Raw genomic sequence first — 131,395 nt, 5'->3', positions numbered from 1 at the left:
GATGGCTCAGAGGTTAAGAGCACTGACTGCTCTTCCAGAGGTCCTGAGTTCAATTCCCAGCACCCACGTGATGGCTCACAACCATCTATAATGAGATCTGGTGCCCTCTTCTTGTAGTGGGTAGCTGTTCCAGCTTTGACCAGGAAGTACCACCCCTAGTGAGGCTTCTAGTAACTGCCATGCCTACCTATGACCTGCCTCTGGGGCGGGGCAGAGACAGGAGCCCTTAAGACCCGAGATCTGGATGTACCAGGCCTCTTGGTTCCTCGTGATCGTAGATGCTGGATGGAAGTCAGAATGCTCCAGAGAACATGCTGGACCTCTTCCGGATCCTGGAACCAATCCCTTTACTGGCTGTAAGTTACCCCAAAATAAACCTCCTTTCTAACTAAAAAAAAAAAAAAATTTTAAAAACCTTTAAAAAAGGTTTACGTGGTAAACCAACCAGCGTGCAGGCAGACATGGAGGCACAACACTATACATAATAAATAAATATTTTTTTAAAAAGGCCTCTAGATGTAACAAAAGCATTTGCCTTCAAGCCTGATGACCTGAGTTTATTCCCTGAAAGTCCACAGAGAGAAAACTGACTCCTGCAAATTGTCCTCTGACCGCTACACAGCTGCTGCATAGAAAGTGTGTGTTTGTGTAAAAATGTAATAAAACAGCTTCCTTGCAGCTGGAGAGGCACCTCAGCGGGTAAAGGCATTTTTTGCTCTTGCAGAGGACCTGAGTTTTGTTCTTAGCATCTGCATGATGGCTAACAACAACCTTAACTCTAGCTCCAGAGCCTACACCTCCCTCTTCTGGCCTTTCAGGGTACTGAACACATGTGGTGCACATATATACACACAAGCAAGATACTATACAGATAAAATAAAAATTAAAAAAAAAAAAACAGTTAAAAACCTTCTTTGCTGAAAGTTACTTCCTCCTCACTTAGGTCCACAAGGTACCAAAAAAGAGCAGACATGCTGCTGTTATTTTATGTCTTTCTCTTTGACTTTGGATTTTTGCTCTTGTTTAGTGTACTCAGGGAGTTAACCACTCAGGGAGTGTCTGTCTACCTAACCTAGCTCATCCTCTTCAGTGCTGAAGGCACAGAGATAAGTCATTGTCCCGTGCCTGTATAGGAAGTAAAGCCTGGTGGCACCGGGAGCCAAACATCACCCAGCTAAGGGTAACCTTCCATAACATCAATTGTGCACCACACAGCGAAAGTTACTCCCCACCAAGTGATGCTGTTTGTTTTTTACCCTTTTGCTCTTTTGGGGGGTCCGCTACCCAGCTCCCAAATAAATCACACACTGAGGCTTTTTCTTTCTTATGAATGCCCGGCCTTAGCTTGGCTTGTTTCTTGCCAGCTTTTCTTAAATTATCCCATCCTTTTTTTTTTTTTTTTTTTTTTTGGTTTTTCGAGATAGGGTTTCTCTGTGTAGCTTTGTGCCTTTCCTGGATCTCTCTCTGTAGCCCAGGCTGGCCTCGAACTCACAGAGATCCACCAGGCTCTGCCTCCCAAGTGCTGGGAATAAAGGTGTGCGCCACCACTGCCCGGCTAAATTATCCCATCTTTTGCTTCTGGGTTTTTATCTTTCTCTATTTCTGTATACCTTTTCTTTACTTCTTTCTCCGTGGTTTACTGTGTAGCTAGGTGGTTGGCCCCTGGAATCTTCCTCTTCTCCTTTTCTTGCTCCTTCTTGACCTTTTCTTCCCAAATTTCTCCTTCTATTTATTCTCTCTGCCTGCCAGCCCTGCCTATCCTTTCTCCTGCCTTGCTATTGGCTGTTCACTTCTTTATTAGACCAATCAGGTATTTTAGACAGGCAACGTAACACAGCTTCACAGAGTTAAACAAATGCAACATAAACAAATGCAACACATCTTTGCATCATTAAACAAATGTTCCACAGCATAAATAAATGTAACACATCTTAAAACAATATTCTACAACACCCCAGCAAACAGCTTGCCTCCTTAAGCCGTCTGTATGGCTTCTTCTGCCTACTTTGCCAAGGTGGGACAAGGGTGAGGGAAAGTACACTGTGCCCAGGATTGTGTAAGTATGCACACTTCTCACCCCCTACCCTGTTTTTGTTTTGTTTGAACCTGAAGCTCCTGTCCATATGCTGAAGACAAATTTGGGGCCATGGGGTCCAGTTTAGTCCCTTTATCTCTTCTCAATGTGAAGATGCTCGTTAAATTCCACTTTTCGGTTTTTGACCTAGTAGCCCTCTGGTCCAGATGAAGATGCTCTCGACCATTGAAGGTACGGCTGAAGGAGGAATCCGACTGAAGATGGTCAGACTTAGTGACTTTTCTCTCTGACTCCGGATAAAGAGCATCATTCGTGTCTGCCTGCCTGCCTAGACTTGCAGACCTTGGGAAGTGGGGGAGCTTTGTCATCTTCTCAGGGAGGCCCCACAAGCCCACGAAGGCCATTATGGCTTTCAGTGAATGCTTGGAGTGTCCTCTGCCATTTCCTTCAGGGGTCAGGAATTACTCAGTGGGAAACTGAAGTCCCCAGAAAAAAAATGGCTTTTCCTGTGTTAAACACCCTGCAGGGCTGATTGAATGATGAGAACTTCCGCGATTGTGGAGACCTGGGATGTTATAGGTTCAGAGCCAAATTATCTAGGGCAATCTTTAGCTTCCTAAATAGCCACTATTGTCTACTAGTGTGTGTGATCTTACATCCTTGTTACTAAGTGGTAAATCCTTTTGGAATGTACTAACAGACCACTAACTTCCACCAACTCAAAGGTTAAGAATGTCATCAGATAATCCCTGAGGCTTCCAACAGATATTTCTGCTTTCCTACGACTGTAACACTCCCTGTTTCCTCCAGTATGTTTTTTTCTTTCTTTTCTTTTCTTTTTTTTTTTTTTTTGAGACAGGGTTTCTCTGTATAGCTTTGGAGCCTTTCCTGGAACTCACTCTGTAGACCAGGCTGGCCTCGAACTCACAGAGATTGGCCTGGCTCTGCCTCCCGAGTGCTGAGATTAAAGGCATGTGCCACCACCTTCTGGCTCCTCCAATATATTTTTAAAGTACCTTGATTTATAATTCTCTTCATTCTGCTACTATAAACATTCTACAAATTGGGCTGGGTGTAGTATAGTAGCACATGCCTTTAATCCCAGCATTCTGGAAGTTAGAGGCAGGCAGATCTCCCTGTGAGTTTGTGGCCATCTCGGTCCATGTAGCCAATTCCAGGCCAGCCAAGGCTACATGGTAAGACCCTGTCTAAAAAACAAAACAAAACCCCCAAACCACAACAAAACCTTTATGAAACCGTCACCACACTGGCAAATGGTATTTGGGGTAACCTAAATCTGTCCCCTAGCCACGGTCACTCATACTTGGCTACAGAATAAGCTATCTCTTACTTCCTTTGAGGCAAGAGCTGTTTTCATGTGGGTAGCACCAAGGTTGGGGAGGTGGTGTGCTGGGAATAAGATTGTTCCATCTGTATAAGCTGATGACATGACCACTCCATTGTAAGGCTATGGGGGCGGAGTTTATTGTAGAGATGAGAGGAAAAACCAGGCAGAGGCATCTGGAAGAGTCCAGAGCAGAGAGAGAAAGAAGTAGACTGGACCTGCTGTGAGAGAAGCAGAAGCAGAACAGAAGAGAGGGAGGGAGGGAGGGAGAGAGAGAGAGAAACATAAAGAGGAGAGCATGGTGGGCAGAGGGAGGGAAGGAGGGAGACACACACATACACACACACACACACACACACACACACACACACACAGAGGAGAGGATGGTGGGCAGAGGGAGGGAAGGAGGGAGACACACACACACACACACACACACACACACACACAGAGGAGAGCATGGTGGGCAGAGAGAGGGAGACACAGAGAGAAAGAGGGTAGGGAGATAGAGGCAGAGAGAAGCCTAGCCAGAATAGCAGGGTTATAAGGAGAAAGAGTAGCTGGGGGAGGGGAGCCCATGAGCTGTGGGAGTTTAGGGTAGGGGTGGAGGTGGGAAGAGCTAGATGCTAGCACACACTCTGAAATGCCTCACAGGGCCTTGTGACACTGAGGGTGCCTAGTGGCCATTGTGAGCTTTGATAGGCTAATAGGCACCGTGGGTAGCCCTTTGCCCCTTTTGCCTTTTGGAATTTTGGTAAATGGAGTTTCCTTTGGACCTGACACCATCTAAAGGGAAGCTTAAATGTCCTTGAGAATGAGAGCAAAATAAAACAAGCTGGGGGAGGCAACAGGTTACTCTGAGTGGGTCCAATAGGTATGCTCGCTGCTGTAGTGGTGACTAGGGACAAAGGGCCTGGAAGTCCCATGCAGATGAGGTTCAGTGCCATTTCGGCTACAAAGTGAGACCTTCCCTGGGGAAAGACAAGCATGACTGGAGATCTAACTTATTGGTAGAGTGCATCTCCAAGTACCTGAGTTTGAGCCTCATCTCAACACAAATTAATTTTTTAAAGCAGAAGAAAACACAGAAGCAATATACCATAAAGGTCTATCAGGCAAACTAATAAAAACATTATGAAAATCTCCTAATTTTGCTTTTTAATTCTGTGCATTGAACCCAGGGCCTTGCACAAGGTAGCAGGTGTTCTAGCTCTGAGCTGTATCCCCAGTCCCTCTAATTTTGTAGTGCTTGTGATATTTGTCGGTCTTTTGACAAACTATAGGATTCGTGTTGTTTTGTTTTTCTTTTTGAGATAGTTTAACGTAGCCTACTCTCATCATGAGGCATTCAAGAATGACCTTAAACTTCTGATCCTTCTGCCTCCAAATTATAGTTTCCTTCCTTCCTTTCTCTTTCCTTCCTTCCTTCCTTCCTTCCTTCCTTCCTTCCTTCCTTCCTTCCTTCCTTCTTTCCTTCCTCCCTCCCTCCCTCTCCCCCGCTCTTTCTTTCTTTTTTCTTTTTGAGACAGGGTCTCTCTATGTAGCTCTGACTGTCCTGGAATTTGCTCTGTAGACCAGACTAGCCTCGAACTCACAGAGATCTGCCTGCCTCTGCCCCCCAACTGCTGGGATTAAATAAAGGCATGTGTCACCATCACTCCCTGGCCAAATTAGAGTTTCTTATGACTCATTTTATTTTCGAGTCAGGGTCTTACTAGGCAGCCCTGGCTGTCCTGGAACTTGCTATATAGACCAGGCTGGCCTCGAACTCACAGAGATCTGCCTACGTTTGCCCCATAGAGTGCTGGGGTCAAAGGCATGCACCACTACACCTGACCACTCATTTTATTATTGCAAGTAAATGTTCCATTTAATGCTTAAAATAATACAAATCCCCCTGTCTACCACAGGGGATAGCAGTAGCAGGATAAAGATGAATGCAGAGCCAGGTGGTGGTGGCACACGCCTTTAATCTCAGCACTTGGGAGTCAGAAGCAGGTGGATCTCTGTGAGTTCGAGGCCAGCCTGGGCTACAGAGTGAGTTCTAGGACAGTCAAGGCTACATAGAGAAACCCTGTCTCAAAAAATAAAAATTAAAAAAAGATGAATGCAGAACAGTTTAACAGGGAGGGGTCTGGCCTATTCTCCCTTTGCCTTGCTTTTTAAAAGGAATTTCAAAAAATATTGTGTGTGTGTGTGTGTGTGTGTGTGTGTGTGTGTGTGTGCCTGAATGTATATATGTGTACCACATGCTGACGGGAGCCATAAGCCTAAGTGACCCTTGACACACAGGCCGCCATATTTGGGCTGCTCTCCTCTTTTCCTAGATCTAGGCCTTGCTTAAGTCTCCATAGCACCAGAACCTCTTCTCACAGATCCCAGAACCTCTTCTCAGAAATCAGGTGACCGAGCTGCAGTTAGGCAGTTAGGCAAGAATAGATAATCCTCATTACAACATTCCCTGCTGGCTGAACAACCCATGATTAAAGTCCCCTCCCTGCTTGCACCCCTCTTTGCCCCCTCCCCCATATATGCCTTGAGAGGAAAATAAAATCTTGGAGCTTGATCAGACATCCTGTCTTGCTCTCATTCTTTGTGTCTCCTGTCCCTCTCCTTCGCCGGCCCTCCCTTCGGGTCCCCGTTGAAGACCCCGCTGGCCGGGGTGACAGATGATGGTGAGTTGCCACGTGGTTGCTGGGACCTGAACCCCATCCCTCGGCAGAGCAACCAGTGCCCTTAACTACAGAGCCGCCTCTCCAACCGCCTTTCTCCCCTCGCGATACCTGGGTGCAGGCTTTTCCTGTCTGCCTGACAGGAAGCTAGCTTTCTGCGATACAAGCTCCGCTTGCTGCCCCTGCAAGGGAGTTCCCCCTGGATCATCTTCCTTAGACAGAGGAAAGAGCTGCTCCCTCCACAAGTGACGTCAGCTCAATCGATGCCCCCTCTTATAGTTCTTAGCAGTGACCTGGGAGGCGAGGCATCCTTCAGGGGAGCCTTATTAATAGGGATGAGAGACACTGGGAAGTGGGGAAGGTACACAGGCTGGGAGCCCCATGAGCAGAACTGACAAGGAGGCATCCAATTACATGCTGGGGTTATTACCTTGGGGAGACGGAATTGGACAAGCCTGCCTTTCCATTATGCAAAGAAAGGGCTTTTCAAGTAAATTTCCATTTAAGTATGAGTTTAGACCAGTGAAGATGGGGCCATAATAGCTCTGATGGTCACCACAGCTATTAAAAAGACATTTTTCCTGTGCTCAGGCTGCCTCGCCATCGCCTTACCATTTATCCCCAGAAGACGGTGACTTAGCCCCGCCCAAGCATCTGGGAAGCAGGTCACTGTTGATCTCCATTTTCCACTTTCAAATTCTTCAACATACACAGTGGGTGAAATTCGCATGGTTGACACATCCCATTGATGTTCCAGAATGTGATAAAACCTAAAGGCTGGGTTGGGGAAGGAGGTACACAGTGGGTGGAAAGTCATTGTTGGGCTCAGATCTCCCCTCACACCGTCTTGGGCTGCACAGTCTCCATGTGGGTCCTCAGACATACTTGATCCGTTTTTAGCTCAAGGCACTCAAGCTGTTGGTTCTGCTGCCTGGATGCTTCCCCCATGCTACCAGGCGGACTCCTACCTATCCTTCAGGTTTCTGTTTGAACCTGATTTCTTTAGCAAAGCCTTCTTGATGTACTTCCCTGGGCCAAGTTAGGGCCTCGTGTCTTTTTTATACTGCCGCCTAATAATCTGCTCCAACCGTGTTTTCAGAATTCTTCACTTTTCGATGGACTCGGCCTTGCCTAGAGTCACTTTTGTGGTTCAGTCAGTTGTCCTGCTGCTGGCACGCTGGCAGACCTTGCAGAGCCTCAGCCAGAACGGTGGGGGAAGCGGGGACGGAGAGATGTGCGGCCAAGCTAAGAAGCTAACCTGGTGCCTGCTTATGTAGGGTCCACAGGGCAGCAAGAGGGCAAAGGTCAAAGCTGCATGGTCTCTTATGGCTGAGGCTCACAAGTGACATCACTCCCTGCCAGTGTAGTCTCTTGGTTAGAGCAAGTCACAGAGTTAATGGAGATTCAAAGGCAGTAATACAGACTCACCCCTTGATACAAAGTCACACCATAAAGGAGCATGTAACCAAGAACAGGAGGACTTGTGACCACTTTGCTCCCAGCCTTGCACTGGTCTCCCTTGTAGCTTTCCCCCAAAACATTTCCCTCCATGCATCTGTTATAGCTGGTTTTGGTTTTGGTTATTGTTTTGGAAGACCTTAAACTCCTGCCCCCACACCCTAAGTGCCAGGATTACAATCACATGTCACCACATCTGGCTTCTTCTTGAGACAGGGTCTCACTCTGTATCCCAGGCTCATCTGGAACTCACCGTAGAACCCAGGCTAGCCTCCAGTTCACGGCCTGCTTCAGCTTCCCAAATGTTGGGAGTGTAGACAAGAGTCATCATTCTCGGCCTGTAACTTATTACTAAAGTGTTCTTTATGTGACTGTTTATTGTCTTTCTCCCTCATAATTCAGAAGTGTCCATAAATGCAGATTCATCTTGCTCATCTATCCCCAGAGCTGCTTGAGTAGTAGGTAAGTAGTTATTGAATAAATAGACAATACACACACACACACACACACACACACACACACACACACACACACACACACTCCAAAGAATTAAGCAGCCCAAATGTCACTGATGGTGACACTGAGAGCTGACTTGCTGGGAACTGACTGTTCTTTCTTTCCTTATGGAGTTTAGATTTAGTGAGTTCTTCCGGTAGCAGCCAGCTTCCACTGTACGTTGGTCTCAGGCGTCTTTGCCCAGGCATCTTTCGAGCTAAAGCATTTCTAATCCAGCAGGCTAAAAAGCAGGAGGGATGAAGGGAAGCGCTCCACCTGCTGGCCAGAGCCAGGATTACAGCAGAAGACAGCACTGGAGTTTTGCTCAGGATCTCAGGTGCCATCAACCTGACAGCCGAGGCAAACAGCTGAGGAATGTTTAGTGAAGCTATACTTGACTTGAAAAAGCTGGAACACAATGTGAAAAGCTTGGGATGGACCTGGAGTGAGCGGCCATGTAGCTGCTGGGAACCAAACCAGGTCCTCTGCAAGAACACCAAGCACTCTGGCCATTATCCAGCCCGTGTCCTTCTTACCCCCACGCTATTCCCATTGCCTTTCTCTCTCTTTTTCATTTGTTCTTTGTTCCACTCTGTTCCTTTTAAAGAATTTTTGTTACTGTATTTGTCATTTTATAGGCATAAATTTAGAAGTCATTTTTAATTCTTCCTTTTCTTCCTTTCTTTGAACTCATTTTTAATTCTTCTCTCTCTCTCTCTCTCTCTCTGTCTCTCTCTCTGTGTCTCTCCCCCTCCCCCGTTCCTTCCTTCCTTTCTTTTTTCTTTTTGGTTTTTCGAGACAGGGTTTCTCTGTGTAGCTTTGTGCCTTTCCTGGAACTCACTCGGTAACCCAGGCTGGCCTCGAACTCACAGAGATCCGCCTGGCTCTGCCTCCCGAGTGCTGGGATTAAAGGCGTGCGCCACCACCGCCCGGCCTTTTTTTTTTTTTTAAAGACAGGTTCTCCCTTTGAATTCCTGACTGACCTTGAACTCCTGTTGTGCACCAGACTGGCCTCTACTCACGGAAATCCATGGCCTCTGCCTGCTGAGTGCTGGGACTAAAGGTGTGCACCACCACATCCTGCCTTCATATTTAGTTCTTACTGATCCCAATATCCTTCCCTGTCTGCTCATTCATCCAGAAGGAGGAGAGATCAGTTACTACTGCACTTTGTGTTCAGTCCAATCACTCACCATGCTACAAAAATAACCAGCTGCTAGGATACCTTTTCTTTAATTTCTTAATATTTTGTGTTTTGAGACAGGGTCTCATGTAGCTCAGGCTGGGCTGCAACTTGCTTTGTAATGAAGGATGACCTTGAACTCCTGGTCCTCCTGCCTCTACTTCCAATACTTCCAAGTTCTGGAATGGCAGACATATGGTAGCATTCATTTACTGTTAAGAAACCAAAAAGAGGAAGTCATTGTCACCCCCTACCACCAATTTTCAGAGGCAAACTGGGCTCCAGTCTGCAATTGGGGCTTAACAGAGATGGAAGGAATATGACGTCACCTTGGTTAGCGCTGTCCCTTTACACCAGAAAGACTGAGGCCCTGGGAGGAGAGAGTTTTTTGAAGATGTATTTAGATCATGGCCAATTTCACTTCTTCTGGACCCTATCATGGGCTACTTCTAGAAGTGCTAGCTATATGAGGAGAGGCTTGAACATCCAGTCCTGGTTTCTTTATCTCAGAATGACTGGACAGTTCCCAAATCATGGCAGCCTGTTTCCTTACAGAAACTCCAAGATCTCCGGCGTGTACACCTCTCTCATTGTCACGGCGAATCTATAAAATGGGCTTTTTAGCATCTGAAAAAGAGCACAAGGGCTCAATAACATTAAACAATTTGTAAATGGCAACATATATAAATAAGAAGAAATAGTATTGGCCAGCAAGTTGGCTCAGTGAGTAACGGTGCTTTTCAAAAACCAAATGGTCTGAGCTTGGTCCCCAAGCCCCACGTGGTGGAAGGAGAGAGCTGCCTCCTAAAGGCTGCCCTCTGACCTCCACAAGTGTGCCACAGCACGCACATGCCCACACATGGACCCACAAACACACACAATCAATTAAACATCTAATAAAAATTTAAAAATAGGGGCTGTAGAGTTGGCTCAGTGGTTAAGAGCACTGGTTGCTCTTCTAGAGGACCCGAGTTCAATTCCCAGCACCCACATGGCAGCTTATAACCATCTGTAACTCCAGTTCCAAGGGATCCAACACCCTCATACAGGCAAAACCAATGGATATGAAATGAAAAAAAAATCATTTAAAAAAAATTTTAAAAATAATACTAGCCAGGTAATGGTGGCCCACGCCTTTAATCCCAGCACTCGGGAGACAGCGCCAAATGGATCTCTGTGAGTTTGAGGCCAGCCTGGTGTACAGAGTAGATCCAGGACAGGCTCCAAAACAAACAGAGAAACCCTGTCTCCAAAAAAAAAGAAAAAAAAAAAAGAAAGAAAAAGTACAATGGAAGAATATGGACACTAGGTACATAGGCCTTGAGGTCACCTCACCTAAATTGTCATCAGAGGTTGTTCTCAACTGTGTCACTGTGTCATATGGAGATAATGATACTTGTTTTGCAGGAGGCCAAGAGGATTAGTGATCACATATGTCCAGATCTTCTGCAATGGTGCCTGAGCCTTAGGTGCAGGATTGTGTGATAGATGGATCAGCCGGGACCGGGTACCACCAGAGCTCTTCTCCTCTGCCTTTTGATTGGTTGTGGTTTTCCTTAATAATCTCTATCTGCTGCAAAGAGAAAGTTCTTTTTTTTTTTTTTTTTTTTTTTTTGGAGCTGAGGACTGAACCCAGGGCCTTGCTCTTGCTAGGCAAGAGCTCTACCACTGAGCTAAATCCCCAACCCTGAGAAGTTTCTTTAAAATTATTTCAAAGAGAGGCAGGAAACCAGTAGAGATGGTTCAGTGAGTTAAGGTACTTCTTGCCACGACTAACAACCCGAGGTCAACCCCATGACCTACATGGTGGAAGAAGAGGAACCACAAGTTGTCCTCAGAGCTCCACATTCACACACACACACACACACACACACACACACACACACACACACACACACACACAGAGTAAATAAATAAATATATAAATAAATGTAATAAAAAATTTTAAAGCCAAGTATGGTGGCATATATCTATAATTGCAGCACTTGGGAGGTAGAGGCAGGAAGATTGGGAGTTCAAAGTTGTTCTTGGCTACTTTGGGAGTTCAAAACCATACTGTGCAACATAAGACTTTTGTCTAAAAAAAAAAAAAAGGCTAGAAAATGATTTTAGGTAAAGTATGTTATTGTGTGGTGGCCTACAGAGGCTTCCTAGCATATCTTACTCAAGGTCAGAGAATCTGAGCTTGCTTTACCCAGCAGGGCTGACAATGGGGTGATTTGGCCACGGCGTGTTACCAGGTGTTTGGAAGGGTCTACATTATGTTGTGATTTGATCCTGAAAAAGGGAGGTCTTTTGCCTCACCCCTTGACATTATATAAATTGCCCTTTGGAATAAACCTCAAGGCAACTAGGTATTGACCCAGGGCCCTCCCAGTCTCTTACTGTCTCTTTCTTTTATCATTTCCTCATTACTCTGGCAGACTCCCACATTATTGTAAATTTTTAATTTATTTTATTTTTGTTTTTTGTTTTTTGGGACAGGGTTTCTCTGTGTAGTTTTGGTGCCTGTCCTGGATCTCGCTCTGTAGACCAGGCTGGCCTTGAACTCACAGAGACACAGAGATCCGCCTGGCTCTGCCTTACGAGTGCTGGGACTAAAGGTGTGCGCCACCACCACCCGCCTACTATATACATTCCCCCCCCCTTTTCAAATGTATTTAATATACTAAAAAGGAACATAGTATAAATCCTGTGGTATGGGCTGGAGAGATGGCTCAGAGGTTAAGAACACTCCCTGGCTGCTCTTCCAGAGGTCCTGAGTTCAATTCCCAGCAACCACAGGATAGCTCACAACCATCTATTATGAGATCTAGTGCCCTCTTCTGGCATGTAGACATACATGCAGGCAGAACATTGTACATAATAAATAAAAAATGATTTTAACAAACAAACAAATAAATAAATGCTATGGTATAAAGAGTATCCACATTTCTCACAGAATAAATTCTTTTCTTTTTCATTCTTTTGGAAGTGGTCATGAACATATGCCAATATTTGTACAATGTATTTAAGAACCAAACTGCAGGTTACATTTTTTCGTTTGTTTATTTTTGTTTTTGTTTTTTCGAGGCAGGGTTTCTCTGTGTAGTTTTGGTGCTTATCCTGGATCTTGCTTTGTAGACCAGGCTGGCCTCTAACTCACAGAGATCTGCCTGCCTCTGCCTCCCAAGGGCTGGGATTAAAGGCATGTGCCACCACCACCCGGCCAGAATAAATTCTTAAAAATGATTTGCAGTCAACGAGCAACATGGAAGTTTTGTTAAACAAAATTTCAAAATTATAATCCTTGCAGTGAAACATTTTGCCATTTTATCTATGTATTAGCTTCGTTGTTCCTCTAAAAAGAACTTTCATCAACACTGTCTTTTTTTTTTTTTTGGTTTTTCGAAACAGGGTTTCTCTGTGTAGCTTTGCGCCTTTCCTGGAACTCGCTTTGGAGACCAGGCTGGCCTCGAACTCACAGAGATCCGCCTGGCTCTGCCTCCCAAGTGCTGGGATTAAAGGCGTGCGCCACCACCGCCCGGCCTAACACTGTCTTTTTATGTAAAAATATACATGTAGATATTTAACTTCCTGAGTGACTAGTCATACATCAAATATAATTTAATGAAAGAATTTTAAAGTTCTTAGAATGAACTAGTATAGATTTTTAATGTATGTTCAATTGTGATAAAATTCAAGAGCACATCACAGAATTTGTACTTAAATTCTGAGTTAGAAAATATGATTTATCACCAAACAAAACCAATAAACTGTTTTAAATAAATTGTTAATAAGATGGGTTACTGAGAAGTCCTATTTTCTCATTTATTAATAAAATGCAGATAGCCATTTCAGACTACCAACATGGATGTTTCCTATTATATACACCAAAATGATTTCATTACCAAGAAATTTCTTGCAACACAAAAGGGTGAGATAATTAAAATGTTTGCTTTATAATCAACCAATCTATACAGTTCGTCTTTCCTGGGCTGAAATGACTGGAATGGTGGCCATTCTCTTGTGTGAAATCCTTCTCTTCTGAAACCCCGAGGGGAGGTAACTGAAGTAACAAACGTGGAGCTACAGTTCCCAGTTCTCTACGAAACTGCTGCTGGGTTAAAAAAAATTATTATTTTTTTAATCAAAGACAGGTGGAAAATTGTGGGGCTACTCTGTACACTTTTTTAGAAATTCTTCCAGAACAACTTAAAAGGGCCTAAAATGAGCTGGGCAGTGGTGGCGCACGCCTTTAATCCCAGCACTCGGGAGGCAGAGCCAGACGGATCTCTGTGAGTTCGAGGCCAGCCTGATCTACAGAGCGAGATCCAGGACAGGCGCCAAAGCTACACAGAGAAACCCTGTCTCGAAAAACCAAAAAAAAAAAAAAAGAGGAGGGGGGGCTAAAATGGCCCCTGTAAACATGTCCTTGGCATGCTTGTTAGTGTCGAGATGAGGGCCATTTCCCACCTCTACCACTGTCCCTTCTGTTATCACAGTCATGGCTCCAGCCATTATGATTCCTGTCGTCATAGTAGAAACCCTCTCGGGCTCCTCTGTAATGATAGTCAGACCCATGGTCAGAGGAGCGCTACTCACGGCAGTAGTGTCTATCTCCTACGTAGGGGTGAGAATTCTGTCTTTTACGCTGTAACGACCGTGCATCTTGGCGCCACTGGGAGCTGGAAGACGGGTTAAAGGTATGAGCGTGTGATTGACCTGAGGGTGAAAATCCCGACTGATTTGCATGTGGAGAACCAAATTTCCCAACATACGACATCTGTCTGAAAACACTGTTCATCACTGCTTGCCGCTGATAATCTTCTGGAGAAGAGAAGGACCTCTGGACCATCTGCGCTGACGGAATTACGTTACCCACCGTCCTTTCATAGCTGTTCGGAGATGTGGAGGTAGGGCTTAAATTTCCAACATGATGCTGGGGATATGACGCACTGGCATCCTGGGAGGCGTGACTACTTCCTGATGCAATCTGAATTTTGATAGGCCTCCCGAAAACTTTGATTCCATTGAGAAGATTCATGGCGTAAGGAACAGACACTTTGTGTTTGAAATTTGCAAACTGCTTCAGTTTGCCATCTTTATCTTTTGGGATTTTCACCTTTATTACTGGCCCAGCCTGGTGGAACAGCTCCAAGAGGGGCTCCTCAGTCATCTTCATCTCCAGGTTGCCCACAAACAGTGCGGTCGGCCTCAGTGGCCGCTGCCCCAATCTCCGCGTCGCTCCCAGTCTCGGGCCTAGTCTGACTCTACTATGTACATTAAAAAAACAAAACAAAACAAAAAATCTCCAGTCTATGTTCCCCAGGCTAGTCTAGAACTTCTGGGCTTGTTCAATCCTCCTTCCTCAACTTCCCGATCTGGCTATATGAAATACTCTTAGGTTTAAAAAAAAAACGTCATTGGTGCTTAGCAGTACACATCTGTAATATCAGCATAGTAGGTGAAGGCACAAAGATTAGGAGTTCAAGGCCAGCATGAGCTTCATGAGAACCTATCCCCACAAATCAATCAAACAACAAATAACTGTTAACTATCATGTAATTTTGGGGGTGGGTGCTAAGGATTAAACCCAGGGCAAGAGTTACACACCTACAGCACTCTACATGTGATATTTAAGAGCACTGGGCTTCAGAGTCACATATAGTTTATAATTTAAATTTTTTTCTTGGGCCTGAGATTGTTTTCTTATCTATAAAACTGTGGTGATAAAATGATAGGAATATCATAGTTCTGGTTTTAGAATTAAATCAGATGACATTTGTAAAAGTGCGCAACACTTTTTTCAATCAATATTGGCTGTTTTCCCCGTTTGGGCAAAGCGGAGGGTGATAAAGAGGAATGATTTCCCACGGGAGGTAGTGCATCTTAATGTACTGCAAGGAAAAATCCCAGGGGAATCTGCGAATTCTTTCCAGAATGCATCCATCATTGCTATCCCCTAGCAAAGAATCTTCCCATAAACCACACCCCTTTCTGTCTCTCGTTCCACGCATTACCACTAAGGTGCATGGCTTTCTCTCTTCTCCATCTTCTCTTGCTACGATCCCTCAGTCCCCCACCCATCAAATTCTTTATGCATCTCCCTCCCCTTCACTTCTCGTTCTAATTTACCTCCCTCGGTATCTCTTGCCAATCAGAGTGTAATTGTCTCTTTTTCCCTTCCATCGCCTTTTCTGCACATTACAGAGAAGGTTTGTGATTGGTCGATCCGGAGCAAGGCTAGGCCAATGAGAGACAGACTTTTCCGGTTCGGCCGAGGAAGTATCGTCGCCGCTGATTGGCCGGAGCAGCCGAGGGAGGAAAATGGCTGCGAGTTCCTCGGTAGTCTCGGTGGCCGCGGCCGCCGCCGCGGTACCAGGCGTGTCCACTAGCGCGGATTTCTCAGACTTGCGGGAAATTAAGAAGCAGCTGCTGCTCATCGCGGGCCTCACTCGGGAGCGGGGCCTGCTCCACAGCAGCAAATGGTGAGAGGTCGGGGTCGGCAGGGGCGGCGCTGGATCTCGGCCTCGGGGGCTCGCGTGGCTGATGCAGTTTGTGTGGTGTTCCAGGTCCGCGGAGTTGGCCTTCTCTCTGCCCGCCTTGCCTTTGTCCGAGCTGCAGCCGCCGCCGCCTCTTACAGAGGTAAGGACGTCGGTACAGTGACGTTCCTTAGCCACAGGGGGATGTGGCCCCAGAGGTCTTCAGCGCCCTGTCACTGGAGGAGAGCCAGCTGCTCGGGGCGTTTGAGCTGGGCCTTGCAAGAGAATTCATGTGTGGGGGTTGCTTGCGCCTTGGAAGATGTGGTCTCTGCTGTTAACTCAAGCTGGAGAGAGTTGGTGAACAGTTATTGTTTGAGATTTCAGCCTTGATGGGGTTGAAGGGATGGCTCAGTGGTTAAGAAACCCGTTCGATTTCCAGCACCCTCAGCAGGCGTCCCAAAATCACTTGTAACTCCAACTTCAGGGCATCCAATACCGTCTGTTCTCCACGGGCACACACACACACATACGTGGTACACAAATACACATGCATACACATAAAGAAAAATAGATCTTTTAAAAAAAGTCATCCTTGGGCTGGAGAGATGGCTCATCAGTCAGCAGCTTTTCTAGAAGAACTGGGTTTGATTCCTAGTATCCACAGAGTTAGCTAACAGTTGCTTGTAACAAAGTTCCAGGGAGATCCGAGGCCGTCTTCTGGCCTTGGAGGGCATCACATATGTATGTGATACACAGACATATTCAGGTAAACCACTCATACACAGGAAATAAAGACAAAAGCAAACCCCTGAAGCCTTTTAGGTTTTGAAGCCAACCTGGACAGTACTAATAGGAAACATGAAGTTTTTGCAACAGAGTGAAATCATTCTTCTATACCGTTGTTCTTCGTTGCAAATTGATTAAGAGTATGGGTTTGGGCTGGGCTATGGCACATACTTTTAATCCCACTCAGGAGGCAGACGTAGGCAGATCTCTGAGTTTGAGGCCAGCCTAGGCTACAGAGGGAGTTCCAAGACAGCCAAGGCTACACAGAGAAATCCTGTCTTGAAAAGCCCTGCCCCTACTCATCCCCCAACCCCCCCAAAAAGTACCAGGCACATAGGATTCAGTAAAATTAACCATTCTTATTAACAGCAGGAGTTGGAGTGCATGGGTCTTGCAAGTAGATTTTCATCTGTTTGTCAGGCTTGTTCTCTACTAACACCATCCGTGTTGGCGGGTGAATTAGAAGTGGCAAGCTTTCTGCTGCTGGGTGTGGTGGCTCATGCCTGTAATCTCAACACTTAGGATGCTGAGGCAGGGGGATTGCCAGTTGCTTGAGGCCAGCCTATTGAGTGAGCACCCACTTCAACCCTCCAACCCTCTCCCAAATGTGACAGCCTTTCCACTTATAGATAATATTAATAAATTTCCAGTTTCCAAGAAGATTAAGTAAGGCAAGGAGGGTGAAATGAAGCATGTATTATTTTATATGAGTTTAAAATCCTTGTGATTTGCATCTGCCTTATTACCTTGTACGTCTCTGGGCTGACTGTCCCAGTGCCTCGGCACATTGATGTCCTTAGTAGGATAACGCTTTGTTGAATGAGTAAAGAATGAACAATATCAACTGAGAGAAGAGCTTCAGTAAATATCCCCCTCTTGAGAATTCATGTCATGAGGGCCAGATATGAGGCTGCCAACTTGAGTTTGGATTCCTGGACCACACAAAGTGGAGGAAGAGAATTGACTTCTGAAAGTTGTTCTCTGGCCTCTACAGGCTTACTGTGGTGTACGCATGTACACACACACACACACACACACACACACACACACACAAAGTAAGTGGAAACTACATAAATAATTTTTGAGAACTCATGTAATACTTGGGTTTTATAGACATTATAAGTGTTATCTATCAGTGAGGTTAATAGCTTTCACGTGGCTATGAGATGTATTGACTTAGCCCCTTTGCTAATTTGTTGAGCACTTATTGTTTTTATTTTATTTTTTTCTCTAAGGACTGTCATGGAAGAAATTTAAATCTAATTTAGCCTTGATCTAAAATTTATAGAGTAAACATTAAAAAACTTCAGGTGTTTGGTTTGGTTTTCTTTTAGGTACTGAACCTAGGACCTGTGCTAAGCAAGCACTCTAACACTGAGCTATATTTTATATTGGCAGCTCTCTTCTTACTAAAAAAAAAAAAAAAAAAAAGATTTGTTTTCATTTTCTGTGTATGGGTGTGTGTCTGCATGTGTGCATGTGCAGCACATTTGTGCCTGGTGCTTATGGAAGCCAGCAGATGGTGTCAGATTCCCTGTATGCTGCCTTGTGGGTGCTAGGAACCAGACCCAGGTCCTCTGCAAGAGTAGCCAGTCCGCTTAACTATTGAGCCATCTCTCCAGCCCTACTCTTCGTTTTGAGATGGGAGTCTCACTCAGGGACCCAGGCAGGGCTTAAATTTGCCATCTTCCTGCTTCACCTTTCTGAGTAGCTCAAATTAAAGGCCTATGCCATGAGGCCTGGATGAAACTTTCATTTTAAAACCAAATACCTCTGAATTACATTGTCTCTAACTTTGAGCAGAACATTCTGGGTGTTTACTTTTACTTATTTATTTTTTGAGACAGGGTCTCATTATGTAGCCTTGTGTGCTGGATAGTTTTATGTCAACTTGACACAAGCTAGAGTTATCTGAAAGGAGGGAACCTCAGTTGAGAAAATGCCTCCATAAGATCCAACTGTAAGGCATTTTTCTCCCTCCCTCCCTCCCTCCCTCCCTCCCTTCCTTCCTTTCTTTTCTTTTCTTCTTTTTCTTTTTCTTTCTTTCTTTTTTTTTTTCAGAGACAGGGTTTCTCTTTGAAGACCAGGCTGGCCTCGAATTCAGAGAGAGCCACCTGCCTCTGCCTCTGCCTCCCAAGTGCTGGGACTAAAGGCGTGCGCCACCACCTCCAGGCCTCCCTCCTTGCTTGTAATGTATTTTCTTAATTAGTGATTGATGTGAGAGCCCAGTCGATTGTGGGTGGGACCAACTCTGGGCTGGTGGTTTGGGTTTTATAAGGAAGCATGATGAGCAAGCCATGAGGAACAAGACAGTAAGCAGCACCCCTCCATGGCCTCTACATCAGCTCCTGCCTCCAAGTTCCTGCCCTGTGTGAGTTCCTGCCCTCACTGCTTTTGATGATGATACGGAACTGTGAGTGAAATAAACCTTTTCTTTCCCAAGTTGCTTTGGTCATGGTGTTTCATTATAGCAACAGTAACCCTAAGACACCCTGGCTGGCCTGAACTTGTTATGTAGACCAGGCTGGCCTTAAGCTCACAGAGCTCTGCCTGCCTCTGCCTTTTGAGTGCTGGGATCAAAGGTGTGCACTACCATGCCATGTGGTGATCAGAAGATGACTTTTGGGAGTTAGTTTTCTCCTCCTACCATGTGGGTCCTGGGTATCAAATTCAGATTTTCAGGCTTGGTGACATTGAGTCATTGCTGACTCCAAAAAATACAAATTTAAAGGCTGTATAGTCCCAAGTAGTAAAACTTTCTGAGTTACACAGGTGCATGAAGAGTTAGGAATATTATCTTATATGTGTATGTTTATGCAGTTTTACATAATTTTTTGGTAGTGTTTGCTAGTCTCAGACTTAGTGTGTACACCAGATTGGCCTTGGGTTTTTAAAGATCCCCTTTCCTCTGCCTACTGAGTGCTGAGATTATAGGCACCATACCTGTCCTGGATGAATTTCATCACAATTCACGTAAAATTTTATTTACTTACTGTATATGTATGTGTGTGCATGCATGCCATGGCACATATGTTGAGGTCAGAAGATAGCCTGCAGGTGTAGATGGAGTTTTCCTGTCCCACTCTCTCAAATAATCACTCAGAGGCTTAATACAAATTGTAAATGCTCTGTCAATAGCTCAGGCTTGTTACTAACTAGCACTTACAACTTAACCCATTTCTGTTAATCCATGTGCTGTCCTGAGGCTTGTGACTTTTTTTTTTTTTTTTTTTTTTTTTTTTTTTTTTTTTTTTTTTTTTGGTTTTTCGAGACAGGGTTTCTCTGTGTAGCTTTGCGCCTTTCCTGGAACTCACTTGGTAGTCCAGGCTGGCCTCGAACTCACAGAGATCCGCCTGGCTCTGCCTCCCGAGTGCTGGGATTAAAGGCGTGCGCCACCACCGCCCGGCGGCTTGTGACTTTTATCTCTGTCCTATTTTGTGTGTCCAACTTGTTCTTCATCTGGCTGGCGACTCCTCTGACTCCACCCTTCCTCATCCCATCATTCTCAGTTTGGCTTTCCCACTTAACTTTATCCTGTCATTGGCCAGTCAGGTTATTTATTAAGCCAATCATAGCGACATATATTCACACAGTGTACAGAAGGATTATTCCACAGTATGCCGGAGATCGTTCTCCTTCTGCTATATGGGTCCTGGGAATTGACTCAGGTTTTCGGGCTTGGTGGCAAGTGTTCTTAATCTTCTGAGTCACCTTGCTGGCCCCAGCAAACCAGACTTGTGTATGACAGGCAGGGATATTCAACACTATAGTAATGAGGATGACCTTTTCTTCTCCGTTCAAGATGCCATCTTCTCTCTCTGCCTTTCCCCTTTCTTTTTTCCCCTTCTGACTCTCCTCCCCTCTTCTCTTTCTTTTGACACAGGACCGCTTGGTGCCCAGGCTGGTTTCAGACTTGCTGTAAAGCTGAGGATAGCCTTGACTTCATCCTCCTGCTTCTACCCCCAAGTGTTGGGATTGTAGGCATGCACCGGGGTTCCCATGTAGGCTGCTGTATCTAGTTTTTATGTGGGGGTGGCAGGCACTTTACTCGTTGAACCATCTCCCCAGACCCCAGCTTTGTTTTGTTTTGTATTTGAGACAGAGTCTCATTATATAGCACTGGCTGCCCTGAGTCTTACTCTGTAGCCCAGGCTTCGTTTGAACTCACAGAGATCTGCCTGCCTTTGCCTCCCAATGGCTGGGATCAAGGGTGTGTAGCACCATGCCAGGCCCCACTTTTTATTTTGAAAAAAAAAAAAAAAGAAACTTTAGAAAAAAAATTCTTTGGCTTTACAAGTGATACATTTATTAAAAAATACTACATAAATGCATGTATTTACACATTTGGGGGAAGGAGAAATAATTATTTTCCTGTATCTTGAAATTAATGAATATGCTTTTCATGGTAAACTTTGGCTGTCTTAGTCCTAACCACTCACATAACCTTGTTTCTTGTAGGAGGATGCCCAGGATGTGGACGCTTACACCCTGGCTAAGGCCTACTTTGATGTTAAAGAGTATGATCGGGCAGCACATTTCCTGCATGGCTGCAATAGCAAGAAAGCCTATTTCCTGTATATGTATTCCAGATACCTGGTAAGGTCACTTTAAGATGTTACTCTGCCTTCATTGAAGTGTCTGTATTTGGAACCAAGAGGAAATTTTTGTTTGTTTGTTTGTTTGTTTTTCGAGACAGGGTTTTTCTATGTAGCTTTTGGAGCCTATCCTGGAACTTGCTTTGTAGACCAGGCTGGCCTCGAACTCACAGAGATCCGCCTGGCTCTGCCTCTCCTGAGTGCTGGGATTAAAGGTGTGCGCCACCACCGCCTGGCAGGAGGAAAATTTTTAATTAAAAAGAAATTATATATGTGAATGTTTTACCTGCATGTGTGTATGTGTATCATGGGTGGGCCTGGTACCAGCAGAGACCTGAAGAGGGCATTGGATTTCCTGAAGCAGGAGTTACAGATGGTCATGAGCTGCTTTGTGGGTACTGGGATTTGATCTGGGCCATCTGGAAGAGCAGTCATTGCTCTTGACTGCTGAATCATTTCTGCAGCCTTGAAAACGTTCAATAGCTAGGTAGTGGGTCACCAAGTGAATGTACTTAATAATAACTCTATTGCAGTAATGATAATAAAAAAAATGATGCCAGGCCTGGTAGTGCAGGCCTTTAATTCTAGCACTCAGGAGGCAGAACCAGGTGGATCTTTGTGAATTCAAGGCTAGCCTGGCCTACATAGTGAATTTCTAGCAGACTAGGGCTACACAAAGTCTTAAAAAAAAAAAAAGAAAGAAAGAAAAAAGAGGAGTGTAGCAAAATTTAAAGAAATGGCAACATAAGAAAATGTAGGTAGGATGATTAACAACAGGATGACTCTTTTTTTGGGTTATGGAAGGATCTGTATGAATTGCTACTGATATAAGAATTGGCAGCATGTGGTGGTGTCTATAATCTCCATACTGTAGATGCAGAGAGTTAAGGATCCCAGCAGGTTTGAGGCCATCTTGGTCTGCACAGTGACATAGTGAGTTCCAGGCCAGGTAGTGGTAGAGGTCCTAACTCAACAAAGGCCTGGAAGCGGGACATGGTGATGTACACTTAGAATCCAAATGCTTGGGATGCCAAGGCAGAAGGAGTAAGAGTTTGAAACTAGTTGGGTCTGCATAGTATAGTCCTGTCTCAATAAATAAATAAACAAGCCAACAAACAGATAAATAAATAAAATAAAGGAAACCCTCTCCCCACCCCCCAAAAAAACCAGAATTGAGTTAAAAAGTCTCAGTTGATTTAAGGTTTTATGAACTCATTTATCACTTATTTGTAGTGTATTTATTACTTTGTTTCATGGCTGTTAACAGTTTTTAATATAAAGGACAGTGCAGCCTTGTATGGCAGCATACACCTGTAATCCTAGCACTCAAAAGGCAGAGGCAGGAGAATTTCTTCTAGTTTAAAGACTGCCTGGTCTGTATTGACAGTTTTAGGTCAGCTATGGCTATAATAGAACCTTTCTCAGAAAGCCTAAATAAATAAGTGACAATGTGAGTAAAATTAATATTGTGTTTATAACTCTGTTTTGGATACTGTCTTACTATGTACCCTAGCCCAGGCTGCCCTGGAACCATTGTCCTCCTGTGGATAGATCTGCAGAGTGCCAGGGTTACAGGCATGCACTACCACATGTGGCTTTTCTTGAGTTCTTTCTTTCTTTCTTTTTCCATTCCAAGACTGGGTTTCTCTGTGTGTCCTTGGTCATCTTGGAACTCTCTCTGTAGACCAGGCCTGCCTCTGTCTCCCAAATGCTGAGAATGAAGGCATGCACCACCATGCTCAGTTTGACTCCTTTTTAAAAAACAGAACATTTGCCAGGTGGTGGTGGTGGTGCACCGGCCTTTAATGCTGGCACTCAGGAGGCAGAGGCAGGCAGATCTCTGTGAGTTCAAGGCCAGCCTGGTCCACATAGGGAGTTCCAGAATAGCCAGAGCTACACCGAGAAACTCTGTCTCGAAAAACCAAAAAACCAACCAAACAAACAAAATCTTCCTATGGCATGTCTGATGTGTCTTACCCATTTTTTGTTCTGTTATCCATACACCGACCAGCATACTAAGCTGCTACATTCATGGTGGGCAGACACTCTTAACAGAGCTACAGCTTCAGCCCCAATGTCCGTTGCTGATTTTCCCCTAAAACAGACTTTTTCCTGCCCAAAACACCTTTCCCTGATAATTTGAAATTGTTGTTTCCACTCTAGCATTCTTTGCACACTAATCCACACAAGGCATTGTGCTTCCGGTGGAGCCGCCATCCCCTTCCACATTTATTTCTCTGCTTAGCATCAACATGGACTCACAGATTCTCATATTTTTAGCGATCTATGATTCATTACTATATTTAAGTCTTCGGTGCTCAGTGTACCCCATATTTAGCCAGTGGGAACACCTGAATGATGGTTGTTTAGAAGGTGGGTGTTATTTTGCGTAGACTTTAGTTAGCCCTGTAGATAGAATCAGGCTGCTGAGTTTAGGAAGCATTTTAGAATAAGCTGAAAAAAAAAAAAACCCATTTGTTAATTTTTTTCCCTCCTCTCTTACAGTCTGGAGAGAAAAAGAAGGATGACGAAACAGTTGATAGCCTAGGTATGTTTTTTTTTTTTTTTTCTGTCCAACTTTTTGTCCTAAAAAGCAGGTCTGCACACTTAGATGCATACAGGCCATACAGGTACCATAAGTAGACTGCATGACCCATGAAGAATGGAGAGCTCATGGCTTATCTCAGCTTCCTGGGTGTCCACCCAGCTCCACCTCAGGGTTGCTGTGGGAATCGATCTGGTGGCTTCTTTGGTTCCCTTAACCCATGCTTGTTTTCTGCAACCTCCGGTGGGCAATTCCGTTGTAATTGAAACTTGTGATTGGTAAACATTGATAACCTAGGGCTGCACACCAGCATCATCGAGAGTAAATGGATGGTAGGAGGGGTTGCAGCTAGAATTTTGTTTGCTGATAACAGAAATATGTGTGTGTGTCTGAGGATGACAACGAGCGTCTTTTCTCTCCTAGGACCCCTAGAAAAAGGACAGGTGAAGAACGAAGCCCTCAGAGAGCTGAGAGTGGAGCTCAGCAGGAAACACCAGGCCCGGGGACTCGATGGGTTTGGCCTTTACCTGTGAGTGTTCCTGGGGTTTGACGCTTTCCACAGCACCTCTGCCCCCTTGCGTAGAGGGGACGTTCTCAGGCACTAACCTCCCTGGTGGCTGTGACTTTCTTTCCCAGGTACGGGGTGGTGCTTCGGAAACTGGACTTGGTGAAGGAGGCCATTGATGTGTTTGTAGAGGCTACTCACGTTTTGCCTTTGCACTGGGGAGCCTGGTTGGAGCTGTGTAACCTCATCACAGACAAAGAGATGGTAAATGGACATAGGCTCCGTGGGAGCTTTGCAATCTGCGGTGGTCTGTCTCGTGGGGGCGCTCCACTGTCCGCTTGGTTTGTAGCCGGCTCCTTGCTGCGTCCCCAGCCCTTTCACTGTTTTGTTTCGGAGCTGGCGAGGTGGCCTAGGCTTTATTTAACCTGTGCGTCTTCTGCCTCCTCGTATCCTCGTACTGCCCTCCCTGGGAGTATAGGTGTGTACTGTCATGCCTGGCTTTTGTTTGTTTGAGAAAGAGGCTCTCTATGTAGCCCTGGCTATCCTGAAACTCTGTGTAGACCAGGCTGCCTCTGTCTCCCAAGTGCTAGAAATTAAAGGTATGTGCCATTAGGATCTGCCCTGAGATCTTTTTTTTTTTTTTGGTTTTTTGAGACAGGGTTTCTCTGTGTAGCTTTGCGCCTTTCCTGGAACTCACTTTGTAGCCTAGGCTGGCCTCGAACTCACAGAGATCCTCCTGGCTCTGCCTCCCGAGTGCTGGGATTAAAGGCGTGCGCCACCACTGCCCGGCCTTTTTTTTTTTTTTTTTAAATTTTTAAATTTTTAAATTCAAAAGACTTATTTAGTTTTATGTGTACAAGTGTTTGCCTGTATGAATGTATGTGCACCATATGTGTGCATGGTGCCCAAGGAAGTCAAAAGAAGGCATCAGAATCTCTGGAATTACAGGCAGTTATGAGCCACACTGTGGGTACTGGGGATTGAACCCAGGTCTGCTGCAAGAGCATCCACCCCCCACCCCCACCCCCCACCAGAGTGATCTCTTTATGTTGTCGTTGCTGACCTGGAACTCTCCATGTAGAACAGACTATCACAGAGATCCTCTTGCCTTACCTCCCAAGGAGGAGACAGGGTGTTTCTGTAGGTCTGGGTCCTGGAACTTGATGTGTAGTCCAGGCTGGCTTTGAACTCACAAAGATCCTCCTGCCTCTGCCTCCCGACTGCTGGGATTAAAAATGTGCACCACCATGCATAGCTCTTTTTTATTTTTTTTGAAAGATGTCCTCTCTGTGACGACCAGACTGATATCAACTTCATGGCCATCTTTCTGTCTCAGCCTCCTGAGTGCTGGGATTACATGAAGGAACCGTCTTAAAACACTTTGGTGGCAGAAATTTTTTGTTTTTTGTTTTTTGAGACAGGGTTTCTCTGTATAATTCGGTGCCTGTCCTGGATCTTGCTCTGTAGACCAGGCTGGCCTTGAACTCAGAGATCCACTAGTTCCGCCTCCTGAGTGCTGGGACTAAAGGCATGCGCCACCACCGCCCGGCCTGGTGGCAGAAATTCGCAGTTGTTTCTGACCGTATCTTGTTTTCTGGTGTGTGATGGGATCCACTTTTTTGACACAAAGCTGGTTTTCTTGTTTTCCACACTGTACCTTCATTATTGCCCTTTCCTGGAATGCTGGCTTTTTTCTCTTCTCTCTGCTCTACTTAGATTCCACTTAGTCTGAAGTTTTGTGCCTTTTATTTGTTTTGTGTTTTGTTTTTTTTAAAGTCTATCCTACTGGGCCATTCTCTCCTAATTATGCTTATAAATCAAATTCAGTGATACTACCCTGTATTCATTTGTAGGTGTTCTAATAAAATTTTAGTGATGAATCCTTTTAGAAAGTAATGCTCTTTTTTTGGTGTTGTTTTGGGAGAAAGACCAGATTATACTAAATGTGTCCCTCTCTCTGGGTGCTAGCTGAAGTTCCTGTCTTTACCCGACACCTGGATGAAAGAATTCTTCCTGGCTCATATATACACAGAATTGCAGCTGATAGAGGAGGCCCTGCAGAAGTATCAGCATCTCATTGATGTGGGCTTTTCCAAGAGCTCATACATCGTTTCCCAGATCGCAGTTGCCTATCACAATATCAGAGGTGGGTGAATAAGATGCTGGAATGCTGGCAGACTTGGGGTGCAGTTAGTTGAGGTTTGAACTCTGCTTTCTTTTTGCAGATATCGACAAAGCCCTTTCTATTTTTAATGAGCTGAGGAAACAAGATCCTTACAGGATTGAAAATATGGACACATTCTCCAATCTTCTTTATGTCCGGGTAATTTGTTTCTCTTGATTGATCTGGATGAAGCTCCTGGATTAGATATCATGTTATTAGCTAAAGAAAAAACAACTTCGGGGTGCTTTATTGGACTCATGTGGTCTTCCTCTTTTTTCTCCCCAGAGCATGAAGTCTGAATTGAGTTATCTGGCCCATAACCTCTGTGAAATTGATAAATACCGAGTAGAAACATGCTGTGTAATTGGTGAGAGTTAGCCACTTTTGTTTCTTTTAATCTATCTCTTTTCTGTAGATGAACAGTCTTATTAAATAAGAAACACAGAGCCAAATGCAGAGTTAAAAGCCCAAGAGGTCAGAGCAGTAGTAAGAGCTGAGACTTAAAACCGCCTTCTTACCCTTCCTGCCGCTGTCCTTCCCCTCAGCAAGAGACCTACTTCCTGTGTATCTGTCTTTTTATTGACTTTCTGTTCTGCCTTCTCATTGGTTGTATACCCAACCACATGACCTCCTCGTCACTGCCTGTCTGTACAGACCTCCAGGTCTTCTATGGTTGGTATTGAGATTAAAGGCGTGTGTCTCCATGCTGGCTGTATTCTTTACACACAGAGATCTGCCTGTCATGTGATCTGGATTAAAGGTGTGCACCACCACTGCCCAGCTTCTGCTATGGCTTGCTATTAGCTCTGACCCCCAGGCAACTTTATTTATTAACATACAAATAAAATCACATTTCAGTACCAATGAAATATCACCATACTTTTCTTTTTGAGACAAAGTCTCTATATATAGCTCTGGAACTTGCTGTGTAGACCAGGCTGGTCTTGAACTCACAAAGATAGCCTGTATTTATTTTCTTCCTGGATGTTGGGATTAAAGGTCAAGACAGAGCTACCACACTTGGCTCTACCTTGATTTTTTTGAGATAGGATCTGTTTCTGAACCTAAGCTCAAACAGTTATATAGACTATCTGGTTAAAACTCATCTCGCTAGGCCTATTTTTATGATTACTTTTACTGTATTTCTTCATTTATTTGTGTGTGTGTGTGTCTGTGTGTGCATGCATGTATGTACCAAGATGTGCGTGCCAAGGTGCACATGTGGAGTGGTCTGAGGACAACTTGAAGAAGTTGTACCATGTGGGTCCCAGGGATCGCGTGCAGGTTCTCAGGCCTGGTAGCAAGTTCCTTTAACCTCTGAGCCATCTTAGAGGATTTTTTCTTTTTTTTTTTTTTTTGGTTTTTCAAGATGAGGTTTCTCTGTGTAGCCCTGGCTGTCCTGGATCTTGCTCTATAAACAGGGCTGCCTTGAACTCACAGAGATCCACCTGCCTCTGCCTCCCAAGTGCTGGGATTAAAGGCGTGCGCCACCAACACCTGGCTGTTTTGTTTTGTTTTTTCTTTTTTCTGTTTTTAATTTTAAATTTTATGTGTGTATTTGCTTGCGTGTATGTCTGTGTACTGTGTGTATACCTGGTGTTCCTGGAGGCCAGAAAAGAGCTTGGTCCCCTGGAACTGGAGTTACAGGTAGTTGTGAGCAGCCATATGGGTGCTGGAAAATGAACCCTGGTCCTTTGGAACAGTAGCCCATGCTCTGAACTGATGAGCTACACTCAGACCCATCTTAGAGATATTTTGAGAGAGTGTCTCACCCTAGCCCAGAATGACCTAGAGCCCTTTAGGCCCTCCTGGCTTCTAACTCATGGTGGTTCTTCTGCTCTAGACTCCCAAGTATTAGGTTATTGATATGAGCTTCCATGGCTGACTTGCTTTTGACGTTTTTTTTTTCTTTTTCAAGACAGGGTTTCTCTGTGTAACAGTCCTGGCTGTTCAGAACTTGCTCTGTAGACCAGGTTGGCCTCAAACTCACTGATATCCGCCTGCCTCTGCCTTCCAAGTGCTGGGATTAAAGGCATGTGTCACCATTGTCCACCTTAAATTTTTATTTTAAAAACTTGTTTGTGCTTACACCTTGGCCTGTGAGTACAGGTGCCCACAGAGGCTAGAGGTGTCAGATCCCTCTGGGGTCTCATGACACAGGAGCCAAGAATCAAACCCAGCTCCCCTGCAAGGGCAGTATACACCCTTAGCTGCTGAGGCACCTTTCCAACTCTGTTCAGCTTGCTTCTGTGTTTTTGAGACACTTCTCTCAGTTTTCAGCTTGAAATGTAACCAATGGAGGATGACCTTGAACTGCTGATTCTTCCATCACCTCCCAAAGGCCAAGACTGCAGTCTGGTGCTACCCCACCCAGCCAGTATTTTGGTTTGTTGTTTTTGAGACGTGATCTCATATCTACAATTCACGCTGTGGCTGAGGGTGACCTTAGCCTCCTGCTGCTCTCAAGCATTGAGATTGCAGGTGCAGGTGCACTCTTTGTTCTGTTTTGTTTCTTTCTTTTCTTTTTTTTTTTTTTCCTCTGAGACAGGGTTTCTCTGTGTAGCTTTGGTGCCTGTCCTAGAACTCACTTTGTAGCCCAGGCTGGCCTCGAACTCACAGAGATCCACCTGCCTCTGCCTCCCGAGTGCTGGGATTAAAGGTGTGCGCCACCACTGCCCGGCTCTGTTTTGTTTCTTAAATGACATAGTCTATCTCCAAAGCCCCCACTTTCCTGGAACTGACTACGTAGACCAGGCTGACCTAGAACTCATACCTATCCTCCTGCCTCTGCCTCCTAAGTACCGGGATTAAAGGCGTGAGCCATCTTGCCTAGGGCAAAGATATTTTTGTAGAGCAACCCTGTTGCTTTCTTCAAGGTGAACATGAAGTTGAGTTTGAACTTAAATAACAGACATAGAGTACAAACGGTGAATATAATTGATTTCTCATAAAATAAACTAAAACTATTTTAAAAACATATGGGAAATTTTTGTTACTGTTTGTTGTTTTACCAAAATGAAATCTTCTATGTAATTACTTCAGATTTTCATTATCTTACTTAACAGTATCTCATGTTCTCTGAAAATTAGTATAATACATACTGCAGTGTATGTTTTGGCTGACTTATTTGTGTATGTATAATTTATACCTAAGGGAAATTTTATTTTGATTTTTGAGGTAACGTTTCAACCTATAGCCTAGGCTGGAATGGAACTCACTGTGTCTCCCAGAGTATGTTCTCATTCCATATAAAACAGTGGTTCTCGGCCTTTCTAGTGCTGTGACCCTTTAATACAGTTCCTCATGTTGGGGTGACCCCAACCCTAAAATTATTATTATTTTTTTTTTTTTTTTTTGGTTTTTCGAGACAGGGTTTCTCTGTGTAGCTTTGCGCCTTTCCTGGAACTCATTTGGTAGTCCAGGCTGGCCTCGAACTCACAGATCTGCCTGGCTCTGCCTCCCGAGTGCTGGGATTAAAGGCGTGCGCCACCACCGCCCGGCTAAAATTATTTTTGTTGCTACTTCATAACTATAATTTTGCTACTGTCATGAATTGTAATGTAAATGTTTGTGTTTTCCGATGGTCCTAGGCGACCCCTGTGAAAAGATCATTTGAACCCCAAGGGCCCACAACCCACAGGTCGACAATCGCTGATATAAAAATATACACGCGTCAGATGTGATGGTTATTTGCTTTGTAAAAGTAGTCCAGATGATATTCTCACCTGTGCCTTTTATTTTTCTCATTCAGCTGTATGTTATGAAAGCCCTTCGGGGGGGACTGGAGGGTCAACGGTAGAGTGCTTGCCTAGGCCCCAAATTCATTCTCCAGCACAGATAAATGAAAAAATAAATACAGTTAAAAAAAGAAAAGACAAGCCGGGCGGTGGTGGCGCACGCCTTTAATCCCAGCACTCGGGAGGCAGAGCCAGGCGGATCTCTGTGAGTTCGAGGCCAGCCTGGTCTCCAAAGCGAGTTCCAGGAAAGGCGCAAAGCTACACAGAGAAACCCTGTCTCGAAAAACCAAAAAAAAAAAAAAAAAAAAAAAGAAAAGACAGCCCTTCAAGTCTCAGGACAGCTCTAGGTGTTCTTTAAGAGAAGAAAACCTTTGTTGGAAAGGTTAACAAGCCACAGGATGTACCTGCTTTTTTTTTTTTTTTTTTTTTTTTTTTTTTTTGACTGTATGTATTTGTGAGGGTGTTGGATCCTGGAGTTACAGAGAGTTGTGAGCTGCCATGTGGGTGCTGGGAATTGAACTCAGGACCTCTGGAAGAGCAGTCATTGCTCTTAACTGCTGAGCCATCTCTCCAGCCCCGGATTTACCTGCTTTAATCTGCCAGCAACATTACACTCTGACTCCATTAGCACAAGAGTTTTTATTTGTTTTCAGTCAATACCTTTCCCTGCCCCAGGCCACTGGTTATCTGTCTAGTTCATAATTTTGCCTCTTATAGGAATTTTATGTAAATGAATACTATTTAATGCTAATGAAATCTTATTGCTTGATTTCTTTTAGCATTTTTCTCTGTTCCTCCCTCCCTCCCTCTTTCCTTCCTTCTTTCTTTCTTCCTTCTTTCCTTTCTTTTTTCTTTTGGCTGCCTAGAGCTTACTCTGTAGACCAGAGTGGCCTCAAACTCAGAGCTCTGCCTGCCTTTCCCTTCCAAACGCTAGGATTTAAGGCATTTGCCACCCATTCATCCTGCACGCTTTTAAGACTTACAAATGTAGGGCTGGAGAGATGACTCAGAGTTTAAGAGCACCGACTGCTCTTCCAGAGGTCCTGAGTTCAATTCCCAGCACCCACATGGTGGCTCACAACCATCTGTAAAGAGATCTGGCGCCCTCTTCTGTATACATAATAAATAAATAAACCTTAAAAAAAAAAAAAAAAAAAAAAAAGACTTACAAATGGAGCTGGGCAGTGGTGCACGCCTTTAATTCCAGCACTCTGGGAGGCAGAGCCAGGCGGATCTCTGTGAGTTCGAGGCCAGCCTGGTCTACAGAGCAAAATCTAGGACAGGCACCAAAGCTACACAGAGAAACCCTGTCTAGAAAAACCAAAAAAAAAAAAAAGACTTACAAATGTAGCATCTAAAGTAGTTCTTTTTCTTCCTGGATTGGGTCCCATTGTTTGGATCTAAAATATTTAAATATGTTTGTTTGTTTCTTTCTTTTGATTTTTTTTTTTTTTTTTTTTTTTTTTTGGTTTTTTGAGACAGGGTTTCTCTGTGTAGCTTTGTGCCTTTTCCTGGATCTCGCTCTGTAGACCAGGCTGGCCTCGAACTCACAAAGATCCACCTGCCTCTGCCTCCCGAGTGCTGGGATTAAAGGCGTGCGCCACCATCTGGCTTCTTTTGGTTTTTTTTAAAGATTTATATATTTGTTATATATATTCGCATGTATCCCTGCAGGCCAGAAGAGGGATCCAGATCTCATTACAGATGGTTGTGAGCCACCATATGGGTGCTGGGGATTGAACTCAGGACCTCTGGAAGAACAGTCAGTGTTCTTAACCTCTGAGCCATCTCCTCAGCCCCCTTTTTTTGGATTTTTTTCAAGACAGGGTTTCTCTTGTATAGCAGTCCTGCCTGGCCTTGAACTCAGATCTACCTGCTTCTGACTCCCAAGTGCTGGGATTAAAGGCATGCGCCACCACTGCCCAGCCTACCGTATTTTTCTTATCCATTCATGGCTCATGGTAAGACAGGTAGGTTTTGCAGCATCCTAAATTAACTTATCCTTTCACAAACAGTTGTAGTAGAATGCTGTGATCTTGGTTAAGAAGCTCAGAGCTCAGCCGGGCGGTGGTGGCGCACGCCTTTAATCCCAGCACTCGGGAGGCAGAGCCAGGCGAATCTCTGTGAGTTCGAGGCCAGCCTGGGCTACCAAGTGAGTTCCAGGAAAAGGCGCAAAGCTACACAGAGAAACCCTGTCTCGAAAAAACAAAAAAAAAAAAAAAAACAAAAAAAAAAAAAAAACAAAAAAGAAGCTCAGAGCTCTACCTTTGTAATCCTTTTGAGAAATTCCTTTGAAGTGTCGGTTTAAAATAATATAGTTTAGAACCACTAATCTAAACAAACAAAAATCCAGCCAGGCCACCGGGCGGTGGTGGCACACACCTTTAATCCCAGCACTCGGGAGGCAGAGGCAGGTGGATCTCTGATTTCGAGGCCAGCCTGGTCTACAGAGCGAGATCCAGGACAGGCTCCAAAGCTACACAGAGAAACCCTGTCTCAAAAAACAGAAAACAAAACAAAACAAAATAATCCAGCTAGGTGTGGTGGCGCACACCTTTAATCCTAACACTGAGGGGAGACAGAGACAGGTGGATCTCCGAGTTTGAGGACAGCCTGGTCTACAGAGAGAGTTCAAGGACAGCCAGGGCTACAAAGAGAAACCTTGTCTTAAAAAAACAAAAATAAATAAACAAATAAATAGAAATCACAAATCTAAAGCATGCTGTAGAACATTCTTATATTACAAAAATGTATATAAATGCCTTATCTACATGAGATAAGGAAATGAAGGGAACAGGTTTTGATTTTTTATGTTTCTTTTTATTTATTTTTAAGGGTTTTATTTGTTTATTAGTGTTTGCCTGTATATATATATATACATATATATATATATATGTATATGTATGTATGTGTCTGGTACAAAGGAGGCCAGAAGAGGGTGTCAGATGGATGTGAGCTGCCATGTAGGTGCTAGGACTTGAACCCGGGTCCTCTGGCAGAGCAGCCAGTGTTCTTAAACTACCAAGCCATCTCTCCTGCCCCTTGATTTTTATTTATATGTTTGTGTGTTTACTGTGAATCTTTTTTTTTTTTTTTTAATCAGGCAATTATTATAGCTTACGCTCCCAGCATGAGAAAGCAGCCTTATATTTCCAGAGAGCCCTAAAGTTGAATCCTAGGTATCTCGGGGCCTGGACATTGATGGGGCATGAGTACATGGAAATGAAAAACACATCTGCTGCTATCCAAGCTTACCGGTAAGCGTCTAGTTGGGTTGGGAGGGGTGAGTGGAACAGACTGCTGTGTTAGCAGGAGCCTCTGTTGAGCCTAGTGTTGCTAACCTTAATTCTTTTGCCATGTTTCTGTCTGTTTTGTCTTTTTTAGACATGCCATTGAGGTCAACAAGAGAGATTACAGAGCTTGGTATGGCCTTGGGCAGACCTATGAAATTCTTAAGATGCCGTTTTATTGCCTTTATTACTATAGGCGGGCCCACCAGTTACGGTAAGTTGGTTTCTTGACTATGTGGGAAGGGTCCGTCTGATACCATCTCTCTCAGACCTAAAGGGTGTGGTCTAGTCCTTTTTACTTAGTGTCTCTTCTAGTGGGTGTATAGGATAATTATGAACACAAAGTAATGTAATTAAATGAAATATTGATTGAAGAACAGTCCTTGCATTGATTGGAAATAGTAGAGACTAATCTTTCAATTGAGGACTTGGGGTATTGGTGAAGTCTTTGCTCTAACCATTTGTTATTCTTTTTCATAGTCCCAATGATTCCCGTATGCTGGTTGCCTTAGGAGAATGTTATGAGAAACTCAATCAACTAGTGGAAGCCAAAAAGGTACCTCAAATTTCGGCCTGGAGAATTTGAGCAGAAACCTGCTGTTTAGGAGGAGGTTGGGCTGTACATGCTGTGATTTCCACCCCCACCCCCACCCCTTATTCTGATCTATGTGTATAGCAATGTCTGAATATTTTGTAGGTGCATAGGATAAAAGAACTGTAGGCTGAGATTATCAGTGTGGATGTCTACATGTAGCGTGGACCTATCATAGTTAGGGAAAATGCTCTGTATCGTGCAAGCCTGCATTTCTAGAAGGCTTGCGTGGCCTTAGCGTTGATGTGATCGTTGTTGCACATGGGCAGTAGTCAGAAGTGACTGGTTTATTCTTTGACAGTGTTATTGGAGAGCATATGCTGTGGGAGATGTGGAGAAAATGGCTCTCGTGAAGCTGGCGAAGTGAGTGACTGTTTCTGATACTGGGGTTGCTTTTCCTGAGGTGCTGTCATATATGAATATGGGCATGGGTGTGGAAATACTGGTTTTGCAATCGAGCACCACTCTTTTCTTATTTCTGTGTTGTAGATGAACCCAGGACCTTATACATGCTAGGCTCCAAGTTATATTCTGGCTTTAGCCTTTGACTCTAGAGAGTTCCACTTCACCTTGAATTGGAAATAGATGTCCTACTAGGCAAGAGGTGAAAAGAGTTGAAAAAGACGTGCACAGACTAGAAGTGTAGTTCAGTGGTTGAGGACTTGCCTAGCATGCATCAGGGCCTATGTGCAGGGGAGAGTCGCTCCGAAGGGGTCGGTTATTTGCTATAGTTTTCATTCTTACCAGTATTAACAGGAAATTTTTGCAAGGATATATTATCCAATTGTCAGTTTAAGTTAGTTACTCTTTTTAAAGAAGTTTTTAAAATTTATTTTGTGTATATGTATGTGGGTACATACATGTGGAGGTCAGGGGACATCTGTGGGTGGGAGTTAGTTGACTCCTACTGTTACGTGGGTCCTGGGAATTGAACCCAGTTATCAGGCTTTGCTTCAAGCGCCTTTAACTGCTGAGCCATCTTACATCTTACCTAGCCCTTAAGTAACTGTCTTTTTTCTTTCTTTTTGAGACAGAGTCCTACTGTGTAGCCCTGGTAGACACCTTGCTTGCTTTTTTTGTTTTTGTTATTTTGGTTTTGGTTTTTTAAGACAGGGTTTCTCTGTGTAGCCCTGGCTATCCTAAAACTGCCTGTAGCCCAGGCTGGCCTTGAACTCACAGAGATCCACCTGCCTCTGCCTCCTGAGTGCTTGGGGGATTGATTGAAGGCGTGCGCCATAGTAACTATTTGATAGGTACTAATCATCCTCTGGGTCTCAACATGTTATGTTAAAATTTACTTGTTTATATGTCATTTCTGGTTTTAATCACGTCTTTACTTTTAATCTCGGACTTGCTGTGTGGTCTTTGATTTAAAGCCCAATTTCTTTTGTAGGCTTCATGAACAGTTGACTGAGTCAGAGCAGGCTGCCCAGTGTTACATCAAATACATCCAGGATATCTATTCCTGTGGGGTATGTGTCCGAGCACGAGAGCTGTGTCCCTGACGGGTTCTTGTCAGCTCAGTCATGTCTGCTTTCCTTGTCTAGGAAGTAGTGGAGCACTTGGAGGAGAGCACAGCCTTCCGCTATCTGGCCCAGTACTATTTCAAGTGCAAGCTGTGGGATGAAGCTTCAACTTGTGCCCAGAAGTGTTGTGCATTCAACGATGTGAGTATTGGATTTTAAAAGGTTTGGATTTTAGGCAAAAATGTATGGTCTTTACATGGTGGGTAGGGAAGCTTCCTTTGAGTTGTGGGAGTCATCCATTGAACAGTTCCTTTTTCTTAAGGGGGCACGACTCCCTTTATTTGTAAGGAATGTTCTGAACAGTATTTTAATCACCAGCTTTTGAGCATAGCATTGAACACATTTTGAAACGGCTGTGACTTTGTTTCAGACCCGGGAAGAAGGTAAGGCTTTGCTCCGCCAGATCCTCCAGCTGCGAAACCAAGGGGAGGCGGCCAGCACCGACACGCCGGGCACCTTTTTCCTCCCTGCCTCACTGTCTGCAAACAACACTCCCACCCGCAGAGTTTCTCCACTCAACCTCTCTTCAGTCACTCCGTAGTTGACGACGCTCAAGTCAGCTAGACCAGTATTAAGCCTTACCTCCAGTAAAGAACGGCCACATCTGTTCTCCCAAGGACCTAAGCTCTTCTCATTTTTACAGATAGAAACAGCCTTGGGGACAGCCTATGGAATCACCTTCAGAGGCAAACAGAAATATGGCGGGGACAGGCACTGTCCTCTGCCAGCCCGCACTTCTCTCTTCTTTTCAGAATAGCAGGTCTTGGCCTTCCCACAGTCTCCCCACCTCCAAAAATCCCTTTTACAGCACTTTACCATAAGTGATGCTATAGAAACAAGGTTTTAATGCTGCTGGGAGTGGGATAGGCAAGGAAGGGAGTCAGAGTATCCTGCTTGTCTTCTGACAGTAGGAAGGTCAGGTGTTGAACAGTAATGACCTCTTTTTTTTTTTTTTTTTTTAAAGACAGGGTTTCTCTGTAGCCTAGGCTTGGGTCTTCCTGCCTCAGCCTTCCTAATGATGGGATTACAGGCATATGCCATGAGACCTGGCTAGAATGACCTTCATTTTGCTGAGTGTGGCCTCTGTTCTGATGTCAGAGACTAGATTTAAATAGAGTGTAGCTATCCATATGTTCTTTGGGAGACAGTTTTCAAAGGAAGTCTTCTAAAGCCTTTCAAGTGGAAGTCTCAATGAGCATGAACTGTGGCTCCTATTGAGGGCAAAAATGGCTATAGCATTAACTCTACCCAGATGAGAAAATACAAGGAGACCAGATAACTTCATGGACATTTGAAAGTAATTTTTTGTATTTCAGATATTAAAATTCATGCTGGTGTCTTTTAGTAAATGGTTGAAGCAATTGTTTTTTTCTTTTATCTCCAAAAGAATACTTTGTTTTCAACCTTATCTACAAGGTAGAGGGAATCCTTCTGTTCTTGTAGGTTTCAAATACACTTCGATGTTATGTTTGTGCTGTATGATGCTATTGATCATTCTGTGTTTAGGATGTAGCCTTCCTTGTGCTCAGAACATTTTTATTCCCCTCTTACTTTTGAGACTTCATTTATAAAGAAAAATTAGCTGGGCATAGTGGTGCATGTCTTTAATCCTAGCATTTTGGAGACAGGCAGGTGGATATTTTGAGGCTAGCTATCCACACAGCAAGTTTCAGGCCAGTGAGAGCTACATAGTAAGACCTGTCGAAAAACCCAGCCAACCAACCAACAAAACCAAACCTTTCGAATACTTCTGCCATTTGACTCATTTCGTAGTACACCTTAGGCTGGTTCCCATTGCTGTTCCCGTCCAAGGGTCCAACGGGCTAGGTGGTATTTATATCAGTTTCTGTTCCCCTTTTTATATTTTTCTAAGTTTGGTATCCAAATAAAAGCATAAACAATGTCTTTATTCAGTATAATATTTGTGCATGAAAAAAACCAAGATTATATAGGTGATTATAATACAATAATTTTGGACACAGTTCAGGGTACATATATATATCTGTGCTGAAACTTAAGAGACTTATAAGCTGATCAGCTGACCAACCTTAGAGCAACAAGGGTGCATCTTCATCCCCACAACTTTAGTATTTTTTGCCAAAAGGAGATCTGAGCAAAGGAGAGTGCCGTGAGCGCAAGATCCGTGTATAAGGGCCACTGTCTGTTGAGCTTTGGCAGGTGGGTGTTCGGGGAAGTAAGTTTCGAAGGAATGGTTTCTTTCCTGGAGGTTGATGATTTGGTTGCTGGTTTTCCTGGTTTGTTCCCAGCCGCTTTTTAGCAGAAGAAGCCTGGCCTTGGAGTTTCAGCACGGTGTGATACTGCTCGGCGATGCAGGCTGCCTTTTTCCGAAGGTCTAGTTTCACTAGCATCATGTTATTCTGTAGCTCAGCCAGGGTCTGGTTCTAAGAAACGTAAGTTAGAGAAAATGTTTGAATCTTTGATGGGTATGGTAGTACATACTTTTAATCCCAGTTTTTTGGTGTGTTCTAAGTCAGCCAGGGCTATATAGTGAGACCCTATCATCTTCTAAAACAAATACCAGAACTTCCAGCCTGTCCCTAGGTATCAAGTGCCCTGTTCAGTCTAAAAAATATACATTTCTATTTAGCTTTTAAGATCTCTGCCATCAGGACACATCATCGGGAAATGTCACAGCTTAGTGGTAGATGGCTGCTTAGCATACATAAAGCCCTGAGTCCCACCCCCAACATGGCATTGGCTTCATTTTTCACCAGCCATCTTCTCTTCTGTTCTCAGTTCCCCTCTCACATACACACTGGCGTGGGCAGGAAAGGAGGGTCCCAAGGTTGCCCTCACCTGTTTGATAAGGATGTCATCGCAGGTGGTCAAGGCTTGCCGAAGTCTTCCTGCCCCCGTGCTATGGCAGCAGGCTCGTTCTGCTGACTGGAGAGACTGCTCTAGTTTCTGAAGCTCAGTCCGTAGCATCCTTATATTCTGAAAGGGTAGGAGTCAGATTGTGGCCAAAATCAGCCCCGGCAGCCATTTGAAGACAGACTTTGGAAGGCTGGGGGCTGGTGAAATGACTTACCCCCAAAGCTTGACAATCTGAGTTAAATCCCAGGAATCCACATGGAACCCACGTGGCTTCCACATTACCACACACAAATAAATAAATGTAAAACAAAAACAAAGGCTGATTTTCTGAATGAAATAACCATTCCTCAGGACTCTTACACACACACACACACACAAAAAAAAAAAAAAACCAAGCAAAAAAACCACATAAATTCCTGATAAAGGCCTTTGATAACAAACAGAGAAAGGTTAAATACCTTCTGGCCCTCCTCTAACTTCTTATCCACATCAGTGATGAAAGGCTTGGCTGTCGGTGGTGGTTCTAACATTTGCTGATACTTCTGCAGCTCTGAGAGAGGGAAACAGTATAAATACATTAATACATGGCTTTCTCAGCTTGGGGCTTACCTCTGTAACAGTAGCAAGTAGACAAAGTGAGGCATGTGCATTCTGGAGTAAGATGTGGGTGGATGGAGCTTGGAATGCCAGCTCTTCCCGCACCCACCAGCACCGGCGGGCTCCTGCCTTCCCTCCGCACCTTCAGTGGTGGAGCTTAGCTCTGCTTTGCATTGCTCCAGTTTAGCTTTAGTTTCCTGGAGCTGCTGAGTGGAGGCAGAAGCTGCCAGCCTTTGTGACCGCCGTACTAGGGACAGTCCAGACCCCGACTGCTGAGCCGCTGGCTGCTGTTTGGCTTCCTGCAGGAGAGTTTCTAGCTCTTCGATTTTGTCATCCCGTTCCTAAGAAGGAAGCAGAGAGCACAATTCTGTCCAGGGTCAGAAAAATGCCAAAGGACCAGATTAAATGAACATAAAACTTTGCCCTGAACCCTGAACCCTGAATTTAAACTCAATAACTACAGGCATAAGGGAGATGAAGAAAAATGAGTTATGTATTCCTGTTTTCACTAGAGTTTACAAAACTTAGCTAGGTGTGCTGGCACACCTTCAATCTCAGCACTCAGGAGGCAGAGGCTGAGGCAGGTGGATCTCTGAGTTCGAGGCCAGCCTGGTCTACAGAGTGAGTTCCAGGACAGCCAGGGCTCTGTTACACAGAGAAACCCTGCCTCGCAAAACCAAATCAATCAATCAATCAGTAAAGAAATAAAAGTAAAAATTTATCTCAAACAACCAAGTGATGTTAGTCTGTGTGGCACTGGGACTGGTTGGGGCAAACTCACCTGAATCTCTTCTTGGTAGAAACTTGTCAGTGATTCCTTCAGGATCTTTAGCTTCTCTTCATACATCTCCTCCAACAGTTCCTTCTGGTTGTCCAGATGCTCACTACAGAAAAGGGCAGTGAGGCTTCTGCGGAGGGCAGCTGAGGGACAGACCCAGTGTCCCCCCTTCGGCCGTCACAGGGAACCCGGTAGCAGGGCCCCTCCAGCCAGTACCTGCACCACTGCTCCCGCTGCTGCATCTGTTCTATCATCTCGTTGCAAATTTCCTCACGGAGCTGCATCTCCAGCTGCAGCTTCTCTTGGCGTTCTTTTAAAAGCAGTGTTTTCATGGCTTCCACCACCTGCAGGAGCTCCTAGGAAGAAGAACACATCTGTCAGAGATCTTAAGATCCCCCTGCAGTAAAAGGCCCAAACCCATCTGGACACCCTGTGGTGCTGCTAGCCTGGAGCCTCCTTGTAGTCTCACCTCCTTGCCGTACATGGAGATGTCAGCTTCATTTTCGGGATGGTCATCAAGGCCCGAGTCAGCTGTGCCCCCTTTCTTTAAGCCCGGGGATACCTGAAGACTGTGCTCCTTGATGAATGAATGCAGGGATGGGATTCCCAAATGCACAGGCGGGGCGTGCACAAGCTAGAGGAGGAAAAGGAAAAACCTTACTGGACTCCTTAACTAGTTCCTAAGAGCTGTCTTCAGGTTGCCTGTCCAAAGTAAGGACAGTCATCATCCCTGTAGTTTCACACCTGGCTGGCAAGGGCTGAGAACTTGGCCACGTGAAGAGTCTCATCATAGGTAGAGGCACAGGGATTCACATTGACAATCATGCAGGAACGGCCTCGACCTGTGAAGAAGCCTTGGAACACACGAGTCAACTTGCTGTCCCGGAAAGGAATCAGGTTCTGCTTTGACCTTGCACAAATCAGATAAATAGCATTGTGAACACAACTGCAGCCCATCCTCAGTGGTGACCTAGAATGGACCAAATCACCAAGCCCCAGGCCATCCTAGCCTACAGCTTACCTGTTCTGCTGATTCTGTCGCAGGGCAGCAATACAGCGGCCCAGGGTATGCAGAGAAGTGTTAATGTTTCCTGCTTCCTTTAGCCGTTCACCACTCTTTTGATCTTTGCAGCGCTCTGAGCCAGCCAAGTCACACAGTGACAGTCTGGATGGAATAATGTGTAGGATCTGATATAAGGAACTCATAGCTTACTATATAACTCTGTTAGGGGAGGGCCTACCAATTTTTGTACCCAAGGAAGGAGAACGCTAATTCCTTTGAGAAGTTCCCTTTGCCCCCACACCAGATGGCCAAGATGCTCAGCTTTCTAAGTGGGAAGGAGAACTTACTCACTGATCTTGGGCATGATATCCCCTTCTCCTTGAAGGTGCAAGATTCTGATTGAGAAAATGCTGTGACTGAAAAGGAAAGGAGAAGTCACCATAACGTCTTCCACATTCTCTCAGGTGGAGGGCTAAGGCTTCCTAGGCACAGGGAAGAGTTCATTCTCACAACTCACCTGCGACTAGAGTTCTGGTTCAGGTGGGTGCTGGCAAAACTCTGGTTCTTACGGCCCACTTTCAAGAGCTTCCAGGCTTCCTCAACATCTCGAACATGAATCCAGTTGAGGTCTGGGGCCAAGAAAGAAAGGTGGGAACACTTAGCCCTTTCTAGTTTCCCTGCATGTCCCTCAGGTTTCCACCAACCTCCTCTGTCTTTGCGTACCTTTCACATAAGGATTGCCGTTTGGATCCTCGCACAGCCGCAGCGTCTGTCTCTTACGCTGGTGGCTAGGTGGTTCTAGCAGGTCATAAAGCAATTCATTGTAGATCTCAAAGAAGGAGATCCAGACAGAGAAGCGGATGTCTGCTGGCACACTCACTGGGGCAGTATCTGGCTGTGCCCATGAAGTACTTGTTTCTGTGAGAGAAATCAATGTTTGGTCATTAACCATGGAGCATTTCATCTTGCCTTGGTCTATAGGAACTTCAAATGATGGGGTTCAGGTTGCAGTCTCTGACCTATACCCCTTAGAGCTGCCAGGTGTAGGGAGTGGGTCCCCACCATTGCCCAGCACAGAGCCCACTCATGGTACATACCATCCAGCTGGCTACTGCTGGTGAGCTGACTGGTGGAGGAGAGCCCAGCAATGCCACTGTCAGAGCTGGTGCTGGTACCCATCCGACTGTCTAGATGGACACGTTTCTTCAAGGAGGTGGACAGCTCCTCCTGAAGGGGCACAGAGAGAAGATAGGCACAAATCTTTCCTGAAATCTGTACCCTTTATCCCAGCTTCATGAGTACTTCACCTCTTGGAGACCTCCGGTTAGCAAGGACAGCTTCTTCATTTCCTCATGGCGAATCTGCTTGCCGTCTAGCCAGATCACCTCATTGGAGAGCAAGGGCTTCAGATCAGGTGTTGGATGAAGTTGGCCTTGGAGACTATTAAAGATGAGAGCCAGAGATCGAGGCAGGATTCCCCCATCCTTAGAAGTACCTAGAAGAATATCCGAGATAATAACTTTCACTCAGGGCATCAAAAGGTAAAGACAACCATTAGATGGTGGTTATCAACCCTGCTGAAGCTTACAAACCTTGAATTGTGTAGGTTTTCCCCGAGTTGGTGACTCCATATGTGTATATGAGCCAGTTCTGCCCTTTGAGTACATCCTTTACCATCTCCTTTACCGTCAGGTTGAAGAAGGATGCTTGTCCCACTTCTGGCCCAAATATCTAGAAACAGACCTGTTTGTCAGAGGCCACACATCATCTGCCACATGTTTCCTCTGTAGGACTAGTAGGTGTATTCCTTCTCTGGGGACCACTCAAGCAGGTTTTCCTGCTGGATTCCAGCTGTTCCTAAATGCAGAAGACTCAGCCACTCTCTGCTAGTCCCTTTCTTCCAAATTAAATACTTAAGGGATGCTATTGTGATGCATGGGTTTGGAGATAGATGGATCTAGATCCCAGTCCTGTCTTCCCACTCACTAGCTCTCAGGCTTCAGGAAAATTATCTTCACTGTGATAGGAGCCACAGTATTCTTACCAGGGAAAAGAGGTACTAGTAATTGTAGCGTCAATCATTGGGAGGGAATGCACATAAAGTACGAGACACATAACAAGGGTCCCAAAACTATAGATACACACATGAAGAACTCACATTCAGGCAGAACTCTTTAAAGAAGAAATACATTTTCCCCAAAGTGTTGGGCCTATGTTCATACCCCAGTATTGTGTACCTGGGAAAAGGTGAATTTGTGGGTGGCCTGACCAATTCCCCTCTCGTTGCTCTTCAAGGCAAAGGAGTCTTTGGGTGCTTGCAGCATAAGGGTTTCTGTAGTCTCAATACGGACACAGCCCTGAAAAGGTAGAAAGTGGAGGTTAGCATAGTAAAGAAGCATTCCTAGGGAGCCCCTCTTTTCTATTACACCATTCCACCTTAAATCCTCACCTGATCTTCCTGTCGGTCCAACTCAGAAGTTAAGAAGGGTCTGATTCGAAGGTAAACTTTCACTCTCTCTGCAGTGTCCTCAAATGGAGCCTGCAACAGATTCCAGCCAGGACACAGAGTTAAATGGGCAAACATCCCAGTTCCTAGAAAGCATGCTGTCAACCCCCATTCCACCTTAAGTGGCCTGTGCAACTGTTCTTGGGCTCTACAATCATTCTTGCTCACATGAACTTTGTTCCCTTCCCTGTCTCATCACTGTCCTGCAAATCTGGCTTGCTACACCAGTGATCTGAGTTAGAATCGGCTGATGTTTGAAAACCAGTATGCACCAGGCATGGTGTGTGTAATCGCAACACCCAGCAATAAGAAGAGATGGGGAATCAGAAATTTAAAGCCAGTCTTGACTACAAAGACTATTTCAAACTAAGTAATTTTTGTTTATTTAACTTGGGTCCTTAGGAAGTGGAGGAAGGGCTCTTAAACCTGAGCCATCTCTCCAGCTCTGATAAATATTTTTTTTTCAAAGCACAATAATGAAAATTGGGTTAGCAAGATGGCTCAGCTTGCTAAACAAGCCTGCCAAATTGAGTTCAATCACAGGACTCCATATAATAATGGAAGAGACAGCCAAGGCTACACAGAGAAACCCTGACTCAGACAAAACCAAAAAAAGGGGAAGAGAACTGACTCTACAAAGTTGTCCTGACTTCCACATGTGTGTACCCCACCACATATACATACATACAACACTAACAGATAAGAATAGACATGCCTGAATCTGAGCCCCAGTTTCATCATTTAGTAATTAGGAGACCATGAACAAAGTTCTTAGTGATTCACCGGAAGAATGAAATTAAACAGCAACCACTTCATTTATTCAGCAGATATTTAGACTGTCTCTGTATTCCCAAGGACATTGAATTCTAATTAGTGAAAAGGTATTGTGTCTAGTGGATAGAGGCCAGAAATGCTACTAAACATCTTGCGAAAAATAGGGCAGCCCCCTCCAACAAAGGCTTGGCTCCAAACATGAATAGTGTTATAATGAAATATCTTTGGCCTTACAAAAGAAAGGCTAAAGCAATGGCAGCTATGATTATTGAAACATGAATTCCATTTTACCTAGTTAAGGCCTCCATGGTTCTGTGCAAACAATTACATGTGGTGCTGAGACTTGAACCTAGGACATACCAAACATGCATTCTCACACCCTCCATCCTTGTACCTATTATTTAATATGAATATAATGCCAATAACATTCTTATTGTTTTGGTTTTTCGAGACAAGGTCTCTCTGTGTAGTCCTGGCTGTCCTGGTACTAACTCATTATGTAAACCAGGATGGCCTCAGAGATCCACCTGCCTTTGGGATTAAAGGCGTGTGCCACGAGGCCCAGCTTTGGCCTCGAACTCACAGAGATCCTCCTGCCTCTGCCTCCCGAATGCCAGGATTAAAGGCATGTGCCACCACCGCCCGGCTTTCATACTACCTTGTATAAAGAACCATTAAGTTGAGGATATCACTTTCTGCCCCTAAACCAGTCAACTCCTTTACCTGTTTGTCCTCCAGAGAGGAGGTGATGACAGAGCAGTCTGACAAAAGGTCCTTTCGGATCACAGACCTCAGATCTGCAACTGTTGATTCAAACATGGGGGAGACTACAACATCCTCATCGGACAGTAAGCCCGCTGGCGGAGAAAGGATCTCGTGAGACATGGCAAGGAGAGTCAGCCAACGTCTAAAAACAAACAAACAAAAAATGAAGAGTAGATGGGCAGAAGAACACTAACGCACAGAAACTGCAAACCTGTAGGTTAATAAACAATCCCCTGGTGAGGGGGATGACCTTGCTCAGGACATTCCGTCACGACTCTATACTATTATCAGCCAAGGGGAAGAGAATGAGAAGAATAAGCCAGCCCGAGGCTGCATTTCTGGAGGCGAATAGGCACCGAGAGGTACCTAGCTCTAAAAGCGCTCCACATAGACTGTCTACAGGCCCACCGGTGCAGGTGTGTTTCGGATTCCTAGGGTACTTTTCCAACCTCACTCCAAAGACCACGGAGAGAACTCGGGAATTAGGGAAGACGCGGGGTGGGGGCGTTCTGCGGACTATGCCACGCAGGCAAGAGCTGATTGATAACCGGGGCTCCGGCCCAATCGCACTTACCGGAAGACGGTCTGCCTCGCTGCTTCTCCGGTCCCAGCTCCCACCCAGCTGCAGAACCCAGACTCCCGCTACCGGAGAACACAACTCCGCCCACGAGGCGCAGCTTTGTTCCTCGTACAATGTTTTAAATTGCGCGCTGAGCCCGTCCGGCCAATCAGAAAGCGAAGCCTGAAGAAACCAATCAGCGAAGGGCAAGGGGGCGGAGCCTGCCGGGAGTCCGTTTGCTTCTGGTTGACCTCTTTGCTTCTAATGTGGGTCCGGGTTACCAACTGCCAGGACTTCCTTAGTTGTTCGTTGTGGGATTCGTCTCACTTAACTCTTTATCTCTAGATCTAGACGTTTCTTTCCTGAGGCTTCAGCTGCTGTCCCTTGTCCTTTGTTAGTTAAAAAAAAAAAAAAAATTTCCCTAGGCGGACCCACCCACATTACCCAGGGGGCACCGCGAACAGACGCTGGTACCGTATTTCCCAGAGTTCCCCGCATCTTGCGCTTGCGTTGAAGACGTCGAAGCCAAAATGGCGACTGGGACAGGCAGTGAGTATCGGAGCCGCTTTTGCGTTCAAGGCCTTTGCAGAGTCGAGGCTAGGCATCCCATTTTCGTCAGGCACGATTGGAGCGGGAGGAGTGGGTTGTCAGAGAGCGCAAGGTCTCCCGACGTCTGCCTTCCATGGGGGCTCGCTCAGGGCCGCTGCCCGGGGTCTGACCAGTGTAGGGGTGAAACCGAGGCTGGAGAGAAGCAGCCGTGGAAGCCTTTGTGTGCTGCGAGGCGCTCTCTGGGGCAGATCTCTAGGGTAAACAAAGGCAGTATCGAGTGGCCTGCGGCTCAGTTGTTTTTCGAACCAAGCTGTGGGAAGCAATCGGAATGAGCTCTGTTAACTGTGGGCGTTTTCTGCCACCGGGGGAAATGCGTTTCACGTATTTCAGCCATTTTTTTTTTTTCAGTTTTACCGACGAACTGTCTTGTATCCGACAGTTGGGGGGGGAGGGGCTGAGATGTAAACAACTTTATGCAAAGAAGGAGGCGGGCAGGAGGAGCCGGTGGCCGCTGGGAATCTTGGGAAATAAGCTTGCGTTCACTTTGGAGTAAAGTTGTAAAACTGGGTCTTTAACAAGAACTTTTTTTTTTTTTTAACGTAATAACTGCCGATATTTGAGAGCAGAACTTAAAGCCATGGCATTTCAACAAATAAAGTGTTCTATAAATGAGTATTCAGAAAACAGTTATGCTGGCCAGTAGTGATATTTCGTTGGAATGGTGAAAAATCAAGATTTGGTGATAATAAATAATTAATGGTAGTGGTTCACATTGTTCGAACAAGATTGAGATTTATTTGTTTTGAGATAGGGTTTTACTGTGTGACTGACCCTGGCTGGCCTGAAACTCACTATGCAGACCAGGCAAGCCTCACACTCACAGAAGTCAGCTCGCTTCTGTTTCCTGAGAACCAGGGTTAATACTGCACACTCAGCCTGGGATATTATTTTATATCAGACTTTTAGCTGTTCTGGGACTTAGAACTAGCTCAGTGATCGTTTCTAAGCCTTCTTTATTCCCAGAGCACAAGCTGCTGAGTACTGGCCCAACAGAGCCATGGTCCATCCGAGAGAAGTTGTGTTTAGCATCTTCTGTTATGAGGAGTGGAGATCAGAACTGGTAAGAAATCTAAGATGTTTGATTCCTTGGGCTGTATGACTGTTTTTTTTTGTTTGTTTGTTTTTTGTTTTTGAGACAGGGTTTCTTTATGTTGCCCTGGCTATCTTAGAACTCACACTGTAGACCAGGTTGGCCTGAACTCAGAGATTGCCTGCCTCTGCCTTCCCAGTGCTGGAATTAGAGCCATGGACCATCAAGCTAACTTTATATAGTAGTCAGCTTTACCAAAGTACAAATCACATAGCATAAAATAAGTCCCCTGAAAGTGAAAACTTTGGCAGTTTTTTTCCTATTTTCACAAAGTTGTGCAGCCATCCCTGCGATCTAATTTTAGAACTTTTAATTTTATCTTAGTCAGTTAGCATAGCACTTTCAAGATTTATTCACATGTAACATATATTAATACTTCTTTTCTAGTATTGGCCAGATAATAGTATGAATCATTCCTTCCATATCCATGGAGAATTGGTTCCAAGACTCTTGAGGTTATAAATATGGTGATGGCTCAATTCCTTTACATAAGATGCCTCATATTTGCATGTCACCAACACATATCCTTTTGAATACTCCAAATTATCTCTAATACAATGAAATTGCGTGTTAATGGTTTAGGGCAGAGGTTCTGAACCAGTAGGTTATGACCATTGGCAAACTTCTATTTCCAAAAATATTTACATTATGATTCATAACAATAGCAACATTGCACTTGTGAAGTAGCAACGAAAATAATTTTATGGTTGGGGGTCACCACAGCCTGAGAGGAACTGTATTAAAGGGTCTCAGCATTAGGAAGCTTGAGAGCCACTGATTTAGGGAATAAAGTCTGTACATGTTCAGTACAGACAATTTTTTTGTTTTTAGAAGTGACTATAGTGTCCAGTGTAGGCTGAGTAATTCCAAGAATGCACATCTCTTGGCTATGGACAGACAACTGCATATTCATTACCTGATACTGGCTTTCCACCTTGGGATAGATGTGAACAAGGTCTTTGTGGATGGTGTCTTCAGTTCTCCTGAGTTTCCACCCAAGTAGTAGAGTCTCTGGGTCATGTGGTAACTAACTCCAGGTCTAACTTTTTTTGAGGAACTGCCAAATCATTTTCTTTAATATGTTATTTTAAAAATTATGTAGGTTTATGTGTGTGTTCGAGTGGGGATATGGGCACATGAGTGTAGGATTCCTTGGGAGCCAGAAGAGGACATCAGATCCCCTGGAGTGTTAGAGTTCCAGGCAATTGTAAGACATCTGACATAGGTTCCTAGAACAGAATTTGGGTTCTAAGAGCCATCTCTTCATCACCCGCCACAAATTTTGGAGAGTAGAGGTGTTGGGGGTGGAACTCAGGGCTTTGTGCATGCTGTCTGCCATCTTATTACACCTTCAGCCATCAAACTTTTTTTTTTTTTTTTTAAGACGGAGTCTCACTCTATAGACCACGCTAGCCTCAAATTTAGAGATCCTCTTGCCTCTGGCTTCTGAGTGCTAGGATTAAAGGAATGTGCTGCCATGCCCAGTAAAAAAGTATAGCCCAGGCTGTCTGCTCCTTCTCCAGCATATTCTACTGGCTTGTGTCACCACAACCTTATTCAAGCCTTATTAATTTTTTAAGCTAAGCTAACTTCAGATGCCTCCCTATGTAGCCTGGGATGACCTTGAACTCCGGATCCTGCCTCTACTCACCCACCCCCTACCCCCAATGCTGATTACAGGCATATACTATGAGGCCCAGCTTTTGTGGTACGGATCAAACCAAGGTCTCATGAATGCTAGGCCAGCGCTCTACCAGCTAAGCTGTATCCCCGTCACCTGCAGTTTTTTATCTGCTTCACAATTTTCCTGTCCTTTATTGTAGCCATACTAGTAAGTATAAAGTCATAGCTCATTATGGATTTTTTTATATTTATTTGTGTGTTTGTATGCGTGCATGTGTATAAGGTGTGGAGATCAGAAGACAGCTTGCAGGATTTGTTTCTTTCATTCCACCTTGTGGATTCTGGGGATCAAACTCAGATCATCAGGTTTGGTAACAAGTGTCTTTACCAGTATGAACTGTAAATGAACCGAGCCAACATATTCTACTTTTTTTTTTTTTTTTAGACAAGGTTTCTCTGTAAAGCCCTGGCTGACTGTCCTGGAACTCTTTTAGATCAGGCTGGCCTCGAACTCACAGAGATCCTCCTGCCTCTGCCTCCTGAGTGCTGGGAGTCAAGCTCATACCCTTTTTTTTTTTTTTTTTTTTTTTTTTTTTTTGGTTTTTCGAGACAGGGTTTCTCTGTGCAGCTTTGCGCCTTTCCTGGGACTCACTTGGTAGCCCAGGCTGGCCTCGAACTCACAGAGATCCGCCTGGCTCTGCCTCCCGAGTGCTGGGATTAAAGGCGTGTGCCACCACCGCCCGGCTTTTTTTTTTTTTTTTTAAAGAAAGATTCTGTATATGTAGTCCAAGCTGGCCTAGAAGTCTCAGTGATTCCCTTTTTCAGCCTTCTAGCCTGGAATTTCAAATTTGAGCCACCATCTCTAGTTCCTTATTGTGGTTTTGATATGTATTTCTCTGATGAACTGTGCAGTAATGAGTATATTTGCATGTGGTTATATAGGCATTGTATATTTGTGGAGAAATTTATGCTCAGTTTTTTGTCCATTTTTGTTTAGTTGATTTCTTTCTGTAATTGCATTATAATTCTTTGTATTAGAATCCTATAGCTCAGCCGGGCGGTGGTGGCGCACGCCTTTAATCCCAGCACTTGGGAGGCAGAGGCAGGTGGATCTTTGTGAGTTCTAGGCCAGCCTGGTCTACAGAGAGAGATCCAGGAAAGGCGCAAAGCTACACAGAGAAACCCTGTCTCAAAAACAAAACAAAACAAACAAAAATTCTATAGCTCTAATCTGGAGGCTGATCCTTTGACAGTTAGCAACTATTTCTCCTATCTGCATATTGTCTTTACACTTTTTTTTTTTTTTTTGGTTTTTCGAGGCAGGGTTTCTCTGTGTAGCTTTGCGCCCTTCCTGGAGCTCACTTGGTAGCCCAGGCTGGCCTCGAACTCACAGAGATCCGCCTGGCTCTGCCTCCCAGTGCTGGGATTAAAGGCGTGCGCCACCAACGCCCAGCTGTCTTTACACTTTTATAAGAAACAATTTTTAATTATTTATTTTTCATGTGTATGAGTTTTGCCTGCTTGTATATATCTAACATATGTGTATGCTAGAAAAGGATGTGAGATTCCCAGAATTGGAGTAACAGATGGTTTTGAGCCACCCAAGTAGGTGCTGGGGATTGAACCAAGGTCCTCTGGAAGAGTAGCCAATGATCTTAACTGCTGAGCTATGTCTCCAACTGTCTTTACACTGTTTTGATTGGTATTGTTTACAACACAAAAGTTTTGGGAAAATTTTTCCAAGGCAGGACCTTTCTATATAGCCCTGGCTGTCCGGAACTCACTGTATTGACCAGACTGGCCTTGACCTCACCGAAATATGCCTGCCTCTCTGGGTGATAGGATTAAAGGTGTGAGTCACCAGGCTCAGCCAAAAGTCTTTAATTCTAATAATACCAGTTTAATTTCTTCTGTTGCTTTGCTTGAGAATCGGCTGTGAAAATACTTATTTTGCTTTTTTGTTTGTTGGCCTTTACTATTAAATTTTTTTATTGCCATTATTTTGTGTGTATCTGTGTTTTGCCTGCCTGCATGCATGCATGCATGCATGTGTACCGTGTGCTTGCCTAGTGCTTTTGGAAGTCAGAAGAAGTCTTACTGAAATGTCTTTAGTTGGTTATAAAGATTTGTTTTTGTTGTTAGCCTCTAAATCTCCATATAGCTTCAGATCATCTGATTTTGTCCTCAAGATTTGTGTGTGTGTGTGTGTGTGTTTGTGTGTTTATAATAGCCCTGACTATCTTGGAATTCTGTAGACCAGGCTGGCCTCAAACTCACAGAGATCCATCTACCTACCTCTGTTTCTTGAGTGCTGGGATTAAAGGAATGCACCACTACCTCCCAGCCCAGCTAGATAATATTTTGATTACAGAAAGTTGTACATAGATTGGCTCCTGTCTTTTAATTCAGTGACCATAACTTGCCTTTGTTGATGTTGTTACTTTGATTACAGGTATGGTCTAGTGTTTAGTTTTTCCTCTGTCAGGAAGATATAAAAGGTTTAGCATATTTACAGGGCCTGCCTGATTGATAGGTAATGCTCTTAGGAGATTGGTTTGCTTTGGTTTATTTTGGCATGGGGTTTCACTTTGTAGCCCTGGCTCCCTGGTCAGCCGTGTAGACCAATACCCAGCTGCTTTTGGGGGGAGGGTGGGATGGGGGCAGCAACAACAGGGTCTTGTTATTTAGTTCTGGCTGGTCTGATACTCATTATGTAGCTCAGGCTAACCTCAAATTTGTGATAGCCCTCCTGTCTCAGCCTCCTCATATTTGTTAGAATTATAAGCATACATTGTATACTGTGAAAAATACTTCATAAAGTTTAAATGGCTGATGTATGCTTTTAATCCCAGCACTCAAAATTCTGAGGCGAGTAGATCTCTGAGTTTGAGGCCAGCCTGGTCTACAAAGCGAGTTCCAGGACAGCCAGGGCTACACAGAGAAACCCTGTCTCCAAAAAACAAACAAAAAATTGTGAGCTTTTGGGGCTGGAGAGATGGCCCATTGGTTAAGAGCACTAGCTGCTCTTCCAGAGGACCCGGGTTCAATTCCCAGCACCCACATGGCAGCTCACAACTGTCTGTAATTCCATTTCCAGGGGATCTGACACCTTCACACCAATGCACATAAAATAAAGTTTAAAAAAAATTCTTTTTTTAAAAAAAAAGTTGTGAGCTTTTAAGAGCAGGTTTTAAAAAACAGTTAAGTGTTAATAAAGGTATTTAAATACAGTTTCATAATGAGGGTTAAGAGAGAAAGTGGCTCAGAAGGAAAGATGAGAGCAGGGGTGTGGGCTTCTCAAAAAAGAGTCAGAAAGTGAGATATACCAGATATGGGTACTGGTTCAAGGGAGAGTGGCCAAAGAGCTAATTTTAAAAATCTGTAAGTGGGCTGGAGAGATGGCTCAGTGTTTATGAGCACTGGCTGCTCTTCCAGAGGTCGTGAGTTCAATTCCCAGCAACCACATGGTGGCTCACAGCCATCTATAATGGGATCTGATGCCCTTTTCTGGCATAAAGTTGATAGAGCACTCATATACATAAAATAAATAAATCTTTAAAAAAAAAAAACAGAGTTAATCCAGGCTGGGGATATAGACTGGTTATATAGTATTTGCCTACATATGTGAGACTCTGGATACATTTAAAGATTTTTTTTCTAGAATTTAAAGATTTTGTATTGCATTTTAATTTATTGTGCATGTATGTGTATATAGGTGTTTGAATGCCACTGTGCATGATGTGGGGGTCAGAGAACAAATTGTAGAAGCTGATATTTCTTCTTCTACTCTGTAGATTTTGGGAATGGAGTTCAGATCATCAGCCTTGCCAGCTAGTGCCTTTACCTATTGGGCTATTTCAAGAGCCCATGAATTGCTCTTTACCTAGTTGTGTCATTTTCCATTGTCAGGTATTCCAGACCTAGAGCTATTAACTCTGGAGCACTTAGCTGATGTGTGTGAGTGAACCTCTGTTTCATTCTCAGCACTGAAAAGCAAATCGTTAATGATAAAGGGAAGGTATTCTAAAATAGTCCTGTGACAATTCTTTATTCTAATGTGATCTATAAACCCTAAACTTTGAATTCAGCATACCTCTGCCACCTGTATTTTTCCTGTTTGGTATATAATAAGGCTTTTCTTATTTTGTAGGGTATCGGTTAGCAGAGCAATCAAGCCTTTTGCAGAACCTGGCCGGCCTCCAGACTGGTTTTCTCAAAAAGTAAGTTACCCATCAGATGTTCTTTTACACTCGTTGGGAGATGAAGTTGGTTATCTACCATGCTCTGCCTTTCATGAAGCAGGGAATAACTGACAGTGCTAGAGGCTGGGTGTCGTGGTGCATGCCTGTAACTTTAGCAGTTGGGAGATAGGCACGCGTATATGAACATGTGTGAGACCAGCCCGGTTTACGTGCTCAGTTTCAAGCCAGCCAGGGCTACATAGCAAAACCCTGTCTCAGGAAAACCAAAAGAAATCCTAGCTGGGGAGGTGGCTCAGTGGTTCAAGTATTGACTGTAGAAGCAGAGACTGGAGTTTGATACTTAAACCTCCTTACATGCCAAGAAGGTATGGCAGCCCACCAGTTGTTATAGTATTTGGAATGCAAAGGCAGTAAGAATTCCTTGGGGCAAGCTGACTTTCTAGACGGTTGACACAAGATCTAGTTTCTTTGAGAGACCGTACTGCAAAGAATAAGGTAAAGACTGATTGAGTAAGACTCCCAGAGTTAATCTTTTTTTTTTTTTTTTGTTTTTCGAGACAGGGTTTCTCTGTGTAGCTTTGCGCCTTTCCTGGAACTCACTTGGTAGCCCAGGCTGGCCTCGAACTCACAGAGATCCGCCTGCCTCTGCCTCCCGAGTGCTGGGATTAAAGGCGTGCGCCACCACCGCCCGGCCTCCCAGAGTTAATCTTAAGTATCCACATGCATGTACTCACACATGTACATGCACCCACACATATGTATGAGCATATGAACACAGACACACCACACATTTAAAAAAAAAAAGTAAAGGGAATGGAAAGAAGGTTCAGTGGTTAAGAGAACCTAACACTCTTGCAGAGCACTTGGGTTTGGTTCCTAGCACCTTATCCGGTGTCTTGCAAATACTTGTAACTCCAGACTCTGGGCATTCAGTACCTTCTCTGGCCTCTGAGGGCTCATATATGGAGATATAAATAAAAAATAAATTTTTAAGTAAAAATATTTTTAAAAATATTTAAAAAATATTTTAAAATATTTATAATTAAAAATTAAATATTTAGGTATTTTAAATTTAATAAAAATAAAATTTTAAATTTAATAAAAATAAGAAACTTAGCTGGCTGGTGGTGGTGCACACCTTTAACCCCAGCACTTGGGTGATGGGAGGATCTCTGTGAGTTTGAGTCTAGCCTGTTCCTACAGAGTGAGTTCCAGGATAGCCAAAGAACACAAAGAAACCCTGTCTCAAAACAAAAAAATTTAAAATATTTGAAAATATTTTAAAAATTGAAAACAAAAGAAAATACCATTTTTCTTTTTCCCCACTGTTTGCTAATCTGGTTATATATATGTATGCAAAAAAGTATTACAAACTTTTTTCTGATTTTTATTTAGTGGTGGTAGTAGTAGTGTGTGTATCTCACTATGTGTCCTTGGCAGTCCTAGAACTCACAATGTACACCAGGCTAGCCTTGAACTCAGATCCCTTGCTTCTGCCTCCTACCAGGACCAGCTAAACCACACAATCTTTTTTTTTTTTTTGGTTTTTCGAGACAGGGTTTCTCTGTGTAGCTTTGCGCCTTTCCTGGGACTCACTTGGTAGTCCAGGCTGGCCTCGAACTCACAGAGATCCGCCTGGCTCTGCCTCCCGAGTGCTGGGATTAAAGGCGTGCGCCACCACCGCCCGGCATAAACCACACAATCTTGAATAGCTTTCTTCATTAGTCTTATTCTAATTGTTGACACTTGGAAATCTTGTTTCTTTCCAAGCTTGCTTATCACATTTTCATTTTTTTTCCTATAGCATTGTGCTTCTCAGTATTCGGAGCTCTTAGAGACTACTGAGACTCCAAAGTGAGTATGAACCCAGGTACACATCTGTTTAGTTGGGAAGTGTTCACTATGGAAATGCATCTTAATTGGGTGAGAGAAGTAGAGCTGATAGTACTTATGGTTCAGTGGTAGAAAAGGCTCAAAGAATACAAATGTCCTCTCACTGAAACTCGGATTTATTGTTGTTTGACTTTCCACAGACGGAAACGGGGTGAAAAAGGAGAAGTGGTAGAAACTGTTGAAGATGTTATTGTTCGGAAATTGACTGCTGAGAGAGTTGAGGAACTCAAGAAAGTGATAAAGGAAACACAGGAGAGATACAGGTAGTTATCACATGACTTGGGGAGGGGGTAGTTTGGAAAGAAATCAAGAACTGACTTCTTTAAGATTTTTTTTTTTTTAATGTGCATTGTGGTTTTACCTGCATGTATGTCTGCGTGAGGATGCCAGATCCCCTTGAACTGGAATTATAGACAGTTGTAAACTGTCATGTGAGTGCTGGGAATTGAACCCAGGTCCTTTGGAAGAGCAGCCAGTGCTCTTAACCTCTGAGCCATCTCTCCAGCTCCCATAAAAGTTTTCAAAATAGCAGATTAGGAAATTTAGTTAAGCCAGGCTGTGGTGGCGCATGCCTCTAATCCCAGTACTTGGGAGGCAGAGGAGGCGATCTCTGTGAGTTCAAGCCCAGCCTAGTCTTACAAAGTGAGTTTTGGGACAACCAGAGCTACACAGAGAAACTTTGTCTCAGAAAAAAGAAAAGAAAAAGAAACGTAATTAAGGCTGGGTGTTGAACTCAGGAGGTTGAAATGGAAAGCTCACTTGAGACCACAAGTTCAGGCCAGCCTGGACCACTTAGCAAGGTTTTTGCTTAGAAAACAGGAGTCATGGAGATTGTTCAGCAGATAAAAGCGCTTACTGTACAAGTCTGACAGCCTGCGTTTGAGCCCGTGAACTCGTGTAAAAAGCTCTGGATGTGGGAGTTTATAGTAGATGGTGACTAGGCAACCCAGTGGCAGAAATGAAAGGGACCCTGCTTGAGTCAAGGTGGAAGGAGAGAACCAGTCCCCCACATTTGTCCTTTGACCTCATGTGCTGTAGAATGTGTCCACCTGTATTTGTGTACACCCACACACACACACACACACACACACACACACACACACACACTCTAGTTTTTAAAAAACAGTATGGTAGCTTATGCTTGTAATCCCAGTGCTTTCCTCGGGAGACCAAGACAGGGCTACAGAGGGAGACACTGTCTCAAAAAAAAGCTTACAAACTAAAAAAAAATCATAAAGAGAACTGCAGTCTGTCTCTTTCTTTTTTATAGGCGGCTAAAAAGAGATGCAGAACTAATTCAAGCTGGACACATGGACAGCAGGCTGGATGAGCTTTGCAATGACATTGCAATGTAGGTTCCATCTGTGCTCTGTGCCAGTTGGCCAAAAGCGTTTTTTGTGAAGGCAGTGTGAACCATGGGGAAGAGCTGGAGCCTGCTAACATAACTCAGTTCCTTCTTTAGGAAAAAGAAATTGGAGGAGGAAGAGGCTGAAGTGAAAAGGAAGGCCACAGATGCTGCCTACCAGGGTAAGCCGCGTCCAGTCCTCCGCTGCCACTGGGTCATGCAGTGCTGCGCCCTGGTGACAGTTGGCTGGCTGGCCTGGGAGATGAGTGTGGTGACCGCTCGCTCCACTGTGGAAACGTAGTTGTTGATTATTTTATAATACATCGTCTGTTAGTTTAAATGTGCTTGCAAAATTTATCATGTCTCTTTTTTTCCCCAAAAAACATTCTTTTTTTGTTTTCTCTGCTAGGGATTGACCTGAGGGCCTTGTACATGCCCCCTAAAGTTAGACCTCCAGGTGACATTAAGTAAACAGGCTTTTATCAAAAGGAATTCTACTGTACTGGTTGGCTTTGGAAGTTACCAGAAACCTACACCTGTTAAGTTCTTTCATCCTTCATGTTTCCCATAACTGGTTTTGTCTTGTCCCATGATTGCCTAGTTGTAGACTCCAGATAAGCAAAATGTTTTAGGCTCCTGACTGATCTGCCAGAATTGTAGGGCAGTTAAAACTTTCCCTCACTCTCTAAAGTTTCAGTATTTTTGAATTTGGGGAGCAAACTGGCAGTCAACAGGAGAAAAGTATAGATTTACTGTTTGCGTGTGCACAGAAGCCTCATAAAACAAGGCATCTGAGTAAAGGATGGAGCCCAGTCCTAAAACACTGACCTTGCATGGATGAGGCTTAGTCTGTAGCACCAACAAACAACTAAAAAGAAAAGAATAGTTCTTGTTATCTTTTTTTCTACCAGAATAAATCATCCATTAGTCTCTGAGAAGAAATACTTAGAAAACGAGGTCTCTTTATAGTCTAGATCTCCAGTTTACTTATAGGACTCATAAGCTTGATGATGATATGCTGAACATAGTATAGGTTTTATGTTTTTACTTTTTAAATTTTTTATTTTTTTATTTTTATTGGTTTGTTGGTGGGGGGCACAGGTGAGTGCCGTGTATGTACAAATCAGAAGACAAGTTGTGGAAGTCCATTCTCTTCTCCCACTAGGTGGGTCCCAGAAATTGAACTGGTCTTAGTAGCATGAGCTTTTACCCACTGAACCATCTCATTGGCCTTAATTAAGGTTTTAGAACTTAGAGGCCAATAAAAAAAAAGCCAAATACGGAGCTGGGTGTGGTGGTGTACGTCTTTAATCCAGCATTTGGGAGGCTGGGGCAGGCGGATCTCTGTGAGCCAGTCCACCTTACAGAGTGGGTTCCAGGCTAGCTAGTGCTACATTGTGAGACCCTGTCTCCAAAAGAAAAGAAAAAAAAAAAAAAGGAAAGCCAGATATAGTGGTGAATGCCTGTAATTCCAGAATTTGGGAAGTGGATCCAGGAAGGAGGTGGGATCAAAAATTCATCTCAGTGAGCCTTGGGAGATGAGATGGGGGGGAGAAAATTCAGTGTTTGCAACTGTAAGATAGACTACATGGTGTGAACCAGTGAGGTCTTTTCCGCTTTTTAAAAGCAGACTCTTAAGTTGCTGGAGAAGACATTGAGAAGTATGTAAACCATTTACTACAACGAGGACCTTTGAAATAGTTAAGTAGTTATTTTGTTTAATGTGAGAATTGCCCTTGGTTTGAAAAATTAAGCTAAAGAAAGTAATAAAACTTCTAATCTAGACTCATAACGTTTCTTTAGGATATACTAGTAGCTGGTTTCACTTATTTAGTCCTGAAGATTTGGTCTCTGTTTGCTTATGTTCTAGCTCGGCAAGCAGTCAAAACACCTCCTCGAAGGCTGCCAACTGTGATGGTCCGCTCACCTATAGATTCTGCCTCCCCAGGAGGTGATTATCCACTTGGAGACTTGACTCCAACCACTATGGAAGAGGCTACCTCTGGGGTAAGTCTGTTGGCATTTATTGACGTTGATTTGCAAAGAGCTGATAATGGGAAACCACTTGTTGCCTAGAAGCTACTTCTCTTGATCTGAATGCTAAAGATTGTACAGGTGGACCTAAAAGCATGGAGGATTTTACTTTTTGAGAGATAGGTAAAGGACTATGTGAATTATTTGTAAATGTATTTAGTCTTCTGAAATTTCTGCTCAAGAAAGAGACCATTTCTTTATAAATAAAGTAGTAATAGTGTTTTGAGGAGTTTGAAAATAAGGAGGTTGGATGGAATGATTGGGTTGTGGGTTGCAGTGAGTGGAAGAGAAAGAAGTATAGATGGTTTCTGGGTATTTCCATTCAGAACTAATAAAATAATAGACACACTAACCCATCCAGATTAGTAGGGAACCTTCCGTAGTTTGAGAAGTCAGATAAAGGTTCTCTGTTGTCTCTTAGGTAACCCCTGGGACTTTGCCGAGTACCCCAGTCACCTCGTTTCCTGGGATTCCTGACACCCTTCCTCCAGGCTCTGCACCCTTAGAAGCCCCCATGACCCCAGTAACAGATGATTCACCCCAGAAAAAGATGCTTGGACAGAAAGCAACTCCACCCCCCTCCCCTCTGCTGTCAGAGCTCTTGAAGAAGGGCAGCCTCCTGCCTACTAGCCCCAGACTGGTATGGAGACTTCTGTGGGTGTTTGAGAGCTGTGGTGATTTAGTACTTGGAAGGGAATGCCTGGGCCCTAAAATATGACCTGGGGAAAAACAAAAACACAAGCAAAACAAACAAACAAACAAACAAAAAACAGCAATGTCCTAGTTAAAGGTTAACTCCTAAAAGATGCACTAAGTTGGTCCTTGGATCCTGAGGTATCTGAATGATAATTATTTGTGGTTTTCTTCCCCCAGAGAGCTCTTGTCACTTAAGTTCTGAACATTGTAGTTTAGAGTTTCCCTTCTATCTTGAATGATTTTTGTGGACACTAAGTTTTGGTTTGAACAAGTTTGTTTGAGCACTGGAGCGCGTTTTTGTTTTTGTTTTTGGGAAGTGGTAGTGGAAAAGCTTGAGTATAGCCTTCACCTCTGTTCTTCCCTGGTAGGTAAATGAGAGTGAGATGTCTGTGGCTTCTGGCCATCTGAACAGCACAGGTGTGCTCCTGGAGGTAGGCGGGGTTCTTCCCATGATACATGGTGGGGAGATGCAGCCAACAACCAGTACTGTTGCAGCCTCCCCTGCTGCCTCAGGTAAGTTACTGCGCACGCTTTTCATGGCCATCAAAGAGAATAGTTACCATATAGTAAGGCCCAATTACAGTTTTTAGACTTTGCTTTGGAGCTAGTTTTTCTATTAAACAGCATAGTGTTTGAAATTATTGATCCGTTCCAAAATAAATTATTGATTGCTCTAATTGACCTCATTATAGGTGATAATAAAAAGGAACAGTAAAGTTAATAGTGAAGCTATTTCTCTGTGCCTTACAAAATGTAAAAGGATTCCTGAGATCCCTGGGGTGAAATAGGGGAAAGAGATGTAGAACCAGAGATCTGGGCTCAGACTGTTGATTTTGTGACCTTGAATAGACAACTATTGAAACTTAGTTTTCTATTTTATTAATGGTGGCAAATATTAGTTTTTGCAACATTGTGAAAAAATATTAGAGAACCTGGAGATTATAAAATAGGGGAAAGGGATTTGGAACTAGAGACCTGGTTTGAATCTTAGATCCACCGTACTGTTGGTTTTGTGACATTGGACAGGCAGCTTGACTATTGAGACTTGGCTTCCTGTTTTATAATGGTGACAGAGATACTTCAGGGATGTGTTAAGGAGTAAATAACAGGAAATGTGAAGCAAGAATACTAATACCGTAAACATTAGAGATTGGGCAGAGTATGGTGGCGTATGCCTTTAATCCCAGCACTTGGGAGGCAGAGGCAGGCAGATCTCTGTGAGTTCGAGGCCAGCCTGGTCTACAGAGCAAGTTCCAGGACAGCCAGAGCTACACAGAAAAACCCTGTCTCAAAAACCCAAAATAAACACCCCTAAATCAAAACAATTGGCATTTGATTGAAGTTAGCTTGGGTGGTATACAGTGTGCCGAGCTTCAGCAGAAGTGGCAAGGTTTCCTCTCAATTTCCTTTTCCTTCCTTTTTTTGTTTTCAGGACAGCTCAGGCTGTCCAGGATTTTTGCTTTGTAGCCATGGAACTCTCTTTTCTTCCTCCGCCTCTTGCCTGTCGTACCAGTCATTTTATTTTATTGTTGGTGACTGCTCATTTTTCCTCAGAGAAAACAACTCCCCATTTTTAATGTATACAGTGTATAGTCTGGCACTTGGTTCATTCCTAGCTTGCAGAAAGGTGAGGTTAAAGAAGGTAGGGTGTGGTTATGAGTTTATCGACCAGGAGTGACTTTCGTTCTTTGATTGAGTCCTAGAGTGCCTGTTGCTTCTTGCTCACGTGCTTTCTTTCCTCATTTTGTGTCCTCTTTGTCTGTCAGGTGCCCCCACTCTCTCCCGGCTTTTAGAAGCTGGCCCTACACAGTTCTCCACTCCTCTTCCCTCCTTCACTACTGCTGCCAGTGAGCCTCCAGTTAAACTTGTGCCAGCACCCCCTGTAGAGTCTGTGTCCCAGGCCACCCTTGTCATGATGCCTGCGCTGCCAGCACCGTCCTCTGCTCCGGCTGTCTCCACTCCTGACAGTGTAGCTCCAGGTTCGTCCCTGACCCACGCCCTGAGCAGCCACCGCACCCGACGTCAGCTAGAGCAGGGTGACCAAGAGCTCATCTCCCCCACACACCTCCCTGCTCTTCTCCACAGACACGTCATCTTTATCCTTCGAAAAACAAGGGTAGAAGTGGGTGTCTATTTTAGGAGTTGGGTGGGGAAGGTTAAGTGTAGACATATAAGCAGGCTTGAGACTGTATTCTCACCTTACTTTGTACTTACATTTGTAAAAATGAGGGAGAAGAAAACATGGGCAGAAGTGAGTTTTTGACCTTAAGTGTGTCTGACCGTAAGTGTCTACAGCTCTGGTGTGATCTCCGGGTGGTCATTTAATAATGGATAAGCTTCTGAGTTGCTTTTTTTCTTCCTGTTGTTAATCAGTGAGTCAGCCTGACAGCTGTGTTCCCCTGGAAGCTGTGGGGGATCCACATACTGTGACTGTTTCCATGGATAGCAGTGAAATCTCCATGATCATTAATTCTATCAAAGAAGAGTGTTTCCGATCAGGAGTAGCAGAGGCGCCTGGTGGATCAAAGGCTCCAAGCATAGATGGGAAGGAAGATTTAGATTTGGCAGAGAAGATGGATATTGCTGTGTCTTACACAGGTGAAGAGTTGGACTTTGAAACAGTTGGAGATATTATTGCCATCATTGAAGACAAGGTAACTACTTAGCAAAATCCTAAAAAGTCTCCCTGTGTAGTACTACACAGACCACCCTCTTCCTCCTTTCTTTGATTTTCTTAGTTGGAATGATGACTTGTTCTTTTGCCCATTTTCATCTTTGTAGTCTGACGTACTGCTTATCTTCCCTGCCATCCCACAAGTGTTGTTCCCACTAAACTTCGGTAAAGGTGGAGAGAGCTGCTTTAGATTCAGCATCTGATTCTCTCCTGTTACCCTGAGGGACTCGGGGGGCTCTTTCTGTGTTCTCAACAGTTTGTGTCTTGTGGGACAGGTTGATGATCACCCTGAAGTGCTGGATGTGGCAGCTGTAGAAGCAGCACTATCATTCTGTGAAGAAAACGATGACCCTCAGTCCCTGCCTGGCCCCTGGGAGCACCCTATCCAGCAGGAGCGGGACAAGCCAGTCCCTCTTCCAGCACCAGAGATGACAGTCAAACAAGAGAGACTCGACTTTGAGGAAACCGAAAACAAAGGAATCCATGAACTGGTAGACATCAGGGAGTCAGGTGTGGAGATTAAGGTGGAACCTGCAGAGCCAGAGCCAAGCATGTCAGGGGCTGAGATAGTAGCTGGAGTCGGTCCAGTCTCAAGTATGGAGCCACCAGAACTCAGGAGTCAAGACTTAGATGAAGAACCTAGAAGTTCTGCAGCTGGAGAGATTGGTGAAACAGATGGTCTCAGTGGGAAAGGCGATGAGATGCCACTTTCAACTGTGAAGACAGAGGTAGTTAATATGACTGGGGTGGGAAGAGAGGAGGAGGAGGGTATGACTTAGGCAACTTAGGCTCTTAAATTCCTGAGTCTTGGCATGTTGCACATACCCAAAGCCACAGGCTGCCAACTAGTATTATATTCACCCTATCCTGCCAAGGCAATCGTTAAGATACTAGATGATTTCTTCTATGGTCTTATAATCGTTGGAGAGTAAAATTGTGGGAGCTATAACAATTTCTTAGTAATTAGGATACTTACTCTTTTTTGATCTTCAGGCATCCCCTGAAAGCATGTTGTCTCCATCACATGGCTCAAATCCTATTGAAGATCCTTTAGAGGCAGAGACTCAACACAAGTTTGAAATGTCAGGTAAGTAAAGGATAGGAACTTTGAACTGTATCTAACTTGAAATCTCTTCCTTTGGCTTCTCAGGGTTTGTGGGTTGTGGGCAAGTAGAGGAGTAGGCCAGGACAGCATGGAAAGAAAGGAGAGTTTCAGGGAAGGCTCGTGGTCACAGGAAGGGGAAGCTAAGGCACAAATCTTCAGGGAGTCTTTCTCTCCTCTGCAGACCCATTGAAAGAAGAATCAGGGACTATTTTTGGAAGCCAGATAAAGGTATTTCAGACTTTTCTTTATTCTTCTTGTCATATGATTAGATTTTCCCACACTGCTATCTATTAAATGAATTTTAGTAAATTCATCTTTATCTTTTTCGTAAAACTGGTAGGGAGTTGGATGAGTAAAAGCTGTAGTAGACAGTCTGGCCTAATGGGAGTACTATAGCAGCAGCGTGCACTTCCCTAGGAGAGTTGTGAAGATCACATAGTTTCTCTGTGGATAGTGCACAAAGAAGTTTGGTACATCCGGAATGACTGAGAGTGACTAGAGGTGCCAGGAAGAACGTGTGGGGAGTCAGGTTACCGTTTAGACTATTGAAAGAGAATTATTGGGTTTTATCTTAGAATCACTAAAGTAGTAGGAACAGATTTAAAGTAATGTGAGGTGAGCTTGCTCCATCAGCAAAGACATGAAATAAAATGATTCTCGATAACTTTGTACCCAGGGTCAGAGTTCCTCTCAAGAGCCAGGGGAAAGAAGGAACGCCTCTTAGCTTAGTCTTAAGTAAGTAGCTTTTTTATTTTTCCTTCCTTTAAAAAAGATCCTGGGCTTTATTCTTTGTCCAGGTTCTAAATTACTTTACCTTACTTAGTCAGTTAAGTAGAGGGTAGTATAAGTGATAGAGGGCTCAGCAAAAAAAAAAAGTGTGAGGCCATTTCTAGAGCTGATCTAACCCAAAACAGATATCTCATTTAATAATGCGGTACTAGGTAGCTCTGCTTGCATTTGTTGACTAATGCACACTCTGTCTAAGGATGCTCCGGGTGAGGAGGAAGAAGAAGATGGAGTCAGTGAGGTAGCTAGCCTAGAAGAGCCCAAGGAAGAGGATCAAGGAGAAGGCTATTTGTCTGAGATGGATAATGAACCCCCTGTGAGCGAAAGTGATGATGGCTTTAGTATCCATAATGCCACACTGCAGTCACACACGCTGGCAGACTCTATCCCAAGCAGCCCTGCCTCCTCACAGTTGTGAGTATCTGTGATTCCTTCTTTTTTACATTTTGAGACATGGTCTCATGTACCCCAGGCTGGTTCATGCTACGTAGTTCATGCTACATAGCTGAGGGTGATCTTGAACTCCTCATCCTTTTGCTTCTGTCTCCCAAGTGCTGGGATTACAGGCAGATTATAGGTGTGAACAGCCATGCCTCCTCACTCCCCACAGTGTGTGGGTGTGAGTGGCTGTTTTTGGTGTTTGGGGGCATTGAACTTTTGACTGCTAGGCAAGCATTCTACCATAGAGCCACATCCCTAGCCTTAATTTTACTTGTTATTTTCCCTTTCTTGGCTTGAACAAATAGTTGGAGAGAAGTAGGACTTGGTTTTTCTCCTTATGCTTAGTAGCACTCCTGTGTCTATTTCAGCTCTGTGTGCAGTGAAGATCAAGAAGCAATTCAGGCTCAGAAAATATGGAAGAAAGCCATTATGCTTGTGTGGAGGGCTGCAGCAAATCATAGGTAAGCAGACATTGCCAGCCCCTCGTTGTTGGCTTAAGAAATATTTGAGGGGGCTGGAGAAATGGCTTGTTCTTCCAGAGGTCCTGAGTTCAATTCCTAGCAACCACATGGTGGCTCAGAACCATCTGTAATGAGATCTGGTGCCCTCTTCTGGTCTGTGGGTGTACATGCACACAGAACACTGTATATATATATATAATAAATCTTTAAAAAAAATAAATATTTGCGTAAGCCATGAGACTACGTATGTTGGTGTTGGGTCTACATACCCTCTGTTGCATAGAGTAAATTCTCTCCTTTTGCTTCAGGAGAATAAGTGAATAACAAATCTGTTCTTTTTGGACAGGTATGCCAATGTGTTCCTGCAACCTGTTACAGACGACATAGCACCTGGCTATCATAGCATTGTGCAGAGGTAAGCCGTGGTCCAGCTAACATGCCTGACTTCGAATTTGTGTAGACGTAAGTGAAGTTCTGCATTAGGTAGTACATTTAAAGTAAGAGTGGGTTTTTTTGTTTTTGGTTTTGGTTTTGATTTTTTGAGACAGGGTTTCTCTGTGTAGTTTTGGTGCCTGTCCTGGATCTTGCTCTGTAGACCAGGCCTGCCTCTGCCTCTGGGGTACTGGGATTAAAGGCATGTGTCACCACCGCCCAGCAAGTGTTTTGTTTTGAGACAGGGTCTCATTATATATAGCCTTGGTTGGCCTGGAACTCTGTAGACCAAGCCAGCCTCAAAGTCACAGAGAGTGAGTAATCCCTGCCTCTTCCTCACATGTGCCGAGATTGTTAAACAGTAGGATTAGTGTTAAACTGACCGTTGCAGTGGCTATTTACCATTAATAGTCCAAAAGAATTAACACTTTTCACTACTTTTCTTGATGCCTATTATGCAGATTGGCTTTTGGGGGGAATTGAGTACATGCTTTGGGATAATGGGTTGGCATTTAAATCTTGGTAGCTGATACTGAAGGTATATGTGAACAGGACTATATAGTGATACTATATTCAGAAATCCAAGTGAATCCTCCTCCTCCCCAGCCAATTAGCCCTGTTTATTTATTTATTTATTTTTTAGACCTATGGATTTGTCAACAATTAAGAAAAACATTGAAAATGGACTGATCCGCAGCACAGCCGAGTTTCAGCGTGACATCATGCTGATGTTTCAGAATGCTGTTATGTATAACAGCTCAGACCATGATGTGTATCACATGGCAGTAGAAATGCAAAGAGATGTCCTGGAACAGATCCAGGTACATTGAGGCTCATTTTTGTTTCAGTAGGGATGAAGTAAAGGGAAGAATTCATATTGATGACTTTTGTTTGTAATAGGCATCAGGAACACAGATAAGTAATTTTTTTTCTTACTGAAGTTGTATAGGTTTTATTGGTTTAATGGAAGAAATATGGTAGAAATTCTGTCTTTCTTGGGCAAATGAATCCAGTCTTTGAAGGTTTTTGTTGCTGCTGCTATTTTGCTCTTGTTGCTAGGGATCTAAACCAGTGCTTCCAGGGTCTGCACAGATACTGTACCACTGAGCTACATCATATCCCCACCACACCCAATTTATTCATGTTAGGAATTAAGCCCAGGGAGGGCTTCATGTGTGGCAGACAAGCACTGTTCCAGCTAAGCTATATCCCTAGCTCCCTCTGAAGTTTTCAAGTTAGTTTTTAAGGGGTTAATGTCATTTTTAGTTACATAAAATTTTGTGGCACATGTACCAAAAGAGTACATGATCCCTATTTATCATCAGAAGTCCACTTGAGTCTTACAGTTGTATCACCACACACCTTTAGGATGTTGACCTTGGAGGACCAGTGTATCTTTGTTAAGTATGCCAAGTGACTTGAATTGCTGAAAGAAAGGTCTTTGGTTTATTTTATTTAAAAGCTACTTTTCACTTCTAAATTATTTAGGAACAGTTAGAATTAAGCCTTTTAGTAAGCCAAAAAGTATTGAATAGAAGATACTATATAAGTTATAGTCACAAAACCTGAAGTTTGTTGGTCCTTTCCTACTTAATCGGATCTTTGTGGCCAAGCTTTTTTTCTTCTCCCTACAGCAATTCTTGGCCACACAGTTGATTATGCAAACATCTGAGTCTGGAATCAGTGCTAAAAGTCTTCGGGGGAGAGATTCTACCCGAAAACAAGATGCTTCAGAGAAGGTAAGGAGACAGAAATGAAGTCTAAAACACCCAGAGAACTTAAGTTACTCTGCTATTGCTAACCTTCTGCAAGCCAGTGGTATGCAAATAGATGTTAGAACGGTGGGGGCTTGCTCCTGTCTAGCTGTGGAAAGCTGCTGTGACTGACATGGGAGAAAGTTGGGGCGAGTGAGCGAATTATTAACCCTCTAGGAGAGTGCTGTCAGGGTGGGGGTGAAGTAGCTCCCAGCAGCTGGTGACTTAGCTCCTGTTCTGGAGTCCTATGGCGGATGGCTGTGGGATCTTTCCTCTTGTTCTCGAGTTTTACATTTTTGTCTTTGTGCTGTGTGTGTGGTGCTTTTGCCTCTGTCCTTAGGTTTGGGGTGCTTGTGGCTGAGAGTTTCTGTGGAACCTGATCAGTATTTGTTTGTCCTCTAACAGGACAGTGTCCCCATGGGCTCTCCTGCCTTCCTTCTCTCTCTCTTTGTAAGTATTGAATGGCTGCACGGGGTGATGTTGGCAGAAAGATTCTTAGCTCCTGCTGGGCCTGGGTGGCAGAGGGAAATCCAACATGCAGACTGTGGCAATGTCTTGAAATTCTGTTTATCCATTGAATAAGAAACTCTTTTCTTCTGCATTCTGGTCTCTTTGCATGTGTGTGTGTATGCGTGTGTGTCAGGGAGCGTGGGGGGTGGGGGTGTCTGTCGCTGGGAAGGGACTGACTATAAGATGGCTGCACTGAAACCAGAAGTGTTCTTGGGGTAAAAGTCTCTCGGATGCACCTGCTCCTTATTTCTCACTTCCACCTTTTACCAATTCTTTAGTTACAAGTGGAAGATAGCTCAGGGCAGCAGCTGATGTTGGCTTTTCAGCAGTGTCCTTGTGTTGGCAGATTTTTAACACACCTTCCACTTCCTCCTAACTAAACTGAGAGACTTGACACACAAACCCTCAGTAAAACTAAGCTAAAGATTCCAGTGGTCAAGGCACTTGCCATGGAAGTCTGGTGACCTGAATTTGATCCCCAGACCCCAGTGAAAGTGGAAGGAGAGTACTAACTCCACAGAGTTGTCCTCTGCACTCCACCTGTGCACCATGGCATATGTGCTCCTGCACACACATCACATACAGTAGTGATAATTCATTAAAAGTGGTTTTAAAGATCCCGCTAGCAGTGACCACTGGATACAATAATAGCTGGTGGGATTACAGGTGAACATAATAGATCTAGCCTAAAGGCTTTTATTTTCTGCTCCATAAAGTAAATGACTAACTCTGTTCATGGTAGAGCAGTGAAGTAAGGGAAAGCATGCTGGAAACCTACATGGTCTTAAGATCATTGGATACCTTTGAAGGCCTTGTTCTTTCACCTACGGTAGAAGTACTAATGAGTTGAGTGCAGGAGGATCAAGGCATGCCTAGGCTATGGACTAAGACCCCGTCTCCACAGGGAGCAGGAGGGAGGACTAGAGGGGTGCTCAGAAGTTAAGAACTCTGGCTATTCTTGGAGAGGATCTGGGTTGAGTGTCCAGCAACCACATGGTAGCTCATACTGCCTCTAATTCCAGTTTCAAGGAATCCAAAGCCCTTTTCCGGCCTCCACAGGCACTGCACACTTGTGGTGCACGTATACACATGCAGGCAAAACATTCATACCCATTAAATGAAAATAAGTCTTTTAAAAAAGGAAGAAGAAAGAATAAGATTGAGATACCTATTTAGCCTACCTCACAGGGATGTTGTGAGGATAAACTAAGTTATGAAGCTAACTTTAAAAAAAATTAAAATGTTACACAAATGCAAGGTGTTATTTCTATTCTTACTGTTGGCTATTGGCAATTTATGTTCTAAAAATTTTTTAATCCTTGCATATTAGAAATGCAGAAATGGTCCGGCCCAGCAAAAGTGTTCACTAGTTCATCTTGCCTATAGACCTGTACCACAAACAGAACACTGTGATCGCTATTCTTTGTTATTGGCCTGCAACAGTGACTCTCGATCCTCATTCAAGTGGCTGGCTATTGCAAGGCCAGTTAATAGGATCTTTTATCTATCGAAGACAGCAAAGTTTTGCACAAGAGGAAGGAGCTGGGCTGCAGGGAGAGAGCAGCAGATGGAAAGAAGCCTGATTGTCCTGATCTCATGGAGAACATCTGTCAGGAGGTGCTAGGGAACTAGTGCCAGGGTCAGTCTGCAGGAAAGGCCTTTCTTATAGGGACCAGCAACTGGACAGGTATGTTAGCCAAGAACCTCACTCCCCACTGCCCTTTCTGCCTCTCTCACCTCTCATTTTCACTACCTGTTCTTTACACACAGTTCGGGGCTGGGTGGGATGATAGTCATTCTGTGGGACCCCAGGTGAATTTGAAGACCTTTGTATTGACATGAGAAAGCACTGTCTTACAGTTCCACTCACAATATCAGGTGTTCTTTTAGCTACTCTGGGAAAACAGAAAATCCTTTCCACTTCATCCCTTTGGTAGTCTCTATAGATTCTTTCCCCCAAGAAGTCAAATTCCCAGCATTCCTGTTGTGTGTTGTCTCTTAACGTGTTACCAGCTCACTCATGTTTCCTTCCTTCCTTCCTTTGGTGTTGTCTAGGATGGGGGAACCAGGGGACGCCGCTGTGCCATTGAAGCAGATATGAAGATGAAGAAGTGAAGCCTCAGAGTTCCCTCTTTGAGCTGAACCTGAACTAGGAATAAACAAGATATAGCTTGGGGCTTGTGGGCTCAGGTCCACACTTGATCTTAGTCAAAAGGCTGAGAAGCAGTATGGGCCCAGAAGAGAAGGTGCCTGGGCCAGATGCCATGAGTTGAGAAAATCTCTTTTCAGAGAGTTGGAGTAGCACAGTTGCCCGTTTTAGGGCAAAAATCATGGGTTGTGTTAATGCCCTAATGTGTAGCTAGCGGATTGTAGCCAATTTGTACTGTCTTGTGAAGTGTACAGACTTTTTTTTAAAAATAAACCTGTGAAGCGTGTGTATATAACAAACAGAAGGAAAACTCTGGCCTTTGGTGTGTCCTTTGTGTTTGAAATGTGTTTTCTTCACCATGATAACTAATTATGTGGGCTAAGATTGTTAGAGCTGAGAAGTGGTCTTAGAAGCTGCCCGCTGCACCTGAGAAGAGGTGAGTAACCAAGTCTAACTCATAATTAGTGTTTTTAAAAGAACTAATTGTGCAATAGGGCTGTTGGATTGGGCTTTTCTTGAATATTTGGAAAATGTTAAGGTTTTCAGGATCTAGTTCATACAATTCCTTGGGGATTAGAGCATGGACAAAGGCAGCAGAGTATGTCAGGAATGGGTTGTGCTGGGACTGTCTTTGCCTGTGTTATCGTTATTTCTATAGGTAGAACTCTTGTACAATAATTTGTGTGTGTGTGTGTGTGTGTGTGTGTGAGAGAGAGAGAGAGACAAGGTTAGCCTAGAGCTCAAAATCCTCTAATTTCAACTTCCCCAGTAGCTTGGATTATAGGTGTGTGTGCCACACTGGGCTAAAAGTGCTTAAAAACAACAACAAAAAGTCATTGCTAAATTTATTTGTGTGAAGGTTAATCTCTGAGAGAAAGTTTAGGGATAGGAATGTATTATGGTAGTATAACTGTACAGCTCTTGGCTAGTGTCCTTGGCAATCTCCAGTGCTGGGGAAAAACAACATGGTGGCTCATACCAGTAATCCTAGCACTTGGGAAACTGAGGCAAGAGGATAGCTGACAGTTTGAGGCCAGCCTGGACTACAGAGGGGAGGGAGGGAGGCTTTGTCTCAACACTATATTGGTGGGGCTTGCATGACGTCTCAGTAGGTTCACCAGGTACCTGCTACCATGCCTGACCACCTGAGTTTGATCCCGGAAACCACATGGTGGGAGGAAAGAACTGACTCCTGTGACCTCCACACACACAGTGGCATGTGCATTCTTGTTTGTATATATGGATGTGTGCACACAAATGTAATTAAAACTTTTTAAATGTGTTAAGACCATGTGACCTCAGTTCTATCCATACTAACTTCTGTTACTAAATAAAAGTATTCTTTCAGCAGTAAAATGAACTAGTATGAACCTTTTTAAAAATAAAATTAGTAATAGGACATGCTTTAGTTCTTTATTCTTTCTTGAGGGAAAAGGTTTAAGAAGAATATACCTAAAGCTAGGTACGGTAGTGCACATCTTTAATCCCAGCATTCGTGAGGCAAGGGCAGGTGGATCTCTTTGTGAGTTCGAGGCCAGTCTGGTCTACATAGTGAGTTCCAGGCTAACCAGGGCTGCCTCGTTGAGACCCTGTCATTTAAAAAAGAAAAAAATAGGTAAAAAGACTCAGGTCTTAATGCCTAAAATAGGACTGTTTATAAAATTTGAGGGTTTGGGGTGTAGCTTAGAGTGAATGGAGGAAGCCTTGGGTTTGATGCCTAATCCTTCATACACCATCATGACAGAAGCCTGTAATCCTGAACTCAGCAGGCAGATAAAGATAAAGCCGGCAAAATTTAGACCACCCCAAGATACATAAGACCCTGTTCAAAAATGTAAAATTTGTTAAGCTAAGGGAGAAGTTAGTCAGTCCAGGAGTTAGAATATGAAATAAGTCTCAAAGCAGTCTACAAACTGACATGTGCTACAAACGAAAGCCACTGGGAATTGGAAAATGCTAGTCACGGGTGTGCATGTCTTTAATCCCAGCACTCCAGAGGCAGAGGTAGGTGGATCTCGAGTCACAAGCCAGCCAGGGCTGCGTGGTGAGACTTGGCCTCAATAAGTAAAATTTTAAAAGATTTTAAGTTGGGAAAGTTTGTGGATAAAGTACATTAAAGGTAAATTTTCAGTTGGTAGAAAAGCTGATACATGAGCTTCCAAAGGTAGTAACTGTTGGGGGCAAAACTAAGGAGACATAATTAGGACTCGTGCTATTGGAGCAATAAAGTACAGACAGATGAAAGGCATTCCCCTCAATGGTGGAAAGCTAGGCATGTTGGACGAGTTTGTAATTCCAGCCAGCACTTGTGAAGCTTAAGTAGAATTTTGAGTTTGATGATATAGCAAGACTCAAAACAAAACAAAACCAGGGGTGGTGGTGTGGAGAAACGGAGAGCATGCACTGCTTTTCCAGAGAGACTGAGTTCCTAGCACTCCACCAGGCAGCCCCCAACTGCCTCTAACTCCCAGCAACTGAGGAGCCAACATGTCACACAGGTGTATATACATAAACAGTAATTTAAAATTTCTTAAAACTCAAGGGAGCAACTTGAAGAGAGAAAAAAGTTGAAACTTTAAAGGAATTACTGACAAAGCAGAAGACCAAGCAAGAACTCAAGAAAAAAAATCTATTGAAAGCTGTAGCTAGATGCTGGGGTGTAGCTAGCTTACCTAGTATGCGCGAAATCCTGGATTCCATTCCTAGCACCAAGTAAAACCAGGTCGTTCTCAGCTGCCTACTGAATGTGAGGCCAGTCTACATGAGAGCCTGTCTTTAAACGGAAGAAAAAAGAAAAGTGCAAAAAACTGTAATGAACAAGAGGAGGCAGTTAAAACTGCTTGGGCTGGAGAGGTGGATCAACAGCTAAAGAGTGCTTGCTGCTCTTCCAGAGGACCTGAGTTCAAGTCCCAGCACCTACATCAGGTGGTTTACCACCACTTATAATCCAAGGGATCCAATCCCTCCCTCTGCTGGCCCATGGACGCCTGCACATGCATGGCATTTATTCACATATTTGCACACACATGGCATTTATACACACACCATGTAACAATAATAAAATTTCCAAATGAATGAATGAATAAAAAAGTGTTTCTGTTTTTATTCTGACAGTCAGATATGACCAGAAGGATGCCAAAGGTAACCATGATTGTTTTGAAACTAATGGTTAATAAGTTCATATAGATTAAAATGTGTATACACTGAAGAAAATCTTTTTATCCTCAAGTTTATTGCCTTGTGGTTGAGTTCATGGATGATTTGTGATAAAGCAAGTCTGTTAAGGCAGGTATGCTCCAATTCCCACCCCCTTTTTGGAGATGAAGATCTCCAAGTTTAAAAACGGGGTAATACAAACATGAAGCTTTTTTTTTTATCCAAAAGATAAAAATTTCATCTAATGTCTCCCTTTAGCTGGCTCTTATGCCTCCTAATGAATAGAAATTTCTGGACTCTTTCTATGAACTTGAAAGACAGGGGTGTACTGAGAGTGTTTATTTGAATTAATTTGTTTTGTTTTTATTTGAGTTAATTTAATGCATTTTTCTATATGTTTACAGATGGGGTGTGAGTGGGTTTGGTTGGATTCTGGACAAGACTGTCCCGATGACTCTGAGCTGAGCAATGACTACAGGTCCCTCTTCAGCTCCTGGGACTCCAGTCTGGACCTTGATGTGGGCAGCTGGAGGGAAACTGAGGCTCCAGATGCAGAGGCTGAAGACCTAGAGGAAAGCAACCCAGAGAGAGAATCTAGTGAGTGTCTTATGGAAGATGTCGAGAGTGAAGAACCTCAGGAGGAGGCAGAGCAAGGCAGCAGCCAGAACCTCCTCCACTCCCTGTCTGAGGTAAGGGGACGCTATTATTGCCATAGCTGGGAAAACCACACTTCTTTCCCCTCTCTCTCCCCCTTTCCCTCCCCTCCCCTTCTCTTTTCTTTCCTTTTGAGATGGATCTGACTACTTAGTCCTGGAAACTCGGCTTCCCAAGGGCTGCCATTCCCAGGTGTGCACCACCCTGTCCCACCCAGCTTTTTACCAAATGCTTCCCTTGCATAGTCCTACTATTAGTAGTTTACTGAAACAGAGGCTCAGGGCCTAAAGAGATGAGTCAGTCAGTGGTTAAGAGCACCTGAAAAAAAAAAAGAAAACCCAGCCGGGCGGTGGTGGCGCACGCCTTTAATCCCAGCACTCGGAGGCAGAGCCAAGCGGATCTCTGTGAGTTCGAGGCCAGCCAGAGCGAGATCCAGAAAAGGCGCAAAGCTACACAGAGAAACCCTGTCTCAAAAAACCAAAAAAAAAAAAAAAGAACACCTGCTGCTCTTGCAGATGCCTGGGGTTTGGTTCCCAGCACCTACATCAGGCAGCTCACAAATGCCTGTAACTCCAGTTCCAGATTAATACCCTCTTCTGACCTCTTTGGATACCCACATACATGTGTCCTATGCTCAGAAACATGCACACATATATGTAAATAAAATTAAAAACCTTTCTTTTTGTGTGTTTGTTTGTTTGTTTCTTTGAGATAGGGTCTCACTCTGCAGCTTTGGCTGTCCTGGAACTCACTATGTAGACTAGGTTAGCCTCAAACAGATCTGCCTGCCTCTGTCTCCTAAGTGCTAAGATTAAAAGCACGTACCACCACGCCCAGCAAATAAAAATAAATCTTTATTTATTTTCAGTTCCAATATGGCAGTGGCTGGTTGATTGCTATGCCCTCAGCACTTGGTGCTGATGTAGAATATGGACAAATGTGAAGTTTGCAATGGAATGTCCTAAATCCACATCTTTAGCCCCCTGGGTCTTAGGAAGTAGAATTTTTATATGCAGGGCTGCCTTATGATGAGTATTCTTGCCATTTGTTCAAGTGTCATTACCTTGGTTAAGGGCTGAGGACCAACAGATTGGAACAGTGAGTATATTTATTCTGCAGCTGAAAATGTTCAAGAGAATGTACATCAAGTTCAGCAAGTATCTACTTCAAATATCGCCACTTTTGTAGAAGAAAAAGATTTTAAGTTTTCTAGACAACTACTTCCAATTAATCACAATTGGCACTTGAGATTAAAAATTATACCATAATCGGCCGGGCGGTGGTGGCGCATGCCTTTAATCCCAGCACTCGGGAGGCAGAGCCAGGCGGATCTCTGTGAGTTCGAGGCCAGCCTGGTCTCCAAAGCGAGTTCCAGGAAAGGCGCAAAGCTACACAGAGAAACCCTGTCTCGAAAAACCAAAAAAAAAAAAAAAAAAAATTATACCATAATCAAAAAGAGCTAAGAACTATGTCTACATGTTCACCACAATGACCCGAGCAACTAACCCAGTACCTTTGATAAAATTTAATTGAATGATCAAGTGGGTTAAATCTAGTTGCCATCTTAGACATCATACTGACAGTGAGAGCATGTGGCATCACTGATGTGTGGATGCTGTTTCTCGCTGCTGTTCCAGTGCATCTAATAATAAACTTTGATTGCAGGTGGCTTATTTAATGGAGCCATTGTGCATTAGCAGCAAAGACTCAAGGGAAAACTGTTGCCCTTCCTCTGGTTGGTACCAGGCAACAGGAGAGGAGGGAAATGGAAACTACCAAAGTGAAAGAGGAGCCCTGCAGACAGACTGAAGAGCTTGTAGCCAAGCTAGACTCAGTGGCTTGAAAGAAGCTACTGAGAGAATATGGAAAGCCAGAGGCAGCTCCAGCCCCCACACATACTATCCCATAGGGGGGCTACCTACAGAGAGTGAAGAGGTAAACAGTTTCGATCACCTGGTCTTCCCAGGGTAGTAGAACAGAGTGGCTACAACACATATCCTAGCTCCAGAGTTAGTTAAACGTCTTGGGTCCAAAGCACCATGTGATCTATAGTATGTTACTGGATATTCAGAACCCCTGTTTTCTCTGCTCCACACAGATTAAATAGTGTTCTTCTTTAAAGATCTTATGGTGAGATTTAAATGCAAGAATTCAGCCAGAGCCGGGTGGTGGTAGCGCACACCTTTAATCCCAGCACTCAGGGAGGCATGAGCCAGGCGGATCTCTGTGAGTTCGAGGGCCTGCCTGGTCTACCGAGCAAGATCCAGGACAGGCACCAAAACTACACAGAGAAATCCTGTCTCGAAAAACAAGAATTCAGCCAGACATTGTAGCACACCCCTGTAATCCTAGCACTTGGAAGGCAAAGGCAGGAGGATCAGAAATTCAAGGCCATCCTTGGCTACACAACGAATTTGAAATCAGCGTGGGCTATAAGACACCCTAAACAGGGCTAGGGGTGAGCTAATTGGTAGATTGCTTGTTTAGCATGCATAACGCCTTGAGTTGGATCCCTAGCTCCAAATAAGCAGAGTGTAAAAATGCACATGTGTGATCCCAGCAGTCAAGAGGTAGCAGCAGGAAGATCAGAATTTTGAGGTTATCCTCAGCCGCATCTAAGTCCAGCCTGAGGTAAATAGGACTGGGTTGCAAACAAAGGAGACAATTGAGTGGAGTTCAGTGATGCACGCAGTCACTCAGGAGGCTGAGGTACAGGGACCATTTGACCTTGGGGGTTGAGATCTGCCTGGGCAAGACAGTAAGACCTGTCTCAAAAACAATAAATAGCTAAATCGGAAAATGAGATGGCTTAGCAGCTAATGGTGTTCACTACCAAGTTTGAAGACCCAGATTCAGTCCCCAGAACCCACATACTGGAAGGAGGAAACTGATTGCTAAAAGTTGTCCTCTGATTTCCACGTATGCTCGTGTGTGTGTGTGTGTGTGTGTGTGTGTGTGTGTGTGTGTGTGTGTGTACACAAATAAACATAATTAAAAGCTAAAAATAGCTGGGCGGTGGTGCACACTTTTAAAATACAGGCAGTAGTGGCACATGCCTTTAATCCCAGCACTCCAGAGGCAGAGCTAGGTGGATCTCTGTGAGTTCAAGTCCAGCCTGGTCTACAGAGTGAGATCCAAGACAGGCATCAAAGGTACACAGAGAAACCCTGTCTGGAAAAACCAAGAAAAACAAAACAAAACAAAACAAAAAACCCCAAACAACAAAAACTAAAAAAAAAAAAACCTAAAAATAAATAGGGAAATAAAAAGATAGCTCATGTCAAGTACAATGCATGACTCATAATTTTTATTATCAGGTGGTGGTGGCTCACACCAGCACTCAGGAGGCAGAGGCAGGTGGATCTCTGAGTTCAAGGCCAGCCTGGTCTACAGAGTGAGTTCAAGGACAGCCAGGGCTACCCAGAGAAACCCTGCCTGGAAAAACCAAAGAAAAGTTGTTACATAGATGGAGTTGTCTCCTGTTTGATCCCAGCCACAGCCGTCTCTGTTCTTAGGTCCTCAGCGTGTAACCCCGAACAGGCAGAACAAGAGTCAGAGGAGGGTTCTCAGCAGATGAGGCCACAGCAGGAAGTCCACCTTCCAGAGTGAAAGTCGGAGCTAAGGGGCAACAGCCAGCGGCCTCTAGTATCTGGGCCTAGAAGTCTTCTTCTCCCATTCTAACCTCACAGCCTCATGCTGGGACAGTAGGGGTGGTCTCTTTCCTGGAATAGGCAGAGGGTTTCTTAGAGGTATCTTTACTTTTGGAATCTCACTGTTAATATTATCTGGCCAGCTATAATAGCTAACTTTATTTTATTTTATTTTATTTTATTTTATTTTTTTGGTTTTTCGAGACAGGGTTTCTCTGTGTAGCTTTGCGCCTTTTCCTGGAACTCACTTGGTAGCCCAGGCTGGCCTCGAACTCACAGAGATCCGCCTGGCTCTGCCTCCCGAGTGCTGGGATTAAAGGCGTGAGCCACCACCGCCCGGCTATAATAGCTAACTTTAAGACCACGGGTAATGGTAAAGGATTGGGTTTTTGTTTTTTGTTTTTTGTTTTTTTTTTGGTTTGTTTGTTTGTTTGTTTCTCTGCAGAGGTCAACATCAAATTTAGAATTAAGTACACTGTTTCATTTTGGGGACATCTTTAAATTGTTCAGGTTATAAATAAACTTTATTGGTTTGTCTAACAAGGTCACCTTGTTCTAATTTTTCTGGTGCTGTATAGAATTGGCCTCTTCTCACCTTAAGGTCTGCCTTCACCTTCACTTACTCTGTGTAAGTCAGGTTATGGTGCAGCTAAGGTAGCTCTAAAGTTCCCTGTGCTTCTTGGATTTCCCAGGGGGAGGCTCAGCAAGACTCCAAAGAGGAGGACCAGGGTGAAGGGGATGCTTCAGATGTGGAAGACCAGCCCCCTTTAGGTGACTATGATGATGGCGTGGGCATTCAGGAAACTCCCCTGGTGGATATCCTTTACAACTGTACCAACTCCTCACAACTGTAAGTATAGGGCTGGGGTGTGACTGAATGGTAGAGTGCTTGATTAACATACTCAGGATACTGAATGTGATCCCCAGCGTGGCTAGGACCTCTAAGCATAGGTCTCCATCCGTGATTGCTAGGATTCATACTTTTATTTACTTCTCTTAGTAGTTACTTGAATCTGTTACCATGAAATGAATTATTTTATAAGGTTTTAAAGAAGTTACAGGTGGAAAACACTAAGAATAGTTTTTTGAACAAGGTGCTCAATATGTCACCAAAACTAGCCTGACTTCCTGAGCTCAGGTTAAATTTTTAACATACTATAAATAGAAGTTTATAATTCGGTTGGAGCTGGAGAGATGGCTCAGTGGTTAAGAGTGTTTGCTGCTTTTGCAGAGGACTTGGATTCAGTTATTGGCACCTATGTGGTGGCTCACAACTGCCTATAACTCCATTTTCATGGGAACTGACACCCACTTCTGGCCTTGTTAAGTACCAGGCACATACTCAGTGCTAATATATACATGCAAGCAAAACACTTATGCACATAAAATTAACTAAACCTTAAAAACAACAAACAGCCTGTTTTGTTGATATTAAGAGCACCTTCATGGATGAGGATGTAGCTCAGTGATAGAACGCTTGCTTACTAGATGAAAAGCCCTAGGTTCAGTCTCCACCATTGGGAAAAAGAGGGGGAAAAGAGTCTCTATCATACATAAACCTTCTTAATAATTACTAGTTTGATTTACTAAGGAAATGATGCTCAGTAATCTACTGTTATACAAACTAGACCTTTTTAAAAACTACCGAAACAGGACCAGGAGTGCATGCCTGTGCTCTCACACTTGGGAGGCAGAGGCAGGAAGACTTTGCTCCAAGTTCAAGGCCAGCATGGTCTACTTAGTTCCAGGACAGCCAGAGCTACAGAGCAAAACTCTGTCTCCAAAAATACATATTTTTAAAAATTATTATGTTTTTCTCCCCAAGACAGGGTCTCATGTAGCCCAGGCTAGCTTCAAATTAGCTATGTAGTTGAGGATACCTACTATTGATCCTCTTATTTCTACCTTCCAAGTGCTAGGATTATAAATCTAAGCCATCATGCCTGGCTCTTTAAGATTAAAGTTTATGTTCTCCCTTTGTCATGCATGTATCTTGGGAAATTGTTAATATAATTGTCTTATTTTTATAGCTAATTGAGGGACTAAAGACAATATTTTATCTATCTATTTATTTGAAATATGGTCTTACTAGGGAGCTCCTGTGAGCCTGTGCCTTGTAATGAATGCTCCTGCCTCTGACTCCTGAGTACTGGGATTACAGATATGCTCCGCCATGTCCTCCTTAGACTGTTTTTGGAAAGCAAAAAATAGTGAAGTATGTTGGTACAGACAGACTGTAATCTTAGAACTCTTGGAGGCTGATGCTCCTGAACTACATAATGAACCTGGTTTTGCGTGATGTTATTACTGGGGAAATTCTAGCAAACATCTACTTACCTCAACAGGGAACTGATCACAGACCAAAGTAATGATACCACCAAAGTCCACCTTGGTGAACTAATGAGTTTATTAGGGTAATTTACAGGAATATAGGTGAGAGGTTACTTACTGGAGAATGAATATCTCAAAGGCAGCTGTATCACTGAAAGCCCAACCCATCATGGTAACATCTCACAAAAGCTGAAATCTTGGATCCTTCTGTACAACTTGTAGGCAGCTCAATAGATTGGAGAGTCTCCTTAGAAGTCCTTACTATTTATATAACTTTGGCAGGAGGGGAGCCTGTGAATCTTCTCAGTTTCAGGGACTTCCTGAGACTTGCCAGTTGTTTGCTTCCTGATCTTTTTTTTTTTTTTTTTTTTTTTTTTTGGTTTTTCGAGATAGGGTTTCTCTGTGTAGCTTTGCGCCTTTCCTGGGACTCACTTGGTAGCCCAGGCTGGCCTCGAACTCACAGAGATCCGCCTGCCTCTGCCTCCCGAGTGCTGGGATTAAAGGCGTGCGCCACCACCGCCCGGCTGCTTCCTGATCTTAATGAGCCTCCTAATGAGTTAAAAAGGAAGTCCTTTTAGAACTTCCTGAGTCTTTTTCTTTGTTTTGTCTTGTTTTAAGACAAGGAATCAAACCTGGCTGTCCTAGAACACGATATGTAGACCAGGCTGAAACTCACAGAGATCCACCTGTCTCTGCCTCCCAAGTGTTGGGATTAAAGGCATGTGCCAACATGCCTGATAACTTCCTGAGTCTTTAAGAAGTTTCATTTCAAAATGGAATGTTTCAATTCAGAGAAAATTGTATATATGAACAGAACAGAACAGAACAGAATATCAGTAATGATATCTGCTTGACCAAATATCTTTTTTTGTTTGTTTTTGAACTAGGGTCTCATGGAACCCAGGCTGGCCTAGAACTCAATATGTAGCTGAGAGTAATCTTAAACTTCTGATCTTCCTGCCTCTACCCCCTAAGTGAGGTTACAGGCTTGACCAGTTTTCTTAAGGGGAAATAGAAAGCTGAATTCTTATGTTAAAGCAGAAGTTTTAAACTCCTTTAAAAAACAGCTCCATATCTGGGCTTGGTGCCTGACATCTATAATCCCAGAGCTCACGAGTTCCCTGGCTGACCTAATAAGTTCCAGCCTGGCTACAAAGTGAAGCCCTCTGTCAGACAATAACACAACAACCGTCCCTGGAGAGGGACGGTGGAGGTAGATCCCAAAGAGAGCCTGTCGATAGAGCTCTTGGCTAGTATACTCAAGGCCTATATTCTAGCTTTGGAAAACAGAAACAGACAGAACAGGTGTTCTCCGGGCTCTTTTCTGTCTCCTGCTGAAGTCTGCACTGACGAAGCCAGGAGACAGCCTCTGGGTTCTGGTCCTGCTATGTAGTACTAGCCACTCCCTTGCTTTACTCTCATTTATGTTGGCTGGTGTTTGTCTCCATATGGGTAAAATAAAGGTAAAACAGATTCTTAAAATATGCGAAGTTGGTTAATTATGAGGTTACAAAACCCACCACAGCACATATAGTGGATACATTAAGTCTTTATTATGAGGATGTATCAGTGAAGTTCTACAACCTAGTACAAAAGAGCTAGTGTTAATCTAGGCTGAGTGATCCAAAACTTAAGGCACGGATACTGCTATAACAAACCTCCCATCCACCTTCCTAATGACCACTCATTGGGACGGACACACACACACACACACACACACACACACACACACACACACACACACGGAAGTAGAAGTGAGGCTAACTGGGAAAAGGAAGGACATTAAAATGAGTTGAAGGAGGACAAGAGATGGTAAGGGGTGGTGAATTTGATTGAAATCTATTAATGTGCGTGTATGACAATGTAATGAAATCCATTATTATGTATAATTAATATATGCTAATAAAAACATTAAATAAAATAGGAATGGCTGGAGAGATGGCTCAGCAGTTAAGAACACTTGCTACTCTTGCAGAAGACCCAAGTTCGTTTCCCAGCACCCATATCCGGAGGCTCACAACCATCTGTACCTCAGCTCCAGGGAATCTGACACCCTCTTCTGGCCTCCTCTGGCACTGCACTCATGTACACAGAAACACACAGAATTACAAAACAAAAATAAAATCTTAAAAAATAAATAAAATAGGAAAAAAGAAAAGAAATTTGTTTTGTGCTTTAAATGTCTTATTTGGATAGGGTTCTGTAAATAATAGCATTTAAGGATAAGTTGAGTAAAGATCATAGTAAAATTATATGATTTGGTGGTATGTGATTTAGATCCAGGTGAGGCCAGGTGTGGTGGTGCATGTCTTTAATCCCAGCACTCAGGATACAGAGGCATGTGGATCTCTGTGAGTTCAAGGCCAGCCTAGTTTACACAGCAAGTTCTGGGACATCCAGGGATACATAGTGAGACCATATCTCAAAATAAATAAGTAAATAAATGATTTACAAGTGCCTGGAGAGAAACACCAGCAGTTATAAATACTTGCTGCTCTTGTAGAGGACTAGGGTTCAGTTCTCAGCACCATAAAGTGGTTCAAAACCTTCTGTAACTCCAATTTCATGGCATCCAATGCCCTCTTCTGACCTCCGTAGGTTCCAGGTACACACGTAGTACACATACATACATGCAGTCAAAACATTTATACACATCAAATAAAAATGAATCTAAAAATGGACTCTAGATATAGTTGAAATAATACATAGTGAAAATAAATAGTTATGTGGAGGTATTAAAATTGAGCAGATAATAGGAATTATAGTTTCACGTGGATTTATACCATCTGGTATACAATGCAAAATGAGAATATGGCATTCTTTTTTTCCTGAAACAGGGTCTCATGTAGCCCAGGCTGGCCTTGAATTCACTGTGTAGTCAAGGATGATGAAGTTCTGATCTTCCAGTTTCTATCTCCCAAGTGCTAGAATTACAGATGTGCCACCATGCCTGATTTAGAGAATTTGGAAATCTGAGTGTTAAGACAATCTCTTTCAAGGGAATAATACAGTATATAATGTAGAACATGAAACATATATCATTTAACTTTGGAGTAAGCAGAAAGTCTTTATTTATATCTTTTTCCTGTTTTTGTTTGTTTGTTTTTCGAGATAGAGTTTCTCTGTGTAGCCCTGACTGTCCTGGAACTCACTCTGTAGACCAGGCTGGCCTCAAACTCAGAGATTTGCCTGCCTCTGCCTCCTGAGTGCTGGGATTAAAGGTGTGCGCCACCACCGCCTGGCTCAACAGAAAACTGTACAACTGGGAAAATTATAAGGTGAGATAAAATATTGAACTGTTGTATCTCAAAAGAAAAGCAAAATAAAATAAGACAATTCAGTGCAGGACAGGCCGTATCACGAGGAGAAATCAATCTCTAATAGGTAGTTTTAAAGATTATGGTAGCTAAGGATAGAGTTCAATGTAGAGGGCTTGCTTGCCCAGCCAACAAGAAGCCCCAGGATCAAAACACAAACAAACATGAAGAATGAGGGCTGGAGAGAGGGCTCAGTGTGTAAGGCACTAGCTGCCGACCTGTTGACTTGGGTTCAATCCCCGGGCCCCACATGGTGGAAGAAGAGAGCCAACTCCTGCTGTTGTCCTCTGACCTCCATATGTATCCGTGCACCATGGAACCCACCTGTGTGCACGCACACGTGTGCACATACACACACGCTATAAAGGAAATTAGAGGGAAAAATGAAAACAACTAAGATTACTATGCAAAGGAAGGCTGAGGGGATATTGACTAGCATGCAGGAGGGCTTAAGTTTAATCTCCAGAACAGGGAGAAAAAAGCAAAAGTTCAGTTAGGAGACAGTTTGCATCCAGAACCAGTCTAGGGGAGATGGGCCCACTTCAGATCGTTAGAATGGAAAGCAGGGGGTGGCCATTATCAAGAAGTTGATGAGGGGAATGACATATTTCTACTGTGTAAAGCAGCTACTCACAGCCTGATACAGGTAGGGATCCCCAGCTGCCAACAGGTTTCTAGGTACATCGTTCAGAGAGGAGTGTGTATGCATAAGTGTGTTCAGGTAAGGGTCTTAGGCTACCAAGTGCATTCCTAGAAAAGGAGTGGTATGTGTATAGCCCAAAGAAATGGACTTCCAGATAGCTGAGCTTGCCTGCCTCTAATGAGGCATACAGGGGAGAGTGAAAAGGAAAACTATTGGCTATCTAGCATTCAAATAAAACATAAGAGAATTCATTGATGTGTCAGGAAGAAATTAATAGTATCTACTATGTGTCTGGTGGTTCTAGGTACTTAGGAAGGAACACTGAGGTGGCGTCTCGTGTAGCCCAGATTGCCCTCCAGCTCATTATGTAGCCTTTAACCTCTGACCTTCCTCCTCCTGCTTCCAAAGTACTGAGTTATAGGTGTGCACCATTAGGCCCACTTCAGACTGTTGAATAGATAGTTCTGTAGAATCACAGGTACAAACCAGAGGTGACAAGGCACAGGTGACCTGTAATCCCAGCGTTTGGGAAGCTGGAGGCTGAACAGTTTAAAGCCATCTTGGGCTAAACACAGATTTTCAGAATAGTCTTTACTACATAGCTGACCCTGCCTCCAACACCAGGGTGGGGGTAGGGGAAGGGAAAAGGGAAAAAGGACAAGCAGGCTCATATTGTAGTATACTTTATAAAACAGTGACCACTTACCCAGCATGGTGGCATCAGCCTATAATTCAAGTGTTCTGGAATATGGAGGAAGGAGAATCAGGAGTTCAGGGTCATCTTCAGTTACATAGCTAGTTCAAAGCCAGCTGGTCTACATGAAACCCTGTCTCAAAAGAAAAAAAAGAGAAATAAATGTAAAATAAAGTTAACCACTTCATTGGGTGGTAGTGATACAGTTTATTGTGGCTGGAGAGAGATAGCTCAGCAGTTAATAGCCCTTACTGCTTTTGTAGAAGACCTTGGTTCAATTCCCAGCACCCATATCAGGCAGCTCACAACCACCTGCAATTCCAGTACCAAGGGCACCCAATGTCTCTGGCCTCCACAGGCACCAGTTCATTCTTGGTACACATAAATTCACACAGGCACACTCAGAGACACATAAAAGAAAAAAATGTTAAACATATAGTTTACTATCCCTTATAAGAGTATTAAGTACATTTTCATACCTATGATATATTCCTTCAAGTGTTTAATTAGGAGCACTATGCCTTGGGAAAGCCTCATTACCCATCTAATGAGACACAGTACTACTTATGAAGCGACTGTCTCTTTTCTGTCATATATCCTGTAGGAATGACCTAAGCCAAGGTGATCCTATTCAGGATCATTTCCTATTTAAGAAGACTCTTTTGCAAGTCTGGAAGATGATTGCCAGTCACAGGTAGGTTTCCAACGTGAGATTATCTCCAGAACCAAAACACGTACTTGGATATGAACACAGAAGGGGATATGTTCCTCCTTCATACAAGCCATAACTGGAGTGGGAGTGTGGGTCTGAGACTCAGCTGCTGTTGTGCCTGCCCAGCTTGCAGAAAGTTCTAGGTTTCATCGGAACATAGATGAAACACTAGATGAACATAGATGAAACACATCGGAACACTGGCTAGGGCCTAACATGCCTGTTATCCTAGCCTTAGGGAGATGGAAGAAGGATGATCACAAGTCGAAAGGCATTCTAGTTTGAGACAGGCCTGGGCTGTAGGAGACTGTCTCAAAACAAAGAGGCCCCCAAACTAAGAACGAAGCCATGGGTGAGACCTATCGCTGCTTTATTAGTCTATAAGGAGTCGTTGCTGTGCTATTTGAATTGTCTCTAGGAATTTATTCCTAATACTTGATATTTTTGTACTTCAGATGTAGATGCCTCCTTCCCATGTGGTGGCTTTTCCTTTCCACAGTAATAGATCCTCAGAGCTATGGGTGTGGCTCAGGTGGGAGAATGCTCACCTAGCATGTATGAAGTGTTACATATACCTGTCAGGTCTGGTGGTGCACACCCATCAAGGCAGGAGAATCACAACTACATGTTCATTCTTAGCTGTATAGCAAGTTTGAGGCTAGCCTGAGCTACGTGACACCTGCCTCAAAACAAACAAATGGTTAGAGAGAGCTCAGCAGGTAAGAACACTTGCTGCTTTTGCAGAGGACGTGGATGGACTCAGTTCCCAGTGCCCACACAGTGGCTCACAACTATCTGTAACTCAAGTTCCAAGGCATCAGGTGCCCTCTTCTGGCTTCTGTGGGCACTGCACACATGTGATGCACCTATGTACGTGGAGGCAAAACATTCAGACACATGAAATGAAAATAAATACTTTTAAAAGGAAAAGAAAAAAAACTAGAGTCTTGGAAAACTTGAACAAATTTTTGAGTCCTTAACTAAAAGAGATTATGATCATAGTTAAAATATTTTATAGATTGGGTTCCCCCCTCCCTAACATTCTGGCTGTTGAGGGAGGTCAACAAAAGCCATATGCTGTTTGTTTGTTTTTGCTCTGTAGCCTGGCTGGCCTAGAACCAGAACTCAATATGTAGTCGAGACAGGCCTTCCACTCTTGGTGGTCCTCCTGTCTCAGTGTCCTTAGTGCTGTGATGAGCCACCATACCTCATTTACTCTGTAGTTTGAAGTATTCTTGTTATGAGCCGCCCTTCTCCTTTAGAGTGATTCGCCGGGGTTTCTTTATCCTCTTTGGGTTTATTTCTTAACAGGTTCAGCAGTCCATTTCTGAAGCCTGTGTCAGAAAAGCAGGCCCCAGGATACAAGGATGTGGTGAAAAGGTCAGTAGGAGATGGGACTAAAAGTGTGGTTGGTTGCTGTTTTATTTTTTGAGACAGTGTCTCATATAGCCTAGGCTAACTTCAAACTGGCCAGACAGCCAGATAGCTGAGGAAGACCTTGAACTTCTGACCCTCCTGACACCCAGTTCCCAAGTTCTGGGGTTACAGACATGGACTACTATGCCCATTTTTTTGTGGTGCTGAAGATAAAACCTGGGCTTAGTGCATGCTGGGCAGCACTGTCCAGCTGTGTGCCTTCCTAGCCTGGTCATTGCTGGGCAGCACTCTCCAGCTGTGTGCCTTCCTAGCCTGGTCATTGCTGGGCAGCACTCTCCAGCTGTGTGCCTTCCTAGCCCGGGTCATTGCTGGGCAGCACTGTCCAGCTGTGTGCCTTCCTAGCCCGGGTCATTGCTGGGCAGCACTCTCCAGCTGTGTGCCTTCCTAGCCCGGTTCATTGCTGGGCAGCACTGTCCAGCTGTGTGCCTTCCTAGCCCGGGTCATTGCTGGGCAGCACTGTCCAGCTGTGTGCCTTCCTAGCCCGGTTCATTGCTTTTTCTTTTGTTTGTTTGTTTTGCTCTGTGGATTGCCTGTAGCCCAGACTGGTCTCAAATGGTTGAAGATGACCTTAAATTCCTAATCCTCCTGCCTCTCCCTCTGAAGTGCTGGGATTCCAGGCCTGAGCCACTACACCAGACCCTTGTTGCTTTTATGTCTGTCTTTTCATTCTTTATTTCCCATCTACTAGACTATATATCTTATTTACAGTACTCACAAACTCAAGATATATTCTACAGCCAATCTAAGCCAGTTTAGTGTAAAAATTGTTTTGGACATTTAAGTGGGAAAACAAAAAAAACATAAAAGCTTAAGTTGTTTATCTAAGAAAATGTTTTAAGGTCTAAAAAGATATTTTTTGGATGGTAATACAAGTTATGATAGAAAGTGGTTTAGGTATAAAACTTTGGACTCATCAAGATAGGATAGATAATGGAGTATTTTCTCTGAATTTGCCTAATACAAATGGACTAGACATTGTGAATATTAAAAAAATAATAAATATAAAAAATGGTTTCTGATATGCTTTCTACTCCCTGCCCCAATATTACCTAGATTGGTTTAGAACTTGTGGATTCAAGTGATCTTCCCATTTCTGCTGCTCTGTTAACTGAGACCACAGATTTTTTTTTTTTTTTTTTTTTTTTTTTGGTTTTTCGAGACAGGGTTTCTCTGTGCAGCTTTGCGCCTTTCCTGGGACTCACTTGGTAGCCCAGGCTGGCCTCGAACTCACAGAGATCCGCCTGGCTCTGCCTCCCAAGTGCTGGGATTAAAGGCATGCGCCACCACCGCCCGGCTGAGACCACAGATTTTTGAGACAGTCTCATGTGCCCCAGGATGGCCTCAAACTTAGCTGAAGACGATCTTGAAGTCTCCAGCTTCCTGCCTCTGCCTCTAGAGTATGGAATTACAGGTGTTATTATTATTATTATTTGTTTTGTTTTGTTTTAAAATTTGTTTGCCATTTATCTCAGTTTGGTTGCTAACTGGAGATGTTTCTGCTCAGTCTACTAACTGCCTAGTGCTACAGTTACATATGTGTGCACCCATCCCTGGTCCTTCCACATTTGACAATATTTCTTGTTCATTCAGGCAGTTAGTTTTAGACATGCTAAGATAAAGCTGTTAAATGGAAATTCAAAAACATTGTTGGGTGCTGTGTTTTGGATGTTAGCATAGTTAAACTAAAATGCTGCCATTATGGAGATGGCCCAGTTGTTAAGAGCATTCAATTGCTCTTGCAGAGGACTCAGATTCAGTTCCCAGTACCCACATGGTGGCTCACAACCATCTCTAACTTTGGAGTTAAAATTCCAGGGGCTCTGCTATCTTTTGGCCTCTGCAGGCATGAGACATGCACATGGTATGTAAGTACCACATAAACAAATAAAGTAAAAATAAATAAAGTAAAAATAAATCCAAAACTATTTTAAAATGCTGTCATAAAACAATAGAATCTGGGCTGGAGAGATGGCTCAGAGGTTGAGAGCACTGCTTGCTCTTCCAAAGGTCCTGAGTTCAATTCCCAGCAACCACATGGTGGCTCACAACCATCTGTAATGAGATCTGGTGCCCTCTTCTGGCCTGCAGGGATATGTGCAGACAGAACACTGTATACATAATAAATAAATAAATCTTTAAAAAAAAAAAAAAACAATAGAATCTAAAAGGTTATGAGAGGGATGGTGAATCTCTGTGACTTGAGGCCAGTCTGGTCTACAGAGTGAGTTCCAGGACAACCAGGGCTACACAGAAAAACCCTGTCTTGAAAAGAAGGAGAAGGAGGAGGAGGAGGAGGAGGAGGAGGAGGAGGAGGAGGAGGAGGAGGAGGAGGAGGAGAAGAAGAAGAAGAAGAAGAAGAAGAAGAAGAAGAAAGAAACAAAGTTCCATAATTTTCCCAAGCAGTACCACCAGCTGCACACCAAGTACTCCAATACCCGAGTCTATGGGGACATTAAAACATTAGTCAGTCCCTGTTCCCATAAGCTCATGGGGACAACTTAGTTACCCTTCTAGTAAACATTCAGTCAAACTTCAGAAATCCCCATAGTCCCTAACAGTGCCAACACTTCAAAAGTTCAAATTCTCCACCTGAAATATCTAAAACGCAGATCATCACTCTTCTAATTAATTTGTATGTTTGAGACAGGGTTTTACTGTGTGGCTCTAGCTGACTTGGAACTTGCTATGTAGTCTAGGCTGGCCTTGAACTCCAGAGATCTGATTGCCTCTGCTTCCTGAGTGCTAGGATTAAAGGTGTGTGCCACCACACCTGGCTTTTTGATTTTTTTAATTTATTTAACTTTATTTTATGTGCATTGGTGTGAAGGTGTCAGATCTACTGGAACTGGAGTTACAGATAGTTGTGAGCTGCCATGTAGGTGCTGGGAATTGAACCCGGGTCCTCTGGAAGAGCAGCCAGTGCTCCTAACCCCTGAGCCATCTCTCCAGCCCCGCTTCTTAATTTTTTAAAATAGTATTGTTAATATCATTATGATTATGTCTATGTGTGAGCATGTGCGCACACACGCTTACATTCATATATGTGCTACAGGTCAGTGGACAACTCTCAGCAGTCAGTTTTCTCCTTCCTCCATGGGTTCCAGGAAATGAACTCAGGTTGTCAGGCCTGTACAGCAAGTATGTTCATTTACCTGCAGAGCCATCTTGCCAGCCCATCTCCTAATTGTGACCCCCATCAATAAAAAATGAACTATATACTTCCAATATGCAATGGCACGTGGTGTACATTCCTACTTTAAAAGGGAAGAATGGGGCATAGCAAGGAAAGTTTGGAGCAAAGCAAGCCTGAAATCCAGGAGGGCAAACAGCATTCCTGCAGCCCTGCAGCTCTGTTCAGCACCTGGTGCTCTGATGTTCCGCTGCGCTCCGAGAGTTGTGCTGTCTGCATATAGCACAGAGATTCTCTCGTGGGCCAGCTCCATCCCATGCCTGCATCTATCTTCAGTAGTGATGTCATGGTCCTAGCATCTCATGTCCTGGAGTCTTTATTACAACCTAGACTCTATCTTCACAGCCTCACACGAGGGCAGCTCAGCCACTGCTGCAGCTCCGCCACTGCTGCAGCTCCAAGGCACCGTATTGTCTCAGTGCAGAGTAAGAGGTTCCTCTTTAATGGCACCCATCTCTTGAGCAATTGAAGGTGTATTATTATCTGCACTCTCCTTGTTCACAGCTCTAATCTTGCTTGTGCGTCCTTCCTTGACAAGCTTCACAGTTGTTATTTTGCTCCACTTGCTGCTCTTTCTCACTACAGATGATGGAGCAGTGAGCAGTAAGCAGCCTCGGGTTTTCCTGCCTTGAAAGCTCCTCTGCAGACAAGTAGTCCATGACTTTCTAAGTCAGCCTCCCTCAAGTGTCTAGATGTTGCAGAATATAGCCAATTCTTTGCCAGAATAAACCTGAATGGCCTCCAGCCCAGTTCCCATAGAATCCTTGTTCACCTCTGACTCCTCATGAGCCAAGCCTCTACAGTCTGCACTTTTCTCTGCTTCTTTCTCTTACGGACTCCTTCCCAGAAGAGCCTACAAAGTCCTTCTTACAGCAGCTAAGGGCTTTTCTAGGCCAAATTTCCAAGCTCTTTCACTTCCTTCTCCCAAATTAGTTTCAAACACCTAAGAACCTTACAGTCAGGCTTACCAGCAATTGCCCCCCTCCTGGTACCAGTTTCTGTCTTAGTTACTTTCTGTTGCTGTGATAAAAATACTCTGGAAAAATCAACTTAGCCAGGTGGAGGTGGCGCACGCCTTCAATACCAGCATTCAGGAGGCAGAGGCAGGCAGATCTCTGTGAGTTTGAGGCCCACCTGGTCTACAAAGCGAGTTCTAGGACAGCCAGGACTACACAGAGAAACCTTGTCTCGAAAAACCCAAACAAACAAACAAATCAACTTAGACCTGGGTGTGGTGGTGTACTCTGAGGAGCCAAGGCAAGTGGACCTCTGTGAATTCTGACCAGCCTGTTCTACATAGAGAGTTCTAGGACAGCTAGGGCTACTTTGAGAGATTCTGTCTCAAAAAACAAACAAACAAACACATAAAAAAAAAAACACCCAACAACCAACAAAAAAAGAACTTACGAGGTAAAGGGCTTATTTTGGCTTACAGTTCCAGAGGGATACAGTCAGGAAAGAATGATGGCAGGAATAAGAGGCTGGCTGGTCCACAGGAAGCAGAGAGAGAACAGAAAGTATGTGTTCCCTCATGACATACTTCTTCCAGCGGGGCTCTACCTCCTAAAGGTTCCACAACTTTCTCAAGCGGCACCATCGGCTGAGGCCCAGTTGTTCCAATGCGTGGACTATAGGGATATTTCACATTCAGACCACGATATGGACGTCTCTGATTCTGATGACAAAGGCCAACTGGGTTCTGCAAAGTACAGGGGGTTGCCAGCCTTTCTTACCGTCTGGCCTTGGGATCTCGGTTCTGTGTATCTGTGTGTATTCCTTGTGATAGTGCGTGTTTTTTCACAATAAGTTTTCCTCTTTGTCTTCTGGGGCATTTTTTGAAACATTTCTTTTCAAGAGCTTTCCCTTCAACTCTGAAGTTTCTTCTCTTTTTCTATTAGGGGTTTCTGGCACAGCAGGAACCTCCTTTTTCTTCTCTTTGGCATCTCCATGGTTATAGCCAGGAAAAAAACAGCATGCAATCTCTTCAGACCTAGGTTTCTTCATCTGTCAAATGGAGAGCATAATTACCTGTTCTCACTCTGGAAAGTGAGGCAGGAATATCATGAGTTGAAGGCCAGCATAGGCTGTGGCGAGAGAGACCGCCCTCCTGCTTCTGCTCCTCAGGTGCTGGGATGCAAGGGTATGCCACCATGCCCAGCACACCCCTGACTCAAAAACTGCTAACAGTGGGCCTGAGATCCTGACTCCCTGTGACAGTGCAGGAGGACAGCAAGTTCAAGGTCTGCCTGGCAATGTCACGAGCTCTTGTCTCTAAAAAGCCAAGAAAGGGCTGGGACAAAGGCTTAATGGGAAGGGACTTGCCTAGTATGTGTGAGACCTACCTAGGTCAGTGGTTCTTACCTTCCTAATGCTGCGACCCTATAACACAGTTCCTCATATTGTGGGGACCCCAACCATGAAATCATTTTGTTGCTACTTCATAAGTGTAGTTTTGCTACTGTTATGAATCATAATGTAGATATCTGATATGCAGGATATCTGATATTCAACCCCTGTGAGAGGGTTGTTGACCCCCAAAGGGGTCTTGACCCACAGGTTGAAAACCACTGCCCTAGGTTCAATGCTCAGTGCCTCCCAAATGATGATGATGATGGTAAGTAATACTTACATTGTATGTTTATTGAGAGGATTAACTTACCATAGAATGTGCTCAACATAGTGTTTGGCCTTTATAAAGGATCAGTATCTGCAGCTGCTATTTTTATTATTTTATGAAAATTGTTATCTTTGCCACTCTTGTAGTTTGCTTTCCATTGCTGTGATAAACACCATGACCAAAACCAGCTTGTGGGAGAAAAGGGTTTATTCCATCATCCAGGGAAATCAGGCTGGGAACTCATCAGGAACTTGGAGACAGGAACTGAAGCAGAGGCCATGGAAGGGTACTTCTTACTGGCTTGCTCCTCATGGTTTTTACTCAGCTTACTTTCTTACAGAACTCAGATGTTGTATGATATTTTGTTTGTGTTCTGACAAATAAATCTTGCCTGGAGATCAGAGGGCGGAGCTAGCCACTAGTTAACCACAGAGGCCAGGCAGTGGTGGCACACACCTTTAATACCAGAAGTTGGGAGGATTATGCCTTTAATCCCAGCACTAGGGAGGTACAGACAGGAATGTAAAGTGGGTGGAGACAGGATCTCGGCCGCTCATTCAGTCTGAGGATTCATAGAGACAGGATCTTCCCCTCATTCCGTCTGAGGATTCATAGCGGTAAGAAGTCTCTGGTGGCTGCTGCTCTGCTTCTCTGATCTCTCAGCGTTCACCCTCAACATCTGAATCCGGGTTTTTGTTTTTAAGACTAATTAGGATCACGCTTCACTCAGGACCATCTGCCCAGGAGCGGCACTAACCCACAGTGGGCTGGACCCTCCCACATCCATCATTAATTTTAAAAAATGCCCCAGCACTCGGGAGGCAGAGCCAGGCGGATCTCTGTGAGTTCGAGGCCAGCCAGGTCTCCAAAGCGAGTTCCAGGAAAGGCGCAAAGCTACACAGAGAAACCCTGTCTCGAAAAACCAAAAAAAAAAAAATGCCCCAGACATGCCCACAGGCCAGTCTAATAGAGATGTTTTCTCAATTGATGTTCCCTCTTCCCAGATGACCCCAGCTTGTGCCAAGTTGACAAAACAAAAACTAAAAGCAAAATGAACTAGTGCAGCTTCTGTTTTCACCAAGAACAAGTTCTCAAAGAGCTTGTCATAGACACCACATTTTTTGTCTGTCTGTCTGTCTGTCTGTCTGTCTGTTTTGAGACAGTCTTACTCATGCTGGCTTGGAACTCACTGTGTAGCTCAAGCTGTCCTCAAACTCGTGAAAACTTCCTGCCTCAGCCTTCAGTTCATCAAGGTTTGATTTCCTCTTGCTCCTGCAGACCCATGGACTTAACAACCCTGAAAAGGAACCTGTCTAAGGGACGTATTCACACCATGGCTGAGTTCCAGCGGGATCTGATGCTGATGTTCCAGAACGCTGTGATGTACAATGACTCTGATCATCACATATACCACATGGCTGTGGAGATGCAGCGTGAAGTCTTGGAGCAGATCCAGGTACTGGACCAGAAAGTGCTTCAGGGACAGGGAATGTAGTCTCTGGAGTTTGGTTTATGATGCCTGTGTGACTAAAGGTGATGTGGAGGTGACCTTGTGTCCTTGGAGCTTGTCTTAGAGATGACTGAAAGATCTTAAGGATTGATGTCCCCTCAGGATTGGGAAGCTCCCTGTCTTCCATGTCTTAGAAGGTCCAGATTTGATACACAGCGGCATGAGGTTATCTGGGAAGGCCAGCAGCAAGATGACAGGGAATGGGCAAGTGATGGGCACTTCTGCTTTCAGAGGCCCCAGTTGTAAAGCTAAAAGCAGGTCAGTGCTGGATCCACTGTCCATGTCTTGGTTACTACAGCTGTTGGTACTGATGTACATGTAGAGTTCCCATCTTTGGGGAGAAAACAGTAAGTTCAAGGAGACATGTAAGGATTTCTCTTAGGGAAGCATCACACTTTAACCAGTGTAGTTTTATCTGTTTGCCAATACAATAGATGAAATTGCACACTCTCCTACGTGGCTTTAAGGTTCTTGGTTTGTGTCTGGCTTTGCTCCTGTAGGTGCTGAGTACTTGGTTAGACAAAAGGAAGGACTTGAGTAGTCTAGAGTGAGTGCCAGCGAATCCAGTGGATGAAGGAAGCCTGTTCTGTTAGCCTGGAACTGCAAGTCTGAATCTTTCTCAAGTTTATAGCTCTCCTGAAGACTGGCCAGAGAAGATCTGAAGACTTACTCCTTCTCCATTACCTACCCTAATAAGGATAAGAAGCCCTACTTCCCTGATGAGGAGTCAATGGTGCTTGCAGATATATTATTTTTAAAGGGGTGGGGGTGGGGTGCTGAGATCCCGATTTATGATGTAAATATTGCCCATATTTTTGTTGTGTAGACTTAGAAGTGATTTAATTGAATCTTTTGTTTCTCTATGAATAAATATTTCATAAACCAAAGATTTTGTTTGGTTTTTGAGATGGGGTCTCAAACCATTAAAACCCAGACTTTCCTGGAAATCTCTATAGCATCCAGCTTCTACCTCCAATGGCGTGCTGGGATTAGAGGTATGTGCCACCAGACCACCAGACTTTACAAAGACTGTTTTTAAATGATTAAAGAAGCTGGAACTAGAGGGGACCGCATCAAGTGTGAAACAAAGAAGGTATTTGCTGGGATGTAGCTCAGTGCTTAAGTGCTTGTCTAGCGTGGGCCCTGGGCTTGATCCCCAGTACACCACCACCACCAAAAAAAAGAAGGAAGGAAGGAAAGAGAAGGTATGTCAGGAAATTAATAAACCTGACATTAATCTTTCATATAACGTCTGGGAGGGAATGGAGCATGCTGAGAGGGGCGTCTGATTTGTTTAATTTATAAAGTGCAGATAATTCAAGCATCCTTCAAGTAGGTATGAGGATGAAAGGAAATCAGTTAGAGAAGGGCTGGTGCTAAGGCTCAGTGGGTAAAGAGGATCACTCGCAAGCCGACCACATGAGGGCCAGGTCCATCCCTGGAAACAGCAAACACGGAAAGATTTGACTACACGACGTTGTCTTACCTCCACATCATCACATCACATCACATCACACACCACCACCACCACCACCACCATCACCACCAGCTAATAGTTGTTTTTAAAATTATGAGAAAAATGTTAGAAATATGTCTAGTACTCTAAGACTCATAAAAAGAATAAAACTCGCTTGGCTAATTGCTGCCCTAGATAAAAACAGAGACTGAAAAACTCTGCTGGGATTGGCCCTCTGCAGCCACCGTAGAAAACTAGCTTCGGGTCTCTTAGCAACGGGGTTTGACAACACCAGAACGGAGGTGAGAGCTGGGAGGATCTAGCCTGGAGATTTCCTAAGGACCTGGGGAGCCTACCTTGCAGTCACAAGCCTGTAAAAAGTGGTCCCTGAGGAGTGGGACCCTTCGCTAGGGCAGCCGGCTAGGGCCTTCCCCTACTGGAGAGCGGCACTGATACAGTCCATCCTCCTGCCTCAGTGAAGCGGCCAGGGCTCCACTTGGGCTCTATACAAGTCGTATTCTTGCAAGACTGCTTGTAGGAAAACATGGCAGTTTCCATTTTCACAAATTAATCAAGCCTAGCACCAAATACTGCCACAGGTTGGGGCTGTCATTGCAGTGGATACCTGGTCAGGAGATTAGTAAATTATACCGGGAAGCGCCAGAATGGAGGTGTCAATGCCCCTGCCTCAGATATATGTAGAAAAAACCCTAGCCATTATCAAGCCAGATATTGTAGACAAAGAAGAGGAGATCCGCGACATTATTCTCAGATCTGGATTCACCATCGTTCAGGTAACTCCTGGCGTCTCTTCTCTTAGTTTGTGCTATGCTTATATAAATGTTCCCACCCAATTAGATCCGTGGTAACAGTAAGTTTACATTTCTACATATAAAGGTTATATGTAAGCTGGGCAGGTAGGCACATGCCTGTAATCTTAGTACCGGGGAGGCGGAGGCAGGAGGATCAGGAATTCAGCTATGCAATGACTTCAAAGTTGACAGGTCAGCCTCGGCTCTGTGAGACCTCTCTCAAAAACCAAACAAGTTACATGTAACAGGTAAGTTTTTCACACTTCCAAAAGATATAGAATAAGACACAAAAGAAGCCGGATTGCCCTCTCCTTCTCTTAACTTCTCAGGTCTAGAGAGAGGAAATGACTTGCTGCGTTGTCCTTCCCCAGGGGAAATCAGAATCTGCTTATTCTTCTAAGTCATGTGCAATATTCTGGTGCATAGTTAGGTTCTCTAGTGTTGGTAGGGTGTTTGTTTGTTTGTTTGTTTGTTTTTAAACAGGGCTTCTTTCTGGGTAGCCCTGGCTATCCTGGAACTTCCTCTGTAGACCAGGCTGGACTCACACTCAGAGATCCACCTGCCTCTGCCTCCTGAGTGATGGGATCAAAAGTGTACGCCACCACCGCCCGGCAAACATTTAATGTTTTAAGACCAACATTTGTTCTGCAGTTGGTAAACACAGTCAGTCATGGAAGCCAGGCCTTCCAGAGGACATTGACAGGTCAGCTCGTATTACACAGGAGTTCTAGGCCAGCCTGGGGCACAGGGGACCCAGGCCCTGGAAGTAGTCTTGTAAGCCTGTGATCCCAGCCCTAGGTAGGGTAAGACTGAAGGATCTTGAGCTCCCCACCATCCTTCAGAGAGTTCCAGCTGTCCTCTATTTGACAAGGTCTCCAACAAAAAACATATGTATAAATGTATCAAAGAGAACTTAATATTTTAATGTTTTTGAATTTTATTTGAACTACTACTTTTTTATTCTCTGAAATGTATATAGCTGAGTGTGGCGCTTTTAATCCAGGCACTGCTGAGGCAGAAGCAGGTGTATTTCTGTGAGTTTAAGGCCAGCCTGGTCTCCATAGCAAGTTCCTGGCCAACCAGGGCTACATAATGAGACCCTACCTTGAAAACAACAGCAAAAATGATATAGTATCAGACTATCATCTTATTTTCTATTTTGTCAGTGTTTTTAAATAAAGAACATTGAGCTGGAAAGGGGCTTGGGGCAGTGTTTGCTGAGCAGGCACAAGGACCTGAGTTTGAATCCCCAGCAGTCACGTAAAGGTCAGGCATGGTGGTGGACACCTGTGGGTAATCCCGAGCTGGGGAGGCAGGGCAGGAGAGTCCCGGGGCTTGTGAGTCCACAAGTCTCGGCAGATTGGTGAACTTTAGGTTCAGTGGGAGATCCAAGGTGGTGAGCAACTGAGGTTAGCACCCAATGTGGATCTCTGGCTCCACACGCATGGCACCTGCACCCCCCCCATATGTGTGTGTGTACACACGAACACAGACATGCATAACACACACACACACACACACACACACACACACACACACACACACACACACACAGATGGTGGAGGGGAGTTGATGGTACAAGAAATATTCAGATGAACACAAAGTCTTTAATAAATGTTGTGAAGAAAACAGTATTTTATACTGGGATAGCTCTAAGTGGACCTAAATCTTTAAAAATTAAACTTATAGGTGGGGCTAGGGTGTGGCTGAGTGGTGGAACACAGGCTTATCAAGCATAGGCTGTGGATTCAATCCCTACCATTTTCCTCTATCTGAAAATATTAAATCATGTTTGTGACTTCTTCAAGAAGAAAAGTGACTAAGCAAGCAATTGGGGGCGGGGAAGGCACTTAGAAATCCGGGTTCTCAGGCTGAGGATGCAGCTCAGCTGTGGCATGTATGCCTAGCCAATATAGAACCATGGCTTCCATCACCAGCACCGCACAAAACCTGGAGTTCAGTGTCCATATTCAGGGGACTGAGGCAGGAGGACCAGAAGTGTGATGAGGTCATCCCCAGCTACATAGTGAGTTTGAGGCTAGCCTGGGCTACATGAGACCCTTTGCCTACAAAGAGAGAAAGAGAGAAACAAAGACAGTCTCTCGCTATTTAGTTCAGGATGTCCTCCAGCATGCAGTGATCCCCCTGCCTCTCCTTCATGCGAGCTGTGAGTAAGGTGCCCACAAACCTTGTGTTTTGCTTTCTGAGAGGATCTCACTATGTGGCTTCAAGTTCTGCTATTGCGGGCTCCTGAGTGCAGGGATTGCACACCGTGTGCCATTATGCCTGGCTTAATTTTAAATTTTGTAGGTTTTCTTTCTTTTTCAAAGAAAGGTATCTCTTACTGGGATCAAACTCGTGTGTGTGTGTGTGTGTGTGTGTGTGTGCGTGTGTGTGTGTGTGTGTGTGTGTGTGTGTGTATGTGTTTGAGACGGGGTTTCTCTGTGTAGTTTTGGTGACTGTCCTGGATCTTACTCTGTAGACCAGGCTGGCCTTGAACTCACAGAGAGAAATATTTTCTTTTTTTTTTTTTTTTTGGTGGGAATCAAACTCTCACAGTGGTAGGGAGCTGCTCTGGCTTCTGTACTCTACATACTTAAGATGTATCAAGTATGCCAGGCAGTGGTGGTCCACGCCTTTAATCCCAGCATTGGGGGAGGAGGAGGCAGAGGTAGTCGGATCTCTGTGAGTTCCAGGACAGCTGGGGCTACACAGAGAAACCTCGTCTTGGAACCCCACCCCCAAAATGTTTTAAGTCCCTTTAAAAAAAGTCTTTCTCTTTGTGTGGTGTGTGCTTACACGCTCCTCAGGCCCGGGTCCTCACCTCGTCTGCTGTCTGAAACAGGCTTTCCTGTTTGCGTCTACATTCTTGACGCTAACTGGGCGCGAACTTCTGAGGTCCCTCCTCTCTCCAGCTGCCCTCTCTCCACAGGTGCGCAGGCATGACAAACTCCCACGACAGTGTTGGGCATTAGGAAAACTCTGGGCATCCGAATCCAGGTCCTTACATTGAGCGGTCATCATTTACTCACCGAGCTAGCTCCCCAAAACTTAAGTCCACGTTTGAAAAAGTAAAGACAGACTTAGTAACTAAGCGGCTCGTATTGATGATAAACTAAAATTCATGGGCTGGACATGGTGGTACACACCTTTAATCCAAGCACTCAGAAGGCAAAGGGAAGTGGGTCTCTGTGAGTTCCAGACCGTCCCAGGGCTACACAGAGAGACCCTGTCTCAAACCGAACAAACAAATGAGTAGACTCTCAGGCCAGCAGTGAACGGTAGACCAGGGACAGCGGCGGTCTGTGTATGCAGCCGCTGCCTCTGCTACTGGGTCAGCCACAGCGACGGATTTGTTTTTCTTTTGCTTATTTGGCGGGGTATATGTTACATCAATTGTACCATTTAAACTCTTTTTAAGGCACAGCGCAGTGGTGTTAAATAATTCGCCTTGTTTTGTGACCCTCGCCACTATTCATCCGTAGTTTTTCAACCTGAAGCTGTGAAGTCTTTTTAAAAAGTGGGTGAGGTGTGTTTCTGTCTTCACCAGCCCCTCCACTAGCCTACTTTCTGCCCCGAGGCGTTTGACTCCTTTGACATTGGAGGGTGTTTGTGAAATAGGCTCTGAAAACCTCTCTCCTTCCAGCAGGTGGCAGCATTTTCCTCGTCCCACACTCAGCTGTGGCCCACACATTCGCTGTCACTGCTTCATAAAACTAATTGCAAACCGTTTTTCACCAGATTTCGTTTCGAAGCAACCAATAAAACCATTAATTTTTGTTTCGACTTTAAAGATGAACTCTAAATTTTTTAAATTATGCTGCAGGAGCTAGCGAACCTGTAGAAGGGGCCCATGGCTGCTGGGCATGCCTGTGTCTGGGGAGACTAAGGCAGCAAGTACCCTGCCAGACAGACAGACAGACGGGGCTACGGGGCGTGAGGCCAGCCTGGGTTACGTCTTAAGACCCCCGTCTCAAAACAAACAGCTTGTGCACTGGGCGTGGTGGAGGGAGCGGAGTCATGGAGGGCTAGACTTCTTGGGAGCTGGCTGTAGAGTTTATCAGAATAGTCCTTTATATGGTCTGAGGATTCTCTACACCCTCTCATACCATGCCTGGAGCTAAACTAATGTGTCCATTTTGTTGTTGTTGTTGTTTGTTTTAGAGACAGTGACTTACTCTGCAGCCCTAGCCGACCTCACTATGCAGACCAAGCTTGCCTGATCTCTGGGTGACTGTGTGTACGTGTGCCTATTATACCCGCGCATGGATGCCAGAAGAGGGCCTCGAATCCCTCGTAGGTGGAGTTACAGGCGTTTGGTGGATACCCTGCCTGTAATGCAGGTGCCAGGATCCAAACCTCTGGTCCTCATGACTGCTCAGCAAACACTCTTTTAAAAAATGTTTGTATATTTGTGTGTGTGTGTGTGTGTGTGTGTGTGTGTGTGTGTGTGTGTGTGTGTGTATGCTCAGTGTACGTGTTTCAGTCTGAAAACTTAGGGTATCAGTTCTCTCTTCCCAACATGTAAATTCTGGGGATTGAACTTAGAACCTCAGCCTTGTCAGCAAGCACCTTTCCCGTGAAGCGGTCTCACCAGCCCATCGGCCTAGGGATCTTTTTTTTTTAAGTGGGATAAATACTTCCTCTGCACATATTTAATTTAAATATCATTTCTGTATACTAATACAAAGATAATTACAGGCATCAGCCACCATGCCTGACCAGTTACTAATGACTTAATGAGCTTTATTAATGGCTTTATTGAGCTGTCACTTTAAATGCTTTTGTTGACTTTGTTTTGTTTACAGAGACGAAAACTACATCTGAGCCCTGAGCACTGTAGCAACTTTTATGTGGAACAGTATGGGAAAATGTTCTTCCCAAACTTAACAGCTTATATGAGTTCTGGGCCTCTTGTTGCTATGATATTAGCTAGATATAACGCCATCTCTTACTGGAAAGAACTTATGGGACCATCAAATAGTTTACTAGCTAAGGAGACACACCCGGACAGGTAATTTCCCTGGGGCTTTAAGGATTGAAGTCCTCTTTTTTTCTTTTTCTTCTTTCTTTTTTTTTTTCTTTTTTTTGTTTTTTTGAGACAGGGTTTCTCTGTGTAGACCTGACTGTCCTGGATCTCGCTCTGTAGACCAGGCTTGCTTCGAACTCACAGAGATCCTGGCTCTGCCTCCTGAATGCTGGGATTGAAGGTATGTGCCACCACCGCCCAGCTGATGCCCTCTTAAAGTATGAAAACCAAAGAAACAAAACACTCCAAACCTGCATCTTTTCGATGGGTGTTTTCCACCCCATGGAAGATCTCCTAAATGAACTTTTCTCTGATGTAAGGCAGTGAATTTGACATTCTCACGTTTCAATGCTATCTTAATACCAAATGATATATACAGAAAGCATCAGAGAATATCTTATTGATGGCTGATTAGCCTTGCATTAAACTGCCTGTACCGTAGGATTTATTGATTGATTGTTTTTTTCTGGGACAGGGTTTTACTGTGTAGCCCTGGTTGTCTTGGAACTCCCACTGTAGACCAGGCTAGCCTCAAAATTAGAGATCCACCTACCTCTGCCTCCCGAGTGCTGGGGTCAAAGGCGTGTGTCACACCACCCAGCTTGGTTTTTGTTGTTGTTTTATTTTGTTTTGATTATTTTTTGAGACTAGGTCTTACTCTGTAGCCTAAGTTGGCCGTAATTCACTGTTTGCCCAGGCTAGCTTTGAATTTGTGACAATCCTCCTGTCTCACTCCCCCTTCCCCATGCAGGGGTTACAGGGATGAGCCAGGACACATGGCTATGGAGCAGGATTGTTGACACTACATTTTATTCACTTATTCTGTGGGTGTGTCTACTTGAACATGTGGAGGTCAGGGATGGCTAGTGGGTCAGTTCTCTCCTTCAACCATGCGGATCCCGGGGCCACACTCGGGCTTGGCGGCAAGTGCCTTCAGCAGCTGGTGCCCTCAGCAGCTGGTGCCTTCAGCAGCTGGTGCCTTCAGCAGCTGGATCCTCTCACTGGTCCTGAAGTGGGATTGTAAGGGGAAAACTAGAATTTTTAGATTTCTTTTCTGGACACGGTACATACCTTTAATCTCAGTGCTTGAGAGACAAAGGCAGGCAAATTTCTGAGAGTTTAAGGCTAACCTGGTCTGGATAGCAAGTTCCAGGTCAGCCCAGGATACATAGTGAGAAACTATCTCAAAAAAAAAAAATCCAAATTTTCAACATGATCTCTAGTTTCTAGAAATGAAACAGCTATCTCATTATTGAATTGGTATTTCCTTTCACTTCTCACAAAACACCTTTCTTCACCTAGAGAATGCCTGTTTTCACAGTGTATTCCACCAGCATACATAAATTTATTTGACTGTCATCTAAGTAGATGAAAAGCTTAAAATTAGATTAGTGATGCCCTGTCTAAAAACAAACAAACAAATAGAAAAAGCCTGGCAAGATGACTCATTGGGTAAAGTACTTGCTGCCAAATGGGATGATCTGGATTCGAACTCAGGACCCATGAGCTGGAAGGAGAAAACCACTCCTGAAGTAGTCTTCTGACTTCCACATGTGATTCCCAGCCCCCCTCCAAATAATGAAGAGGGAACACTCCCCTGTAAAGTAAGGCAGGGTGTCAGAGTTGAAAGGGCAACATCCATAATCTGCTTTAGTCTAAGGGCAATTTACGGTACAGATGAGCTACGGAACGCCCTTCATGGGAGCAAGGACTTCGCTGCCTCAGAAAGAGAGATTCGCTTCATGTTTCCAGAAGGTGAGTTTCTCACGCCTGCTTTCTTGACTCCACCTCCAAACTGTTCACTTCTTAAAATTTGTTTTTATCTTGAAGACGTGTCTGAGAAGAAGGAATTTTCCTCCAAATATGCTTTGTTATATTTTCAGGTTGTGAGTCATCTGAACGTGAAGCTGGAGGGGCCTGGGATGTAGCTCAGTTTGTAGGGTACTTGCTGAGCTCCTGGAAAGTCCTGGGTTTGAATCCCAGCGCTAGACAAAAGCAGGCAGAGGCCACAGGCCCATGATCCTAATTTTAGCCCTGGAGAGGGGAGGGCAGAGGGATCAGATGTTCAGTGTCTTAGCCCTGTTGGAAGCCGGTGTAGGCTACCCCGGACCTTGTCTGTAGGCTACCCCGGACCTTGTCTCAAAACAAACAAACAAAGCACAAAAGCAAAACAAGAAACAAACTCTCAGCACCTGGGAGGCAGAGGCAGGTGGATCGATGTGAGTTCCAGGCCAGCCTGGGCTTCATAGACCTGTCTCAGTGATACAAAAGCAGAGAGACAAGGGTTGCGAGCTAACTCAGCAGTTAAGAGCACTCGATGCTCTTGCTAAGGACCAGAGTTCAGTCCCCAGCGCCCACATGGCAGCTCATAACTCCAGTTCCAGGGGATCCAACACCCTCCTCTGACCTTCTTGGGCACCAGGCATGCACCTGGTGCACATTCATACATACATGCAGGCAAAACATTCACACACATGAAACAAATATTTTAAAAACAGAAACAAAATGAATCTTGAACCCAAAAGCTGAAAAGTGAACAGCACCTACAGAAGTATGCTGTGCCCTGGGGTTTCTGCAGAGTTCTTTCTCCTGAACGGATGTATTTAGGATTGCTCTCCTATTGTGTTATCCTTCTTCCTAATGGTCCATGACACTTCAGAAGTGTTTCAGGCACAGAGGATAACAGATGTAACAAGTTCACAGATTATATTGCAGCAGTACTGGGTTGGTCGCTGGCCTTGAACACTGCTCCTTTGTTGTGGACTTGGTAAATGTGTCTTTTTCCAAACAAAACAAAACAAAAAAGCCTTAAGTCACTGTGAATTTGGTAATTGCAGATCCTTTTTGATTTCCATCCAGTTTGAAGTTTCGAAGCTGGTAACCCTTTAAGAAATGGAAATACTGGTCGGGCGGTGGTGGCGCACACCTTTAATCCTAGCACTTGGGAGGCAGAGGCAGGCAGATCTCTGAGTCTGAGGCCAGCCTGGTCTACAGAGCGAGTTCTAGTTAGGGCTACACAGAGAAACCCTGTCTCAAAAAAAAAAAAAAAAAAAAAAAAAAAAAAAAAAAAGGAAAAGAAAAGAAAAAGAAAAAAAGGAAAGAAAAAAGCAGAATTAGTGGAGAAGTGGGTATACTATCTTTTAAGTACTGGGGGTGAGCCTAGGACTTCACGACAGGCAAATCTTTGCCAGTGAGCTGCTAAGTCCTCAGCCTTTTATTTACCTATTTATTGTTAATATTTATTTTATTTTTGTTTATGTCTGTGTGAGTGTATGGCACATGTGTGCAGATGTCCTCAGAGGCCAGAAGAAGGCATTGGATCCCCTGGAGTTAGAGTTTATGACAGCTGTGAACTGCCTGATGTGGGTGCTGAGATATGTATTTGGGAAGAAAAACTGACCTTAACCACTGAGCTATTTCTCCAGCCCCGTATTTATTTTGAGACAAGCCCGTGTGTCTCAGGCTGGCCTTGACCTCCTCCTGATCTTCCTGCCTCCAGCTTCTGAGTGCTGGGGTTTCAGGCATGTACTGCAGCCTGACTTTCCAGTCCTTTGTCTTTTGAGACAAGTCCATCTGTGCCGGCCTCCTGAGTGGCCACCGGGCTTGGATTGGTTTTGCTTTAGTTCTTTTGTGTGTGGTTGTTATTGTTATTTTGTTGTTTTTTTATTTAAATTCTATTTATTTCTCTGTGGGATCACAAATTTAGCTAATACTATGTGTAAATAATACCTTAGTAAACAGAGTGTGGTGACTCACACCTGTTATCACAGGACTCAGGTGGCCGAGCAGGAAGATCACCCTGGGTTTGATGCTAGCCTAGGCTACTTAATGAGTCCCAGGCCAGCCTGGACTATGGTGAGACTCTGTCAGAAAGCCAACAATAATAACAATTATAACATTTTAATAAATGTAAAGAAATAGAAATCTGTTGCTTGAGTTTTCCTGCCTGGCCCACAGTCAGGACAAATCTCTCTCACCCGCCAGTCCCACAGCCTCTCAGACCTGACCAAGTAAACACAGAGACGTATATTGGTTACAAACTGTATGGCCGTGGCAGGCTTCTTGCTAACTGTTCTTACAGCTTAAATTAATCCATTTCTATTAATCTATACCTTGCCACATGGCTCGTGGCTTACCGGCATCTTCACATGCTGTTTCTCATCCTGGGGGCTGGCAGTGTCTCTCTCACTCAGCCTTCCACTTCCCAGCTTTATTCTCCTCCTTGTCCCGCCTACATTTCCTGCCTAGCCAATGGCCAATCAGTGTTTTATTTATTGACTAATCAGCAACACATTTGTCATACAGAACATCCCACAGCAGAAATCAAATTTAAAACTCACAATGATGAGTGTCTCAACAGTTGAAAACTTTTGAAAGCATCCTCTTTGATAGCTGTATAATGTTTAAGCACTTCTATTTGCTTTTTAGTGAGAACTTCTTTGTATTTGCAGTGATTATTGAACCCATTCCAATTGGACAAGCTGCTAAGGACTATTTAAATCTGTACGTAACGCCAACCCTACTCCAAGGACTCACGGAGCTTTGTAAGCAGAAACCGGCAGACCCTTATGTACGATACTTTTTTATTCACACTAGAGAATATTGTTTATCATTTTCCTATTTAGAACTGTTTGTTTGTTTTTGAGACAGCATCTCACTACTTAGCCCTGGCTGCCCTAAACCAGGCTGGCCTCAAACTCACAAAGATCTACTCGCCTCTGCCTCCTGAGTGCTGGGATCAAAGATGGCACCACCATGTCTGGCTGATATTTATTCTTTTAGTCTGAAGACCCACAAGTTCTGAGGCTTTCTTGGTCTATGTCTTGACTCCGTGGCCACCAAGCAGGACAATTTAGTGAGAGTCTGTCTCAAAATAAAAAATTTCAAGCCGGGCGGTGGTGGCGCACGCCTTTAATCCCAGCACTCAGGAGGCAGAGCCAGGTGGATCTCTGTGAGTTCGAGGCCAGCCTGGGCTACCAAGTGAGTTCCAGGAAAGGCGCAAAGCTACACAGAGAAACCCTGTCTCGAAAAACAAAAAAAAAAAAAAAAAAATTTCAAAAGGTGGTCTGGTCATGGTGGCCCATGCCTTTAATCCCAGTACTTGGAAGTAGAAGCAGGCAGATCTGTGTGAATTCAAGGCTGGTCTGGTCTGCATATTAGATTCCAGGCCCCCCAAGGCTATACAGTGAGGCCCTGTCTCAAAAAAACAGAACAAAACAACAAAGGTGTGTGTGTGGGAGGGGGGAGCTAGGTGGGTTGGAGAGAGATCGGTAAAGCACTTACTATGCAAGCCTCATTCCATCCTGGGATTCCATTTTCTTATTCTTTTTATTAAGGTTTTTATTAGCATATAGTAATTTTACATAATAAGTTCCATTACGACATTTTCATACACGTACATGGTACTGGGTGATTTTTCTTGCTTACTGTTGTTTTGTTGGACAGTTTTGTTTGTTTGTTTGGGGGGAGGCAGGGTCTCACTATGGAGCCCAGGCTGTCCTAGAACTTGCTATGTAGACCAGGCTGGCCTTGAATGTTGTGGTGTTTCAGCCAAGGTCCCTCTGTCTAGCCCTCTAACTTACTAGGAGATGATGTATTTTGGTCACACGTGTGTGCACACCCCGTTTACCTGCCATTATCCCCGCCCCACTCCTGCTAACACCCTTCCTCTTCCCAGCTAGTCCCTCCTCCTGCTTCCGCGTCTTCCTGTTTCTTTTTTTTTTAAAAAAAGATTTATTTATTATGTATACAGAAGAGGGTGCCAGATCTCATTACAGATGGTTGTGAGCCACCATGTAGGTGCTGGGAATTGAACTCAGGTCCTCTGGAAGAGCAGTCAGTGCTCTTAACCGCTGAGCCATCTCTCCAGCCCCCTTCCTGTTTCTTTTGACTAAGTTTCACTGGGGTCATTCACAGGAGCCGCTGGTGAGGGTACGAGCCAGGGCACCTCACAGGTGGTTGCATTGCTGAGGCAAATGTCACTGCCCCTCCAGGAGCCATTGACTTCCTAGGACTCCCTAGGGAGGGGTCAGCCCCCCCCCCCAGCCTCTCGCCGTCCATTGAAATGTCACGACACTTGCGTTTATTTATTTATTATTTTCTTAATGTGTGTGCTACAGCACACATATGGAGACCAGAGAGGCCCTTCTCCTTCCACGATGGGAGTCCTCAGGACCTTACTAAGGTCTTCAGGCTTGGTGGCAAGTACCTTTACCTGCCAAGCCATTTCTCTGGCCCTCCATTTATTATTATAATTATTACCATTATTTTCTTTTGTTTGTGGGAGAGGATTCCCTGCAGCCTGAGCTGGTCTCAGACTAGCTATGTAGCCAAGGATGACTTTAAACTCTGGATCTTCCCGTTTCCACCGCCCAAGTGCTGGGATTACAGATGTGGGCCACTTTTCCCCAGTGTGACAGATGCTGGGAATCAAACCCAAGGCTTTGTATTTAATAGGCAAGCATTCTATCAAATGAACCAATCCCCAGATCTTAAATGTTTTTGTTTTATTTTGTTTTTCCAAGACAGGGTTTCTCTGTGTAGCTCTGGCTATCCTGGAACTAGCTCTGTAGACCAGGCTGGCCTCGAACTCATAATTATCTGCCTTCCTCTGCCTCCTGAGTGTCACGATTAAAGGCGTGCACCACACCGCCTGGCTCTTAAAAAATGTTAATTACACTTATTTATTATTTGTGTGTGTGTGTGTGTAAAAGACTTTTTTTTTTTTTTTTTTTTTTTGAGTCAGGGTTTCTCTATGTAGTCCTGGCTACTGGCTATTCTGGAACTCAGTTTGCAGACCAGGCTGGCCTCGAACTCACACCACACTCAGCCTTTATTTTTATTCTTTAAGTGATTTTAAAAGCTGTTTAGCAGCCAGGCCATGTAGACCAGTAGACCAGGATAGCCTCACACTCAAAAAGATTCACCTTTTCTGCCTCCCAAGTGCTGAGATTAAAGGCATGTGACACAACCCAGTCCAAACTCATACTCTGAACCATTTTGCAATGAAAAGCTAACAGTATAGAAGAATGATTTCACTATGTTGCAAAAAATTTCATTTCATATGTTTCTTTCTTTCTTTTTTTTTTTTTTCTTTTTTTTTTTTTTTTTTTTTTTTGGTTTTTTGAGACAGGGTTTCTCTGTGTAGCTTTGAGCCTTTTCCTGGATCTTGCTCTGTAGACCAGGCTGGCCTCAAACTCACAGAGATCCGCCTGCCTCTGCCTCCCGAGTGCTGGGATTAAAGGCGTGCACCACCACCGCCCGGCTCATATGTTTCTTATTAGCATTGTCCAGGTTGGCCACAAACGTGAAAGCTTGAGTTTTTGGTTACGATTGTTACAGTCTCTCGGTTCTAAGGAGGTAACAGCCTGCTCTCTTGGCTTTGCCCCAGTCTCCTCCTGCCTTAGTTTAACTACCCCGGGGTCACATTCTACACCCCCTTAAGTTAGACCAGCAGTCTGGTCTGTACCTCAGCCTCCACTAAGCCCTAACGACACAATGGCCACTGGAGGATATCGTCTCTCTCTGTGTGGTCACTTGTCAACCTCCAAGATTATAAAGATCTCTCTAAACTGGGGCCAGGCGGTGGTGGCACACGCCTTTAATCCCAGCACTCAGGAGGCAGAGCCAGGTGGATCTCTGAATCTGAGGCCAGCCTGGGCTACAGAGTGAGTTCCAAGACAGTCAGGGCTACACAGAGAAACCCTGTCTCAAAACAAAAACAAACCAACAAATAAGCTGTCTAGCTGGATTTGGTGGCGCACACCTTTAATCTCAGCACTCAGGAGGCAGAGGCAGCTGGATCTCTAGAAGCTCAAGGCCAGCCTGGGCTACAGAGTACGTTCCAGACAGCCTAGGCTGTGAGATCCTGTCTTAAAATTCTTTTTTAAAAAGATACTTCATTTTCTAGTTGATAGGTTCATTATACATAGAAAGGAACTAGTTAAATGTTTATTAACTTTAGTTTTTATCTTTTCCATAGATCTGGCTAGCTGATTGGTTGTTGAAAAATAACCCCAACAAACCTAAACTTAGACATTTTCCAGTGCCAGAGGAAGAGCCTTAGCACACTCTGCAGGACAAGCAGCGGCTGTGTTACTGGGAAAAGCTGTGCATCCACTTTTTACAAGATGCCTCCTTCCTAATGGGTTGAGTCACTACATGTGTAATAAACTATTTTTTCTTTACATTAAAGAAACATCTATGTGTCTTTGTATGGGTATATGTCTGCATGTGAGTGCAGGACCCTGAGAAGGTCAGAGGCATTGGAGCCTGTGGCCCTGGGGTTACAGGGCGTTGTAAGTCACCTGACATGAGTATTGGGAGCTCAGCTAGGGTCTTCTGCAAGAGCATATGCATTCTTTGACACTAAGTCATCTCTCCAGCCCTAAAATATTCTTAAAATACTTTCCTACCATTTGTTCTTAGTGTGAATGTATAGTTGCATGCCACGTTAGTGCAGCGCCCGTGAAGGCCAGCAGAGGCATCAGATCCCTTAAAACTGGAGCTTCAGTTGTGAACCACCACGTGGATGCTAGGAGGGAATCTGGATGCTCTGAGAGAGCAGCAAGTGCTCTTCAGCTGCTGTGTCTTCTCTCCAGCACACACACACACACACACACACACACACACACATATCTGTAGGGGAAAAGACAACAACATAAACCATATGAAGACAGAACGCTGGAGTTCTCCAGTAGGACCTAAGTTTGAGGTCTATCTGGGCTACACAGTGAGACTGTCTTAAGAACAAAACCAGGCTGCGGACCTGGCCCTGTGGCTGAAGACCCTGCTGTGTAAGCCTACCCACGAAAGTTCTAGCCCCTGAACTCATGTACAGTTAGAAGACTCCACAAAGTTGTCCTCTGACCCCCATGCCTGTGCCATGGCACCCATGTGCCTCCCCCGCAAGCTGGCCATGGTAGAGCAGACCTGTAAGGCTAGCTACTTGGGAGGCTGAGGCAGAAATATCAAGGTCAGGGCTGCAGATGCGGTTTGGTTGGTGGAGTGGCCTGGCATGCATGAAGAACTGGGCTCCAGTCCCAGCACCATGGAATACAGGACATGGTAGTGCGTGTCTATAATCCCAGGATCTGTGAGGTAGATATAAGGGGGTTGGGGGTTAAAGGTCATTCTCAGTATACAGCAAGTTCAAGGCCAGTCTGGGCCACTTGAGAACCTGTCTCAAAAGACAAAACAGGCCGGGCAGTGGTGGAGCATGCCTTTAATCCCAGCACTCGGGAGGCAGAGCCAGGTGGATCTCTGTGAATTCGAGGCCAGCCTGGGCTACCAAGTGAGTCCCAGGAAAGGCGCAAAGCTACACAGAGAAACCCTGTCTCGAAAAACCAAAAAAAAAAAAAAAAAAAAAAAAGACAAAACAGGGACTGGAGAAGTGGCTCAGGGGTTAAGAACACTTGCTGCTCTTGCAGAGGACCCCAGTTCTATACCCAGCACCCACATGGTAGTTTACAACCATCAGTAACTCCAGTTCCAGGGGATCTGATGCCCTTTTTCTGACTACCGTGGGCACCAGGCACGCACATGGTACACACACATACATGCAGGCAAAACACCCACTAATAAAATAAAATAAATAATTTAAAAATTGAAAGAATAAAAGCAAAAAGAATTTTAAGTAAGTTAAGGCCAGCCTGGGCAATTTACTGAAATTCTGTCTCAAAAAATAAATACAAGGATGACCAGCAGGATGGCCCAGCAGATGTGGGGTTTGCCTCCCAGAGTGATGATGGAGGTCAAGCCCTCTTAAAACTGCATTCTATGTAAGAATAGTGATGTTCTTGTGTGGTCTTATTTTTACCCTAACACTTTTCAGTTATCACCAAACATCATCAAGAATACCGTATGGTCCTCATACTCAGTTATCACTGGGGAAATAGTTTTTAAAGTTTATTCTTACGTATTTATTACTGTGTGGGTCGGGTGTGCGTACCAGAGGACCGAGGTGTGGAGTCTCTTCTCTCCTGCCGTTTTTTACATGGGTTCCAGGATTCGAACTGAAGTCTTCAGGTTTGTCCGGCAAGTGCTTTTGTAAAGCGCGATGAGGCTATCTAGCCAGTCCCTATCCAAACAGGTCTTAGATCTTAATCGTCTGTCAAGAAGTTTCTTTGTTTTTGAGACTGGGTCTTACTATGCAGCCCAGGCTAGCCTCCGATCCTTTTGCCTCAGGCTTCCGATGCTGGTATTACAGGTATGCTCCAGAGTTGGTTTTTTTTTTTTTTTTTAATTATTGTTATTTTATTTATTACTTTTTTTTTTTTTTTTTTTGGAGACAGAATTTCTCTGGGTATCCCTGGCTGTCCTGGAACTCGCTCTGTAGACCAGGCTGGCCTCAAACTCAGAGAGATCCGCCTGCCTTTGCTTCCTGAGTGCTGGGATTAAAGGTGTGCCCTGCAATCACTGGGTAACATTTTAAAAAATTACATTTCATTTCATATATTTTGTGTGTGTGTGTGTGTGTGTCTGTGGATGTATGTGTGTGTGTGTGTGTGTGTGTGTGTGTGTGTGTGTGTGTGTGTGTGCGCGTGCGCATTGATGTGTTGTGTGGAGGTCAGAGGACAACTTTTGGGACTCAGTTCTCTCCTTCCACAATGTGGATCCTAAGGATCAAGCTTAATGGCAAAAACCTTTATCAGATAAGTTATCTGATCAGCCCCCAAGATTTTTTTTATTCTTTGACAGGATTAGGGATTGAACTCAGGGTCTCATGTACCACAGGCAAGCATCTACCATGGAGCTAAATGCCCAACCTCCAACCTGCTTTTCACTTATCATTATTATTATTTTGTTTTGTTTTGTTTTTCGAGACAGGGTTTCTCTGTGCAGTCCTGGCTGTCCTGGAACTCGCTCTGTAGACCAGGCTGGCCTCAAACTCACAGAGATCTGCCTGCCTCTGCCTCCTGAGTGCTGGGATTAAAGGCGTGCACCACCACCTCCCGGCATTATTATTATTTTTTAATGTTTTCATTTATTTTGAGATTGTATAGTGTGCATGTGGAGGTCAGAGGGCAACTGTGGATTCTGGTTCTGGGGATTAGGTCACCAGGCTTGTGTGACAAGCACCTTTATCCACTGGGCAATGCTTCCCTCCCCGACAACCCTCCACCCCTTACCTATTTTTTTAACAGAGTCTTAATGCATAGCTCGGCCTGGGGAAACTTGTGCTGACCTCCTGTCTCGTCTTTTGAACGCTGGGGTTGCAGCGTGACACTCCGGCTCCTACTCTATTCCCATGGTACTTTGTGCCCACAAGGTGGTCAGGGTAGGAGTGTTTGCCACCAACTCTGATGGCCTAACTTTGATCCCTGAGACCCACACAGTGGAAGGAGAGAACCAACTCCTACAGCCTGTGTTCTTGTGTATCCTCCTCCGCCTCCAAAACACACGGTAAATAAGGAAATGTTTTTTAAAAAATAAAAAATCAGCCGGGCAGTGGGGGCACTCGCCTTTAATCCCAGCACTCAGGGGGCAGAGGCAGGTGGATCTCTGTGAGTTCAAGGCCACAGTTCCAGGACAGCTAGGTCTACACAGAGAAACCCTGTCTTGAAATGCCCTCCCCTGCTGTGGGATGGTCTGTATGCCAAATGCTCTGATTGGTCAATAAATAAAACACTGATTGGCCAGTGGCCAGGCAGGAAGTATAGGCAGGACTAACAGAGAGGAGAATTGAGAGAACAGGAAGGTGGGAAGAGACACTGCCAGCCACCGCCATGACAAGTAGCATGTGAAGATGCCGGTAAGCCACAAGCCACGTGGCAAGGTATAGATTTATAGAAATGGATTAATTTAAGATATAAGAACAGTTAGCAAGAAGCCTGCCATGGCCATACAGTTTGTAAGCAATGTAAGTCTCTGTGTTTACTTGGTTGGGTCTGAGCGGCTGTGGGACTGGCGGGTGACAGAGATTTGTCCTGACTGTGGGCCAGGCAGGAAAACTCTAGCTATATTCTCCCGCCCCCCCCCCCCCCCGCAAAAAAAAAAAATCATAAAATTATGTTGTCGGGTGGGGCAGAATGCTGTGGCTTGTGCCTGTAACCCCAGTGTTTGAGAGGCTGAGGAAGGAGGATTGTGAGTCGGAGGCCAGTCTGAACTACACAGCACCTCAAACCAAAAGCTGCAAACAACAACAACAAGCTAGTGTTCCCTAGCTCAGGAGCTGCTGCCCCTTAACGCCTGCTTCAGGAGGGGAGGCCATTTTCCTCAGGGTATAAGCACAAACAAGTTGCCCATGACCCCTGCTGAGTGCTGGGATGAAAGGTGTACACCACCACATCTGGCCTTTTCTTCATTTTTCAATTCCTTCTTCTTTTTATTATTATTTTTTATTATTTTGCAGTTCTGGTCATGGGACCTAGGGCAATCCTACCTAACGCTCTTTCTATCCATGAGCTAGAACCTAGTTCTTTAGTTTTTATAGACAGGGTCTCAGTGAACTGTCCAGACCAGCCTTGAACTAATCCTCCAACCACAGCCCAGCTCATACCAGAGATCAGCCTGAATTGAGATTGTCAAATATATTTTAAGAAGTTTGTACCCAGAAATACCCGCTCTTCTGCAATCAGCTCCTTGTCAGAAATATTTAGATTGAACTTTGACTCGGACACGACCCAAGTCTCTGCTCCATTTCTGTGACCTCCTGCTTTCCTTGGGCCTTCCTTCTGCCCGTTCCATTAGGAACATCTGCTGGGCTTACTTTGTGCCTTTGAATTAGACTCTCTACTGCCTTTGAAAAATTAGCCCGATCAGGGCCTTGCAGGCCTACAGGAAAGCTGGCATGTAACGTGGAGTCCATTGGTTTCTGGCTATTTCAGATACGGACGTGAGTGGCTTCATCCAAGACAGGCCTGAGGAAGACCTCTGTGCAGGCAGGCTCCTTTCCGACTGACTGGCCCGTTAATCCGCTTGAAAAGGGAGATGGCCAGAGGAAGCTGGGTTCTGCCTTCCCCCCTCCCATCCAAATCAAAGGCTGAAGACGCTGCCTTGATTGATGCCTATTGTTCCCAGACAAAACTGTTTTTTATAGCCCACCCCCTGCCACTGCCATCCGCTCCAGGGGAGTCGGGTCCCCAGGCTTCCTGGGCAGCAGCTGCTGTGTGGTGGAGAACACTGAGGAGGAGAGAGTGGCCTGCAGACAAACGGGCAGCTAATCCCACCAACAGCCCCAGCACCGGAATCATACAAAACGCCGCCGTTTCGTCAGCATTTCAGGGCTAAAGTGGGGCAATGCTCCTCACCGGTGTGGCTTTCTTAAGGCTCCAAGAACCCACCTCCTGTTTGCTGTCTCAGACCAACTGTGCTCCGTCGGCCTAAGCATTGTCAACTCACTGTGGACCCCACAGATGTGAGAAGGACGATTTGGGGGGGGGGGGTGTTAGGGACCGCTTCATGACAGCAAACTGGGAAGATGATGTGAACAGAGGGAACTGAAACACAGAAATGATTGATGATGAGTTTTCTTCCGATCGCTGTCAGGGCTCGCTTTTTCCGTCTTGAGGCAGCTTCCCTTAGATTACTTAGTGATCTCCTCCTAGCTTTGCTCAGAACCGATTACTTTTCAGCAGAATCGTGGAATGCAGAGGGCCAAGTTGTTTTCTATGAATAAGCACCTTGGGGCTGACAAGATGGCTCAGGGGATAAAGGCACTTGCAGCCAAACCTGATGACCTGAGTTCTGTTCTTGGGACCCACAAGGTAGAAAGAGAACCAACTCTCTCAAGCTGTCCTCTGACCTACACACACACACACAAACACACACACACACACACACACACACACACACACACACACACTTAAAAGAAAAAGCGTGAACATCTTTGTGCTGGGGAGGGGCACTTAATAAATCTTGTCTTAATAAAGACCATAAAATCCTGATCCTTCCGAGTGGCCTTTATGATGGGGCTGGAATGGCAGCCTCTTTGGACTTTAGTGTTTCTGGCCTTTGCTGGTATAATACCATTTCAAGGGGTCTTTAACATATCTATGTGGTTCGTGGCTCCTGGTGCCATAAAATGGTTAGACAGGGATCAGCCTACACCAGTGTATACTGAGGTGGAAGCTCCAGAAACAAGCACTCTCTTCCTTGGTGGAGCTGGCCTTTGTAAGGCGACAGTCACACCCCTCCCCGACCCAAAGGCTGGAAGCACACTAAGCCAGCTGCAAACCTGTAGACTTGTGAAACTTGATAGCATATATAAATACACACACACACACACATATATAATATCAATCATTCTATCATTCATTCTGTCAGTTGTGTTCCGCTAGAGAACCCTGACGAATACCCCTCTCAATGTGTGTTCTTCAGCATTCTGGATTCAGGTCAGGTTTCCCCTTACCATACCGCTCTCCCCAGCCTTGATGGAAGAAGAATTGTATACACGATGGGGAAACACAGTCTTCGACTCCACCCAGCCCTGTCCTTCACACTCTGGAGAGTATAGAGTCAAGCTGAGGCCACAGGTGAGAGAGAGAAGCTCTGGGACACATGGGGACATGGAGGGTGCCAGGGACTAGAACACCTCATGAAGCTCCCTGCCATGCTGGCCTGGATTAACCCATCATCTCCCAGGAAGAGCCTTCCCACCTGGCCGATTTTCCAGGAGCGTCTTGTGTTAATCGATGCAATTGCCCAACTAAGTTCTACCATGGCTGGCTTCGTTTTGCAAAACAAAATCAGCACAGCAGGCCCAATGCTGATTGACTGAGTGTTGTCATCAATCCACTTCAAGGGTGCCTCCAAAGGAAGGAAATAAAACTCCCATTTCTTCCTCTGCTAAATGATAGCTTCTCTACTGATTAAGACCCTTATGCCCGCCGGGCAGTGATGGCATACGCCTTTTTTTGTTTGTTTGTTTGTTTGCTTTTCAAGACAGGGTTTCTCTGTGTAGCTTTGTGCCTTTCCTGGAACTCACTTGGTAGCCGAGGCTGGCCTCGAACTCACAGAGATCCGCCTGGCTCTGCCTCCCGAGTACTGGGATTAAAGGCGTGCCCATGCCTTTAATCCCAGCACTCGAAAGGCAGGGGCTGGTGGATCTCTGTGAGTTCGAGGCCAGCCTGGTCTACAGAGTGAGTTCCAGGACAACCTCCAAAAGCTACAGAGAAACTCTGTCTCGAAAAATAAAAAAGGATTTTATTGCTCTGTGTGTGTGTGTGTGTGTGTGTGTGTGTGTGTGTGTGTGTGTGTGTGTGTCTGTGTGTCTGTGTGTGTGTGTGAGAGAGAGAGAAAGAGCAGTAATAAACTACTCTCTTCTACATTTCCCTCTAATGCCCACCCCAGCCCCACACCTGGTTGACCAAGGCTCATTGGGGAAGGCTGTTCTTTATTGTCAACAGAGAAACAAGAACCTTCTTTCTGCCCCCACAAACCTATCATGATTTTACCTTTCCACTAAGAAGCGTGGCTTTGTTTAGAAATGAAAGAGCACGGGTAAACAGAAGGAAGGAGTGCCTTTTTGTTCTTCGAGTGGGCTTGCAGTGAGCTGCCCCCTCACTGCTTGGCTGGGCACCGCTTTCCCCAGACAGACAGATGTTTGCTGCATATGCGCCCACCCCCGGGTCCCTGCCCTGTACACTCCTCCGTTAGAAGGCTCATCCCGTGGCATGGCTGTGGCTGCATCTGTACACTCCTCCGTTAGAAGGCTCATCCCGTGGCATGGCTGTGGCTGCATCTGTACACTCCTCCGTTAGAAGGCTCATCCCATGGCATGGCTATGAGTGTAACTGTGCTTGCTTTTAAGCATTTGTTGAGAGTGTATAAATAATAGCTACATGTATTTATTATTATTATTTTGTGTGTGTGCATGATTAAGAATGGGAGCATGCCACAGCTTGTGTAGAGGTCAAAGGGCAACATGGAGTGGGTCTCTTTCCACCTTTAACTGACTTTCAGGGGCCTATCTTAAGATCATCAGGCTTGAGTGACAAGTGCCTTACCTGCTGAACCATCTTGCTTGTGTGTGTGTGTGTGTGTGTGTGTGTGTGTGTAATGTGCATATGTGTTTGTAAGTGTTCACATGAATTAGCATCTGCCTCCCAAGTGCTGGGATTAAATGCATGCGCTGCCACTGCCCGACTCATCACCCTATTTTTTTTTTTTAAACAGGGTCTCTCACTGAACCTGGAGCTTACCAGTTGGGCTAGACTGGTCAGGAAGCTCTGGGGATCTACCTGGTTTCGCCTCCCTAGGGCTGGGATTACAGATGTGTGCCGCCCTGCTCAGGGCTGGGATTACAGATGTGTGCCACCCTGCTCAGGGCTGGGATTACAGATGTCTGTCACCATCCCCAGGGTTGGGATTACAGATGTGTGCCACCATCCCCAGGGCTGGGATTGCAGATGTGTGCCACCATCCCCAGGGCTGGGATTGCAGATGTGTGCCACCATCCCCAGGGCTGGGATTGCAGATGTGTGCCACCATCCCCAGGGCTGGGATTGCAGATGTGTGCCACCATCCCCAGGGCTGGGATTGCAGATGTGTGCCACCATCCCCAGGGCTGGGATTGCAGATGTGTGCCACCATCCCCAGGGCTGGGATTGCAGATGTGTGTCACCATCCCCAGGGCTGGGATTACAGATGTGTGTCACCATCCCCAGGGCTGGGATTACAGATATGTGTCACCATCCCCAGGGCTGGAATTACAGATGTGTGTCACCATCCCCAGGGCTGGGATTGCAGATGTGTGCCACCCTGCTCAAGGCTGGGATTAAAGATGTGTGCCACCATCCCCAGGGCTGGGATTACAGATGTGTGTCACCATTCCCAGGACTGGGATTACAGATGTGTGTCACCATCCCTAGGGCTGGGATTACAGATGTGTGCCACCCTGCTCAACACTGGTATTACAGATGTGTGCCACCCTGCTTGGCTGGGATTACTGATGTGTGCCACCTTGCCCAGGGTTCTGAGCTCGGATCCTTTGCCATGGATTCATCAATGCAAGTTTGAGGCTAGTTCTAACCGACATGGCCAGTTTCAGGCCAGCATAACTACAAGGCAAGACTTTGTTTAAAAAAAACAAACAGATGAGCTAGGATGCAGCTTGGTGGTAGAGCTCCAGCCTTACATGCACAAGGTCCTGAGTCGGATCCCCCAAACTACAAAATAAAGCAAACAAAAATCCAGGACACTTTTCAGAGTGACGGGAAGAGTCATGGTAATTGCACTTTAAACAAAAGCCCTAAACCAAGATGTAGTAGAAAGAGTACTCACTGTGTTTCCAGAGGCCACTGAAGTCCAGTGGGATTTGACTACAGCATCGTGGTCCTACCTAAAAGAGAGAGGCATGTCAGCTCTATTGCGGGTTTTTGTTTGTTTGTTTGTTTGTTTGTGTTTTTAAGACAGGGTCTTTTGTGGCCTGTGCTGACCTAGAGCTTGCTCTGTAGCTGAGGGTAATCCTGAACTCTGGATCCTCCTGCCTCTGCCTGGGATCACAGTCAAGTACCACCATGTCTGGATCAACCTGTTGTAGAGACACAAACACATTGCATAGGCAATGGTGTGTAGTTCTCTCTGAGTAACGGAGCAGAAGGCCAAGGTACATATAGCCCTTCAAGGAGCCTTTGGAGTTGGACAAAGGAGCTTTAGGAAGGGGAATGGTCTCAGCTGGGCTACAGAAGTAACATAGACAGTATATGTGCAAGGAACTATCATAACCTGGCCTGGCTGGAGCTGCAGGAGCAAGCAATAAAAAAGAAGTTAAGAATAGCTCTGCCTGGGCCGGGCGGTGGTGGCACACGCCTTTAATCCCAGCACTCGGGAGGCAGAGCCAGGCGGATCTCTGTGAGTTCCAGGCCAGCCTGATCTACAGAGCGAGATTCAGGACAGACACCAAAACTACACAGAGAAACCCTGTCTCAAAAAACAAAACAGGGGTTGGGGATTTAGCTCAGTGGTAGAGCGCTTGCCTAGCAAGCACAAGGCCCTGGGTTCCGTCCTCAGCTCAAAACAAACAAACAAAATGTAAACCACCATGCCTGGCTTCTTTCTTCCCTCCCTCCTTCCTTTCTTGGTTTCTTTTTTTCTATAGAGTCTAATGTAGCTTAGGTCAGCCTTGGACTCACTGTGAAACTGAGATTACAGGTATGTGACACCAGACCCAGCTGGGAATGGGTCTTCTGGCATCATTATTTACTGAGTGTTTTAACATCAGAATCAGATAACCATGATTTTTTTTTTTTTTTAAATTTCTCTGAGCCCTGGGGAAATAATCTTTTCCTTTGGCTGTCTGTTTTATAATTCTGCCCTTGGGTACTTCTTATCCACCTGGGGCACCAACCACAAGGCCTTTCTGCACCCCACCTCCACACCCCCCAGTCCCCTATCTGTCCGAGCCCTCGTTGACCCCATGGCCTAACTCTCTCTCTGCTTCCCTTGGGATATTACACATTCCTCTTCTGTTGCCTCATCCTGGTTTGGATGACCAGAGCACCAGCCATGGAGATTGCTCAGGGGCGGAGTCTACCCTTCTCTCCTCCGCTATACCGGATTCTTTCTTCCTGTGGTAGGGAGGGAAGTGGGACAAGGGGCTTAGAGATACATTTCAACCCTTTGAGGTGGCCCTCACTTTCACTCCATTTTTTTTCTCAGCCCTGGGTCTTCTGGCATCAAAGAGAATTACAGGCAGTTTGTGATGTGCGGCAAGGGTTTCCCTATTTTCCTTGGGAGCTTGTTTTTCCCTTCCTCTGTCTTCTGAAATAAACACCCTCCCTGACATCCTCTCTGGAAACTTTGACCTCTAATGAAGTCCACAGTGATCAGTGTTTCTTTTCCCCACTTTGAGTGCCCCTTGGAGAACTAGAATTCTGCCCTCCCGAGTCAGCAGGTGCCAGGCCGTCTGCTTTCTCATTCTAAGGAAGGCTTTTGCAAATCAAGAGTTAAGGCTCTCCTTCAGGAGAAAGGCTGAGAAATAGAGCGCTCTCACTGGTGGAAGAGGAAGAAGGCCCCTCGCACTGCATATGAATGATCTTCACTCCACAGAACTGTCTCGGTGGTTACAGTGTTGCTAGAGACTTGGGGCTCCCCACAGGGGAAGTGGCTGGAAAGGGAAGCATTTGAATTTATGAGGTGACAGGTTTGAATTCAAATCCACCTCCTGTTGTTATCTTAGGCTGAGGTGCTCGCCCTCTCTGAGCCTCTATAAGAGGGAAATGATTGTAACTCTTAAGTGTTCGGGTGTTTTTGAGGGGATTATGGAGATTGAACTCAGGGCCTGGAGCATGACAAACGTGTACTCTACCCTTGAGCTCTACCCCGAGTCCCCAGTGATTTTAACTCTTTGATTAGACGTTCTGAAGCTCGAAGGAGAGAGTGTCTGCGAAGCACTTGACTCTTGGTAGATGCTAATATTACCTTCCCACTGTGGATCCCGAACCCTCAACCATCACCAAACTGCTAGCTGAGGCTATGTCTGTGGCAAACCACGGCAGGGTCTGGAAAACGGCTTCAGGGGCTTCTTTAGGAGTCCCTAAAGCAACCCACATCAGAGTTCAGATGGGAAGGAGGCGGAGGAGGAGAAGGTAACGGGAGAAAGAGCCTTATGGGGATCTGTAGCTAGCGTTAAGCGTGTTTTCTAGTCTGGACAGAAAACACAGGTGTCTCTTTTCCAGGTAAAGCGAAGCGGTGCCCGGACTTTGTGAAATATGGGCTCAGGGGCAAGTTTCCCTCATGCCGTTCATCTCCTTTGCAGCGGGTTCTCGAGATCCACCGAGCTGTGAGTCTCGACCCTGAACCGATTGAACATGTGAGTTTTTTATTCTGTGACCTTCAGGATAGCCAGCCTGTCAAGGATGAACCTCAAGGGAAGGGGGTGTAGGGTTGTAACTGATGAATTTGAATGAGGCTGGAATAGGTCACTGACAGGAAGGTGATGGATGTGGAGAAATCTAAATTCCTTCAGTTCCTGGCTGAGGGTCCATGGGAGAAGGTTGGTTGGTGTGATGATTGATGACTTTGGAGGCAAGATGGATGGGGGTGGGAGGGGCGCAGAAGAAGATACCAGCGGGCTATGAACTTTGGGGGTGGGTGCTCAGCAAACTCGCCACAGAATTCTTCTTTCTTTGTTTTCTTAATGAAAACTCCTTTATAACTCCACAGGGACCACAGGACATGTTCTCCTGGGGGTGGTCATTAAACAAAGCAGCAGGGATAGTTTTGTTTCCGAACCGTCCCCCCCCCCCCAAGATTATTTGGGTATATCAATACAGCGTGAGGGTCAGGAGGTGGGGTGGGATGTCAAGGCATCAGGTGCCTTGGGTCCTTTGGATGGAAATTCTGTAGGGATGCAGGGAGAAAAGTCGAGTTTATTCACTTCCCTAACAGTATCACAATTCAAATTAGGTATCAGGCTGGGGACTTTGAGATCCACGTTTTATTGCCGGTTGACACTCAGGATCATGTAATTTTGTACTTAGCGTTTACTTCCCAGGAAAATAATCTCTCCTTTGGCTGCCTACTCAAGGCCTTTGCCCTCTAGGTAGGTTCTTCTGTCTCCCTATGACCACAACCCAGAGTCACCCACACTGCCATTCTCTGTCCTTACCAGCACATCTTTTTAACCCCTTGCTTTGAAGCAGGACATGGAGAAAAGCATCTCCATGGATTTTCCGTCGTGTTTTGCCTCTGCCACATATGGGGGTTTCAAACTAGAAGTGATGGAGGTCAGGCTGGACCAGACTTGTAAGGAACCTGCTTGTGATTTCTCTTGTGATGCCGACTTCCTTAGTGAACATTTCCCTTTCATCACTACAACCTGAGACGGAAGACCATTTTAAAATGAACTGATTATTGGAGGCAGAGAAAGTGCTCAGCATTTAAGAATCTTCACTCTTCTTGCAGAGGACCTGAGTTCAATTCCCAGCACCCACAGCAGGTGCCTTACAACCGCCTTTATTAACTCCAGTTTCAAAGGAATCGGAAGTCTCCTGGCCTCTACCCCCACACCCTGCATGTGCATAAGGCAAAACATTTATTGTAGGCAAGTAAGAAAGAAACAAAGTAGCCTGTTCTTAACAAAAGCCTGGGAATGCTGTCTGTTCTTGGTGATCACTTCACTTGTTAAACCTCCCTGCAGGGATCTGCCAGTGTCTCTGCGGTGTTTCCCAAGGCTGTGAAATTCAGTTAGGAACCCAGTGGCCTGGGGAAGAGGCAGCTGCTCTTTATGGGATACTACCCCTCCTCCAGAGGCGACCTTCTTAAGAGGGGAAAGTGTAAACGAGGGAAGTAGAGTCCACAGCTTTCCTAGACTACTGCCCTGGAGCCCAGATCTTGATGTACAGACACACTAGGCAGTCTAAATCCAGAGAGTAAACACACTTTGAATATGGTCCAAGTTCAGAGGGCTTCCTCACTTCCTAAAGTTGCCTGAGTCATACTTGAATAACACCAAAATCTATGTGCATTGTTTTCCTGTTACTTCATTTTCATTTTTTTGTTTGTATTTATATTCGTTTATTTTGGTTTTGAGATAGCCTGGCCTCATACTCCCTTTATAACTGAACTCCTGGCTCTCTGCCTCCCGAGTGCTGGGATCACAGGCATGCACTGCCACACCCAGGTTTGACTTTACTTCCTGAAATCGAGTGTTTAGTTTTCTCCATAGCCTGGTGATCCTCAGCTTTCCACAGAGAGTAAGGAAAGGTCCCAGTTGAGGATTGAGGATGGGACTCAACAGGCAGAGAGCTTGCCTACCAATGTCTGAAGCCCTAAATTTGGTCCCAACACCACATAAATCAGGTATGGTGATGATAATTCCAGCACTCAGACAGTGGAGGTTGGAGGTCAAGAGTTCAAGGTCATCCTTGACTACATAGAGAGTTTGAGGTGAGGACAGTCTGGGTTAGAGAGACCCTGTCTAAGGAAGAAAAAAAGAGAAGCTCTGGGGTTGGGGAGAGGGCTCAGTGGTCCAGAGCACCAACTGCCCCAGGTGCTGGTGGCGCACACCTTCAATCCCAGCACTCCGGAGGCAAAGGCAGGTGGATCTCTGTGAGTTCGAGGTCAGCCTGGTCTACAGCATGAGTTCCAGGACAGGTTCCAAAACTACACAGAGAAATCCTGTCTCAAAAAACCAACGAACAAAACAGAGCACTGATACTCTCTTGCAGAGTACCTGAGTTCATTTCCCAGCACCCGCATGGTGGCTCACAACCACCTGCCATTCCAGTTCTGAATTCCACAGGTACCCGGCACACAGATGTTCGTGCAGGTAAAATAGCTATACACATAAAATAAAATAAATAAATCTTAAAAAGAAAAGAAAGTCCTATCTAGATATATCCTAGAAGCATTTATTCAAATGAAATTGAGTTTCTAATTTTGGAAAATAACAAAGTTGAGATGTTCTATAGCTCTTTGGGGAAATACTCTTCTTTGAAGATGTCTGGTAAGTCCTGGTCACCTGTCCACTGATTGTCATTTTGGCTCCGAAGATGGTTCCTTGGTCATGCTGGGTCCTGGTTTCCCTAAGGCTTAGCTGGGGGAACTGTTTCAAAGTGCATTAGCAGATGAAGACCCCAGAACACTAACAAGCTCACAGTCGGAGAATCTGGTCCCGGTCCCACGCTCCCTCTGCAAGTGTTTTCAGACGGTCAGAAGTGAGGAAGGACGCTCCTTCACAGGTTCGAACAGGACTCTGATCTTTTTAAATTTAATTTTTACTTTATTACTTTATATGCATAGGTATTTTGCCTGCATGTATGTCTGTGCACATTTGTGCCTGGTGGCCAAGGAGACCAGAAGAGGACACTGGATCCCTTGGAACTGGAAGTACAGATGGCTCGCAGCCACCATGTGGGTACCTGGAAGTGAACCGGGTCCTCTGGAAGGCTAGTCAATGAGCGCTCCTAACCACTGAGCCATCTCCCCAGCCCTGGGACTCTTTTCCTTTTGCTTCTCTTCGCTCTAACTCCCAGCAACACAGCTGGACAGGACAGGGTCTGAAACTTAACGGAACAAATTCTTTGAGGGTCCTTTGGATGTGCACCCTAAATCAAGCTCCTCCTTTAAGAAGCTGCGTAAGTCCAAGAGTGACTGCGCAGGAAACGCTGGGTCCAGGAGAACCAGGTTCGGATTTCAGCTCTGCGAAGACGCTGTATGATCTATGACAGCTATCATAAGGTCTACAGGCCAACCCTGCGATGTCCCCATTGTTTTCCAGTCTGTGTCCTCTAGGCCAGAAGCTGTGTCCCCCACCTCCACTGTCCCGCAACTAAGCAGCAAGTGAATCTGTGGTGGTGTTACCAAGCACTGCCCTTGCCCTTGCCCCTGCCCCGGGGCTGGGGCCGGACACTACCCGAGGGGCGTGTGCAGTAGTATCTGTTCACGGTGCGCCTGCACTGGCTGCACTTGACGGTGCAGCACCACTTAAAGCTGCAGTCACAGCTGCTCATGGCCTCTGTTCTCCTCTCTTCCACCTGCAGCCCACACTCGGTGCACAAGCGCGCACAGCTGCGCTGCTCCCGCCTGGACGCACTGCGGGCGTCCTGCAGGCACTCGCGGCCCTCGGTGCCATAGATGCCCAGGCTGGCATTGCGGGTGCAGTAGTCAGGAGAGTCCTCTAAGAAGACCAGCTCAGCCTCTGCGCTGGGAAGGAAGGTCTCTGTGGGAGCCCAGCGGCCCTCGGCTCGGTTGCCTGCCCTTAGTCGGCGCTTATCCAGCTCGATTTTCAGCGCGCGGTCGTACTTGGCCTTTAGGTAGTCTCCCATCTCCCGGAAGTCAGCCAGCTGCAGCCAGCACGTCTGGATGCTACAGCTTCCTGAGATGCCGTGACATTTGCAGGTCCTTTTCATGGAGGCCCTCACTGCCTTCAGAGAGAGAGAGAGAGGGAGGAAGGGAGGGAGGTAGAGAGGTAGAAAGGGAGGGAAGGAGGAAGGGGGAGAGAGGAGGGGACGGGGCGAGGGGTGAGGGGGGGGAGAACACAAAGAATAACTCTTGATGGAGAAGGCCAGTGGTTAGCAATATTCTCGAGCTGTGCTTTCTAGCTTTGGAGACCTGTGGGGATTATTGGGGAGGCTCCTAAGCCTTTGCTCAGATCTAGTCAAGGAGAACATCCAGAGGTTCAGGACCTGGATGCCTCTGATGAAGAGCTCGCCAAATGCTGAGAAGGCTACTGCGGCCGGGAACCTAGGCTGCTCCTGGCCCAATCCCAGTGTGTTCCTGGGCCAATTTCTTATCCAAATGTAGGATAAGATAGGGACTGATGATATAGTTCAAGGGGAGAGGACTTGCCTAGCATGTATGAGGCCCGGAGTTTAGTCTCCAGCACCTCAAAAAAATAAAAATAAAAAATAATCAAGGAAACACTTCGTAAGTTATGAAGAAATCACACCCACAGATAGTGTCTGTTGTGAAGCCTGGAGTTAGACTATTTGTGGTGGCTTGTCTGTGCCCTGTCGCCCTCCCTCTGGTCTCCCAAACACCCTCTTAGAAAGAAGGAATCTGAACCCATTACCCTCAAGGCAGTGGTTATAATTGCCTCGAAAGTGCCTCCCTCTGTCCTGGGTGACCAGGATATCCAGGTGGAAGCTCACAGGAAATTTTCAATGATTTTTGTCTCAAGTCCAATTTGCTTCCAGATTTGAGTTCACAATATTACTCCACCAGAGAAATGTTGTTGAAAACAGATTCTACAGTACCAACCTCTCAAATCCCAGGAAGACTATAGGACGATAACAGGCTTCTGTCAATGTCTTAGCATGTAGTTAAAGTGGGTAATATGTTTTGCAGCCTGGTGGCTCATGCCTGTAATCCTAGCACTTGGGAGGCTGAGACAGGAGGATTGCCATGAGTTCAAAGACTACACAGTGAAGTACCAGGCAAACCAGAGCTACCTGAAAAGACTCCATTTTGGAGAACACACACACAGGAGCATACCAAAAAAAGATATCAAAATTTAATGCATGGACTTCAGATCTGGGGCTTATCAACTGTATTGTCTTAGACGAGCCACTTGTCTGGGACTGAACTGGCCTTTCATCCAGAAAACAGAGACAACTGCCTAAGTTCTTCCTGACTGGCTTTGGGGATGAAGCAGGTATGAGACAGCTCTTGGTGAGTGTGAGGGGCTGCAGTCCAAACCCACCAGCCTGCCAGCCCTGCTGTTGTGCAGATTCATCAGGGCTCTGGCATCCTTCCCTTTCTCCAGGCTGTCCACGAAGAGTCTGGAGATCTTTTCCCCAAATTCCACATTGTCGCTGCAGCCTCCCCAGATCCAGCCATGGCCACCTACACACAGGAAAGAAAAGAGATCCGCATACAACGCTCAGCTAGATCCCAGGGAAAGAGCCACGTTCTGTTTAGTGGACAGCTAAACCATCCCCAAGAGTCCTCAGAGGATGATGTCTGAAGGTGAGACAGGGAAATATAGGTATTCGGGGAGGATGGGTGGGTTCCCATTCCCAAAGCCCACTCTGAGTGTTTCTCAGCTTCAAGAGGTAAGTCCTATGTGCCCACAGGAGAAACATGGGTGCACAGGATGAGCTGGATGGCCTCGGAGGTTCTTTGTAGCTCGAATATTCCAGATCTCTACACCTTCACAACAGTGTCAGAGCCCCCTCTGCGCTCATTAGTGTTAGGTCTAAGTCTTGTAGGGTCTGTAAATAGTTGGGGAGCTTTGAGGACAAGGTGTTCCAGTACCAGGGCTGGTCTCTGGCTCTCCTCCCAGCCTTCTCACTCCGATCTCCTGGTTAGCTTTAGAGAAACTTTCTAATGCCTGGTCTCAGGGATGCAAATTCAGCTCTCGGCAGTCCGCGACACCACTGGGTGAAGGGATGGTTAGAGTCTAGGGATTCAAGAGAGCCGAGTCCCCTAGACTTCTCTTAGAAAACTCCATCAGCACTCAGTTCTGCAGCTCCCCGCCTCTTCCCACCTCCGTCGAAGCCCAAGTTACCTGTTTTTCCATTTTTTGATCCATCACAACCGCAGTTTTCAAAGTCACCCATGCTACAGTTCTTGGTGATGGTGTACATGACTCCAGCAGAGCGGATAGCGTGAATGAAGGATGATTCCCTAGTAGCTTTGGAGAGAAAGAGGGGGCTGACTAGACACGTGGATCCTGGTGGCGCAAAGCAGCCTTGTTGTTCTTGCCCCGCTTCCTTAGGACTTAGGGTACGCCTTTCCCTCACTCTGCCTTTTCCCCCTCCTCACTTTATCCAGGCAGGAATGGACATCCCGCGCTGCGGATGGGGAAATCGGAACTCAGGGAACCCTGAAGCTAACTAAGGCCAGTGCTGATTTTCGGATCAGGACTCCACTCTCCTGAAATCTAGCCTAGACCTCTGTCCACTAGTATAGAGGCAGTGAGACCCAGGCACAAGGCTGGTGTAGGCAATTGAGAAAGACCTTTTATTTCTGAACACAGAGTAGGGAGGCAATGTGTGTGTGTGTGTGTGTGTGTGTGTGTGTGTGTGTGTGTGAATGTGCGTGAGTGCACACATGTACATATGGACACACGTGCCTATGTGTGTGGAGAGGCCCAAGGTGAACATTAGGCATCTTCCTCTATTGTACTATTTTACTCTCCCAGGGTCTGTCACTGAATTTGGAGCTCACTGGCGGGTTAGTAAGGCCTCGCATCCTTCTGCCTCAGTTTCTGAGAGACGACAGGTCTGTGCCATGACACCCAGGTCCACACCAAGGCCTCATGCTTGCACAGCAAGGGCTTCACCCACTGAGCATCCCCCCAGACCCCGGAGGTCTTACAAACACTGCCTAGTCTACCTGCGTGTTCCATGGAGAGGAAGCTCTTCCTGCCCTTTACTCTCCCCCAACTCTTCTCAGCAACTCTGTCGTTTCTACAAAAAGGTTTCCCATGCAAACTCCTGCACCTAACTGAAAGCATGCATGTGTGTGCACACACATACATATACATCCACACCTGTACACACACATGCACACATACATACACATACACACCCATATGCACACATGCACATATACATACACACCCATATGCACACATGCACACACATGCATATATACAAACTACACACACCACACACACAGACACATGCACATACATATACATATATCCCACACATAAATACACATATACTATACCACACACCTACATATACATCACACATACATGCACGCACACCACACAACATACATATATACACATCACACACATATAGACACAAACACACACACATCTCTCTCACACACACACCACCTAACATACATATACACATATCGCACACACATACACACAAACACACACACATCACATCCACACATGCACACATACCACACACATGTATACACACATACACATATCACACACACAAACATATACATCATACACATGCATTTATATCATACACACATACAAACACATCCATACATCCACACACCACACACACACACACACACACACACACACACACACACATCCACACACCACACAGCCACCTGAGGCAAAGTCATTCTGATCTCACAGCTTCATTGTCACTGGGATTTTATGATAAGGGGGCAAATGTAACTCCTTCAAGGACCCCATGGATGCCTTTCCCCATTTTTACTTCATTTCATGCAACTCAGAGCAAGGTGAGTGTGAATGAGCACACAGACAGACATGCATTAAAGCCTACAATAACAGTTGTGGTAAGAGCCCTGGTCACCTCCTTCAACCCTTAGAACACTCCCAGGGCCCCCGAGGCAGCTCAGCAGGGCAGGGCGCTAGCATCCAAGCCTGATGACCTGAGTCCAATCCCAAAACTCATGGTGGAAGTAGAGAACACGCTCCCCCAAGTTGTCCTCACACACATACACACACACACACACACACACGCACACACACACACACGCACACACGCACACACACACACACACGCACACACACACACGCACACACGCACACACATACACATGCACACACACACGCACTGCGGCATGCCCCGCTGTAAATAAAGAAATGGTACAAAACTCCTTCTCAGCAGGTCTGAAGCACACACACTGCCCCTTGTAACCCTCACTCGGGGTAGCACAGCTAGGATGTGTCAGGAGCTGGCTAGTCACTTTCACATCTCACCATGCACACATGTTTCATATACCCATGTACGTACTACAAGCCCACCGTGCGGCGTGGTCCCATGACAACTTACCACCTCTCAGCCTGTTGTGGGTGGAGAACTGGAAAGCATGCTCAGGGCAGTTCCATCGCTCCCAAGCAAACTGGAACTTACACTCTTCGACGCCAGTCTGAGCGCCCAAGGCCACACTGGTGGCATAGGTCAGATAGGCCTGTGCCAGGGGAAAGGGCTGTGAGCTTCCCCGGGACGTGGAGGGTCGGGGAGAAGACAGACTCAAACACAATCATTCCCCAGAAAGAAACCGTACTGGGGCCTGGGGACACGGCTCAGCGGCAGAGCAGTTACCTAGCATCCACAAGGCCTTAGGTTCAATCCTGGACACCACAAGACAACACAAAAACGAAACAGTTCTGGATCTCCCGGGGAGAGGGTCTGAAACAGTCCTTCCCACCACCCGCCGCCCCTTTCGCTTTCCCCAGAAGAGTCATCAGGGACCCCAGAGGGTAAAAACAGGAGGGACCGAAAGGCATCATCCTACCTTGGGACCTGTTACCAGGAAATTGCTCACTGACCTACCAAACAAGAAAAACTGAGGTGAACGGGGATGGCATGCTGGGCTTCCTTGGGGACTGAGGGCTGGGGGCAGGACTCACCAGGCAGAGGCACTGAGGGTGGTATAGCACATGCCCGCAGCAGCCACCCACAGCATAAACATGTTTCCCATGGCCCTGCCCATCCCAGGGGACCCGGGCCAGCTCAGGGCCAAGTGCAGAGAAGTGAGCAGAAGGCAGAGCTTTTCCCAGTATTTATATGTGGGCAAATTCTCAATGGCCCAGAGGGAAAAATCAACAGCCCATCTCATTTGTCCCTCATTGGCAGAGCCGTGGGAGCCACTGACCAATGGGGAATCAGAGAGGAGGGTCTCAGCCCAAAGCCTTCAAGGAGGCCACGCCCTCCTCTCCCAGGCTGAGAGGGGCTGACGCAGGTCTCCCACCCTTAGGGTCACTGATCACATAGTCCGTTTATCTCCTCCTGCTTGAGAGGGCCCATTGCTTAGAATCATGTAGCCTGGAGCGGTGGAGGTCCCTCCCCTGACCTCAAGTCCCCCCTCCCTTGGAGCTGCAGGTCTCCAAGTGTTAATGAGACTTCACCCTTCACCCTGATTTCCTCCACATGTTGTTAGTAATCATAGAAGAACTTTTTGGGGACCCTCCTCCTAAATGAACACACTATCTCTACCTCTTCCTTTGGTGACTGCAAGGTGACGCGTCTGTGGGGCTGTGGAAGAGAAGCAACAGGCACCATCGTTACAACAGTTTCCTCTGCTTTTCGTCAAAGTAAGTTCTGGTATAGTTCCTTCATTTCCATACGTCTTCCCTTCTGTGACTGAGGGTCAGCTCTCCAGTTCATTATCGCTTACATATTTCATCAATCTTTGTGCCACCCAGGGCTATATTTGAAAAGACCACTACCTTTATTTCTGTTACCAATACCACTTTGCAGACAAGGGGTGCTGGGTATCAAACTTAGGACCTCTTGTGTGCTTAGCACACTCTACTGCTGAGTGACACCCCCAGCCTCCTCTCGATGAGAGGTTGTCACTGGGGTTCCAGCTACTTAGGCAGAAACCTGTCTTTTGGATTCACCGCGAGCTTTAGTACTTGAGAAAGGGGCTGGATGAGCAGAGGAAGGCTGGAGCTTGTGGGGCTCCAGTGGGACTCAGGGGTGGGGACGACATCAGGGGACTGAGCTAGGGCTGGGGACATAAACGAAGTTCAGAGGAAAGCATAGATTGGAAGGCAGTCTCAGCCATTGTTCTGTGACCCTCACAGAAATGACACCTGCCACACACACCAAAGAGTTCCAGAGTTTAAGAGTCCCCAGGACACTCTATGTTCTCAAAGTAGGGCTCAGCCAGTCCTAAAAAAGTGTCAGTTTGCAAAGTGACTGTCGTCCTTCAGTGACAAGATAGTTATGAAAATAGTGTTTGGAGACATGGAGCACCCTTAAGCAATGACTTATAATATGTTAGATCTTTTTTTTTAATAATAGACTTCTCTTGGGTATGCTTTTTGTCCTGTCTCATTTTGGGGGGAGTCCTCACTGGATGAAAGGCCTGTATTTTGGCCAGAGCTTGCTTGTTGGGCTTCATAGCTGGGGGAAGAGATGTCCTGGATTTAAGGCACTTGGGAAAAGGTTACAGAGTTTGCCTCAGTAGTCTTTTCTCCATCCCTAATTTTCTTTTTAAAGATTTATTTCATTTACTATATAAACAGTGTTCTTTCTGCAAGTTTTGTCTGTATGCCTGAAGAGGGAATCAGATCTCATTATAGATAGTTGTGAGCCACCATGTGGTTGCTGGGAATTGAACTCATGACCTCTGGAAGAGCAGTCAGTGCTCTTAATCTCTGAGCCATTTCTCCAGCCCCCCTAATTTTCTTTTTCTTTTTTTTTTTTTAAAAGATTTATTTATTTATTATGTATATAGTGTCCTGCCTGCATGTATGCCTGCAGGCCAGAAGAGGGCACCAGATCTCATTACAGATGGTTGTGAGCCACCATATGGTTGCTGGGAATTGAACTCAGGACCTCTGGAAGAGCAGCCAGTGCTCTTAACCTCTGAGCCATCTCTCCAGCCCCAAGCCATCTCTCCAGCCCCCCCCCCCCTAATTTTCTTAATCTAAAAAAAAAAAAATGTTCTTGAACCTGTACTTCTTGGGAGAACAGGCTTGATTTTGGAGCGACTTCCCTGAGTTCAGGAGGGGATGGTTAATGACATCTCAGTGTTGGTCCCTGTCTTGCTTGGGGTTTCTGTTGCTGTGAAGATTCACCATGACCACAGCAACTTTATAAAGGAAAACATTTCATCGTGGTGGCTTGTGTACAGCTCAGAAGTTCCGACCGTTATCATCACGGTGGGACATGGCGGTGTGCAGGCAGACACAGTGCTGTCAACACGACAGTCCTACATCCTGCAGCCAACAGAACGTGGTCTGAGTGTCACACCGAGGGAAGCTTGAGCAAAAGAGACCTCAAAGGCTGCTCCCACAGAGACACGCGTCCTCCAATAAGACCACGCCTACTTCAACAAGGCCACACCTCTTAATAGTGCCACTCCCTTTTGGACTATTTTCTTTCAA

The 131,395-nt window shown here is 45.0% G+C and overlaps 6 protein-coding genes and 1 pseudogene across 10 annotated transcripts; 4 read left to right on the top strand and 3 right to left on the bottom strand.

Moving 5' to 3' along the window:
• Nucleotides 1-12,581: 12,581 nt before the first annotated feature.
• On the bottom strand, nucleotides 12,582-15,354 carry LOC128112657 (RNA-binding protein 7-like; annotated as a pseudogene).
• Nucleotides 15,355-15,468: 114 nt separating this feature from the next.
• Nucleotides 15,469-37,298, top strand: Cdc23 (cell division cycle 23). Its single transcript, XM_052741856.1, has 16 exons — nucleotides 15,469-15,655; nucleotides 15,740-15,812; nucleotides 20,894-21,031; nucleotides 23,536-23,578; nucleotides 23,999-24,104; nucleotides 24,212-24,344; nucleotides 26,049-26,226; nucleotides 26,306-26,403; nucleotides 26,530-26,611; nucleotides 33,085-33,238; nucleotides 33,366-33,485; nucleotides 33,752-33,827; nucleotides 34,165-34,226; nucleotides 35,257-35,335; nucleotides 35,411-35,530; nucleotides 35,760-37,298. Exons 1-16 carry the CDS (start codon nucleotides 15,495-15,497, stop codon nucleotides 35,928-35,930), a joined length of 1,794 nt encoding a protein of 597 aa, XP_052597816.1. The 5' UTR covers nucleotides 15,469-15,494; the 3' UTR covers nucleotides 35,931-37,298.
• Nucleotides 36,292-45,497, bottom strand: Kif20a (kinesin family member 20A). The gene is made up of 19 exons (XM_052741854.1): nucleotides 45,222-45,497; nucleotides 44,606-44,789; nucleotides 43,052-43,141; nucleotides 42,840-42,959; nucleotides 42,195-42,333; nucleotides 41,910-42,097; nucleotides 41,700-41,829; nucleotides 41,326-41,520; nucleotides 41,120-41,231; nucleotides 40,950-41,018; nucleotides 40,621-40,764; nucleotides 40,344-40,509; nucleotides 40,069-40,233; nucleotides 39,816-39,955; nucleotides 39,603-39,705; nucleotides 38,964-39,162; nucleotides 38,683-38,774; nucleotides 38,207-38,344; nucleotides 36,292-37,791 (listed from the first exon to the last, which is right to left on the bottom strand). Exons 2-19 carry the CDS (start codon nucleotides 44,765-44,767, stop codon nucleotides 37,474-37,476), a joined length of 2,670 nt encoding a protein of 889 aa, XP_052597814.1. The 5' UTR covers nucleotides 44,768-44,789; nucleotides 45,222-45,497; the 3' UTR covers nucleotides 36,292-37,473.
• Nucleotides 45,498-45,628: 131 nt separating this feature from the next.
• Brd8 (bromodomain containing 8) lies at nucleotides 45,629-69,296 on the top strand. 4 transcript variants are annotated; one of them, XM_052741851.1, is made up of 22 exons: nucleotides 45,629-45,755; nucleotides 46,779-46,875; nucleotides 52,679-52,748; nucleotides 54,535-54,584; nucleotides 54,764-54,886; nucleotides 55,894-55,974; nucleotides 56,086-56,150; nucleotides 57,839-57,975; nucleotides 58,424-58,642; nucleotides 59,067-59,211; nucleotides 60,465-60,677; nucleotides 61,072-61,352; nucleotides 61,648-62,100; nucleotides 62,366-62,459; nucleotides 62,659-62,705; nucleotides 63,463-63,677; nucleotides 64,073-64,165; nucleotides 64,512-64,580; nucleotides 65,241-65,418; nucleotides 66,232-66,336; nucleotides 66,757-66,801; nucleotides 68,917-69,296. In XM_052741851.1, exons 1-22 carry the CDS (start codon nucleotides 45,737-45,739, stop codon nucleotides 68,974-68,976), a joined length of 2,859 nt encoding a protein of 952 aa, XP_052597811.1. In that variant the 5' UTR covers nucleotides 45,629-45,736; the 3' UTR covers nucleotides 68,977-69,296. The 4 variants fall into 4 exon arrangements, with proteins under 4 accessions (XP_052597811.1, XP_052597810.1, XP_052597813.1 ...); XM_052741850.1 differs by having other exon boundaries at nucleotides 56,074-56,150; XM_052741853.1 differs by lacking the exon at nucleotides 58,424-58,642.
• Nucleotides 69,297-70,494: 1,198 nt separating this feature from the next.
• On the top strand, nucleotides 70,495-93,743 carry LOC128112656 (bromodomain-containing protein 8-like). Of its 2 annotated transcripts, XM_052741857.1 has the most exons (6): nucleotides 70,495-72,855; nucleotides 77,163-77,320; nucleotides 84,060-84,149; nucleotides 85,479-85,547; nucleotides 92,690-92,867; nucleotides 93,422-93,743. In XM_052741857.1, exons 1-6 carry the CDS (start codon nucleotides 72,547-72,549, stop codon nucleotides 93,470-93,472), a joined length of 855 nt encoding a protein of 284 aa, XP_052597817.1. In that variant the 5' UTR covers nucleotides 70,495-72,546; the 3' UTR covers nucleotides 93,473-93,743. The 2 variants fall into 2 exon arrangements, with proteins under 2 accessions (XP_052597817.1, XP_052597818.1); XM_052741858.1 differs by lacking the exon at nucleotides 84,060-84,149 and having other exon boundaries at nucleotides 93,422-93,742.
• A 913-nt stretch (nucleotides 93,744-94,656) lies between these two features.
• On the top strand, nucleotides 94,657-108,415 carry Nme5 (NME/NM23 family member 5). Its single transcript, XM_052741849.1, has 5 exons — nucleotides 94,657-95,171; nucleotides 99,998-100,203; nucleotides 101,873-101,973; nucleotides 104,670-104,788; nucleotides 108,200-108,415. Exons 1-5 carry the CDS (start codon nucleotides 95,043-95,045, stop codon nucleotides 108,281-108,283), a joined length of 639 nt encoding a protein of 212 aa, XP_052597809.1. The 5' UTR covers nucleotides 94,657-95,042; the 3' UTR covers nucleotides 108,284-108,415.
• A 15,040-nt stretch (nucleotides 108,416-123,455) lies between these two features.
• Wnt8a (Wnt family member 8A) lies at nucleotides 123,456-129,040 on the bottom strand. Its single transcript, XM_052741434.1, has 6 exons — nucleotides 128,909-129,040; nucleotides 128,794-128,827; nucleotides 128,328-128,466; nucleotides 126,113-126,238; nucleotides 125,306-125,448; nucleotides 123,456-124,028 (listed from the first exon to the last, which is right to left on the bottom strand). Exons 1-6 carry the CDS (start codon nucleotides 128,989-128,991, stop codon nucleotides 123,462-123,464), a joined length of 1,092 nt encoding a protein of 363 aa, XP_052597394.1. The 5' UTR covers nucleotides 128,992-129,040; the 3' UTR covers nucleotides 123,456-123,461.
• Nucleotides 129,041-131,395: the final 2,355 nt, after the last annotated feature.

Source organism: Peromyscus californicus, unplaced genomic scaffold, assembly GCF_007827085.1.
Source record: "Peromyscus californicus insignis strain IS unplaced genomic scaffold, ASM782708v3 Scaffold_17__1_contigs__length_78620276, whole genome shotgun sequence".
In the NCBI taxonomy this organism is placed as follows: Eukaryota; Metazoa; Chordata; class Mammalia; order Rodentia; family Cricetidae; genus Peromyscus; species Peromyscus californicus.
Note: the sequence above shows the minus strand (reverse complement) of the source record. Positions and strands in the feature narration are given on the sequence as shown.

What these genes read in the sequence shown, in the direction of transcription:
- Wnt8a (XM_052741434.1), bottom strand. Translation starts at nt 128,991, where the DNA reads ATGGGCAGGGCCATGGGAAACATGTTTATGCTGTGGGTGGCTGCTGCG. An exon ending in ACCCTCAGTGCCTCTGCCTG is followed by an intron (nt 128,828 to 128,908) that starts GTGAGTCCTGCC and finishes CTTGTTTGGTAG; the next exon opens with GTCAGTGAGCAATTTCCTGG. An exon ending in CCACAACAGGCTGAGAGGTG is followed by an intron (nt 126,239 to 128,327) that starts GTAAGTTGTCAT and finishes TTCTCTCCAAAG; the next exon opens with CTACTAGGGAATCATCCTTC.
- LOC128112656 (XM_052741857.1), top strand. Translation starts at nt 72,547, where the DNA reads ATGCATTTTTCTATATGTTTACAGATGGGGTGTGAGTGGGTTTGGTTG. An exon ending in AAGATGATTGCCAGTCACAG is followed by an intron (nt 84,150 to 85,478) that starts GTAGGTTTCCAA and finishes ATTTCTTAACAG; the next exon opens with GTTCAGCAGTCCATTTCTGA. An exon ending in AAGTCTTGGAGCAGATCCAG is followed by an intron (nt 92,868 to 93,421) that starts GTACTGGACCAG and finishes TTGCTCCTGTAG; the next exon opens with GTGCTGAGTACTTGGTTAGA.
- Kif20a (XM_052741854.1), bottom strand. Translation starts at nt 44,767, where the DNA reads ATGTCTCACGAGATCCTTTCTCCGCCAGCGGGCTTACTGTCCGATGAG. An exon ending in CCTCTCTGGAGGACAAACAG is followed by an intron (nt 43,142 to 44,605) that starts GTAAAGGAGTTG and finishes AATCTGTTGCAG; the next exon opens with GCTCCATTTGAGGACACTGC. An exon ending in CGGCAATCCTTATGTGAAAG is followed by an intron (nt 41,232 to 41,325) that starts GTACGCAAAGAC and finishes TCTTGGCCCCAG; the next exon opens with ACCTCAACTGGATTCATGTT.
- Brd8 (XM_052741850.1), top strand. An exon ending in AGCCTCCCCTGCTGCCTCAG is followed by an intron (nt 59,212 to 60,464) that starts GTAAGTTACTGC and finishes TTTGTCTGTCAG; the next exon opens with GTGCCCCCACTCTCTCCCGG. An exon ending in TTTCAACTGTGAAGACAGAG is followed by an intron (nt 62,101 to 62,365) that starts GTAGTTAATATG and finishes TTTGATCTTCAG; the next exon opens with GCATCCCCTGAAAGCATGTT.
- Cdc23 (XM_052741856.1), top strand. Translation starts at nt 15,495, where the DNA reads ATGGCTGCGAGTTCCTCGGTAGTCTCGGTGGCCGCGGCCGCCGCCGCG. An exon ending in CGAAACAGTTGATAGCCTAG is followed by an intron (nt 23,579 to 23,998) that starts GTATGTTTTTTT and finishes TTTCTCTCCTAG; the next exon opens with GACCCCTAGAAAAAGGACAG. An exon ending in AGGATATCTATTCCTGTGGG is followed by an intron (nt 35,336 to 35,410) that starts GTATGTGTCCGA and finishes TTCCTTGTCTAG; the next exon opens with GAAGTAGTGGAGCACTTGGA.
- Nme5 (XM_052741849.1), top strand. Translation starts at nt 95,043, where the DNA reads ATGGAGGTGTCAATGCCCCTGCCTCAGATATATGTAGAAAAAACCCTA. An exon ending in TCGCTTCATGTTTCCAGAAG is followed by an intron (nt 101,974 to 104,669) that starts GTGAGTTTCTCA and finishes TTGTATTTGCAG; the next exon opens with TGATTATTGAACCCATTCCA. An exon ending in AGAAACCGGCAGACCCTTAT is followed by an intron (nt 104,789 to 108,199) that starts GTACGATACTTT and finishes TCTTTTCCATAG; the next exon opens with ATCTGGCTAGCTGATTGGTT.